Consider the following 143,006-nt stretch of genomic DNA (forward strand, 5'->3'; position numbering starts at 1 on the left):
CTTCCTGTTCATCTCTCTAAAACAAATAACAAAATAACAGCCCCGGATCATACCACCGCTGCAGCCTCATATCTTCAGCCCTTTTTCACTCAGCTTTGCAGCCTGCCAGTGGGTTTCTCAATTGCCCAGTTTTGTGAACAGGAATCTGGTGTGTGTGTTTTTGTTGTTCCCTGTACCTGAAGCGTGGGTGGCAGTGCAGGGGCACCCATGCAACTGCACAATAATGGGAATCCAAGATGGCAGGGAGGGGTCCCATAAAAATCAGCAGAAAGAACAGAGGAAGGCAGCGTGCAGGAAAGCCATTGTCAAATGAGAGCTGACAGAAGCCAAAGGGATTGTTGATTCAGTTTTTCCTTTTGTAAATAGATTGTTGATTTGCTTTGTGTTTGTCTGTCTGTATTGGATCCTGTGTGGAAGTGTAGTGTTTGGGAGGATTAATGTCATGGACAATCCCTCAAACTCATTTTCTTTCTCACTGTGGGGCTCTGTGGGACTTACAGATTCCGGATCAGGGAGACAGACTTTGTGCTGATGATGGTCCCATTTGTGAAGAAGTGAAATCTGGCTTCCATGTGTCCCTTTCTTTCTGAAGTTTGTCTGTTTTGAATACTTCAGGAAGATAATGCTGTCCTCTCTGCTCCAAACAATCACTCGGTTCCGGCTATATATCGCTGGAAGCGGGTACAACGTAACCTTGTGGATTATGCCCTATTTAAATCACCCTCTCCGCTCTCCACACATTTTTATTGTTGTTTAACATGTTGGAAGTCAGCGAGAGTTTTCGGCCAGGCGAGCCGTAATAGAGGGAAGAAGCTTGACGAGAGTCAGTTTATCATGAGCACAGAGAGCACAACAGATAGATTCCCCCGTCTCCTCCCCTTCAGCACAGATAGACTAGGAGCATGGGCACTCAGCCAACACTATCAATCTATCCGCTCCTACCCCCAGCCTCTAACTCTTATTGGAGGATAGCTTCCAAAGGGGCAAGGAAGCATGAATCATAGCCTGGCTATGAGAAGCTGTTATTCCTCTAAAATACACGTGTTGTGGCTCAAAATCCCTCCGTGGCTCCACCATTAATGGCAGACTCACTGGTGATTGTCACAACCCTGTCACAAAGTTGTGGCGGTTACTGGGGAGCCGGGGCTGTTCAGGGAGAGGGATTGTTGGTCTTGGCCTAGTTTTCTTGTCTGATCAGAAACCTGTGCACCTCTGCCCTTCCCCCACCCAAACCTAAGCCTCTACTATTACAGGCTGCGAGGCGCTCAGTGTGGAGCGAGGTGAGCAGCTTGCCTCACCAGTGAGCTCTGTGTGCATTATGTGTGCTGCCTATGCAATGTTTACGGGCTTATCATCCTGTGTAAGTGTGTGTGTGTGTGTGTGTGTGATATAACCTGGTGATGTGGTTTGGCTTGCATGACTGGCTTCATATGAGCAGGGTGGCAATGAGGGATAAATGTGTGTAACATGTGAGCGTTGAGGCTACTAACAAACACTAAAACACAGACTGTGGAGGCTAAACAGCTAAAAAGCTTGCGTCAAAGGTAACACATGTAATGTATCTATACTATGATGTGGGATCGGCCCTCTTTATTGTTTTTCTTTAAAGCATTGTGGATTAAACAGAAAAGAATCCAAAGACAAACATGTAATTAGCACACATTATTACACGCGGTTATTCCTCACTATATTTATGTAATTTCTAAATATGTGTACATAGATAAATATTTCATTATTATGCAGAGATATATGACCGATTAGCAGCTATGTGCCAAACATATGCAAATTTCCCATGTGCATCTGTCGTTAATTACACGTATGGAGGCGGGAATGGCTGGAAGGAATCATCGAGGGCATGTGTGACAGCGTCCCTCCCCGGCCGGCCTTTCAAACGTCCATTGTGCTGGGAACGTATTTTGAGATTATAGATGACATGTTATTCTGTATAAGACGGCGCTATCTTTGAGGTTACCATGTGTTGGATCAGCATTATTGAAATGGGATAATGAAATATAATTTCAGCATAAGAAATTGGGCTTTTAGTGGCCGCTGTCTCTTAAATTAGAGTGTGTGAGTGTGTATTCATTTTAAAGAATAGTGGACAACGGCATTTATAGAAGTATAGCTTTAAATATCACTTATTTCATGCATTTTAATTGGATTATTTAACAAGCAGATTTTGGCCTAGGCTCCAAAGAGAAAGTGGCACCACCTAAATTTGCTTGTAAAAGAGAATTATAGGTGTGATGTTATTAAAGTCCAAGAGGATGATGCTTTAAAACACATCCTCTGCCTTCAGCTGTAACTCATTCCTCTTTAACTCTGTGCCCTCTGTGTTCATTAAGACCAGCGTTATATATGTTTTTTTGTTTTTTTTTATGATTCTTTTTCTGCCGCCCCCTCCCTCTCTTCATCCTGGCTGCCCTTGTACATGCTCTCCATGTCAGACCCAGCTGTTACTACAAACTACTTGGAGGGCTTACAAGCCTCATTGCTAATACTGACAAAAGCACTCTTCTTACTCAAGGCCCAACGTCTACTGGAAAAAGCATGAATATGAGAGATTTTCTCTGCCTCACTAGAAATTCATTTTGCCAAGCAGATGCTTCCATCTGTTCAAATCTAATCTTTTGATGAATACATTCCTTAATGACAGGATTCCAAATAGGTATTAGATGAATTACTCAAGATGCCCTTTCTTCGATGGTTGTGATTATTTTTCTTTTTTGATGCTGTGGCTGTCTTTTCATTTTATCTGCTTATGTGAGTACCTGTATGTTTGCATATGTGCAACCAAAGGTTGACGTGCACATGGTTTGTTTGTGAAGGTATTTATGGCCCATATGTGAATTTGTTCCAAGCAGTAACCCCATTACATTCCTAAGACGGTCCATGACACTAATTAATGTTCTGTGCCGGGGCTTTTCCTTTACCCTGGGGACACCCAATGGATTATTTACCTATATGTCCTATTGACAGCAAAACCCCTTCCATTTGGTAACCTCTATGCTAATATACAGTTTGGGGCATTGGGGTGGTATAATAACACCAGGCCGCTATGCAGGATTTGCATTTGTCATGTCTTTATTTTGTTGTACAGCTCACACCCAAGACATGGGCATCCGGCCCACTATAGTGACTCCAAGGATACTTGAGTCGTCATAGCCTTTGTAGTGGCTGACAGTGATAACTCTATGCTAAGATGCTGAGGAAAGATTTCTGTTGTTTTTGTTTTGTATTCTTCCTCTCTACAATGATATGCATATGTGTAGAAGGTAAGCATATATAACATGGTAAGTTTGAAGGTTGCAGATTGGAAACAAAGAGGGGGTCATCTTAACTTCCCTCCTCTGTGACGAGGTTTGTCCTCAGGTTACAGACAACAGATGTTTAACACCTACATATACTTTTCAGCGGAGTGGTTATTGTGTGGCTTCACATACGAGGAGCGTGCATTGAATAAAAGGCGGAAAACACAGGAGGTACAGACATCAGGGTCGGCTTAACGTATTCCATTATAACCCGGTCGTCATCATTATCAGTGTCATCAGCTTCATCTTCATCATGGTGACTGAATGGCAGTTGATTTTAAATATTAATCTATTAATTATTTTTTATTATAAAGCAGTGGTTTTGTTTAACCCTTAGAGATAAAAAGCGGTTGATGATGATATGCCCACCCTGTCTGAACTGTTTTCTCTGAACTATCCCCTCCACCCCCACTCACTCTGTGATCCTATACTCTCCTGCTCTCCACTCTGCTCAGGCAGTTACAAGCAGTTTCTAGGGGTGCGTTGGTCTTATGTTTATCACCTCATTCGTAAAAAAGACTGGCCATGTGGAAGTAGAGCAGAAAATAAAAAGATTGGATAATTATCAGACTAATCGACAGATAGGAAATATATTGTGACTATTTGGTTAGTCTGATATTTTTCAAATACATTTTTCAAGCAAATGTGCCAATTTTCGGCTGATTCCGGCTGAAACTGAAAAGGCTCTTCAGGTTATGATTATGATATTTAGTATGCAGAATAAAAGAGAAAATGAATTTCTTCACTTGGAAACACAGAAATGAATAACGTCTTGTCATATTAAAGTTAACAAGTTACATTGACACAATACATAACTCTAGCTCGATTTTTTTTTCATCTTTAATATTTAATATTTTTCTCTTTTCATTATAGATAGATTGATAGACATTTAGATACTTTATTGATCCTGAAGGAAATTTAGGTGTCTTTGGTAATTATAATAGTATTTTTCAAAAACAGTCCCCCAACATTACATAGAAGAGCCAAATAATTTATGAATTGAGATATAACGTGACAAAGTATGATCATTTTTTGTATAGTCAGCTGTACAAAATATAAATTTTGAACCAGACCATCTTATGTGTATGTAACCTGAATGCTGAGTTTAAACATATAAATAAAAGACCTAACAACAAGTAAAATAGTCGAGTCCATTCTAATAACACACATATCAGGAGTAATATATAATAATTTAAAAGCACTCAGCTAACAGTTGTAGAAGTAATGGCTAGTGTATGTATAAGCAGGTAATAGCTTGTAATGAATCTTACTTAAACATGTTTCAGTAGCATTAACATTAATGCTAATAAAATTAACTCGAACTTTCATTATTTAATGTAGTTTTAATTGTAAAGAAATCTGAATGACTCTCATGCCGTATGTTGAGTACATTGTTTTGAGGAGAAAGCAGAGCGGAGGGCCCAGCAACCACAGTGATAAAATGATGTCAGCGGGCATGCTGGAGCCCCTCAGCCAGCCTCCCTCAGCACACAGGGAAAGTGAGCGTCAGATAGGAAGGCGGGAATTCCTCTGACTTCCGGCCGCTCGCTGGCTGCCGCTGCTGTCACTCAACCCTACTGGCGCTCCCATTGGCCGGGCTCCTTCGCATTTATCGTGCCATCTCGTCAAGCTGCTGCTGTGTAATCGCAGGTAACTTTCTTACGATAGCCTTCCGCCGCGCGACCTAGTCCTCTCAGCGCTCCCGCATTTCGCCAACTCCGGAGCCGGAACCCCGAACCGGGCCTCGGTGCTAGACGCTCCCGTCGTGTGGGTCGTCGGTGGACGCGGACGCCGCGAGCCGTCCTCTGTAAAAACAGCCCTTCTCTCGTAGGCGTTTGAAATCGGACACCGCTGGCGTAGAGGCCCTCGCGTTTGTGCGGAGGGATACGCCGTTGCGTCTGACAATGTGGACGGAGGTGGTGAAGATGTCTGCGAGAAGAATGAAATCATCTCAGTTGTAACAACAAAAAAGGAAGACGCGACATTAGTTACTACAATAGATTTGTTTGCACACTGACTTGTTACATTGAAGCAAACACGTGTGCGCGCGGTGCAGAGCAGGCTCCCCGGGACAAAAGGAAGACTGTCCACTGTGCTCCAATGCGTTTCATGCGCTGAGGTCGAGATTCTCTTGAAGTTTTATGTTTTTCCTCCTGCGAGTCTCTTTTCTTTTTACTGTTGGATACCAGACACTCGGAGAGGAGAGGTAAAAACACACTCTTTCACTTCACGTTTCGCGGGCAACTTGCATGAATTCGACCGGGCTTCATTGGCACCTCATTTTTTTCTTCTCTCGACGCCTCTCGATTTTTCGAAAAGTTTTTCGGGAATGTGTGGTTAAAGCGGGGGATGTTAAGTTTTTTTTCCCACCCCCGTCTGGTTTGAGGTGGCGAGCTGAGTGTGTGATGGTGTCCGCCTCGACCACGGAGAGGAGGAAACTACTCCTTTGTCCTGCATTTAAACAGAAAAGACCCCTCTAAATGTTTCTCCTCTGCTAACGAGCCTCATTTTGTTTTTTTTTCCACCGTGTGTCTCCGCAGCTAGCTTTAGCCTGCGTGTGTGGAAATATGAAGTCTTTGAACGCCGCCGAGCATTTGAGCTAAACTTTGTGTTGGTGGGGCCCTGCGCGTATTTTCGCGAAACAAACTTTTCCATAAAAAAAAAAGCCATTTGCTCGCCCTGTAAACATGCCTCTGTGCAAGTGTCTGGCTACCAGCTAGACTTTATTTTATTATACATTTGGCAGGAAATTCCTCCTGCTCCCACCCCCACCGCCTCCACCACTCACCTCCCTCACTGCTCGACTTGAACCTCAATATGTGGAGGAAAGGAGGACTCTGTGTTTTCGGTGCCTGAAGTTTGCAGCAATATTTCGCTTTTTTTTATATTCTCCAACCTTCCATTGCCCCTTGTTGCGCTTGTTTCTACGCGCATTTCTTTTTATTTTTTCGGGGTTCTCACCGGGAAGACAGGGGTTTTGTTTTTAAATAGATGTGAGGCTGATGTCAACATAGTTTGGGGGGGAGACACGTTAATGGTGAATGGGTTAGTTGCCAGCAGTCAGCCTGGCCCTGGATGTGGCCTAGTGGAGATGATCAAATAATGTGCAGCCCTACATCCTGTGGTGCCCTACGTGTTTATTGTCATTGTTCTAAACCGCTTGACCCCCCCCCCCCAAAAAAGTGTTTATTATTATTGCCATTTTTTTTATTTTATAATAATAATAACGTTTTCTGGCACTGGATGTTAACAGCCGCTGCGTTTAGGATCAACAGTTGAATGTGGCTTTTCTGTTTTGGTACGTTGTTCCTCCAGTAGTAATAGCGTTGACATAAACGGCATGTTATAGTTGTTTACTTTGCTCTTATGTTAACATTTGTTTTGGCAGGTGGCAGCAAAGAGCAAATCACATTGGCACTGAATTGTAAAAAAAAAAAATACACAATTACATGGTGTAGAAAAAACTTGAATTGGCTCACTGCTGTGTTTTCAAAACCACTGCCAAAACTGACTCATGGTCCAAAACAAAAAACAAATTTAAGTGGTAAACAAAATTCGAGCTGTGTTTGCCCTAATAGATTTATTGTAAATATTGAAGTTTTTTATTATATACTTTCGGCTTTTGTTTAAGCGGGTGGTTTGTTTCACTAGGCTCTTTAGTGAAGAGTGACCTGCCTCTTCTGCCTTGTGTGAGGTGACAAAGACCCCTAATCTGCTTGCTTCAAATATTGATCCAGCAGTAGCTGAAGATGCCATTTTGTTACATTAAGCCCCTCCATGTGCTCTGCTCCGTTTGCCCCAGTTCCATAAAGATATTTAGGAATATAAAGTTTTGTCTTCAAGTCTTTTGAAGCCCGGCCTATCCAGAAGTTTGGAAAAACATTGACAGCCATGTTCCTAGCCTATTTATATTTTGGCCGATGTGTTGTGTGTTCACTTCCTTCCCTTGTCTCAAGGTTAAATTAGTTCTTCTCGCCTGGGTTCACTGGAGTTGGGCTGCACTCCTTGTCTGTCACTATAAAGAGCAAGAAGTGAACAGTGTTGATTTCATACACACAGAAAAAGATATGTTGAATTAAATTTATTTTGTCTGTTTTGTGTTCAAGTGGTACAAGATTGATATTGTTATTTCTTTATATAAAGTCAAATCTTCTGCGTTTTCTTTGTTAACATTGTTAAACTTGCATTTCGTCTGCGATATCCATCTTTTTATTTATTTTTTCCCCCTCATTGCATCTATTTATGCTAGTTCTGTGTCACAAAAGAGGCTGTAAAAGCACACCACCTGTTGGTGTCAAGTGCCTCTGTTTCTCCACTCGCTCCCCTTACCGCTAGTTCCCGGTGAGGCTTGCAGAACCACCGCTCAGCATCAGAGAGCGGCCTCGGGCTTGCGTTGGAATGCAAAACACAGAGTAAATCCAGTATTCATGCTCACTGTGTCATTTGACAAGGTTCTTTCTGAGTTGACATATGGTAATTTGGTAATGATGTGTTTGCATATAGTCATTAGCTCTGCCTTTCACCCATATTTCCTTGGGCTAACAATAGTCCTAATTATGTCTGTAATTGTAAATGTATTACATTCTCTTTTATGTAGCAATGATCGACATATGGTCGTTATTTGCCAGGGTTGCGTCAAATGAAAGACAATTTTCTTTTACTTGAAGTCATTACTTGGTAGTGATTTGACTAAAGGCAGAGTATTCATCATTTCATGGCAGAGTGTTTTGTGCTTCCTGCATGTGAAGGCAGTGTCTTGGAAAAATTAGCATTATTTCAGTAGACCTGCCTAAAATGTAGGTTGTGTTTTCCCTCGTAGGTCCGTGGTTCAGCGTGTTTTGTAATTTGAGCTTTGGGTTGCGGCCTACGGAGGCTCAATAGGCGGTCACTGGTTCTCATATTTTTTACTTTACAGGTATACAAGATTTGCTTTCGCTAGGATATAGTTTTATCTTTAAATTAATAATAGAATACATTAGACTTAATGGCAGAGAGTGAGAGAGAGTTGCTTTTTGTTAAAGAAAACTGCTACAAAGTGCACCCCAGCACGAGTATCTTTAGGGAGATTAACTTGCCAATATGCATTATCACATGGGTTAATACAAGATTTGTGATGGCAAAGCTAGAGTAGTTCAAATCATTCATTACCATCATCCCCCTGTTTTTTATTTAAAAAACTACATGTAACTTCTCTTTGTGCTTGCTAGTGCCATTAAAACCCTGTATCTGCAAATTTCTCTCATAGGGTTTATTAGAGACTGAAGGGTATGAACGAACAGCAGCAAAGAATGGCTGCAGTGGGAACTGACAAGGAACTCAACGACCTCCTGGATTTCAGTGCGGTAAGAGAGTGGGAGAGCAGTCTTGGGTGGTTCAGGGTGGTAGGTGGGTGGCACTGGGAGAAAGAGCTTTAAAGAATGCGATACAGGTCTGGGTGAGAGCAGAAGAAAGTTGGAGGTCTGGAGAATTGGGGAAAGGGGCGTGGAAAGAATTTTGGTGGGAAGCTTAATTTCTCTAAATCAGCAATATCTAACTCCAAACCTTTTTTTTTTTAACAACAGGTTATGTCAGCTGAGGATATTTCCATCCCTCATTCTTGGCACACAGAGCTAGTGCCAATTTCTTTTGAAGAATATTGCTATACCTCAGGGTGAATGGTGAAAATGATTCACATTTTAAATGTAGGTTACTCAATTATGTAGGTGATGCAGATATACAGCAACAAGGAAGTTGAACCTTTCTGAAACCAACTGGTACCCACGGTAAACACAACAAGAGAAATCAGGAATGACTGCATGAGATGTTGGGAATAATTTCACCTCTTTGTCTTATTAACAGAATCTGAGGGTGAGGTGGGGAGGTAACATGCTGTATGAACTGTGCTGAGCAGACAGCTTCTACGTTTCGTTGTCGTATTTTTAGTCTTGAGGAAACTATTTTCAGGGTTGCTGTCAGAGGTTTCCTCCAGACATTATCTATAAAGTGGATAGAGGTTTTTGGTTTAACTTTTATTTACCTATTTTTCATTTTGCTATGAAGCCCTTTTTTGAGCTTTTGGCTAACACAAACATCTTATAAACCAAAATGAACAAACTAGGCATTTCTTCTCCTATATGGAAATGTAGAGACGGAAAAGCTAAATTGCTTGCTGTGGAAAATTTATATTATAAATGAATTTATTATATATGGGATAAAATAGGTAATTCCGAACTGTAGCGCCGGCATTCTGGCGAATACTGAAGTTTTCATATCATTGCTAGAGTCACAGGGAGTTTAAACTACAAATTATCAAGGTTAGCTTTGTTTTAGTGATTTTTGGAAATGCACTGATGGGCATTTTTTTGTAAAGCTGTCTTCTGTGACACTATTTTGACTTGTACGGATAGTTGTAGTCATATTCTACGCCACAGCACTGCTATTTAAAATAAATGTCCCCGGATAAAGGATAAAACACTCCTTGTTGTGAAGGGGGTTTACGGGAGGTTCTCATTAGTCAGTTGGGTCTGTTTTTAGAAAAGCTCAGATTGACCAGCTGCCAGTTTATATCAGCAGATGTTTTTGTCAAAATATGACATTTGCAATGTGGGTGAGGAACCGTCAAACATTGTACAAACAAATTGACTCCTTTGTTTATTAGCTGGCTGGTCACCAAAATGCACGTTAGACACGGACCTTGAATAAAGCCAAACATGTCGGAGTGATCTGTGATCAAATGTAGTGGAAACAAAGTTGGTTTCCAATTCGCTTATTTTGGAGTGCTTTAGACCATACCCTGTTTTTGTTTTTGTAAATGTTTTTTAAGATCATACGTGGTACTGTCAGATTGTTTTATGGTATCCCAATTACAAAACGGTTTGCTTTGAACCGTAGAGCATGTCACTGAAAGATCCCCATCAGCAGATACTTAGACCACAACATAACCTCATGGTAAAGCCCACAGTGGCTCGCTGACTGAGCTCATGGGCTCATCGTCAGTGTTTTAGAAGCTAAATTACTTTATACTTCTGGTTTCATATCTCAAAGCTTTAGCTTCAAAATGCTGTATTTTTCACGGGCAAAAACTTTCATCTGTATATAAATAAAATAAAACCAAAGTGTTTTTAAATGCATTCATTTGCAAATAATGATTTGAGGATTAATATAGCTTGATAGTCTTCTTCCAGTTGAATCAAAGTCATCCACGGTTAAATCAACCATTTAACCAATCAAGGAATAGTTAATATATCCCTTTCAACTGAAGTGCCTTGAGGCAAAAAACCTTTAAAGCTATACAAGTGTGTGATGTTCATGATGGAAATACAATGTGTGAAGTGTGTCCTCCTTTTGATTTCCTCGTTACAGTATCTTTCCTCTTGTCTTGTAGATGTTCGCGCCTCCAGTAGCCAATGGGAAGAACAGGACAATGACACTTGCCAGCAGTCAGTTTGGCGGATCAGGTAAGTTTCTCCCCTCAAAGTACAGACCTAGACTCAATTTCAGATTTGTATTTCCCCCCCCCCCCCCCCCCCCCCTTTTTTAACTTTACTTATCACTATGTGTGCTTATATATAAGTGATATTGCTCTGGCTACATGTAAGTTTTTGCTTAGCAACCATATACTAATTAAATATGAAGAAATCTATGATTTTTTTTTTAGGCAACCAATAAACATGTTTTCAGATTACAGCTGATAGAGTAAAGCAAGTTCTTTTTAAAGGTCAACTCAAAAAAGTTTCCCTCATAACCCCTGTGGTATTTCGCATGTTTCGGTTTCACTTGTTTCGAGATCTTACACCACCTTGTTATAGATGTAAATTTTATATGTCATGCTCAAAGAAGATGGAACAGTTGTGCTTGTACTTATATCCTGAACTGATTGTATACAGAGATTGAGTGATGCAAGTAGTGTTTGAATATATGACCATTTAGCAACGTGCTGAGGTGTAGTTCGGGCCTTTTATGTTCTGATTCCTTGATTGTAATCTATGTAGAAAACTGAATCCTTTTTAATAACTGATTTTTGCTCCTTAACTTTCCTGGACATAGCATTGACACGTCTTTGGGACATGGATAAAATGGACTGTGGCTTTAAATCTCTCGAGGCCCAGAATAGTATTTTTATAAAAATCTAAACTCTGCTTTATTAATACATCTAAATGGATTTGAGTTTAACAATCCCTTCCTTGAGATTAGCTTTATTTAACTGTTTTGAAGTTCTGATTTGCTGCCGTTTAACCCCCCCCCCCCCTCCCCAAATCACCTGAAGCCTCTGGGTTAGCTTTCTTCTTTTCCTGAATGTTATTAGTAAGTTGGATTACTTTGGTTCCTGTCACCCTGCCAACCCGGCGTGTGAAATCGAGTCACACTCCCCTGTGTTCCCCAGAGTGAGAACTTGGCCACTAAGGAACAAAGACAAAAAAGGGGGCTTATGGACTTGAAACAACTCCCCCACCCTGAAGTGTAAAACACTCCTCCCCTTAACACGGCACAGGGCTCTTACCCCCACTGATCTGCAGGAAATGGCTTGAGTCCGAGACAATGTCCCTCACCCCCAGCTCACAGCCTCTTAAACTGGCCCAGCATGCAGTGAGTGGCCAGAGTGGAAGAGAGGGCTTGTTGAATAGGGATCAGCCTGTGGAAGGGAGGATTCTGTTTGTTTCTATTACAGCAGGCAATTACTAAGCAGTGAGGAGTTAATTCCTCCCCCCGGCTTGTGTCCTAAAGTGTGGCCCTTGGTCATTGACACCCATTTTAATGCGATACTTCAAGCTAGCACGTTAAACTTTGGGCGATCTGCTGGTACCCTCGAATAGCCCTTGGTAGATGATCTGCTAATTCCAGCCCAGGAGTTTCTTGTGGACTAGTATGGTATCATAAATGTAGTACATAGTATATTCTGTATATATTGGGAAGAAAACTAATTTACATCATACATCTGTGGCGGAAAACTGGACAAATAAAGTGAATGTGATTTCTTATATTTTCAATTGATTTATTATTATACAATGGCTGGGTTTGTTAACAGGATTATATTTTGGGACCCAGAAGCCATTGCACACTACTCATTGAAACACTATATGGCTATAGGCCAGGAAATCCGTTTATTATAAAATGATGACCATTAAAGAACAATGTCCATCTATGACGTCACCTCGGCAGCTTGTATATTCAGGGAGTGAGCAGCGCGGGAACAGCAGTGGGCAGCCCAGTGGACCACCAGACCACCTCTATTCATCAACACAAAAGTACTCAGAGGGGTGCTAATTGCATTAAGCGTCCTTCTCCCCTCCTCAGTGGCCAGTGTGCGCGAGTGTGTGTTTGGGGAGGGGAGAGAGCAAAAGAGGAGAGGATTGGCAAGAAGTGTGGGAGGTTTGAGAAGCACGGGCGGCTGAGTGTGATGGTGTGTGGTGGGAGCTGGCCAAGCCCACAAGCCTTCAGGCAGGCGTCCCCTCTGTCACCTTTGCAGCTGCTGGCAACGTCTTCAACCCCCCCCCCCCTCACATACAAACACACATGCACGGGACACAACGTGCTCACTTCCCAGAGATCACAACAAACACAGTGAAATTACACGTGGTCGCACCCAGTGGCTCGCTGACTAGTTAGGTTTGACTTTTGCCCTCTGAATTGTGACCCTTCACACGGTCATATATTTCTCTGTGTGTTGGTGGGTTGCAGTTAGAAAATCGAAGACCTCAAGAAAGAGGAAATCTCAAAGATCTCTTTTACGAAATTAGAGGTTTTCATAGCCTGCAGCTGTGAGAAAGCTTTCAGGCTCAGAAAATAAATATTTTTTTTGGGGACTTGTGTCAGTATTGGTCTTACCTCGTGACTTTCAATGGAAGTACATTCTCAGTAGCCATGTCAAAATCTGGATGAATGTGTGCTGTATCATCAGAGAACCTGTTTTCTTTCCAACACCACATCTTTTACAGCTTCTTATTTGTCTATTTAAGTAGTCGCTAATTCAACACTTCCTGGAGAATAATTCCTCTTCATCATGGACACAGCAAGTATTAACAATTGAGCAGCACAATTGTAATTGTCTATTGTTGGACAAAAGCATGAATTCTCTTATTACATTTGTTAGTAAACACATGCATGATGCTGTGTTTATGAAGACCCCTGGATGTCCTCTAATTATAAATACTGACGGGTCACAGTAACCACTTAGTGTTTATAAAAATGTATAAATAAAAAACTTCATACAGCAATCTTTTTTCCTCACAATTGGACCCAAACGATTGGAGAATGTATAAGTAAACACTAGGAAACTATTTAACTCATTCACTAATATTTGTATTCCAAGGTACTGGAAAAGTATGTTTTAGTGTGTTCTGTTACACTAAATTAATGATGCTCTATTATTATTCACAGCTCTTATAAGACATATTTAAAGTAAGGCATTTCATTATCCAATAGTGGTGTAGCATGGTAGCTTTAAGTTATATTTTTCTTTTATGAAATATTATAAAGACAAACTTTTACTTAGTTTTCAGGTTGTTTGAAAAGCGTAAGAGTTAGTGATTAATAAGGACAATAGTAGAAGTTTGTCTTTGAGAATGACCCACTTGAAATGGAACTTATCTTGTTTTTGATTCAGCTGTAAATTTGCCTTTTTAAATTTTTTCTTTTACAACAGGCAGTGAAATGTGGGTGATTTATACGACCATACTGCATTATTTTATCATTTTGTTTGCCAGTGGTGACTCCATTTGTCTGGTAATACTCAAGACGAGAGAGGAACAATGGAAATATCCTTCTTCTGTTGTCGGGCTCTTCTAGTCTGGCGGAACATCATTTCACCTCAGCAGTTTTCCACCTTGCTTTAATTGCCTCCGAGTTAATTACTCCAGTAAGTGTGAAACAATGTTGTCAGACTTCTCCTGCACAGCCGCGTTTTCGCTCTATCCTCTGCACCCCCGCTGGCCAAATGGAGGCTTCATAGGCGGATGAGTGTTGTATTGAAAATAGCTGTGAAGATTATGAACTTGTACTCCTGACTACTTGTTAGCTTAGAAAGCCTACTCGGTGCAGTTTATTGTTGACAGTTGTACTGTATGACTTAGTGTGTTTTCTACAGCCTTTTTTGTGTTTAGCTCGTGAAAATACCTGTAGTTTATCAGATGTTTTTGTTACAGCTGCAGCAAATTTACTTGGTTTGCGTTAAAATAATTCATAGATCAGTTGTGTGCAAACCATCTTGTTGCTGATGACTCCTCTCTGAAGTGGATGTTTATCTTGCTAATTTGGAATTACCTCACCTGGCACCAAGCTTTGGCTTAAGTGTCTTTGTATAAAGTCTGTCATCCTAATTTAGCAGAGAACCCATCACCATTGTCCTGTACATGGACATGGTTGATGGTGGTGAAGCGGTGTATTATGGCCGTGGACTTTCAGTGGGGCTGATGTGACAGCGAGCGAGGCCGATCTTTTTGAGGTCCCCTCTCCTCCCTGCTCGCCTGATTCTCCATGCCACCGGCATCAGCTCCATAGATCAAGGCTGTCGCAGCGTGTGTAGGTGCTTGCACCGCTCTGTTAGTCTCATCACTCATTCTCACTCGTCAGCCAGGCTGATCTCACCCAGACCCCTCTCACTCTTGTTCCTTCCTCCCTCTTTCTACTGCTCTCTTTCCCTCCCCCCTCTCGTCCCCTTGCATTCTCCTTTCACCCGCTCATTGCTTTCTCACACACATTTTTTTAATTAGGCAAAAATCAAAGACGAAATATGAATATTCATAAGGAAACCTCATTAATATGCACAATTATGCAAATCAGCATGCAATTAAGCCCTGTGTCTCCAGAGAGGCTGGATAGCATTAGTGCATAAGACAGGGAGAAGGGGATGATGGGGGTATTTTGGAGTTTTCTGCTCCACCAGTCTTTTGGCTGTATTTTTCCTTTGTGACACACATTGCCCCTTTCTTTCCCTTAAATACAGTGATTCATGTTTTGTTTTTGCATTTTTTATAATACGTTATGTAACGTTTGTATAGTCAAATTGAGAGAAAGGAATCGAAGTGTGGTTAAGATGACATTTTATCTTCTTGGATGACATAAGGGATGTGAATGATTAATTTTCTGCCATTCAGTGTCTGCATAAATCGCTAATCGCTAAGATGAGCAGTGTTTGCTATGTGGTATTTTTCTTCTCTAGAACTCGTCGAATGTTGCATTGCATCTCGAATGCGACAGCGTCTTTGATCAGAAGTGAGGCTATCTCCTGGATTGTGCAGGCCCATTGTGGCCACTTAAGAACGTCAAATGTTGAGAGTAGGATGTGGTGACAGGTTTCCTTGATATGGCTCCAACTTCAGGGTATTACTACATATCTGCAGTGACACATAGGATGATAACTATATGTTCTTATTTGGTGATTGCCCACATTCCCCAAACTGCTTTATCATTTTATCCAATCAGACCAGCTTCCTGTGTCCCTACGTGTCGATTTTAACAATGTCTTTCTCTCTTCAGCAATAGACGAGCGTAGCAGCTCTGGGTCTTGGGGCCCGGCAGAACAGAACAGTTCCTCTTTCAGCCAAGGACGGGTAAGATTTAAATACACACATGCATGAATTTAAGTTTGGACATCTAAGCATTAACACCAGATGCCATGATATTGTCACACACTTGCATGATGAACACATTCTCTCTCCCCCAACCAGCACAACATTGTTGTGCTTTTTTCCTGCAGTGTGCCATGTTTGATTTGAAGTGGTAGTTTTACTTTATACTTAATAACCTTGGCTCAGGCTTCCGCGTTGGCAAGCGCTATGTTAGCCCAGAACCTCTGTGGAAGCCCACCAGTAATTGCAGCTTCACATCCGCCGTAAATGTCTTGGCACAACTCTTGTGTAAATACAAGGAACAGGGGGTGAAATAGATGCAGCAGGCTTTGATTACCACAAGTTGATAATTAAGAAAGTCAGTTTGAATCCCAAGAGCTGATGCAGATATGTTTGGCATGGATCCTGTTAGTTAAACAGAAAAGCAGAGGGAGGGAAACTGCTAAGCCATGTAGGTATGCTAACAAGTTGGGTATGACCTTAAACAGGGGTTGTCATTTACATTTGTTATTTACCGAGTTTAATGCATGTATGCTCTTTATAAGGCTTCTCACGTTGTGGTGTATTTGGTTTCTGCAGGGATATGGCGAAGGATCCCACTATAGTGAGCATGAAGGCTTGTCCTCTCCGTTCATCAGTTCAGGAATCGCAGGTAAGCTCATTTTTTAAAAAGTGACTTGTGTGGTTAAAAACACCACGCAAATTTGTTTTGCACTTTAGGAAGATGAGTATATAAATTGGGTGAATTTGCTTCTTAGTGCCAACAGAAATGTTGCTTTGTCTCACTCCAGTTTTAAAATAAACATGTTGATTATGGCCAATTGGACTGTTCTGCGTAATTTGTTATGACTACAGAATTGTTTTCCGTGTGGCAAAAATATGTATGTCTGTCTACGTAAGTGCGTGTGTGTTTGTGTGTGTGCGCCTGCGTTCAGTCGTTGAGTGTTGGGGATGTTAGGGCACTGAAGCAGAAACCTTCCCTGGGGTTTTGTCTGGCAGGCAGCTTTATGCAGCTGAGCGTACAGAAAGGGGGAGATCATCTCTGGACTTTTTGTACTTTAGAAAACCTACTTTTCGTTTGTTAGAGCACACATCATTGCCTCTTAATATGTGTACACAGCTCTGGGTTTCACTAGCATAAATAATCGTCACTTTTATCCTCCAGGTAAAAATGAGAGGCCACCGTACCCTCCCTTTGGAAGTCAGGTATGTTACTTATTCACTACAACGCTATGCCTATGTTAAATATACATTCATATTTTTTTTCAGTGTAAAGGAAGCCCTCCTTTTTCACTTCTCTTTTCATGTTAACCACTTTGAATTTACCATCTTCGTTTCCTTGAACAGAGGTTGTTTGTTTCTGCTGCGTTTTCCCATGCCCCTGTATGTTAACCTTTACTCTCTCTGTCTTGTCTAGCCTGGTTTTCCTCCCAGTGACATAGCGATGCCTAGCCCAGATGCCATGTCTCCCTCTGGCCTTAAGCCTGGCTCCCAGTTTTACCAATCATACCCCAACAACCCCAGGAGAAGGCCGCCTGAGGGAGGCATAGGTAAGATAGGCTTGAGAATTATCAAGAATTGTTCTTTGTCTGTTTAAAATTTTTCCATAATTTGCCTTACTTGATTATTTGCTGTATATTTTCTTTGTTTTGATTAATGTTTAGGTTCAAAATGTTTATAACAATTTCGCAGAGATTTTTTTTAAATTGTCCAATTTACAAAGATGCTTGTTTTATGGCATATTAGTATAGCGGAAAATATTCCATTTTAAAAGGTTAGAAAGGACAAATAATTGGTATTTTTTTAATAATTCTAATAATAAATAGATTATCACAAGAGTTGTTCGTTAATTGTACAATGACTATTAATAATGATAATGGATTAAGCCCTAATGAGACAATTTGTGATTTTTGAACATGGGCTTTACAAATCACATTTGATCGATTGATTAACTGTTTTAGAAGCAATGTTGACTCTTACCACCGCTGCTGAAATTTAAAGGAGCAAATTTCAATTTTAATGTCAGTTTATTTTCATTTTTTTTTCTTTCAGTTTTTCAAAATATGACTTACAGATTCAGGCTGGCATACACTTGCCGCAGCTTGTTTTTCAATTTTTCAGTGTAAATTAGGGTGAGCGCATGAAGAAACTGCACCTGAACTGACATAACACGAGCAAACACATTGTCTTTGCTACATCCTTCTTTGTGTTTTGGTTTATCTCTTTCACCTTTTTACTGGTTCTCTGTCTGCCCGTATGTAGACACCCAGCCAAAGAAGATTCGGAAACCCCCCGGCTTGCCATCCTCGGTGAGTGCTTATTTATGCTCACATTCACAGCTCACAGCCAGTCCTCACTGTCTCTGTGTTTCTACCTATCTCTCTCAATACACGCACATGCTGCACACAGACACACACTCACTGCTTTCCTCACTCTGCTTGAGCAACTCTGTGATAGACAGGGCTAAAGATCTCCTCCTCAGTCAAACTCTCCGCAAGCTGACAGTCAGGCAACTCAGGTCCCAATAAACACCATCACTGTGGTTGTCCCTACACTACACTCGAGTGGTGTCAAGTGCTGTTTGGGGTCTGGTTGTCATGTAGACAAGCACTTTTATAGAATTTTGAGCTACTTTGTCAAGTCTGGTAACTTGTCTTCTTCAATACTTATAATTTAAGACGTAGGCTTTACCAATCTCTTATTGAATCTTTTATCTGTTTCACATCATTACAGGGGAAAGTAAAGAGTTTTTGGCTAAATAGCAAATTAATCTTTGAATGTTCATTTTGTGGTTTTGGTTAATGAAAATTGTTATTCTGATGTTTGGTCCTAAAATTCATATGGATTTCAACTGAATTATCCTGAAGTGTTATTGAACCTAAATCTAAGGTCTAAGAAGTTTGCAGAATCTACTTTACTCTACCAAGTGTCACATTTTGTCAGTGGGCCCAGAATTTCCAGCAGCTGATGCAGCTTGTGTGTTGTTGGCAGTTCCACACATAGCTGGATACACTAGTCACTGATGGATGTTTGAGATTATACTGAATGAGTTCTACTGTTACTGTAAAGTGACGTGACAAAGAAATGAATACAGTTTCAGTTGTCCCCATCGTGCCCATTTATATATTATATTCATTAGATAAGACTGATGTGTGCTGATTAGCAGCTTTTCCTTCCGTACACTTTCAGCAACTGTGGATCTTCAGTGACACAGAGGCAGATTCTTTTATATGAATAGTGTTTCTCACAGAATTAGATGTTGTAGTAGAAGTCGTGAACCCAGACTGGAACATGCAAACTCTCATGTTCACTCTGAAAGACCAAGACCATAAACACAGGGTCAGTGTGTGGTTGATTTCTGCCTGCCTGCTGAAGAAGACAAAAACTTCCTGGATGTTTTGATAGTGTATTAGCCACCAGCGGGAAGAGATTTCTCCTGGTCCTCCTGATGATCAGTTCGACTATGACTGATGGGTCCTTGGTCATTGTGTTCAATTGAGCACTAGGCCTTAAAACAACATCAATAATTATAAAAAATTATTGATGTCACCAATAGCAATATAACAAAAATCCTATATTATTATATAATGCTTATAGACTGTGCACAGTGAGGACATACAACACATAATTGATCTTCTTTGAGTTTGCAAAATGTTTGACTGTTTGTCATTCTTTTATTTAATTTTATTATTACAAATTAAATGATGTGAAATTTATCGTGATAATTAACAATATCAACAAGTTGTGAAATTTATCGTGATAATTAACAATATCAACAAGTTGTTTTAATTGAAGTATAATTTTGCCAATTTTGATTATTCCAATTAACAATGAAAAACACTTGATAAGACATTGCTTTTTTTTATATTGATTTGTTAATACATTTTTTGTGCATTGTGAAACATTGATGGGCCACCACCATCTATGTAATTTATTGGTGATGCAGACAAAAGCATAACAAAAACTCCTTAATATTTGTTATGTAAAGTCAGGTTCCTTCCTGGCCCCAAACCAGCTGATGTGTTGCTTTGTGAGACAGCAAAAATTATATTTCGTGTCAGAAGGACCCTGCCCTGCAGTTGCCAGTAGAGCTTTATCTTGCTTCCTGAGCTGTCACTGAATCATGGAAATACTTCCATTGCACAAACATTTTCTGTAACCCCATCCTCATGCTACTTGTAGTTCTCAGATGACAAAAGTGACCCAAAAAATGAAGTAGTAATGGATACTTAGTATCTCCGCTCATGTGGCATCTGGGTTTCAGTACGGTGCTTGGCTTCAGCAAGATGAGCATGTGTTTGTCGAGAACATGTAAACATGTAAACGAATTTTAAGGTTTGCTGGGTCAAAAACCTGCACATTTGTCTAGCAGAAGCATGGAAATAGATTAATGCCCATGCTGATGTATTTTTAACGCATGGATGAAGTAAATTCACTGGATTTATGTGGCTGACTAGGTTCAAATCACAGAGCCATGGATGTGTTATCTAGTAGGAAAGGATGTCAAGTGTTAGTAGGGCTGCATTCTGCCTCTATCGTGGTTTAAGAAGAACAGATGCATCTACAGTAGCTGGCTGCATTGATTAGGAGGGTTCAAGTCAGATCGACTAATAGTCAGAGACGGATCACGCTTGGACTCTGTGAACTCTCTGCTTAATCTATGTCTTGAATTCTTTTACATTAATGAAGTGAAGTATCTTCTGTGACCAAGGTGTTGTCGTGTGAAAGTGGCTGCTGAAAACTCTGCGTGTAGACGCTCTTCGCCATGGTGATTTTTCTCACAGAGATTGAGTAGGAATGCTCGGTCTGGTCGTTTTCTCACTGTCTGAACCTCAGATTTCTTCCCCGCAGTGTGAACGATGGCCGCATGGTTTTAGTGCAAATGGTGTGAGTGAGAACCCCCCCCCCCATTTTACCCAGCCCTCCGCCTACGCCTCACCACATGATGGCCTGGGTGGGCCTCCCCCCTGTAAGTGACCCAGTTGTGAGGCGCGGTGCTTGTGAGGCCTCTTAGCCTCGTGTCTGAGCCCAGATTAATGACTGCCGATGATGATCTTGTGGTCTTTCCTCCCACCCACACTCCTTCTCTTCCTTCTTCTCTTCAACACTTTCTTCGTTTTCTCTTTATCTAAATCTGTCACTTAAATCAAGATGCTGTATATCAGCTAATGTTCAAATAACAGCGGCATTGAACACGCCATTTTCACCATTTTCCCCCCGAAGCTGTCTGACTTCTCTAACCCACCAATGTCCGTACACAAGATCATCGCCTTAACCCTGTGAACCTTCATCCCATCTCCTCTGCAACAATCCAACAAATGGAGGAACTTCTCTTCCTCTGCCCCCTAGTTGTCTACTACACTAACCACAAAACCTTTGTGGTCGAATAAAGCGCTTGAGGTTAGTTTGATGTTAATCTTTATCTACTCCCCACCCCGTTGCCACAACCAGTGTTTTCTAGCGTAGAGACCTTTTACATGGTCATAACCTGAATTACATTAAACCCCTATTAGTTGAGGATTTTACCCTAGAAATCCCCTTTCTTTCTGAGAATACATTATCCAGCAGCACCAGTCATTGTGTTGTTCTCTGTTCCCATCTAGAGCAGCAGGATTCAATCCACATTGTTCCCCATGAAAGAACAACTCAAAGCCTATTGTTAAATGAAGCCATCTCCGTCATGTTTTCCCCTGAATTAACCGTGATCATTTTAAATCCCTTGTTTCCTTCACACTCCCCTGGCCATATCAAGCTTTGTTTAAGTCATTTAGATTACCTTCTCCTGTCTCCCGTCAACACCCCTTATCTCTCTACCGATTTCATAAATCATCAGGGCCTTAATTTCTCCCCCCCTCAGTCCTCCCCCTTGCCCCTTTACCAGCCCCTACCCACAGCACTCGCCATCTCTCTCTCTCTTTCTTGCTCTCTCTTGCTGACTGGATCCCAGCCCCCATCTCTCTCCCTCTCGTCGCTCCCTCTCCTCAGCCCAGCTGCCTGTGGAGTTGGATGTGGTCCAGGAACAGGCAGATGGCTCTGTAATTAGAAGTGCATCTCTCCATTCCCTTTCCACTTCTCCCTGTTAAATCAAATTACAGAAAAAAAATCCCTTCTCTGGATTAGCATTCTTTGCAGCGTAGCCTCAATTCTCTTTTCTCTCTTCCTCTATCTGCCATGTGCTGTAGTAGAGTAGAGAAAAATGAAGGAATAAGTGGCAGCCGATGGTGACAAGAAACCGAAGGCTTCTCATGTCTGTTTTCAATCTGTGTCTAGAAGAGTCTTAGCATCCATTTTTATCTGCATTATGTACAACAGATGTGTGATTGGACTTTTAAGGTGCTTCAATAAAATGTCCAGTTTGATCCGAGTTGACCATTTCCATATTTTCTAGCCATATAGAATGTGATTTTGCAAGTGGCGTGTTCATGGGTGTGTGTGTTTGTGTGTGTGTTGGCTCACTGAAAGGTATGTGTGTGAGCTGATACTGAGCGTGGTATAAGGAGGGGCTGCAGGCCAGCAGTGCAATGTCACCGGGGTCCTGGGAGCTAGAGGAAGTTCTCACTGTGCACTGGGATTCAAGCCGTAGCTATGCCCAGCATGCCATGGCCGCTGCGTTGTTCTCCATAGGCGACGAGTCAGCCTACCTACACCACCGGCAGACTCCCTCTTGCCATCTTGTGGCGACTTAAAGCTGGTGCCTTTCTATAGCATGGATAGGGTGGATCGATAAATTACTCCTCTTCTCTCATAAAGCTTGTGGTTGCACAGGAAATCGATATTTATCCAGAAACGTAAAATATCTATCTTCAAGTGTATTATTTTGGACTAATTGTATTCTGTCTCCATGTTTGTTAAGGTGTATGCCTCCACATCTGGTGATGAGTACACCAGAGACAATGGAGGATATCCTGGTGCTAAGCCTGGAGCTGTCTACCCTGGCTCCTTCTACATGCAAGGTAAGCTTTACAAAAATGTTCACTGAAATCATTTTCATCCTGTAATTCCATTTTGTGAAGCTGTTTTCATTTATTTAAATGTGTCTTCTCTTTTCTTAGAAGACCCCTGGTCATCTTCTGGCTACTCTGCCATGCTGGGCAACTCTCCTCACATTGGACAGCCTGGCTCCTTTTCCGCAATTAACCCCCAGGACAGGATGGTGGGTAGAAACGGCCTAAGTCTCATTCTAGTTTTGTCTGTCATCTTATTTTTTTCCACTTCATCTCCAGGTTTTGCTTTCTTTGTAGTTATGTATATCTTCTATTATTGCTCATACTGACATTAAGAAAAGATTTTAATATCAATAAACCATGTCATCTGAGATATATTACTTTATCAACCTGTTAACACTTAACACATATGGAGTAATTAAACTTCTTCGTGAGATTAATACAATTTCTCTTTGAGAGGTGTATGTTCTTATGAAGCTGCTTGTATCCTTTCTCCAGAAGCGTCACCCCCTGCCTCTGTCCCCACAGAACTATCCTCTGCACGGCAGCGAAGTCAATGGCTTCCATTCGGCCCCCACCACTTACAACCACGCACCCGCCATCAACGGAGAAGGCATCATGTGTAAGGGATTTTTGAAATAAACTGATAATAACACGAAAGGCTTGGGATGCATCTGTCACTTGATTCAACTCCCATAGTAATTTTATATATAGAAATATATATATATATATATATATATATATATATATATATATATATATATATATATATATATATATATATATATATATATACGCACAATGTGTCTGTGTTTTTTTCCTCCTTCCAAAAAGAAATTAACGGGTCATCTGACTCCCGTTATTTATTTTGTCTCTGCAGCCAACCGAGGCACCACAGCTGGCAGTTCAGGAGATGAGATTGGGAAGGCTCTTGCCTCAGTGAGTCCTTTTTTCTGTTTGCTGTTGGTTTTGTAAATTAGTGCTGGGCAATAAAACAATTACAACGGTTTTCACAGGGATTTTATTTTCCTCTGACTAAGTGACAGTGCAATGTTTTCAGGAGATTTCTGTGAAGAACAGAACAAATAAAAACATCATTTCAGTAGATTATTTAGTATTTTCATGGTTTGACTCAAAACTAATGAAAGTCCATTATAAAACATTTTGAAGAAAAATCCCAACAGTGACAAAAACAGTTTAAAAGTCTTATAATGGATTTATACTGAACTAAAATACCAATAAACATTAAGTCTGTTAAAATGATTGTGTTAAAATGATTGTGTATAACATAATATTAATCATGTATTGTATAAGTAGAAAATATTGTTACATTGTCCTCCATATTGCCCTGCAGTAGTTTCCATTTCTTTCAACTTAATTGCATTGAAATGCATTTCTTTTTTGTTGTCGTTTTTGAAACAGTATTGAATAGTAAATAATGTTCATTATGTTGAGTTTGTTTATTAATTTCTTTCAGATTTATCCATCGGACCACAACAGTAATAACTTCCCCTCAGCTCCGTCTACGCCTGGATCCCCTCAGGCGATTGCAGGTACAGTTCAGTTCGCATGCACACAGATAATGAGGCAAATTATTACTCCTAATATATAAAAAGTAAAACTATTATAGGGGGGGATTAAGGGATTCACACTGTTATGCATAATATTTAACCGTAATATGAAGGGAAAAAAATCCTTGCATTATTTATTTTAGTTTTACTTGCATCAGTTCTGTTGTACCTTGGCCTGATCTCAGATTCATGTCGACCTGAGAGCAGTATTAAGTCAGCTGGTAAACTGAGTTCAGCTGATTTATATCCTCTTATTCCTTTTAACTCTGCAGTACAACCATGAATTATGGAAAAAATCTCAATTCCAGCCACAGAATACCTGCACCAGATCAATTAATTTAGCTTGTTCAGTTTGATTGCGTCCTTTTTTGCTTGGCACACAGAAATGAATCAGATTAACTTGTTGGAGCTAAAGTAATCCTGTGCATGTTATATGTTCTTAAGCACAGAAACGTGTCTGCTGCTTCATCTGGTGTGAAGTAACATTAACACTTAACACTAACCAAATATTTTTCTCTGCAGGAGCTCAGTCACAGTGGCAAAGACCAACCACACCCAACTATGATGGGCCACCACATGCACTGGTATGTTCAGATATTGTTCTGCTACGTCAGTTTTTTGGAAACATGAAGTGGCTGCATTATATTCGTCCCACACTAAAGTAGAAATGCCTGGTTTTAAATCATAATTAAACTGTGTCTCTGTATTAGCTTTCCCTAGCTTGTATTTATGTTAATATCTAAGTCCATGTCTCATGTATTTTTAAGCAGAACAAAATGGAGGATCGTCTTGAGGAGGCCATTCATGTACTCCGTAGCCATGCTGTGGGCCCTGGCTTAGAGGGCGCCCACTCGGACATGCACAACCTGCTGTCTTCAGTACACAACGGGGGCCTCGGAGGCCTCTCCCTAGCTTTTCCCAATGCGAGTCTTGCTCTCAGCAACAGACATCCTGCTATGGTGAGTCACCCGTTCTTCTCAAGTAGTTTCATATGTGTTTGAAAGCAACTTCCGAGGCGGGAGGGGGGGGGGAGTGTAAATTAGTGCTTATGTTTAATTTTATCGTAAACATACTGAGGATTGAAATTTCTCTAAAGGGAATTTGTGGTTATACTGTTTGAGTAGAGATTCAGATTTGTTATGGGAAGTACTGCAATTAACTCAGTCTTTGATTGTTGAAGATGCTGTGCCGGTATAAAAATAAGAAAAAACCTGGCTTAAAAGAACCAAAACATACATCATGAATTTTTTAGGAGACTGAAATGTAGGCTGATGGGGCATCTTGATTTTATATTGCAGTTTAATGTTGTACAACCATTATTTTTTTTTTTACAATAGTTTAACCTTGTATTTGAATCGATGAGGGGGAAAACAATTTTTTAATTGCTTTGCTAGTTTTTCCTTTTCATGAGGGAAAAACCTGTCGAACACACTCATTTGTGCCATCTGCTGGTCAAAAATAGAATTTGCGGCAGAGCACCGATGCAATAGTTTTCAATGTGGAGGTTGGTTGCAGGGGTTTCACTGCAACATCCACCATCAGGTTGCTCAAAGATCTGTGGTTCCACAGACAAGCCCTGCATACAAGGGATATTCTGCACCTTGTCCCATGTTCTAAAGGGGATAGTGTTTAGTTTAAAAAAGGTATAGAGCTGATTATGTACCTCGTGGCTTTCATATTCTGCCATACAAGCCAGTAGCCAGTAAGATTTACCTTCTGAGCCTCAGCGTTTACTATAGTTCGGCCTGTATCATTAATAACAGGGCCAAAAGACTTGAAGACGCTAAGGTGCACAACTGAAGTTATGCCCTAACATCTGCTAGTGGTCGCTAACACCTGCTTACATCTACTGGTAGTTGGTAACTTAAATTGTGCAGAAGACCTTCAAATGTACAAGATACATTCACCATCCTTTCCTAAATTCAAAAATGTGTTATGTTCCCTGAATTAACAGCCATAGATCTGCACAAATGTTAAACAATATGAATAACCTTGTTAATTAGCCATGTCATAATTGGACTTTTGTAGTGGCTCTGTTTGATTACTCCACGTAGGAGCAATTTCTCTGGTTGATAGAACCTCTGCAGCCTGTTGGTGGGGTCTGTCTGAGCCTGTGAGATTCAAATCATTGTTCTTTGCTTTCATCAGCAGGGGGGGAAGCATGAGGAGCCCACAGGTCTTCCTCCCAGCAGCACTCTCCTGCACGGTCACCATGCCTCTGGACCCACACCTTCAGCCGGTCAACCAGAAGGCTTCACCAGTGAGTTTGGCTAACATCTAGTTACTTAGCAGAACCTCTGTTGTATTTTGCATTTGAAGTACTGAAATTAAAGATTGGTTTAGCGCCTCTGCTAGTATCCCAGCCAGAAAAGGGGAAGTTATGAAGTAAATGTCTTGAAATGGAAATACTTTTGTTATAGAATTGCATCCTCATGTTTTTTTGTTTGTCCTAAGGTCTCCCTGGTGGAATGGCCCGCTCTACACACTCCTCCAGCAGCTCAGACATCAAGAGAGAGGAGCGAGAAGACAGAGATGATGATGAAAACTCTCTTTCAGACAAGTCTGACGATGAAAGGAAGGACTCTAAGCTAGCACGTATTCGGTCACGGTAAGGTTATTATTTACTTCATAGTATTTCTCACCCTTTCTGCTTTTAACCAAAAACCACTGAATCAGGCTGTTAAATTCCAGTGCAGATGTTAATCTCCCAAAGGTGGAAAATTTCTTGTGGCAAATTGTCAGACATAAGAATATTAAGTAAAACCTTTGACGAAATCTGCCAAATGTTCAGCTGTTTTTTTAAGTGTAATTCTTCTCAGTTATCTACTATTTCCTGTGTGTCGTGCTGATAGCCCAGTCTCTGTTAGATGTTTAACAATGTCAAAATCCCCCTCCCTTCACGTTTTCAGAAAGGAGGAGTTAGCCCTCCAGCTGCTCTCTAGCCTTGCAGAACAGAAAGATGAGTAAGTTTCAACGATAGAGAATCAATGTTTTGTGCTTTGCAGCCTCTTGGCAAACAATTACTCAAAGCACATGTTTATGTCACGTTTGTTTAAAATGTGAACTTCAATCGGCAGAATTATTGTAGGAAAATATTACCTCACTGTCTAAAAGTCACTTTAAAGTATTGTCATATGATGCAGGGTAGTGTTCAGATTTAAAATAAAAATGTGTTGTCGTGAACACATTTCAAAAACTACCCCCTGAACAAACTGCACTGTACAAAACAACCCAACAAATCACAGAGATGCTTGAAATAAACATTCTCATTCAAGCTGAATTACAATGAAACGTGCAGGTACAACAGTTTTTTTTACCATTGAAAGTCAACTTATCCAATGTTTGTGGAGTCAACATTGAAGTGGGAGATGCTGCTCCTTGGATAATTTTTTTCTCACGTTCGTATAGTATTAACTCCCCACACATCTCATTTTAGCACATCCATTCAGTAAAACGTTTAGTCCTGGTCTGGGTGCTAAAGGTTTATCGTGTGTAGCATGAATACTTCTTGGTTTGATGTTTTTATTTCTAATTTTTCTACTGTTTTCATTTGATTAGTTCGTCTCTGTTTGACACCAGTCAGGACAATGAAGAAGATGATGAGGACCTTCCCCCAGAGTTGAAGATGGAGCGCGAGAAGGAACGGCGAGTGGCTAACAATGCCCGCGAGCGTCTCAGAGTACGGGACATCAATGAGGCTTTCAAGGAGCTTGGGAGGATGTGCCAGTTACACCTAAGCCATGACAAACCTCAGACCAAACTTCTCATACTGCACCAAGCCGTCAATGTCATCCTCAACCTAGAACAACAAGTCAGAGGTCAGTTTGCAAGAGGAGCCACACTTATGTTTACCTCTGTTAACCCATTTAGACCAGATCTATCGTATGCCTCTATAAGCCTTAAAGTGCGGGTGCGGAAATGTCATCCTTCTCCCCTGAGAGCCAGAAGATATGGCATCTCCTGTAAGACATGTGACTGATTAAGATACATTGGGCCTCATTCACAAATTTGTGCTTAAACCATGCATTTCAAATAGAGTATAAGAATTGTCATATTGAAACGTAACAGTTATTGCTTTAATTAAATAGTTTATTGGCCTATAATTGATCACCCCACCGATGTGGTGTTTGTTGTTAGTTTAAAGTGAGCTAAGGTCAGAGAAGTGGGGAGGAAACAGACTCTGACAGAGACTCTGACACAGATCCTAAAGCAGCAGTGTCATAATTATAAAGCGGTATCATCTAAGAATTAAGAAATGTCCAAAGCGCTAGTGCTCAGCACTCCACTGCATTCAGCGCTTCAGTTATAGCAGCATTCTTTATATATATATATTATTTTTTTTTTCATGTCTATATGCTTCAGAGGCTGAGAAATATATTTTGTAAACATTGTCGATTCTGTCAGCCCTTGCGTTTTACCTTATTTAAAAAAAAAAATGCTTGGGTTATAGAGTGTGCTTTGACTCTGCTATAGTATATTGGTAGACTTAATACATTATTTCATTATACCGATGTGGCCTGATTGGTTTTCCCTTCTTCATCAGAGCGTAACCTTAACCCCAAGGCAGCATGTTTAAAACGCCGCGAGGAGGAGAAGGTGTCTGGGGTGGTGGGTGAAGCAACGATGCAGCTCTCAAGCGGCCATCCTAGTATGGGAGGAGATGGACACAATCCAGTTGGCCACATGTAACACCAGGTAGGTCCTCAGGAATGACCAATAAATTGAATGTTCATAATTAAATGTAGCTATTTTGTCCCACATTATTAGAATTTAGACGTCAGCATCAACATCACGGTGTTTCTGCAGTTGTTATTTAGTAGCAATGCTACTGCATAATGTCTGTCTTTCTTTCACAGATCTGGTGCTGTTTCCTTGGCTGTCAGAGGATGTGGCCTTAACAATTTTCTTCCACCCATTATTCTCAGTGTGTGTTTATGTGGACATGTCTGTGTATTGTCCGTTCAAGTTTCAAGATGCACATTCAAACACTCGTACACACATGCATACTGCCAAAACTGACACAGCCTGTTTGTCGCACTCCCAACCATGACTACAAGCTCAAATGTGAAGAACTTTTTTTTAGTTTTTGCTTTGTTTTATACATTTTCAGTTTTGTTCAAGTTTTGGATTCCACACGATGATGGAACGCCGGAGTACTTTACGTCCTGCCACAAATTTGGGACTTCACACACTGCCGAGAGGTGCTCTGGTGAAAGAAAGGAGACCTAATCAAACACAAATTAAATCAAGGATTTGTGCCTAATTGTTACATGTTTTCTATTTGACATTTAAGCAAATTGCTTTACATGAGGAACATTTATTGTAAGGGATTGCTTATGTGTATGAGCAATTATTTTTAATGTATGTCATTCCCAGCGTGATGGTACAGTCTTACATATGTTATGTAACCAAGCCTATAGTTGAAGTTGAATTGTCTAAATTCTATGACTTTTCCTTGATGAAATGTTTGAGTTGGGTTGTGAATAGGTCGCGAGGAAAGGTCAAAGATTTTACATTTCAAACGCAGCTTTCATGAAAGACGGGAACTTTGACCTAGAGACTGTCTCCGACTGGAGCCCAGTCTCGTCCCAAGAGGAGTCTGGAGACTTGGAAATCGAGGAATCCTTCCTTGTAGTTTAAGGATTTTCCAAGCGATGGAATCTGTCAACTGCAAAACTGTTCTTCCTCTGTGTTGACCACAAATTCTAGTATTAACTCCAGTGGTTCCTTGTCATAGGTTCAGGGTTTTGTATTGCTTTATGTACTAAAGCAGTCATGGACGAGACAAAGCACAGTTGTATAGGTTAAGTCTGGAAGTTGAGTCGTGCATTTCGGTCCCTGAAAAGTCTTGTATAAAAAGCCATTTGAGACGAAGTGATGAGCAGCGCTCCGTGCTGTTACTTTCTTGAAATGGGTTACTGAGGATGCCAGCAGACTTAACAGTTCCAATTTTTACCCCTGAATTGATCTTCTGTAAAAAAAAAAAAAAAGACAAAAAAATCTGGGTTCCTTTTGATAGAGGGATCTCATCAGTGCGCAGTTGTTGAAGCAGACAAGTCTTTGTGTAACGAAGGCTTTCTTTTCCTAAACGAGCATTCCCACTGAATTACAGCCCTTCACCTTCCTCCTGAGTAAGTCTGTCCTCAAGGTTCTTACTGAGAGAAGTGTGACGTGTAAATTCACCTCATACATTACTCTGATATGTTTCATTTTTCAAAATTAAATATATATAAAAATATATATTTTTTGTTAGTCTATACATTGTAGATTTTTTTACATAAATGGCAATATTAGTTTGAAGTTTAGAGTGTATTGTAGATGAGCTGAAAAAGGGGATATTTGACATTTAAATAAATATGTTCAAAAATTGAATTCACAATTGAACTGCAGAGGAAAAAGGGTCAACAGATGATGAAAGACAAATGTTGAAAGCGTTTGGTATATACTTTATTCCAGTTTTAGTTGTAAGGCATATCATCAGCTACCCAGATTAATTCTTTCTTTCCATGGGGGAGGGGCGGGCCGGGGATTTATGTGGACAGAGTTTTTGCTGCGACCTTGTTAAAGTGCGCTGACTTTAGCAGCGAGGTGCCGGGGAAAAATGTGGGAAGGGGAAATTTGTCTCAAACAGTAATTATGCAACTGGTTTTTGAATGTAGCTACCATACAAATGTGGATCGCCTTCATTTTCAAAGTTGTGTTCCTTGGTTTTCTCAGTACAGTGTAAGAGTTTTTCGTTTCACTTTTTTTTTTTTTTTTTCATTCTAATGTCTGACCTAAACCAAGTGGCTCCGTGTGCAGCTCACAGTCTCTTTTTTTTAGTATCCTGCACATTTGTTTTGGAGGCAGATGTCCGTATTGGGTGTAAGGTAATGAATAATATGGAGAACAAAACAGTGTTATTGTGATATTGATCCCATGTCATGTCATGTTGTGACTGGTTTCTACCAACATGTAATCACAAATGGGAGGTAGAGCATTTTGTGTGTTTTTATTTCTACAAAAGATGAAGAAAAAGACCTATACAAGTCAATAGTGTGGCCTTTTCATTCTCAAGACTTAAGATGTCATGATGGGAGAGTGATACCTTATCAGTGCCTGAACTTGTATTTTCATTTAAGACAGTTTTTATTTTGTGAACCATATCATTTCATTTATCATGGAGATTAAAGAGGTACTTGTTCATTCCCCCACCCTCCCTTCTCCTAATGCTTTTTTCAATTTTCAGGAAGAAGTTTAAATGGTATAAAGAGATTTTTCTTTCAGTGTATCTAGTTAAATAAATAAATGTTACATAGATCTTGTTTAGTTTTTATTCCTCATTTCTAAATGTTCAACTGGATGATATTGTCCACACTGCTGTTTTAGTGAAGGTCATGGATCCAGATCCTGAGTTTCCTTTCTACCCGCCCTATATTTTTTAACAGTTGACATAACGGGGTTCAAGAGATGCTGCTTGTGGCTCTGGCTGTCTGCTTTTGATGAACGTTGACATGTTTCTGTGAATGTGTTTCTTCAATTTCAGTGTAGGGCGTTAGTTTTACTTTCCATAGCAGCTGGAGTTGATGATTGGGAGCATTTCTTATTTTATTTCTGTAAAACATCAAGTATATTTCGTCTTCAATGACAATTTTCACCTCTGATATTTGACTCTTCCAGCTCTTGGTGGATATTGACAATTACCTTTTTGTGAGAAGCTCTTATCATTTCTTTCAAAACGTTATATTTAAAGTTTTCTTTAGCCATAATCATTAATATTACAAGATCAATAAAGTGTTCTGAAGTTTGTGGATTTATTCCAAGGGAAGATCTGACTTGACGTCATTCAGTATTCTGTAAAACTTCCTATTAGGCAGCAAGTTAAATGCTAAAGATGTATCTTTCGGGGAATCTTATCATTACTCTCCAGTCATGACAAGACACAGATAGCAGAAAAGCACCCCCGACCACTGCAGGAGCACTTAGTTAACACAAACCTATAGTACGATGGGAGGTGTTGCGTCCATGTGCTGCGATTTGGTTTAATATAAAAGCGCAGGGATAAAACACTTGCTTCCTCCAACTTTTTGTCATATCTTTGTTGAACTGAATTGATGTGACTATTGAGTGTTAAATGCATTCACTGGTACACAGCCCTACATCATGGGGAGTGAGGACACTGACACCTGCAGGGTCCTCACAGTGCTCACTCAATTTCTTTCTTTTTTTAATATATATAAATATATATAGTTGAGAACTGTCTTGTATATAACAGTAATGTAGCAATAAATGTGCCATTTTTAATAACAGATTATACCTTTTCCAATGTCTGGCTTTTGAATATTGTATACATAAAAAGGAAAATAAAGGAAAACATTGTAATAAAGGGATTACTGTAGTGCGGAAGATGAATTTGTTCATATTTTGTGCATAAATAACGCACGTGTCAGCTTTATGAATATGAAACCAAGGCATCACATTCAATCCAAGCAGAAATACCAGCTAAAACGTTGGATTCATGAAGTCAACATGGCGCAGGACTGGAGTATTAATTGTAGGCGGGTGGCTGCCAAAGGTCGGTGTCGTAAACACAGATCCTTTTTTTTCAGAGTGTGTCCTGAAACGACCCTGAGCTGCCGCACGCACGCACTGCGCAGCTCATTTGAGTCAGGCGTCAGAAGAGCCAGCCCGGGGTCCTTCAGAGCTGTCAACACTGCCTGGAGGGAAGCAGCGCGGCGGAAAGAGAAGGTCAGGATGGTCCAGAAAATACTCAATAAGTTCGTCGGTGCCAAGTACATCACTATACTGAGGACGTGGTGAGTTACGGCCACAACACGGGAGCAAACCAGCACTGGAAATTGATTTTTTATTTATTTTCATCGTGCTGTAAACAAACAGTGCCCCGTGTCCTTCTGGATGAGGTTTATTAGTCGACATTAGCTTCTCCTGCCTGTTTATGTCCTATTGACTTTACTAGTTGCACTAGTTAGCATCGCTAGTTAGCGCCCCCACGTTAACGAGTGAACAACCAGTGAAGGAGACGCGTTATATTTATATGGTCGTGCAGGTTTCTAGTCAGGCACAGCTGTCTCTAACCTGTCGAACATTTCAACCCTAGTTTCGCACAAACAACTGTTTGTCAATAAACTTGACCCCTGAATCATCATTCGATTGATGTTTTATAACCTGCAGGGAGGTATACGTTACAGCTAGGCCTCTTCAATAAAAAAATGTAGATTTGATTATAAAGTATTAAAATAGTCAAATAGATGCATTCTCTCTTAAACAGCTGTTTGTTTCTGTATATTCATACTGGCAGCACAGTGATCTCACTTACCTTGCAAAAAAGTAGGTCACCCATGGCTGAATAGACATTGATAAAGATTATGTAATAATTAAAGGAAAATTATTCGTACTGATCAGAATCTGTTTTGATTAATGTCATATTAGTTAATACTTTTGTCAGCAATTTATTAGATGTTTTTCTTTTTTTTAAATACACGGCTGGATTGTTAAATGTTTTTTTTTATTCTGATCATCAGTAATCACCAGCAACATAAAGTATGAGATTTGCAACCACTGAATTGCATTTCCTGAATATAATTTTCTTCAGGAAATTAGTTAAGATTTTAGTAATTTGGGGTTTGTGTCTAGAATTTGAACCTAACGAATGTCATTAGAAATACTGTGTATTTTGTAAAATAATCATGCTTACAAGAAATCATGCTTACAAGAAGCAGTTATGTGGTTTATAAACTTTTTGTGTGATTTCTTGTTTTATTTATATGTCACGTGTTATCTTTCTTCTAGGATACCTAACATGGTTACCTGGGGAACAGTGGGCGGTGTGGCACTGATCAACTTCACAGACTGGCGGTTGTTTCTAGATTATGTGCCGTACGTTAAAGGGAAGTTCAACGAGGATGAATAAAGTCTCGCACAACTTTAAAATGTGAGTCCACTGCCAATGTGACCACGTGTTTCATTTTTGTGGCCCACTTTGTTTAGTTGGATTGCTCGTTAGCTTTAGCCACACCCATGCACTCCAGATAAGAAAGCGACAGGTGTAGACACAGCGGTGGGGGCCATGACAGGTGCTTAACTGCATCTGCGCAGACAGTGAGGTCAGAGATGCCTCAGACATCTGCAGTGTTTAACACAGGCTGGGAACACAGGCCACAGAGAGCAGGACACCTGTTCATCCAACAGGCTTTATGCGTCTGTCTAATCTAGAGCTTTACTAAATCAGTGAATGACAAAGGGGGGAAAAAAAAGAGATAAAACGATATGCCTTTAGCAGAATTCAAGTGTAGTGAACTATACTGATGTTGCAATTAAATCTTGATTGAAATACTGAAAGGATGAGTAAATAAGTTTGACTGTACATTATCATTATTGAGACAATACTGTGGATATCACTTTAGTGTTTTCTTATATTTATCAGATAAAGTATCAGTATAATACAATATTATGACCTAAAAGCCTTACAGTATCCATTAAATCATTGATATAATTACAGATATTATATTCCTGTTGGTAGTTACATATCTCTCTGCCCCCAACCCCTGAAACCTTTGGGTGTGGTTCCACCAGAACCTGTTCACTTATATCAGATGATGAAGTTTGTGAAGAAGGAAACAGGTTCCCAGCCTTAGGGACAGGAAGGATGTGCTTCTTATACATTCAAACTGATTCGTATTTTGATGTTGATTTTGTTTTATTTTTGAACTAATGACTGGGCTGTGTCTCCGCCTGCAGGACCAGAGCTTGGGAATGGGCATACTGTATATGGGTGGATTGCTTGCACATCGAAAAACTTAACTAGGACGACCCTGGCTCAGCCATCAGTCGCCGGGGACTTGTTAGGAAGGAGTTTGGACGTCGGGATGCAGTCTGGAAATTAATTTACCATTATTATTAAATGTGAATAAAGCTTTAATGTTCTACATTGTGTCCATTGTGTCTCTTTCAAATTTCCAACTGGCCATGCAATTTCTAAAACTGTGTTTAAATAAATCAGTTTTTTGCATGGGGGGATTTTGAAGGAGTGGTTCTGTAGATGTGATCTATGCACACTATTCATGATTGTTTGTACTGTCTAAATATTGTGACATGTTTTATTGAAGACAATGCATTTGTGAAGTATCTGAATATATACTACACCAATAGTGCATGATTGCAAATATGGAATACAAAGTAATAACAAGCCTACATCTGCACACTGTGGCCATTTTCAATCTGACATTAGGCTCATTTTTTGTGGCAGGCTGCTAAATTTGCGTGGATAATGTCTTTCATTTCTCCCATCGAAGGGGGAGGGGACTGAAAGAGGAGAGGGGAGAAGGGATTTAACATAGCGAGAGGGAGAAAACGAGATAGTGTCTTCAAGATGGATAAAAACGAGTAAGTACACCATCATTAGGGCGAGAAACCCGCGGACAGAGATGTTTGTAGCCGTTGATAAGTGGAGGGTCGTCTGCATAACAAAGTATGTTTATCATCGATCAGACTAAGAATGCTCTCGGTGGTCTCGCAGTTTTTGGCAGACAGCAGCGCTGTGCAGCCGGGATCTTTGTGTGTGTGTTTTCTGTTGCCTCTCTGTTGTCTTTAATCTGCCTCATATCCACAGCTAATGTTGGACCGAGCATGGAGTCGGTGCACTGCGTCGACAGGTTTGTATTCCGTCGTGAGGTTTTTAAGCCTCGGTCGCAGATCGGATGTTTCCTGCACCGCAGCTTAACAGAGTAGATGTGTGACATGCTGCCTTAAAATGGTGTCTGTGTTTAATCGATGAGCTCCACTCGGTTCATTCATAAAAGCCGGCTCCAGACTGCCGGCTGACTTCGGTGGGGATTGTCGAGGTTAAGCGGCTCCGATCACCAACATGAACTTTTTATACATTTTTTTCCACAGTTCGAAGCCGCTGCAGGTGAATGTTTATATTTTTTACTACATCCGGCTATTCGAATGATTCCGCTACACGTGTGATCGTTGTCGCCGCATCTGTGTGTCGTCGCTATTTACGATCTATTTGCAGCTGCAGCCTGATTTATGTTTCCCCATAGGTTAACGTCGCTGTGCAGGTAGCACTCTGCGTCAAGCTATACAGGAGGTAAAATAGCACTTCCTTTAGGCCATTTCAGAATAAAAGACCAAGACCCAAAATGGGCGTTGAGGGCATTAGATTCTGCCTGACCCTGTTGTGTTATTCAGAGATTAATCCAGAGAGTTCAGACGGAGAAATAAAACCCTAAACAAATGTTTCAAAGTATTGTTAAAATATTTCAAATTCAACACAGTAAATGTGACATGTAATTGACAACTGAAGATACTAACTTGAATATCTTCCTATGTCCACCATTACATTTCAAGCTCAAATTGATTCAAAGTGTCACAATAAACAATGACTAGATATATCATTATCAACTGTTTTAATTCACCTAACCAAATTTGCTTTAAATCCAAGTTAATTATGGAATTATACCATTACTTCTTTAGACTTTTACATTCAGATATTAAATTGGTGACTTTATGAAGTTGTCTTCTGGGTCAAAATTAATGATGTGGTTGTAGTTTTGTTTTAAGACATTTTTAAAACATTGATGACATTTTTTTTCTTGTATTATTATACTTTTCTGCACATTTTACATAACAATTTTATTGATGAGGTAAATTCCTGTAAGATTATATCGAATTTGCAAGGTACATCAACGACATTAGACGACAGGAACTTTATCTTTAATCTTCGTGTAATGCCATAACTCCACACAATGTGGTTCACGATGACAATACCTGCTTGTTAATCTGCTTCATATCTCATCATATGTGTCCTATGCGCTAAACAACAAAGCAAATACTTGGCACTTAAAACACCAATCAAGCTCTGATTCGTGACGACTAATGTTTTATTCTGAAATCCAACACCCAGTGACTTCCAGTCGCTCATGCTGTCTTCACGCAGCGACGACATCCCGTGTTTATCTCGCGGATGTGGCCCTCGCGGCCGGTTGAGCGAGGCGGGGTAGTGATGCGGCCGAGGTTCGGCGGCGGAGCGATCCGCGAAACGACAAAGGGAAGAGGAGACGTCGCTGGCGGCTGACAGAACTCGTTTCGGGGACGCATGTTGTAATATGGTCGAAACAAAAGCGTGAGGAGCGATAGGCCTGTCCTTCTCCTCTAAAATAGACCGACAGCTACACTTAAAAAAGCGGCGTCGCGTCCCGCTGTAACTTGTTAGTGGATTGATAGGCTGCTCGCGTGGGAAATGGAGAAGAAAAGGTGGGATTGCACTGCTCTCCCCAAGGGCTGGAAAATGGAAGAAGTGACCAGAAAGTCGGGTTTGTCCGCTGGAAAAAGCGATGTCTATTATTTTAGGTACTAAAACGAACCGGGGGGCTCGTAAAGAGAAACTTTCTGTGGGGAGGGGAGGTTGGGGGGGGGGGGGGGGGGGGGAGGTGTGTGATGAGGCGGGCTGGCGGCGGGTGGCGGGTCGGTATAAAGTTTGGGGATGTGAGGGAGGAGGCGGAGGGAGAAGGAGCCGGGCTGCGAGGCCAGACAGGCCGGGCTCCTCTCGCTGCCGCCGCCGGGAGGAGGAGCGTGGTGACCCGGGCACACTGGCAGCAGCTGACGCGGCCTCTGATGACTCATACAGAAACCAACTCCGTGTCATTACCCGTCTTGTTTTTTTTGTTTTTTTTTAATGATCTGCCATTGACGTGAATGAACAACGCCAGATTTGTTTTCATTTAGCAGAGGAGAAGAGCAAGATGAGGAGCAGAGGCAAGAGAGGGGGGAGGCGGGTCGGTTGTATAGTCTGTGGTAGGCGAACTGTGTTCAATCCTACTGCTGTGTACTGTGCCGTGTGGTGATGTAACACACATCTGCATGACGTCCTGGCACGTGTCCACCCGCAGCTGTGTTGCCCGTTGCTCGGGTTCCAAAACAAACCGAGAAAGATGCTGTCGCTCCCACACGCGGAGCCACAATGTCTCCATCCCGACATGTGTGTTGATATTGTCATGTTTACTCACAGACGCCCAGAGGTTATACATCGTGTTTGATATTTCTATATACTCATGTCTGCTCCTCATGCTACCAACGAGCTTTTAAATGGAGATCAGGGCCTCAGTTTTTTAAGATTGCTTCCATTTCGCAGCGCGGTGTGACGTGGTTTCAGTTTCATCTCTCATTTGGATGTGCTCTGGTTGTGCTCTGACTTGTTGCATGTTGTTGTTTCTTTTCTGTCTGTGGTGCCTTCATCCTTGTTCAGTTGTCTGTGTGGTTTTGTGTGTGTGTGTGTGTCTTCTGTTCTGTTCTGACCTGTCTTGTGCTTGTGGCTACGTGTTGACGATTGTGGTGAGGGTAATGGTTTTTCTCATGTCCTGTCCACTGCCTCTCCTCCACCAGTCCATCTGGGAAGAAGTTTCGGAGCAAGCCTCAGCTGGCCCGTTACCTTGGCAACCAGATGGACCTCAGCTCCTTCGACTTCCGCACGGGGAAGATGCTCATGAGCAAGCTGAACAAGAACCGCCAGAGGCTGCGATACGACAACAACAACCAGAACAAGGTGAGAACAAACTGACCGTGAGACACATCAGATGCCAGTGACACCTGCTCAGACCTGGTGTTAACATCCAGCCTGAGGGATCCGATCACTAGTGGACAGATCTAGGTTCAGGTCCCAATAACCACATTTAGATGTGTTGTGGAAGAAATGTGGCAACATTCTTCTTGCTGCGTGAGAGCATCCTGAGCCACATACGAGGGACGCCTCACTCGGCTGATGTCTCTGTTTTCATGCGGCTCGGTATCCATTCACTTTTTTGCTTGTAGCCACGTCCACAACAACAACACTGATCCCCACATAATGGCTGATACTTCTAAAATTGGTGAAATCTTTCTTCACAGCTGTTACACAAGTTTCATCCAGCTCCTCCTGACTCTACTTTTCCTCTCTGTTGCTCGGACTGACAGTCGCACACATCGTCACACACACTGTGGTATTGGACGCATCTATAAACTCAGACTGGGTTAAAACAACATAATTTAGTTTTCCCGATCATGAATGTTGTGATTATTTGCATATAGAGTGGGCAAGTTAGATCAGAACAAAAGCACTTACATTAGCGGATTCATTTCAATGTCCGGTGTGAACATGTACTTAGTGCTGACCACTTGTGTTCAGATGACGGATGTTAATACCAGGTCTGATCAGGACCTATGTTCATATTACACTCTGTTTACTATAAAGTGACCATGAAACTTCCCTCTGTGGATCAGAAAGTGATCAATGGCGTGGACCAATACTTTAATAGATGCAAAAATAACAGTCATGAAGCAGCACTACACCTACACATTTTAATTTACCGCTAGTTACAGAGTAAAATATTAAGTGAGTGAAGCCACTGCAGACATTGCCTCTGGAAAATGTGCAGACAATCAGTTCTGGACATTTTCCGGAGTTGCTTTTCACACATGAAGAACGCAGGAGGAGATTGTCTGAGTCAGTCTCCTTAACAACAGCAGGTGTGTGAAAATGTGTGAAACATTCAGGCGAGGGGTGACACCTGTAGAGCAGGAGGCAGAACATAAAGTCTCAATTCTGCTGCCTAAAAGAGTTGTTTTTCTTAACATCACATCGACTGCAGCGTTGATTCTTATGGACTCTTCTTGTCTTTCATTTTTTATATATTTTTGGTGTCTCCTACGTGTATGAAACCTCCTTTTCATCCTGAGATGTTCGTGTTCTTTTTGTTAAGCTTTTTTCAGTCGTGCGTGCGCCCCGCCCCATGTTAGAAATGTCATCAGCACCCCCACTCTTTCTGGGAATTTTCAGGACATTTTCCTGCTGTGTTCTCTCAAGGGCTTCTCGAGTGTTTACGAGGGGAGGCAGGAATGTTTTCGGAGAGATGGTCGGGATCAGCTAACTCACTGTATATCTGCGTCCTCGCATATAGCCTCTATGGAAAATTTCAGGAGAATGTCTGGAATTCAGCGCATATCTGAAAGCAGCATAAGTGGAAGAAGGAGCTATTTTGTACACTGCCTTTACTTTCAGCAGGTGGAGTTGTGTTTAACTCTAGTGAGAAATAGAGGGTGTCATGATCCCAAAAATTTAGTAACACAATTCTCGATGCCAATTTCGATACCAAGGTTAAAAAAAAGGATTTTCTAAGATTCCATGTACTTGAACTTGAAACATGAACTTCTTTATTATTTATTCTTTGGATGTTGTTAATATGACTCAGAACTCACCTAGAATTCTTTAAACAAATCAGGATGACAGTCTTTCAGGTGCTTTGCTAAATTGGAAGACCTCCCTTGGTCTGGAGACCATGGTAGCATCGTTTGCATAATGGCTTCTAGGGATTAATGATAACGCCACGGTCATCTGCCTCAAACGCAAAGTACTTCCCTACACGACCCCTGTGCCTTTCAAGTCAAGGTGGGGCAATCGCTGCAGTTGCCATCTTGGTTTTCTGAATGTAAACGTTGACAGGAACACTCTGAAGCGTATACTGCCCCCATCAGATCCGGAAGAATCGCAGCACCGATTCTATTGCTAATGCTAACAGCAAGCATCGGCGCTCATGGTGCTTACAGTGCTTCAAAGAAATGGGCATCGTCAGTGTTTTGTTATTTTAGCATCGGAAGGTATCGTAAGTATCGGTTCTCATGACATCCCTAGTTGGAAAACATGGTTTTAGTTTCAGCTCTGCAGGTAAAATGTTCAACGTCAATAAGCAACAATCATTTAGTGTCAATACAGGTGAAAAATCTTCTCGGGCTGATTGTAGCTGGTGCCGTATTTTAAACAGCTTCAAAGATTGCTACAAACCAGAACCAGAAAGGCTCCAGTGTAGAAGGAGGTTAATCTATAATGAAAGTAGAACTTGAGAATAGTACCGTTACTTAATTCAATTCCAACCAAAAGTGGCTCTTATATGTTTTTTGCAAACACGCAGTGAGCCTATGTTTTACAGTGAAACAGTCAAACCAGTTTTTTTTTATTTACTGGTTCACCTCAGTCAACTCTTAAATCCACACACACAGCAACAGCTTTGTTCTCCTCTGAATGGCTACATGTGGTCTTAAAATAACCTGGTGCACATGTATTTTCTCTCCTGTCCATCCTGCCCTTGGGTCTTTTTAAGGGAAAACCTGACTTGAACACATCACTGCCAGTCAGACAGACAGCCTCCATCTTTAAGCAGCCTGTTACCAAGGTTACCAACCATCCCAACAACAAAGTGAAGACGGACCCTCAGAAAGCCGTCGACCAGCCCAGACAGGTACACAGCATCGGTCCGTTACAGTTAACATCTTCCCACATAAACCTGAGACATGTGTTTTCTGACTGTCACTGGTTTATTGTTCACAGCTCTTCTGGGAGAAGAAACTCGGCGGTCTTAATGCTTATGACATCGCAGAGGAGCTGGTGAAAACAATGGAACTGCCTAAAGGCCTGCAAGGTAGATACACATCATTTATTTTCCTTAAGTATCATTTAATTGTGTTGTATATATAATTGTTTAATTAAATGTATTCATAAGGGACCATGTACAATATGAAACAGAAATGTTGCACCAGAGTAAGCATGAAGCCATGAGCCTTTTCGACAATTAAAAACACAAGGATGTTTGAATACCAAGACAAATGAGTATTACAGAGTTAAGAAATGCTTTTAGAATAAGGAGTCGGAGGCGGCCTATAGCTCACCTGGTCAGCTGGTGCCCCACAGACGGAGGCTTGAGTCCTGGTGCTGCATGTCTCCCCATCTCATACTTGTCATATCTAGGCTAAATACTCTGAAGCTGTATTTTAAACAGAATTCATGAGAATATAGTCAGGCGTTACAGATTCAAGGAGCTTTTATCAGATTTATCAGAAACAGTTATTTATATGATATCACTAAATCCGAGTGCAGTTTTAAGAAACGTACATGTTTAAAAAAAAAAAATAAAGTCTGATAATTATTCTGTTGTTTTTCTAGGTGTTGGTCCCGGCTGCTCAGATAAGACTCTATTATCGGCCATTGCGAGCGCGCTTCACACCAGCGCCGCTCCCATCACCGGCCAGCTGTCTGCAGCTGTAGAGAAGAACCCGGGAGTGTGGCTCAACACGGCACAGCCGCTATGCAAGGCTTTTATTGTCACCGATGAGGACATCAGGTGGGCGGTCACCAAACACAACTCTACACTGTTTGAACATCTGTTGGAATGTTGGCCAAGGAAACAGTTGTGAAACAAATTGTGATCTTGTTCACTGTGAATCGAAGAAATTCACTCGTGTAGATTGACTGTCATATCTGTTTTTGTTGTCAAAGCGAAACAACCACTATAACTATAATGGCAATCACACTTCAACGAAGGCCCAACAGCCCACTTAAACTCTACACTACACAAAATCCGTCATGTTTGTTGGGACAAAGTTGTGAACATTTTTGAGGATGTATATTAACAGTTCATTTCCTGCTGAATCCACATTTTATCAGCTACACATTAAGGGTGGTAACAGGTTTTTAGCCCAATTTGTTTCTCTACTGACTGTGAAAAGCCTTCACCCCTTATGAAACCACAATCAAATCCGTGAGATCCAGATTTTTACCTAGAACTGGAGCAAATTAACCTCTACAAACAGATTATACATGTGAATTATAGAATCTGTCAGCGAGGGAAAAGAGTTTGGGGCCAAAACTCTTGTGGTTTCTGTTCCCAGCAGGATTTGGTTGCCCGCAGGTAGACAGTCTGTGTGAAACGCAAAAGAGGTGAAACCCATTGACCAAAGTCAACTATAACCTTTCATTTGATTTGCATTTATATGCCGATAGTTGTCGATAGAGTTCAGCCAAAATGTTGTCTGGACCTAAAACAAAAAATATTGCTGTTTGTGTTTTGGGAGGAGAAACGTTCAATGGTTTTTGGCCCAGAAATCCGCTGTCTTCACTGGTGCAATTGGTGAATATGTCAAAACGAAAACAAAATCGTATGAATGATTTCTTGGCCCATGTTGTTCCATCATTCGGAGTTTCATGGAAATACATTACAGAGGTGAAAATATACCCTCCTAAATTGAGGTAAAATGGCAAAGAAGTAATTTTAATATCTGCCAAATTTGAAAAATAGTGTTTGCCCAAAAGATGACAGGGTTGTGTCTGTTTGAAAATTTCGCAAAATTTTTGCAAAAACACACACAAACCATCTGCTGTGTGCTGATTCGGTGGTTGTTATGAGCAGCTGTAACTGCCAACTGTAACAGCTTCCTGTTGTGTTTGTGTGTAGGAAACAGGAGGAGCTGGTGTACAGCGTGAGGAAAAGGCTGGAGGAGGCGCTGATGGCTGATATGATGGCCCACGTCGAGGAGTCTGCCAACGAGGGGGAGTCTCTGAAGGATGAGGGCAACAGCAGCGAAGACATGGAGAGCGTATAGCACAGGTCGGTGAGGGGACGATTACATGGCACCAAATAAAATAACGGAAAATGTATGAGCTTGTAATTTTATTCCACTTGCGACACAAAGGACAATACATAAAAGCTAAATTTACTTTTCTGTTACTGCTTCTGTTTCTAGCCATTTGCTGAGTTTAAATGATTTTATGTGAGATGTATCCTAATTGTTGATATCTTTTCCTTTTAGGGTTATGTAAAGCCTGGTTCGGTTCATTCAACGGCTCCACATACACGCGCGCACACACACACACACACACACACACACACACACACACACACACACACACACGCGCGACTATGAAGAGTAGGAGCCCTTCACCAGTCCAGCCATGAAGACCCCTGCCCTTGTACCAACTTAAACCTGATTCCCTCCAGAACAGCCTAAAGAACTGAGTCTCTAATGCGCCCATTCATCATGAACTCCTCTGGATGGGATTCGCTGACTGCAAAGGCCATGAAAATATCCTCAATGCTTCTTTTTTAAATTGACTTCAACTGAACTGGCAAATATTCTTAATATCTACAGTGTCAAATTCCATTTTTGATGATCATGTGCATACTTCTTAGTAGAAGGCTTTGAGTGGGTTTGTAGTTTTTGCGACAATCAGGTCATATCCAAACATTTAACAGCAACGGGTTCATTTGGGTGTTAATGCTTCTTTTCTGGGCAGATTTGAAATGAATGTTTTGTATTCTGGGCTCGTCTCCCTCTTCATTTCCATGATGCACTTCATGCATAGTTCGATAAGACACACAGAGAGAGCCCTCTTTTCGAGGGTTTGAGTTCACTTGAATCAGCTTCAGGGCCAAACTGCAGATGTACTTTGAAGCTTGTGTTCATCCGGCAGAGGGGACAGAGTCAACTTTTATATTGTTACCTCAAAGAAAGGTCACCGTGTCACCCTGTGAGTCACGTTCAGTACTGACCAAATAGGAAGCTCATCATTTTTGAGAAGCGTTGAGGTCTTTGACTTTTGTCTGTATTTGAAATCATGATGAGCACAATAGAGAAGAAATGACTTGAAACCTCTTTCTGTAGTACAGCTGTTACTGTTTTTAACTCTTATCATCATCATATATAAATATATATATATATACGTAGGTGCTGAGTGATGTTGGTAAACACTGCTGTAAGGTGCCAAGGCTTTGTTTCTGTGTGTCAACATTACCACACACACGTGCTGCCTCCTCAAAAAACACATGCGCAAATTTGGTGACAGCAAATGACAGAATATAGTTTTAATGTCTTTTCATTTATTATCAGAGTAATAATAGTTTATTTTAGTCTGTCTCCCTGTATGTCAAAGCTTGATGGTGAATAATTTGATTCACGTTATTAAAAATTCCCTTTTCGATATCAGCAGGCTGATTGCTGAAATGAATTTGATTGTATTACTTATTAAAATGAGTCAGTATGTCCGTAAATCTGCTGTTTTGTGTTTTTATTTCCTCTACCAAGGTTTATGTGTTTGTGTTGTTTTGAATGTCTTCAGCAAGATTAGTCAAAAACAGAGGACTGATATTTGAGTGTGGGGAGTTTTGTGCAGATCTGAATAAAAATCTAGATCATGTGGATTAAAATGTGGTTTAGTAAGAGGCTTTTCGAGCCTCGGTGGGCGTATGCGCCCTGTATTTAGATGTATCTGACCCCCCCTAACTAAGAAGGGCTGTCTTAAAGCCCCTCGGCCTTGCAGGAATAAGTCAGAAGGGACAAACTCCTCCATCCAGATTAACAGTTAACGTGACAGTGCCCATGCTTTTATGTGCAAAGTGAACAAAGTGCAAAAATGCTGTCACCTGCACTGACGGTGGCTCCGCAGATGAGTAGAGGATAAACCGGCGTCTTGGTGTCAACCCTCCTGCCTTTCTGATCTTCAAAGTTATGTCGCTGCTCACGCTTTAAAGTAGTCGATATGGCAACACTGGAGCTTTACAGTAAGGTAAGACTGAACGTAATGGAGTGTGTCTCTTTCTTTTCTTAGCAGTTTTAAATGAATTCACCCTTCATCTTTTTATACATTAAAAACACAACCGATAATACGTAAGATGTGTATTTGTCAGTTCTTTTCCAGTTATGTATATTTCCATAGACTTTTAACCTAATGTCCAAACCATTACTTATCTTCATTTGTGTTCTTCAGCCAATAGTTGATAGATTTCCTGTGAAAAAATCTGCAAAAACGTTGCTATTTTTATTCTCATTTCTATGAACAATGGTCAATCTATAAATCTGTATTGATCAGAATGTCGGTTGAGGCTGACGTATTAGTTGGTGAATTAGACATGTTGGACGTAGATAATAACTAATCCATGCAGGCAATTTAGAGGAGGATGACTAGTGTTAATTTTTAACACTGTTTAGGAGGCTTTTATGCTGATGGTCACAAATCTGTGTGGGTGAGGCCAGGAAGTGTGACATGTACCTGAACAGTGTTGTAGAATGAAATAATAAAACAAATTCTCTCCAAGACTTAACGTTTTATAACATATGGCAAGTGTGTTTTCCATCTTTATTATTCAATGTGGTATTTTAATAGGTTATCATCACAATTGTCTGTTTCTTCCTCAGGGGGCTGGTGTGTGGATTCCTGATCCGGATGAAGTCTGGGTTTCAGCCCAACTCCTCCAGGACTATGTTCCTGGGGAGAATCATCTGCTGCTGCAGCTCTCTAATGGAAAGGTGACACACATGAACGCTGCAACATCCCTCCAATATTTTCACAAAATACTTACTGGGCTCCCTCCCCCAAAATAGACCTCTGACTTCCTTTCCCATTGACAGGAGATGCATTACCCTGTGGGCTCTTCTGCTGATCTCCCACTGTTGGGGAATCCCGACATACTGGAGGGGGAAAATGATCTCACGGCTCTCAGCTTCCTCCATGAGCCGGCTGTCCTGCACAACCTGCGGGTTCGATTCCTGGACTACAACAGCATCTACACGTACTGTGGTGAGCCTGGAACAGATGGAGGCAGAGGACAGCGGGAGATTGATGGAAATCTTAGGGATGATTTTCACAGTGGAAATGGGGACAATGTACCTGCAAGTGTTCCTGCACTGGCAAAATGCTAGAAACAGAAACAGGAAGCCAATATGTGCTTCTGTTTGAATAATCATAAACCTATAGATATGCACTACCCTATTATAATTACCATATTAACTGTAAAGATCATGATTGAACATGTAAGAAATATGTTCCACAGCTCACACTCCATTTTGAACTACTGCATTTGTCTAGTTGTGTCAAGAAAATTTACTTTTTAATAAGTATTTTATTGCCTCTGACGATGCAGTTTTTGACTACCCCACTTTTCGGCACTGACGGTCAAGTGTAAATATACATTGTACTTCTCTGTCCATTGTGTAGTATGTATAAGTCTTCTCAGTACAGATAGATATATTCTTTATTTGTCCCTGTAGGGAAATTGTTTTGCTGCAAAACAATTTGCTGCAAAAAATTTTTTGCTGCAATAATCACAGAGCATTTCCACACCAATATAAAAACATGAAGATATACCCAACACTTACCTTTGAATGGCACCTTTAAGCAGCTCTGCATTGACAGAGATTTGGTCCAGATTTCTTTCGTAGCCTGTGGAATAAAGGACATTTTGGATCTTTTTGCCATAGATTTAAATGAGGAGGCGAGAGGATTCCTCTCATCACCCACAATGATCCTTGCCCCATTTGCGACTATCTCTGTTTATATATTCCTCTGTTTATATATTAACACACTCATGCTGATGCTCATGTTTCAGGTATCGTTTTAGTGGCCATCAATCCCTATGACCAGCTACACATCTACGGAGAGGAGGTGATCGATGCTTACAGTGGCCAGGACATGGCCGACATCGAACCTCACATCTTTTCAGTGGCAGAGGAGGCCTACCGCACCATGACCAGGTCAGACCTCAAAGATCAGAGTCCATGGGACTTTAAAGAGATAGTTCCCCCAAGAGGTAAAATGCACTCTTTATCTACTCGCCGCCATGTTGATGGACGGGTGGGTGAAGTGTTTGAGTCCACAAAACACTTAGGAAACGTCAGGGCTTACAGCACAGTGTTTTATCTCTTGTTTTTATTACAATTGAAGATTCAGTCACCATCCCTTTAATTGAGTGTTTGTTGGTCTTTTGCAGGTGGGATGTTAAACTGTCATAAACTCTATCACTAATAGTGATAAACCTGCAGATATGAGCATGTATGAGATGTATAAATATGTTGGTAGGGAGGAGAAAAACCAGTCGATCATCATCAGTGGGGAGTCGGGATCAGGAAAAACTGTCTCAGCCAAATTCACCATGAGATACTTTGCTGTGGTCGGAGGAGCAGCCCAGCAGACCAGTGTGGAGGAGAGAGTCTTGGCTTCTAACCCCATCATGGAGGTGAGGAGGGACTTTTGTCCCTTACTCTTAGTCACAGTATGGGATGTCATATAAAGATATAAAATAAGCAAATAAAAAAAAACAAATCATTTGTGTAATTACCCACAGTCCATTGGGAATGCTAAAACCACTCGAAATGACAACAGCAGTCGTTTTGGGAAATACATCGAGATCGGCTTTGGTAGAAAGGGCGACATCATTGGTGCTAAAATGAGGACGTATCTACTGGAGAAGTCACGGGTCGTCTTCCAGGTAACTCTGACTCACCTGGCTGGGACAGACAGACCATTTATGTTTATTTTTTTAACATATATATTGTTAAAAGCTGCTATTTGTGCTTTTTGTGACAAATAATCTGATATTTGTTTGTATGGAAGGCTTCTTCAGAGAGGAACTACCACATCTTCTACCAGCTGTGTGCCTCCAGAGAGCTGCCTGAAATGAGATCCCTCAAACTGGGTGAGACTGAATCACAGGCAACTCTTTAAACCACATAGTGGCGTGATGTCACCTGCAGCCCGAGAGCGATGAGGGTAAATTTCCTTCCTTTCCCAGATGCACCCGAGAATTTCCGCTACACCAATCAGGGAGGAGAGATGCAAATTCCTGGTGCTGATGATGTGTCAGACCTGGAGCGCACTCGCCATGCTTTCACCATCCTGGGTACGGAGTATTACAATTCACACTTTGCACATTTTCACTCAATCACCCAATCAATCAATCGATCAGACTTTATTTATAAATCTCACACAAACAAAATGTTACACATGAACTCCTCCCTCAAGTACGCACACACACACACACACACACACACACACACACACACACACACACACACACACACATACCGTCCTAAGTTATGAAGATCTAACAAAACAGCTCGGTGTATTTAAAAAAATTGCAGGTGTTCAGCCTGACCAGCAGATGGAGCTCTTCAGGATCCTCTCAGCTATTCTACACCTTGGAAATGCCAAGATCCAAGCCAGTGGGAGAAGTTCTGATAAGAGTTATATTGATGTAAATAATATACTACTTTTGTACTCACGCCCACAAGGCTTCAGTTATTCTTTAACACATATGTGCTTCATATATCTGTCACTAAGTGCATCACTGTAGCAGTTGAACCTCTCTCTGTATCTCTTCCAGGCAGGTGACCGGTCACTGGCCATCTTCTCCCAGCTACTTGGAGTTGAGGGACCTCAGATGGCTCACTGGCTGTGTCATCGCAGGCTGGCTGTAGGGGGAGAGATGCTGGTCAAGCCGAGGTCAGGGCAGCAGGCCGCAGAGGCCAGAGATGCTCTGGCTAAACACATCTACGGCCAGTTGTTCACATGGACCGTCCAGAGACTGAACTCTGCCCTGCGCTCCCAGAGGGGACAGACCAGATCATTCATAGGGGTACTGGATATCTATGGGTGAGTGATCTGGCTTGGTGGCATTAAGTACAAAATCACATTTAGTACGTAGTTGAATTGACGAGTCTTTGTCTCGGAGCAGGTTTGAGACCTTTGATCGGAACAGTTTTGAGCAGTTCTGTATAAACTATGCAAACGAGAAGCTCCAGCAGCAGTTTAACAGGGTAAGTCACTGACTGAGGTTTTTTGTTCAGCCTGTCACTTTCTTACTCCTACACTGTTTAATTCGTCAGACACAGATATGCAGAAACTTGTCTCAGTGTAAATCCTGTCTTCAGTTCTTCAGGTTAATGCACTCGCAATACATGCTTCTTATTCGTTCTTTATTAATCTTTTGCAAAGACAATTCAAAAGTTGCTGCATTTCTTTCTCAATCACTGTCAGTGTTTGATATTTTTCTGTTTTCTAAGAGCTGATGTGTTTCCCTGCAGCACGTGTTCCACTTGGAGCAGGAGGAGTATGTCCGGGAGGAGCTGGCCTGGAGCAAGATTGAATTCAGTGACAATCAGCAGTGCATCAACCTCGTCGAGGGACAACTGGGCCTGTTCGATCTGTTGGATGAGGAGTGCAGGGTCAGACACGCCCACTCTCTCTCCTTCTCTCTCTCTCTCTTGCCCTCTGTCTTAGTTACCTCCGTCAAGGGGGGCTATGTTTTCGGCTGTGTTAGATAGCAGGGTTATGCAAAAACTACTGGTCTGATTATTATGAAAGATAGTGGTCAGGAGAGAACCCGTGCAGTTTTGATGATATCAGGATCAGGGGGTCATCCAGGTCATCCAATTTTTATTTCCACTTTCTTTAACATTGTGAGGGTGTTTTGTTTGACATTTTCACAAATTCCCTGTAATCTCTGTGAAAATAGTCTGTGTTTGTGATCAGATGCCTAAAGGCTCAGACGAGAGCTGGGTGCGGAAGCTGTACGACCAACACCTGACCAGCAAGCCCCACCCTCACTTCCAGAAACCTCGCATGTCAAACAGCGCCTTCATCGTTCTGCACTTTGCCGACCTGGTGAGTGACGAAGGTCGAAACTCCTCACGCAATTCAGTTCCTGTTAGTTCAAGCTCATGAGAAAATTAATAGGTAAATGAGAAACACAACGGTATTATAGGAAACACAAAAGCAAATATTAAGTTACAGCACAAAATAAGAAGTTACAACAGCAAATAAGAAAACAAAAAGGCAAATAAAAAAACTCCAAGTAAAGGGAAAAAATATATAAATATGAGAAACATAACAGAAAAAAACTAAAAACACAACAACAAATCATAACACAAGTAGAACGTGTGCAGATCTAATCATAGTGGATATAGCAGTTAGAAGTTCATGTTGTGTTGATTTGTTCTTCAGGGCCACCATAATAACTGGATGAGAACTGTAGTGAATCAACATTCATCGCTGTCCCTTATTGAGGATGAAGCTGTCGTCATGACTGTGAAAGTGATTTGTGTTTCTCTGCTGTGTTTGTATCATTTCCTTTCAGGTGCAGTATGAATGTGAAGGATTTTTAAACAAGAATCGAGACACAGTCTATGAGGAGCTGGTCAATATCATGAAAGCGAGTCAGGTAGATATATGCTAATGTGACAAATTTCATTACTATATATTTTTTGCATGTGACTAGTGAATCCATAACCCGTGTGTGTGTGTGTGTGTGTGTGTTGATGTGTGTGTCAGTCTGAGCTTGTGGCCGAGTTGTTTCAGCAGCAGGAGAACGTGTCCTCTGTGGCCAATGGGAGTGTTCGCTCAGGAAAAAGATCACCCAGAGAGCACAGGCTGACTGTGGGCTTCCAGGTGAGCTGCTTTTCAGTCACTGATGCTTCCCTCCATTTCCTACTGCAGACGGTTAACAGTGAGTCTGTTGTTTGTGCCTGTCAGTTCCGTCAGTCCCTACAGATGCTGATGGACACCCTCAACAGCACCACCCCTCACTACGTCCGCTGCATCAAACCCAACGACCTCAAAGAGCCGTTCATGTAAGTCTCACACTTGTGACTGTTTGCAGTATTTTGTGTTAAAGATGTGGAAACACACTAAATGACACACAACATCTTCTCTGTGTTAGGTTTGACCCCAAGAGGACAGTGCAACAGCTGAGAGCCTGTGGGGTGCTGGAGACCATTCGTATCAGTGCTGCAGGTTTTCCATCCAGGTAGTGAGGACTTCATCACACATTCAAAGCTCTCATCCAGAACTGAGCCTTTAAATCACATTACGAATGAAATAAAATAGACACCAGAGGAACAGAGGTTTTGTAAGTTTTGTTTATAAAATAAACTATTAGATGTCGTTTTTATCTTACAAGCACCAGGTTTCGCTTTGTGAGAGTTCGGTATCGACCTGACGTGATCTTGTTATTCACAGGTCTGTGCTTACCAAACATGACAAGGCTTTTTCTGTTGGAAACACATCACCTATTGAGATCAGACAGGCAGCCTCCTTAGATGAAATGCTGCTCATTGAATTTATATATTTTATATAGTTTACGTTTTTTCCCCTTTTCTGTTTGTTGGTTGTTTTGTTTGTTTGTTAGCAAGATTACACAAAAACAACTGAAAGACCTTCCATGAAAGTTGATTGAAAGTTGTGGTCAAGGAAGAACCTGTTACATTTTAAGGCAGATTCAGATTAGAGGGCAGTTGCACTTTCGTTAACATGTGAGATCGGGCATTTTTCATGATAAAAAATATGATCTCAAGTTTAGATAATCCATTTTTCCTCAATTAAATCGCTCCCATGTGAAATCAACACAGTCCCTGGGAAACACACTAGGGTCACTGATATGTAGGAGAAGAAAGTTGTTTAACTGCTTTATTAGTGGACTGTATATTATCAACTTTGAATGCAGGCACATTATGAAAGAAAAGCACATACTTCTGAACTAAACCCTGGTTTCCAGATGGACGTACGAGGAATTCTTCAGCAGGTACCGCGTTCTTCTTCGAGGGCCTCAGAGTCTGGAGCAGGCGCAGGCCTCGTGTCGACGGACTCTGCCTCAGATCATCTCAGACCCGGACCAGTACTGCTTCGGAAAGACCAAGGTCTTTTTCAGGGCCGGTCAGGTGGCTCTCCTGGAGAGGCTGAGGGCCGAGAGGCTGCGTGAGGCTGCTGTGGTCATCCAGAGCCGGGTCAGAGGATGGCTGTCACGGATCAGATTCACCAGGGTCCTCTGGGCCACTGTCACCATACAGAGATACAGCAGAGGAGCTCTGGCCAGACGGTGAGGAGAGGAGAAACTATATCTATATCCAAGATGTTGTTTTTCTCTGGATCACACACATGTTCTTCCTCAAAACTTATCTAAGTAGTATTTGCCTCTTTGTCACATTGGTGACAGACTGGCCCTGACCCTGCGCTACACCAAGGCTGCCTTAGTGATCCAGAAGATGTACCGCATGGTGGTGGTCCGACAGCTGTTCCTCATGATCCGCCAAGCCACTGTCACCATCCAGGCCTTCACCAGGGGCACACTGGCACGCCGCACATACAGACGGGTCAGAACAAACCTCCTCTTGTCCATCTGCGCTGTGTTTTTATACTCTCTTATTTAGATCTTTGGAAAGGAGCAAGCTTCAGGGATATAACCTGAACTGATGAAACACTTGGACTCTATTCTCTCTCCTCAGTTGGTTGCAGAACGTGCCACTGTGATGCTTCAGGCGAGAGTGCGTGGGTGGTTGGCGAGGCGGGCGTACAGGCGAGTGCGTGCGGCGGTGGTGTTCATGCAGTGCTGCGTGCGCCGCAGGGCTGCCAGGAGAAGGCTGCTGAAACTGAAGACCGAGGCCCGCTCTGTGGAGAAGTACCGAGAGCTCAACACGGGCATGGAGGTCAAATTGATGCAGCTGCAGCTACGAGCCGACCAGGAGGTGGGCTAAGGGTTTCAGGGCGGGCGTGAGCCACTGATGGGATCCATTTGAGCTCTAAAACGTCTGCATGGAGAAGTGATTTCATATTCATATGATATTGTTTGTATGTGTCCAGGCCAGAGAGAGGGCTGCTCTGAAAGAGACCCTGCATGCAGAGCGAGAGGCTGCCACTGCTGAGCTGGAGGCTCTGAGGCTGATCATACAGAGACTGGAGAGCCAGATACACGAGAGGCCTCCACCCTGCTCAGACATCAGTGAGAAGAAGGAAGAGAAGAGGAGGAGAGCCGTGGACAAAGCTGCTCAGGAGATCCTGCAGCTCACACAAGTAGGCCAGAGAGTGACAGTAAACATCTCGAACAACAGTGGTGATACTACGCCAGTAAAAGTACCAATAGACAAAATGTTCTCAAGTTGTTCTACTTCAGGATAAGAGTAAGTTAGTACTTGCTTTTAAATGGACCTATAGTATTGAAAGTAAAAGTCTTTAGTGAGTGTCTCCTATTCCCTAATGCAGCAGTCTACTATATCATTATGACTCGAGCTTTTCTTAATGGGGTTTTACGAGCAGTGATGCTGCCGCTGCAGGAGGCGTGGCCTAATGTTCTGTTCCCGCTCTGATAAGATCGATGATCGCTTTACCTTAATGATTAATTTCAATATATAACAACATTGTGAACATGTAATACAGTGCATTATGAAATGTATTGGAAGGTTCAGATATTTGCTGATATAAGAAGTGGAGTGAAAGTGAAAAGTACCTGAAAATAAATCTCTCTCATTAAAGATGCATGAAAAAGTAAGTAGAAAATTAAATGTACTTCTCTGCATCCCACCACTGTCTGACAATTAATATTTTACCTTTCTTATTTTCTATTGAACAATTCAGGTTTTAATCACTGATTGTCTTTCTTTCAAATTTTTTAAGGAGTTGCAAACGCTGCAGAGAGAAAAAGATGATTTTAGCAAAGAGAGAGAAGAACTCTCTGCTCGCTTACTTGAACAAGAAAAAGCTAAAGAAGGTGAGTTACTTCACTGCTTCATACCCTCTCTCTCCGTCTTTTCTCCTCACACTGTTTCCCGTATTCTTCCTCCTCTTGTGTGTTTGTGTGTGTGTGTGTGTCTGTGTGTGCGCGTGCGCAGAGTGTGTCCATCAGGCTGTGTCCCAGGCGAGTGCGGCTCTGAGGGTGGAGCTGGATGAAGAGAGGAGAAAGTACCAGGGCCTCCTGAGAGAGTTCACCCGACTGGAGCAGAGATACGATAACCTCCGAGAGATGAGTCTGCTCACTGAGGTTCATAAACACAATGAGACACACACTGAAAGAACTCCACACTAACACAGGTTGGGTGTTAAACTCCATCTTGGTTGCTGAGCGTGTGTTTATTTTTCCTCCTCATGACAGCGCACCAGTGGCCTCAGGAGGACCGACTCCACCCAGAGTCAGACGTTTGAGCCTCCCTCACCCACCCAACTGTCACCCCAGTCCCTCACCCCTCTCCCCCTGTCACCCTGCCCAATTGCCTTCCCCTCTCCTGAGGAGGTGCGCAGGGTCAGCGTGACGTCTCCCTGCTGGGAGAGGACACTCTCTGTGTGTAGCTCAGAAACAACAATGGTGAGAGGATGTAGAAGTCAAAGAGGGACGTCCCAAAATGATATTTGTTGAGTTATTTTGTCTTATATCAAATTTTCCCGTTGTCTTTGCTTGAGCTCGACCAATGTATCAGTCCTGCACACTGTCTTACCTACTTTCTCTGATTTCTTTGTAACATTTGGTGATAGAAATTCATAGGCAAAGAGTGTTCTTCATAGATGTGCAAAGATTTATCTGCCAAAATGAGCCTTTGGCAGACATTTATGTATCTGCATACAGAATAAACAATGCAGTAAGTTTACATTTCACATTAAAAAAAAATCTTCGGGTTCGGGTTCTATATATTTGGTTGTATTTCTAATCTGAAGTTCATGGTTGAACTGTAAAACTTATCAAGCCATAAACACATTTCTCTGTCCTCAGGGTTTGATGACAAAATCGTATTCCTCATTGCAAATTATTTTAAATATGTAGATCAGTAATTATCCCTAACATTGGTATAACATTGGCCTAAAAAATCAGTTGGATATTATCTCTTTTCTCACTGTGTTCTTGTTTGCTCTGACAGGACTCGTTGATGGAGAAGATGGATGTGGCCAAAGACCCGGCGGTGAAGATGAGAGGAGAGGACCTGGCACACGCCTACGACGCCGTACGAGTGGCCAACAAGTCCGTCAGTCGTCTGTCACCACTGACTCATCCCTGTGGTTTTTAGGCTGTGATTTATATGTGGTGGATAAACTCGGTCCTCTTGTTTCATCTCGCCCTCTGTGGGTGTCAGGTTCCTGGAGAGTCAGCTGCGTAACCAGCGCAGTCAGTGGGAGGAGGAGCTGGAGGCTCTGAGGCACCGAGCATCCTCTGCTTCTTCCTCTGCATCACAGCCACAGGTATGGAGGTGGCCATCTGTGGTGCATGAAGAACTCTGTTGAAAGATTATGTATAAACTGAGTCCTGATTGGTTTTCGCTCTCATGCTCCCACCCTTACCTCCTTCTTTTATCTCCCATTTCTTTCTTACATAACCAGTCAACAATGTAAGAGTCAGTGTATTGTGGAGTGCAGCTGCCCTCACAATCCGCTGCTGGCGATGCTGTTTTAGCTTTTTGTCTGTTGGACTCGTGTCGAGTCTCTTGGGTCGAGGGCGCTGGATAAAACCCCATATCCCACATGTGAGTGTGTGTTTGTGGTTGAAGGAGCTGCAGGAGCTGCTGGAGGCCAAAGAGCAAGAGTGTGTCAGATTGAGGAGCGAGCTGAAGGAGCTGAGAAGCACCGTGTCACTCAGACGACTCCTCACTCAAGGTGATGCCTCATTTCTACCATGAAAAAGTCTCCGATTTATTTATTGTTTAGTGATTCTTGTTTTAAAATCTTCAGAATAACTTATTCTTATATTAATTAGGAGTAAGAAGCGATATTCGGAGCATTACCTTATATTGCTCTTGAAAATAAGAATGCATGATGTGCTTTTCAGAAAGTAAATATATGAACTTAGAAATGATAAATTATCCACTTTTTAGTTTTTGTGTTTATCTTGGTATTTATTTTGACGGTGCTGGTTTTTCAGTTGTTTGCGTTTTTGTTTCCAGTTTTCCCGTCAGCTTTGACCACGGAGAGCTCGTCCTGTCCGCTCCAACCGAAGCCGGCAGCAGTCTCTGGTCTGCTGGAGTGTAGGAAGAGAGATGAAGCCAAGCTCATGAAGAACCTCATCACAGGTGAGACTGAGCCCCCGCCCACCTTCACCTTCAGCTACACATCTTTTTAAACTCCTTAACCAGAATATCAAAGGTGCATCAATGCTCTAAATGCTCACTTTATGTAAGAAAATGTTTTTTTCTCTGAAATGTTGAATGCTCTGTTACCCGTGACATCTGCAGCACTTCTCTCCGTTCTGAGATCCCCTCACTTGTGATCATCTGAGGTTTTTGCATTTTCCCCTTTTTATTCTATTTATCGTGTTAGTACTTGTTCACTCTAGTCAGGGGTTCTTAGCAGAGGATGTCGCACCTTGTGCAGACTGTTAAGCGCTATGAGCTAAATTTGGATGTTTTATAAAAATAAAACGAGATGTAAGGTGTCAATTCATTTTCATCTCAGTTTGATCTCAGTAACCTTAGGAGTGTCATTCACACTCATTTGGCTTTTCACTTTATGTCAGAGATTGCCTCCAGCCCTCTGTGATTCTTATAATAATAAGTGGTATTGGTTGGAGGTAGAGTGGATCATCCACTTACCAGAATGTCTGCCGGTTCGATCCCAGTCTCCCCCATCCCAACTGCCTAAGTGTCCTTGGGCATGATACTGAGTGTGTGTGATAGAGAGCTGCGAGTGGTCATCAGGACTAGAAAAGTATAAATCGACTATTTACCATTTATAGATAATGAATGAGACATTTTACAAAGTAATGTTTGGCTGCACTCCTACCTTTTAGACCCTTGATTCAGATGAACTTGTTCCATCAGCCTCAGTGACTTGATTTGCCCTCAGATGAGTGTCAATACGTTTTTGTCTACACGTGTGATTCAAATATAAACACATGAACTTGTGCAGACACTCTACATTAGACTGAATTCCGGTCCTGTATGTGATGGTCCGACCACATCAAGGTCCCACAGCTATGAAGTGTTGCTGTACTTGATTCACAAGAACAAGCTCACGTCTGACAGGTATGACCTGACCGTGTTCACTGTGCTGTTCTCTCTCGTCTGTGACGTCCAGACATCCGTGCGGACACCGCCCTGTCCCTGCCTCCCGGTCTCCCTGCCATCGTGCTCTCCCTGTGTGTCCGCCAGGCCGACTGCAGCGGGGACCAGACTCACGCTCGCTCGCTCTCTAGCGCTGCTGTCACTGCTGTGAAGGCAGCTCTGAAGGTAACCTGAGCTCTGAACCTGCTCACTGCACCAGATGGTTGAGGAGTAATGTGTGAGGACAGTTCATGTCACGTCAGGTAGATTGTCACTCACGGAGAGGAAGGCACAGATAACTTTGAAACTCTTTCCTGCGATCGCCGACGATAGTTTTGTCTTGTGAGTCGAACTGCAACAATCTGGTTACTATGGAGAAACTAAACCACAGCAAAACCCAGTATACAGTTTATTTCCATGTGACAACGTAACTTCTTCTCTCCTCTGTCCCTGCAGAAACATAACAACAATATAGACATGACAGCTCTGTGGCTGAAGAACGTTTGTGTGTTGCACGACCTGCTGACCCAGCACTCCCCAAAACAGGCATGAGGAGCATCCATTTTTTTATTTTATTTATTTGTTGTTTATTTATAACTTATACTTCAATGTGTGATTATGATGTGTATTTAAAATGTATACTTTTTTTTATCTGCCTTCTGTATTTGTAATCCTGTAAAGGTGTCATTTACACTTGAATATGTCACTTTCTAATATAAGTGTTAAAAAACCGTTATTTAATCACTGATTATTTTTCTTGATTGGATAAGTAACGGTCTCACAGAGAAATTCCCAATATATTTTACAATGTGAATGTATTTGTTACTTTTCAGACCCTTGATTCAGCTGAGCTGGCTCCGCTGACGAGTGACCTGAGCGACCTGATTCACGCCCTGAGCGACCTCTGCATCCAGGCCTATCAGCAGCTCCTCTCCATCACTGAGACACGCCTGCAGAGCATCATAGGTACCACTACACGCTGAGGATGATCCCCATGCTAGTGCCTCAGCTTCTCCCGTTCACTCACGTGCTGCTAATCTCGTCTCCCTCAGTCCCCGCCATGCTGGAGTCTGAGACCATCCCTGGTCTCTCTGGCTCAGCTGTGAAGTTGGGAGCGTCCAGGAAGCGTGCCGGCTCGGACCCCAGGACTGCAGCAGGTGTTGCTCCCACCATAGCGTCGGTGCTGAGGGAGCTGGGAGCCCTTCACGCTGCCATGACCCATCAGGCTCTGCCCGCACCGCTGATGGAACAGGCCTTTCACCAGCTCACCTACCTCATCTCTGCCTCCGCTCTGAACAGCCTGCTGCTGCGCAAGGACGTATGCTGCTGGAATCGGGGCATGCAAATACGGTATCAATTCACACACATATACTGTACATACATATAGAACATTTCCCCATATGACAACTGCAACTTTATTTGGAAGTTGTATTTTTGAAGGTGTTAAATACACTGAGCTTTCCCATTATTTATTGTGATTCATAAATAATTTTTCAATCACCACAAAACTTACTATATCTTGACATCTATTATACACTGTATATACATACTGCAACGACTGAATAATCATGGATAGATACTGCCCTTAATTCATATACTGTCTCAGGCTATTACTCTAAAACAACATCAATTACTTTTTAGATTTGATGATATCTTCCAATGCTAAAGGATTTAAACTCATGTTTTCAGAGTCTAGTTTATGTCCATTAACCACCTAAATTTCCACATTCAAAACCGTCACGTGTGAAAAGCTGGTACCAATGAGTGTCAACATGTGTGATTGAAAATGACTGAAACGCTGAAATAATGGATTATTGTCTTCCTCTCGACATGCAGCTACAATGTGAGCCTGTTGGAGGAGTGGCTGCGTAGCCGTAATCTGCAGGCAGGGGGCGCTGTGGCCACGCTGGAGCCTCTGATCCAGGCAGTTCAGCTTCTGCAGACTGGGAAGAAAACTGAGGCGGAGGCACAGGCCCTAGTTCAGACCTGCAGTGCACTGTCCAGCCAGCAGGTGGGGCTCTCTGTCATCTGCTATCAAGAGAAAAATAAATGTTTTGGTTTGTGTCTTATACAAATCATTTTTGTCTTACTGTTTGCCGGTGTCTTATCTTTGTTGTGCAGATAGTGAAGATTCTGACCCTCTACACTCCTCACAGTGACCTTGAAGAAAGAGTCTCACTGAATTTCATCCGTACTGTCCAGGTGCAGTTCACATTTACAGCTGTCACATCTTTGATTATCATTTTAGAGTTATGCGTCTAATGCCAGTCTTCTTTATCTTCTCTCGCCTACAGGGGCTTCTGAAAGGCCGCTCTGAGTCGCAGCCTCCTCAGCTCTTACTGGACGTGAGGCGAGTGTTTCCTGTCACTTTCCTCCACTCGCCCCCCACCGGGCTCCATGCTGAGCAGTTAGTCATCCCAGACACCCTCAAGATTTCCTTTCTACGCAGAGTCTAGGAAACAGGGGTCTGGCCTCTTGGGTTCAGTGTCACTGCCTACGTATTGGATTTAGTGAAATTAAATCACTTTTAACACGGTGTGAGTTGAATTTAATTCTTTTTCCATTTATCTATCCAGGGACCTAAATTTGTTCGATGAACCAGTGAATCATCAGTGGATTAGTGTGTGTATGCTACACAGGGTCAGTCGTCACTTCAGCTAATTTACTGGTGTTTAATATGGCATGAATGCTAATGAAGAAGGAATATAAAGTTTATTTTAATGGATAAATTCCAAATTAGGCATTTATATATTCAGAAATGTAAAAGTAGAACTAAAGCTTAACAAACAAGCACTGACCTGAAGCTTTTTTCTCCATCTTTTATTGGAAGCAGGAACACAGTGGGACATCAGCCCCAATCAACCCCCAATAAGAACAACCAGAATATAAAAAAAAAAATTAGAAACATCCCGTGTATAAAAAAAATTCCCATGCGAGTACTTTGTACCACTAAACATCATCAGTAATACATATTTATATATTCACAACCATTTGAAAAATATAAAACAAGAAGGAAATATTACAAAATAAAGGAGACAACGATTGGCAATTAACATCAAATAATTAATGCGTGCTGGCACAATAATATTTTTTTTCCTTTTTGTTTTATTGTTCCTATCATGCACCATTTCTGGAAGTACAGGAACCAGCATGGCGGCGCAGGTGCCCTTCGGTGTGGCCGCGGCCCGCTGCACAGAACAGAACAGATCATGCATGTCTGTCGACTTTGTGTCTGTGCTTTTTGTTGTGCTTTTACATTTATACTCCATTAACATCTCTGTGTCTCATGCCAGCCTGGTTACACCCAAACCTCCTCCTCTAAAATATCATTGTCAACAGCAATAAATAAAGATTTATTTTCGTGGCAATTACTGCGTTGTGACGGTTGTTTACCTGTTATGTAAAGTTCTTAAAAGAATGTGCAGATGTTCCCTTCGAGGAAAAGACTTTGTACACACCAACATTCTTTAGATTCAGTTCCTCACTTCTTCCTTCTTGCAGCAGCTTAACAAGCTCATTGTTAGATTCGTACATATTGTTTCATCATCATATCCTGTGTGTACGCACTCTTAATATAACTCTTAATAACAGCTACATTTCCTGAATGGGCACCTTCTCTCACGCACGCACGCAATCCAGCAAGCACTCACACTCACACACACACACACACACACACACACACACACACACACACACACACACACATCATTTCCCAACTGCCCATTCACCCAGAGTAAAATTCTACAAAAGAGCATCAAACTTCACTTCACATAGTCTGACGTGTGTCCGGGCCATCTGAGCTATTTACACTGTGCAACACCAACACCAACATCAATCTCTGTCTGTTCCAGAATATTCTAATCTGCACTGAGATGCTGTACAAACAAGTCTCAGCTCTGATCAGCTCGAATACACCCGCGTGATCCGGCCTGTTACAATATAGACGGCGTTAACAACGTATCAGACAAACGCTTGTGCTGATAAAATCTGAATAATAATCCACAATGTAAACATTATAAGAGCTTTTCATAAATGACTCATCTACATAGATTTTAACTATAGATTCAAATGCATAGAGTTCAGTTCTTACACCTTGTTCAAAAAAGAAGGGGGTCTTTAAAATGATTCATTTATCGTCAAGTGGGAGAGGCCCTCGTCAGGGGCGCTGTAACAAAGAGGCAGGAAGAGAACAACTAAACATACAACCTGTGGTTTTAACTCGTTGACCCTGATCATCATTTCCTCATTCGGATGCTGTTTTTAAAATCACAACAAGCATGTAAACCCCAAACAGGCAACTAAATCAGTTCATGGGGCATTCACTGAAAATAGAAGTGACATGCTGGACAGTCAATGGCCATTTCACTACATTTATTTCCACATGACACTGATGTAAATTTATAAACAATCACTGAAGGACAAGCTCAGTATAAACATGTTGAAATAGGTGCGGCGACGACCTTGTGCTTCTAAAATCTCCATGCTTCTCTCTCCACTGATTAGAGCCACAGACCGAACTGTAGGCCCTCTTTAAGTGCAGGTACCAGACCCAGGTGTGGTGTGGATCTACAGCCCTTTAGCAGAGGTCGGACTTCTCCTTATCAGGGAATAGGGTTACAGCACCTGGGGTGGAATCATTAGGGAATGATGGGTAGTGAGATCATTAACGGTTTGTGCTCTCCCTGGGGCGCCGGTGCTGCTGTTTTCTAAAAAAAAGGTCTCAGGGAGCTTGTTTTTATCATCTGCTTACGTGCTGATTTTGATTTGGTAGAGTTCTCCATCCCTCACACACCCAGTTTGGGCCGTCTGGTTGTGGAATGCTTATAGTTACACAAAGAAGATGGAACAACCATCAGAAGACACAAGTTGTATAACCCCTAAAGTCAAATAATCTGGTCAAAATCCAGCCAGAACGTGAAGAAACCCCTCCTCTGTGTGACACGCTTTGTTTGTGATGGCTTTGTGATGATAACATCTGCAGGTAACAGGCAACACATGAGGTCGACATTAGAACATATTACCAACGCAGATCACACGTTCACACAGACGCACACACACACACACACACACGCACACTCTGATGAATCACAGTGCCGGCAGATGTGTTTTCATCAGATTCGTCTCTCTATACAGTCGCTGTATTGATGACGCACAAACCATATGTACGAGGGTCAACGGGACAGAAGGCATTGAGGGTGTCAGGCAGTGTGCTCTGTTAGAGGGTCGATGGACAGAAAGACAGACGAGGACTATTTCTCAAGTGGCACACGTCCATTGAATATCCCCTTATAACTACTATACATTAGGTCCTTCATATAATATTCTATATTTATAGTGATATTCAAATATGAATATAACTAGGAAGAAAGCTGTAAACAAAAATAAATAGTGCTTTGTTCCCCTCCATGATATCTGGAATGTTTGAGGCAGTGCAGCCATTGTCGTTGTTGTTAATGGGTCAGTTGGTCCCATTGTGCTTAGGGCTGGTCTCGGGATGTTTCAGCGTTTATCTCTTGGCACTTCTCCCTTCTCTGAGCGGGCGCAGGCCGGGGAGGGAGGAGAGGAACAGGAAGTGGGCATGTGTGGGCGGGTGGCCATGCCATTGGTTATGGAACAGCATGACTCACCTATATAGATAGAAAGTATATATATGCTCTAGGATTAAAGTGTATGTGCTGTTTGCTATCTGTGACAATGAAGACACTGGGGCTTTTTTTTTTTGTGTGTGCAGAAAATAAAAGTGATGCTTTGCTCAGCACTACGTGTTTCCCACTGAAATGAATGTATTTAGCACTGGGTGTGTGGTGACTGCCTTATCTGTGTTTTTACAACACTGGATCTTCAGGGCAGTGGCTAGCAGTGGCTCGCGAGAGAGCTCCAGGGCAGTAGGTAGCGACATCTGATTCAGGTTCCAAACAGTCTTTTTTTTTAAATTTCTTTTTCTGTGTCTTAGCTGCGGCCCTCCTCTGGAGAGCGCTGGTCGGACTTGAGCTTGACGAACTCCTTGGCCACGTCGTCGTTGTTGCGCTGGGAGAGGATGCGCAGCACGGTGAGGCCCGTCTCGTCCATGTGGATGCGTTTACCCAGCGGCAGCCAGCAGGCCACGCTGCCCTTGGAGGCCATGTCTTTCAGTTGCAAGACGGCCATTCCCACGGTGCGGTCTTCTCGGGCGAAGCAGTAGTCCTTCACACACACCTGCAGCTCGTAGCACTCGGGACCCACCTCGCTGCTCAGGGTGCTGCAGCGGAGGAGAGAGACAAGTCAAATACTGCATCTCCAAATCGTTGTCGTAAAACAGGAGCCTACCAGTCCCCTTATGAAACCACATTTTAAAATGATTTCTAGTTTCTAGTTACTAGTTGCACCCAATTGCAAAAGTACTTATTAATACCCTTAATGTGCCTGATTTCTTTCATCAAGACCAATGAATTATTCTCTTAATCTCAAAGAAGATGTTAAAAAAACCTCGCAATGATAAAGGAAAGAGAAATAAATCAAATATAAACCTGGTAAAGACCCCTGATCCGGACCCTTACCAAAATGAAGGGATTCTCCCTTGGGTCATGCACCACCACCCTTCCACACAATTTCTGTGTAATCGGTTGAGTAGGTTTTGAATAATCCCACCAACAACAAACAATCGTGGACGAAAAAAACAAACGTCCTCTGCAGAGGCAATTATTATCATCGTAACTGTCATCATCTACTCACAATGGGAAGGTTTCGTTGTATTTTGGAGCCCAGCTGTTGTTCTTTGACTTTGTGGCGTACTTCCTCTTCTTGTCGCTGAGGTGGGGGCCGATGATGTAGACCTCCACGAAGGGTCGGAAAATTCCCTGCGTCTGCCACCTCAGGTCATTGGCAGCCACGACTGAGGCAGGGGCCGAGGGAAAGGATGGGACAGTGTGGGAGAGCGAGTGAGACATTTGTGAGGAGAAAATGTGTGAAAATGTGATGAGAGAGGGAAGATTCAGAAGAACAAAATACTGGCTCTCCCTCAGGCCTCACATTCACTTTCCTGACAGGACAATAAATGTGGAATTTGATACTTGCAAAGGTCTTTATTTCTTTGAATGCTGGCTTCTATGCCTTTGTATTATCATGGTAATAATACACACGTTTAAATAACTTCCCAATTCCTCTTAGACCATGTTTCCATTTGACCCCTTCCTGTTCACCTGCTCCACTAAAGACTTAGATGTAAAATATGCAATCGGGTGAATATGTAATATCCTAAATTTAGACAAGCGTCTGTCAGAGGCAGGTGGAAATGACTGATAACCGGATTATTTTTTATCTTAAATGTGCAAAGTTTAAAACTAAACTAAAAAAGATCTAGTTTGATGATGTCATGAAGCAGCGTGGGATCATGGGTGTTGTCGGCCGCACCACCGTCGCTGATGAAAATGACGAATCAAATCATGTTCACGAATAAGGTTGTGTATTCAAGTTCTATTCACGTTAATCAGCAAACGGCGATAAATAAACATGGTCCATTACCAGCGGAACAGTGGTAGGAAAAACAGCCGACTAGCTAACTGGCTAACATCTCTAATTGTCACGTATCGTTTGCCCCAGAAGTTATAGTAAGTAAATCTCCAGCTGAGCAAACACTGCCCAATGATGCATTTGAGAAGTTCTGGAAAAATCGACTCAGGACTGTCTTCGTCAAATGTTAATCAAAGTGTCCAGAATAAACGTTCAAGCTGATCCGTTTCTATTCCGAGTAAACATCCTCCTTTACCTTTCACTGTGACCTTGTGCTCTCCAGTGTTGGGATGAGTGAAGATCTCCACGTGGATGGACACCTCTCCCACAGCATCGTCCACCCCAGAGCCTAATAGTGCCGACAGTACACAGTTCATTAACACACTCACATTTGCACCCATGACCTATTTGAGCTCCTGTCACAGACCACACAGCAACACAAGCCACTGTGCCCTGACAGAAAACAAGGTAACAGACCAATTCCATTTCAATTTCCTCACATTGGAATGGAATCAGTTATAACCATGTGGATAGCAAAATATTTAAAAAATAAATATAAAAATAAACTGTTTATTTTTTTATTTTTTTATCACTGTGGAACAAGATCATTAAAAACAAGGCACAGTGATCTGTTGGTGTGAGTGTTGTGGTCTGGAAGTGGTCAATCAGACAAAGCTGCTATGAGTGGGCACAAGTGTTTTAAATTTAGTGTGCAGTTTGCATTGTGAGGCACCCTGAGACAGATTTAGTGGTTGAGAGACAATGTGGATCCAGTGAGGAGAGTAATGTGAGCCCACTCATAGATGCATAGTGTCTGTGTGGATGTAGAGAAGAAGAAGAGGTAGAAGAAAAGAGAGAGGGAGAGGGAAAAGAGAAAAGAGAAAAGAGAAAAGAGAAAAGAGAAAAGAGAAAAGGAATATGAGGAATAAAAGGAGGACGAAGAGGAGAAACAAGAAGATGAGTAAGAAGAAGGAGAGGAGGAAGATGAAGACAGTGAGAAGTGGTTAGTTCCCCTGACGTAGATCAGGTCGGGACATGCTCAGATGGACACACCCATTCCTTGGTACAGACGTTAATATGGTCGGGGGGGGGGGGGGGGGGGGGCAGTAAATGGGGAAGGAGCTAACAGGAGAGAGGAGTCGTTCAGCCTCTCAGAGCTGACAGTGAGTGATGGTACCAATAACATCCAGCTCACCTAATACAGCTGCACTGTGCGACAGGGCACGAGTCGTGAGGACTCAAATTGGATTCATTACATTACAGATTATTTGGCTAGGAATGCAGATGGATCTAGTCTGAGGTCCATCTTGAATAGTAACCCTGAAGGAAAACGATATATATTTGAGTTATTCCACGTCTGCACCCTCCATCCAAAATAGCTCAGCCCTGGACTCAGGGTCCTTGGACATCGACTTCTAGCTGCTGTCACTGTTTCAAGGAGAAGAGGACCAGGAGCTCCAACTCCTTTGTCTGGTGGTCAGATCTCAGTGTCTTGGTGTGGTATTGTCGTGGTTAACTTCCACACACAACTCCAGAAGGATACACTGACAGATGGACATTAACTCTAAATGTTTTAATTAGCGACATTCTGTCACCGGTATCTTTGTGGAGACGACCAACAGCCCATGTGTGTGTGTGCGTGTGTGTGTGTTTTCAACCAGCCGCCTTCTAAACAAGGTGTCTCTGCGAGTGAGACAGCAGAATGTTCCTGGCACGCAGCCCTCTCCAGCTCCCTGGAGAGCATTATGGGATTGTTGGTTTCGCTGCCAGCGGGACTAAAGAGAGCAGCACTCATCCATCTGGCCTTGTCTACACTGTGGAGGACGTCCATCCAAGAGGAAAAAGAAAACTTTGCTGGCCGGGGAGACAGGGAGATGCTGCCAGGGAGGCGAAGGCTTTGCTTCTTAAACAAACACACCAATCACAGGCGCTTGCTGTAAACCACACTGCAAATCTTAATCAGAATAAATGTGATGGGCATGTGGCTTTTTACGGATTAGATGGCAATCTGATTGATTGGTTGGATGTAACGCCTAATACACAAGAGTCGATAGAAATGGAAGCAAAGAAACTCTAATGTTAATGTTTCTTCCCAAAACCGGAGACATCTCTTTCAGAGTAAAGGATTAAAATTGCACTGTTTGTTCTAGACTGATAAATAAACAGCTGCTCATGCTTACATAAGGCTAGCTTTAAATCTTAAATTTAAGCTTTGCATGTCAAAATTATAATATATGAGGATAAAGTAATTATTTTACAGGTCATTGTTTTTTAATTAGCTGAATGGATACAGTTCTGCATTGTCCTGCGTGTGTGTGCGAAATAGTCAATTGTTTTGATACAAATAGGAAGTGACAGAACTCAAACCACATGACCTGAGGGACTGCTTCTGATTGGCTCAGCCGATGGAGGGAAGGGGTGGGGTTGAGTCGAACACCCTTTTCTCATCACTGCTGGAGGGTGGGCAGCGCAGCACGTGGGAGCTCTGTGTGTGTGTGTGTTTGTGTTTCTCTGTGTGTGTTTGTGTGTGATGATACAGCAGGCAGGGACAGGGAGCCCTCCCAGACAAACTGAGCCAACAGTCATCATCAGCCCCATAATCTCCTCTTCATCAATGCCTTTCACTTCAAACACAGTGGGAGGGGCAGTAACGTGGGGAGGGGGCGGGAGTCTCATCCCTGTCCTCCACACTGGAGACAGATAATACACTGAACCTCTGCTTCAGCAACCTTGAGGATAGTCCCGCTCTGTCACATGGCTTTTCCCGGTGACACGCTCTCAACATACACACACACACGCACGCTTGGCCCTCGGGCCACTGACGGTGACATCATGCTGTATCAGGATTCCTCCACTTTAATGCATTTCTGTTCTTTTCCTCTGATGTCCGCTCATCATGCTTCAGTGTCTGCTCATACATACAGTCTGTGGCGTATGTATTCAGTGCAGCTCCATACATACAGACATCAGTGTGTATATAACATGCATGAATGCATAAAGTCTCCATTCTTATTGTTGTGCTGGGCATGTGTGTGTTTACAGAGATAGAGCGAGGAAGAGAGGAATTAGTATGTTGCATCTGTGCAATGCATTTGTCTGCTGTGATGAGTTTGAGCAGGCAGGGGGGCGTTTCAGGATGCACATGGGGAGGGAGGTGGAGGGTGGAGGGAGTTGGGATTTGGGATTTGGTCTGGAGACTTTTCTGGTTGTCCTGCGTGTCTCAGGCCCTGAGCCTGAGTGTCACATACCCTTTTCTGGGTAAACATCCTCACTAGTGGTGAACCTCACCCCCTTCCCGCCGAACACTGTCCCACAGATGGGGCAGAGGGAGGAGTGAACAGAGAAAGCAGAGACACGTAGAAGATGAGGTTTACAGAGGAGAAAACAGACCAACATGAATAAGTCTTTTGTCGAATGCGTTATGTCATTTAGTTGAAATTACTAAATCAAAATAGGATGATCAAATTTGACTAATGTGAATTTACTCATTAAGGTAAGTCAAATTGATGTAGTTATATATTAAATTATCTCAATAAAATAATATTTTACTGAATTCGATTGATAAGTTGAATCCACTCAATTGGATAAATTAAGTCTTTTGAATAATGAGTTACTTCTATTGAACTGACTCTTTTTCTTCTGATCTGCAGTGAGAGAGTCCTTCAACATCTGACTTCACTCATATCTATTGAAGTGAAATGTACTTTAGGATTTTGCCTGATTTAGATTTTTTAAATAATCATCGACACAAAGGCCATTTCTACAGCAGTGCCCAGGGACACCGTGTCATTGTCAGTGCTTCCACAAAGATGAAGGCTGTTATGTAGCCATCTGACGCTGCAACGGAATGAAAGAGTGAGAGAAAAGAAGGTGGGTGGGTGTTTATTTCTTCATTGTAAATAGCTGTCAGATCATGTAAAGAATAATCTGTGTGTATCAAGAGGCTGGCTACCGGGAGACTCAGCTTCTTAGAGCAGGGAGAAAATATAGCCTGGGAAACCCTAACATCCACAGAGAAGCAGGAGATACAGAGAAGGGTGTCTCCTTTGAGAGAGAGCCTAGCAAAAGAAGATATTTAATAACGATCTGAATTACAGAGCATGACATTAAACATTCAAAATGAAGTTTACATAGAGCAAATAAAGATACCGGAAAATAAAGAGAGACAAATGTATTTAAAAGACACAGAAAAGAAGTGTCATGAAGATTAAAGAGCGTTAGATTACCTTGTGCGTTCTGTGAAGAGACAAAGGTCCTAATAAGTTTGTCTGTGGCCTGAGTGTAGAGGGACAGGGCGTAGTGCAGAGACAGGAGGTCAGGACTCTTCTCCAGGAAGGTCTTCTTCAGACCCACACCACCAGCATGGAAGTATTGCTAATGTTCACCGAGACAAAATAGAAAACAATTAAAACAGTTAAAACACTTTGTTCCTGAACAAGCAGAGGCACTTTGAATTTCAAGAACAGAGAGCGATATCTAGAATATTGTGAGTTTCAGCAATGGCTTTCAATAATTCACTCACTCACATTTCGAGGAGTTATGATTAGTCGATTAATTGATTAATGGAACAACAGAAAATAAATGAGAGAGTATTTGATAGCTATTGAAATATTGCGATTTTAGTTAAATAAACAAATTATCTCTGATGTGTTCCACATTTAACTTGAGACACCCATATTGTCAGTCTATTAATTTTTGTCTTTTTGCAAAGATTTTTCTAACTTAAAAGGCTTTCCCCACTACATGGGTTTCTATTTATAGAAATAATAAAGATGGAAGGGAACAAAAAGAAAATCTGAAAGGTTGGACCGAACAAAAGCTATTTCTACACAAAATATACTTTACCCTTGTAGACAACACTATGGAGCAAACCAGGACATATACTGTGATTTCAGTCAGACAACTCAATTCACTCAATCCTGGTGGAGAGGATTGGAGGATAGAGGTTGTGAAGAGTGAGGCATGTCACATCATTTGAGCTGAACAGCTTAAGTTGGCTGCCTGAACTAGCTTGCAAGAGCCATTCCATTTATTGTTCTTCCTTTTCATAAATGTGACAAAACCTGTGCACGTGTAAAAGTGACTTTGTACCTTAATGGTGTCGAGGGCCAGCTCTATCACCGCACACTGCTTGGGTGAGAGCGCCTTGGCCTCCTCACGAACCATGTGCTCCTGAAGGCAAAGAGAAGCACAGACCAAAGTGAGGAGCCTGTCCATTCATACTCTGCTCCATACTTTCTCTGTGATTGGCGTCCAGAGCCCGGTGGTGTAAAAACATATCGTACCTTCAGCTTGGACAGCTGTCCCAGCTCCTTGGCAGCGTTAAAGATGAGCTGAGTGCCCTGAGAGAGACGGAGAGAGAGAAAGGTAGACAGGCAGAGAGAGAAGAGTGTTGTTGTGATTATTATTATGACAAAAAGGCGCAGCAGTAAACGGCTTAGTGTCACACAGAGGACGACAGCACATTCATAGACAGTCACTCAGAGCCGCTTTACAGATGTCAAAGTACTATTTTCCTTCAATTGCTGGTACCACACTTATGTATTCTTTCCAAAACATTACACTCTGCGACACACACACACACACACACACACACACACACACACACACATACAGTACAAAGAGGAAGGAATGTGGTTCAGCTCATGTCAGGGGCAAGGAAGTAAACATACTGCAATCATAAACAAAACGTGCACACACACACACACACACACACACACACACATACAGGTGTTTACTGGGAGTGCAACACAGTTTTTTTCAAATCCTATCATTAGTCACAGCTTTGCGTATAAAGTTAAGTTTTACCATATACTGTGTGCGGCTACCGTCTAATGAAGTTTAAAGAATTATACAAACAGAAAATGAAGCAAAATGCATAAATCTGTGCATAGGAGTTTCACTTATTTGTCAAACCTACAGAAAACCAAGAATGTTCCTTTGAAACTGTGTTGTTTCATTTAAACTGTTAAAACATATAGACACTATTGCGTTTTTTCCCACTGCCTTGTTTGACTGAGAAGCTGAGGGAGAAAGACAGGGACACAGAGGAGAGAGACGAGACACAACGATCTGAGGGGGTTTAGTCCTTACATCACTGTGAGAAGCATTCTTCAGCCTCCCCTGGAAAGAGAGCAAGTGGTTAATACATCAAGCAGTGGCCAGACCCTGCAGTCTGACTTCACTCTCACTGACCAGTATGTAATGAAAAACTGCACAGGTTGCATTGAATTCAGAAACTAATTTGAGGACATCATCCTCCCATGATCATCCTCATCATCCTCATCATCCTCATCATCCTCATCATCCTCATCATACTCATCATCATCATCATCATCATCATCATCATCATCATCATCATCATCATCATCATCACTGCAAGGGATGTCCCCTTCTGAGCAAATTTTGTGCTTTAAATAAATTAAAAACAAAACAACAAATAACATAATTTGATAAATAAATAACATGTTTGGCATAAAACAATAGTGAGATGGTGACATGTGTAAATGGATTTAACAAAAGTATATGATATAAAATATACAGGAGAAATTTGCTTTTATTCTGCACAGGGTTGAATTTTGATGATTGATACCACTGTCATGTGTCGTTTTAGAATAAAGACAGGAGACAGGAGAAGCAGTCAGCCTTGCTCCCTCTAACTAAGACCAAATTCTCACTACTATGTTTTTTCGCTTGAAAATGCATGAACTCTACAAGAGATACGTCTGGCGTCCACAGTACTCCAAGTTTTTAGCGCTGCTAAAAGTTTTGAAACGCAGATCATCTTGTGTTAGTTTTAAAACTCAACATAACGTAACATAGATAATCAATTACAAGTGCTGCTGATCCGGTTATCTTTGCTAACAGCTGTTGTGCAGTTAAATTTAGTGTTTTACCATGATACAACTACTTATATTTGTGAGAGATGAGCTATTGCTCAACCATCTGTGACACTTCCTGTGTCCAATGGGACCTGAGTGAGACGCGTAGCCATTCAAATATGCAGACATAAAAGTGGAATCAATCTTCTTATCTAACTCTCACCAAAGGATCAAATAAGTGTATTAACCAAAATGTATATTCAAAACTATTCCTCTGAAAGCGGAAAAGATAATAAAAAAATACAAAAAAATCATGGAACTCTTTACATTAGAGCGCTATGCGATGACTTAGGCATATTTGGTGGACATACGGTCAGATTTGAACTTCTTTTCACAAATTAACCAACTCTGAATGGTGTTAATTAAGCTAACTACCTTACTACATTACTAAGAATGAACATATACAATTTTTTTTTTTTAAACAAACTATGTTCACGCTAAAAGTCATCTCATAGAGCTTTAGATAGTTAAAGGGGAATTATGTTATTTTTTCTATGTGTGGTCTGTATTATAAATTGTGGTGTGCCATGACATAGCACCATTATTGGCTATTGTGTTTAATGTTATATGGTAACTTAAACAGTCCACGAAAGCGTTTATTTCACTGATAAAAAGGTTTATACTATGTCTTTACTATGTGAACTATCCCTTTAGGACCGAGACTAACAATTTATCCTTTTATTGGTGAAAAAATTACTTTTAGGGTAATTTAATGTTGCAGTTGCCCCATAAGTGGCCATACCATAATCTATTGGACTGTTCATTTACACACCCGCATTTATAAACATAGGGCCATAAGCAAATACTGGAATTCCCCTTTAACAGCACTTTTCAATGGATCCTTCTCTTAAGCTGCTTCCAGACGCTCTGCAGTCTCTGCAGACTTTCTCCTCTTGGCCTCCTAGCATAAAGTCCGCAGAAATCCAGGAGAAGTCGATGTGTGATCCCCCACTGGATTCAACACGAGCGTGACAAACGTGACAGACGCAAAAATGAGAAAAATAACTTCCGTTGAAAAAGCCGTAAAACAGACCTAGAAGAAACCTACAAAGTAGTCAAGAAAGTTGGTGGTGATAAGAGCTGAGGATGGTGTCGGGGTGCAGTGGAGTTAACCGATCACTTCCTGCCTCAGCGGGCTGCTCCAACTCTCGCCCGAATAACGTGGAGGATTTAATGCAGTTGTTAGCGCGTCTGAGCAAATGTGTTGTGCATGTATGAAAGACAAAGTCTGGGTAAAGTCCGTAGCCAATTCTCCTGATTTAACCCGGAGGTCCTGTGTGAAAACGGTTACATTTTGGCCAAACATTAAAGCAAATCAATGACCACCTGTAAGAAACAGTAGTCCATGTATCTGGACTGTCAACATACAGTTTAGCACGATTTCATGAATCATAGTGACAACAGAACATGAAACCAAACCAGGACAGGTCTGCAGGGACATACAGTACAATACAGTGTTGTACAGTATACTGAGAGAGGACTGCAGTGTTGAAATAGATCAGACGCAAGCAGCAAACCCACAGTTGGAGGGTGGGGGAGTCGGGACACAGTTCAAACAGGAGGAGTAGGGTGGGGACAGTGGGGTCGGGGGGAGGTTGAGAAGGAGGGAGAGGTGGGGTAGGGTCTGGAGGTGGGGGCAGGACACCGGATACCGAGCTACCGAGAGATCAGTCACCTCAACTGAGTCCCGGTCAGTGAGACACAATGCATGAGAAGAAACAAGGCAACACCAGGCGCAAGAGAGGAGTACCACTTCCTGTTTGAGGAGAGTGTTCAGGAAGGAGAGACGGCAGAAGAGGAGGGAGGGAGGCATTGATTGGTGGAGACTGTCAAGGGGTAGGGGCCTATCAGAACCAGTCAGGAATGCACCATGCTCCTGTCTTCTCCAAAGAGAGACAGAGGTTGGAGAAAAGAGGAGATAAGAGAAGGAGGAAGAGAAAGTAAAAGAGGAGGAGAAATAAGAAGAGGAAGAAGACACGGATGGGACAGGTCAGAGAGGTGAGGCCCTGAGAAGGGACAGGGTGTGATGTGGGGATAAAAAACAGGGGAAGATCGCAGCCACATATAGCAGAGGACCAACCACCGTGGACGGACAGACAGACACACACGCAGGAGTGCTGTACTTACAATCATCTGTGGAGGGAGAGCGGTGGGAGCAGGATGTAATAGTAATCACACGACAACAACCAGAGAGAAGGGTCAGTCAAGCTGCAAAGAGCCCCACATCAATCAATAACACATGTTTGGGCCTCAGGGCTGGACGCTCCAGGAACCAATCGACTCCTGTCTGAAGCCTGGACTAAGGGCAGCTACACAACTGAGAGCGTCCTGCAAGTAACTAACCTTTTTACTGAGCTTATAGAAAAATACATGTTTTAGCTTTTAACAGCAAATTCTCAAGGTGATAATGTGGCTTTTATCTACACTCACTATCTTTATGTGTTTTTACTTTCCTGTCTCTGCTGAATTGGATAAAGGCTACCTGCAGACGCATGGCTACTGAGGCGGAGCCAGGCGTTAAAATACATGACTGGCTTGTGCTGCTCATGTTACCCAGGGATGATAATCACGTGATATGAGGCTCTTTTGTTAATAACCAAACACAAATAAGAACACATATATCTAAAACAAAGAAAACGAGTGGCTGCTTTCCAAAATGCATGATTCTCTTTTGGGAAGAGGGTCAGATCATTCGGGCAAACATTTTTCTGCCAGTCTGAAGGGAGTTACTTGAGAATCAGGAATCTCTCCAAACAATCGTTGGCTGACATACTGGAGAGCAGCCATGAGCTGGTGTTATAATGATATGGTGCACTCCTTTTTTCTTTTTCTGTAAAGGCCTTCTTCTTGATGGCTGGGATGAATGAAGGTACCCGGGGCGATGCTGAAGATAATGTGTGCAAGGCGGTCGAGGAGTGGGTAGGATGCCATGTAGATGTGAGGAAGAAGCAGTTTGATCTTCCTCTGGCTTTTTGTTTTTAGAGGAGGGCCGCGTTGAGTCGCCACACACACAAAATGTCTGCCTCTGTATGATTCCCTTTGTTCATTCTCCACCTTCTCCTCTGTTTTTTTTTCTGTTTTTTATGCTGCCTTGGGGGCATGTTTTCTGCTGCTGTCATCATTAGAACATAAAAAAAATCTTGCTATCCCATGTAGTTTTTCCACAAGCACATGAATAAACATAGCCTTCGTGGTTAAGGCACTATGTGTATGTATGTATTTGTGTGCATGTATACTATATGTGTCAGCAGTGGCAGTATAAAGCATGTAGCTTGTCATTTATATTGTATGTATTTTTTATGGTTGTATGTGTGCGCTTGTAGGCCTGTGTGCTCTCACCGTTTGGTCTGTGAGCGGCGGCAGGACGATGGTCTTCTCCATGGTGTTCATCACCAGCTTCCACAGCTCCTTCAACACACGCTTCAGCACAGTCTTCTCACAGATCTTAGCAAACAAAGTCAGGCTGGTACGGGGGGAGAGAGAGAGAACAAAAATGAGTGTTTGCTAGAAATCGCCTCATGACCAAAAAGGACTGAAGGGAACTTACTACTTTTACTTCTCATCCAGAGGCAAATAATTCATAGATTTCTAAGTCCTATGTCTCTGTGAACAGATTGAGTGTTAAATAATAATATTAACTTGATATGATCCATAGATGAATTTGGAGGTGAGTAATTCTTAAAAAAGAGGAAATTACATGCAAATCTTAAACCTCTGTTCATGGATCATGAATCATTAAATGCCTCCAAAATGGAACAATCCTTATAAACTGGCACTAAAATAGCAGATTGCCTCACTTGCTGTCCAGGAACTCCATGATGGGCTGCAGGACGTTGTCAGCATCCTGCGCCACGCTGCTGGCGTTCCCTACGTTTGAAGTTCCCTTCACCTGGGCCAAGATGTCTCCCATCTGCTTTACATTCTCCTCAATATGAGGCTGGAAACTGCAGAAGGGAAGTAGAATAACATTTTGTAAGTTGGAGATAAATCACATCAGAGACTCTCAGAGGCGAGTCTTTACAGTCCATGGATGTGAGTGTGTGTGAGTGAGTTTCTTTACCTGACAGAGAAGATCCTGCTGAGATCGTCCATAACATTGTTGAGCTTAACCTGCAGGTCCTTCAGGATATCGCTGGCCTCCACACACAACTGACACACGCACAGAGAAATACACACACACACACACACACACACACACACACACACACACACACACACACCATACACAGATGTGGTTGAAGTGTTTGGGAGGTAAAATGTCACTAACGGAAGGATTTGGATTAAAGCTAGGGTTGGTAATCCTGGAAAAGTTAGCAAGCGTAGGCTACACTTTGAAAGAAAGCAACCGATTCCCCCCTCCCTTCCAATCTGCTCTCTTGTCAAAGCTTAGCCCCACAAACACATGAACGCTGCCTGACAACTGCTGGAATAAGACTTTTCAGGGAGTTGCTCGCTAACTTTAGCAGTGTATGTCCCCCCCACCTGACGACCGCAGTACATCTGGCCTTGGGGAAACCTGAGGATATCATGTGCAGTGAGAGTATAGGCAGGGAGTGCGAGCAGGCAGGTTGGTGAGTGCTGGCCAATGATTGTTGATTACAGTCCTGTAAGGGCCACAGATACCGACTTTTCATTTCAGACGACTTTTATATCGAGACATTAAGAAGACTTTGAAATAAGATAAAATATGTTTCATAAACAAATGACCGACCCCATACCTTCAAGACATCTGAACTAAGAAACTAGGACCAACACACTCACCACCATGGCCATCCTTATTAGGACATTGCATTGATTTCCAATCTTTGTGAACAGCCTAATGGAAAACTTTATCCCTGAACGTAACCATGACCAATTCAAACCTAACTCTAACCTTAACCTTACCACAGTTCACATCTTACCACTGACATTCACCAGAACCTCAGAAATGACGATTTACCTCAGTAGGACCAGGCTTTGGTCCCCATGAGGTTTACAGGCCCTGACAATTAAAAAAAAATGTAAATGGGGATTCTCACGTCTTTTCCACCCATCGCTTCAAACATTTTCTCCAGTTGAACTCTCAGCTGTTGGATGTTGTTGATCAGGATGCAGGGCTGAGGACAAAATGACACGTGTTTGTCTTTAACACTTCTGTTGGGATTCAATGCATAATAATGAATACATAATAACACATAAATATACTGTAATAATAACATCATTTTTTACATTCTACATGTTATTAATTGACTTTCAAGCAAGTCAAAAAAAATCTGAAATCAAAGGTTTGTTTAGAAGTGGCTGAGATGACTCCGGGTGGGCTAATGAAGTCTTTGGCCACTCACCACTTTCTCCATGGTGACATAGTTGGCAAAACACTTGGAGATTATGTCAGCATAGGACAGTAGGACATTGCTGATTGTCTGGAGAGGGAAAATAAGAAAGAGCAATTAGTTATAAAGGGATAGTTGTTAAAAAAAATGCTGTTACCTTTATAATAAAAAAAAAAAATGGTGTATTGATTCAATAAGGGAAGTTCTAAATCACCTTGGCGAATCTCTTCATGTAGTGTCCAACAATCTGTGGATCTGGACACTCCAGCTTCCTGATTATCTCAAAGCTCTGGTTGAGCTGAGAAAACACATCCACCACAGAGCAGGAGAACAGAGCGTGTTCTGATGTGACCTGGAACTGTAGGGCAGAGAAGATGTGTAAGAAGATTAAAAACCGGGAAAAAGATAGAGGCGAGGCACATTAGACCCTGGCCACCTACGATCATAGAAATGGACCATTAAACTGAATATCTTTCACAGTGTGCACAGATCCTCAGCCCCCCTGCCGTCATTCAGCCATACTGCCTGTTAGACAGCCATCCGGGGACAGGTGGGAGCTCCTGACTGCTCCTTCTAATTGGCTGTTGGTATGTGCCTGTTCGCTAATTGGCTGGAGGTGAGTGTGAAGGTGCTCCTCCAGGGAGTCTGGGTAATGAGTAGAGGACAGCTTTCCTGCAGTCAAAACTCTGGAATCAGGCCATTCATTCACAATACCCTGCTGTCACAAGCACGTCTCCATCGCACGTCTTTGAACTTCCAAAGAATCTCTTTACACGATGAAGTGCTTCTGCTGAAACATCCACTCATCGCAAACACACAAATGTGTTCTATTTCGAGACCACACCTGCGCTGTGGTGTGCGTGCCTTTCCTGCTGCTGGCAGCCTTTGAAGCATAGCAGGGCGAGCGGGAGGAGGCACCTTTAGCTGATAAGTTTGAGCGTGACAAAGGAAGTACAAAGGATGGATTACAGTAATTATGCCTGAGCAAAAACAGCGACTCTGCATTTCAAGAGGGTTGAAGCGCCGATATGGAGAGCAGCAAAACATTTACCCCATCTTTTTTGTCTCGTTCCAGAGCACCGTGCAGAAAGTCTCGAGACACTTCCTCATTTTCATCCAGCCACTGGATGACAAATGGCTCAAACCACCTATGGAGTGCATAAAACAAAGCAGGAAGCAAAATGACACAGGGAAAAATCACTTGATGGTAACAAGCTGAGCACATGGTGTCAAGCAGAGCAAGTCTGATCCATCCATTCATCCACCTATCCATTCATCTACCCATCCATTTATCCATCTATCATCCATCTATCATCCATCCATCCATCCATCCATCCATCCATCCATCCATCCATCCATCCATCCATCCATCCATCCATCCATCTATTCATCCCCTACTACCTGGCAACTGATCATTACATTGCATGTTAGACCCAAAACACCAATGATTAATGCAGAGGAAAGACACTTGCACTCCGCACTGCTTTACATCACGGATGAAAGATCGGCGACTTAATCCGCTCTTATTATATTCAGCTTTCAGAATATATTCAGTGTGTGCATGAAGTTGTGAGACATCGATGGTGGAGCTGCTACTCACGCAGGATACTCGGGCACTCTGCTCTTGAAGAAGGGCAGGTCTTTGCAGTACTCGTTGTACAGCCACTTGACCTTGAAGTGCAGGTTCATGTAATCTGCGCTCTTGCACAGTCGATTTTTTTCATGCTCTGAGAGAAAGAGCAAAGCAGACAAATCCACGTTGAGTCAAAAGATCTGACCAGATCGTCTGGTCCGGGTGTTTGAGCTGACTACCCCCACCTGCTTTTACCACACAAGGCTTAAAGGAGCATCAGCCAAGAATCAAACACCCATCCTCACAAAGTAGGTGAATATAATGAATTGTGATCATATTTTGTAAAGCTGTCACAGAGGATCATTATGGGAAGAGAACCAATTTATAAATCAATAATCAATTAAAGGTACAATTGAATACAACCCTTCAGGCCTTGCGTTATTTGAAATCAGGTTTTTATTAAAAATGATATCAATGAAAGAAGGAAATGTGGCTGCAAATAAATGCTTTATCATTACTTTAGACTTTAGTGAATTACTTAACTGATGAAAAAGAGATTTTCATTATCAATTCAATATCCTGCTCATAATAAGAAAACACAATGAATTCATGTTTATTGTCTGCATGTAGTTATAATTGAGAATTTGCAGACAATCAAATTGGGAGAACCACTGCGGCCAATGAACTGTATCCTACTGACAAACTATCATAAAATATGTTCGATACCTCTATAGAGCATGTATAAAAAAACACGGTTTGTGCTTATCGCATATAGGATATAATTACCCGGGATTGTTTGATTACGATTAAAACTTCCGGACTGATCGTGAACACAGAACAAATCATTCATCATCTGTCAGATTTACAACCAAACCACTGGAAACAGTCAAGTACCAGTATCCATTCAACCCTTTAAGTATCATTATGAAGTGCAGGTCAAATGCATTATATTGTCCTCTCTGTCTGTTTGATCGTGAGTGCAACTAGTGCTTGGACCACACACTGTTAGCGGTAACAATTCATCAGTGCTTTGTGTCATTTGAGAAGCTCAGAATAACAATGATGTGCACTCACCCTCCATTGCATATTTCATATCCTGAGCAAACAGGTTCCACATCACTTCTGCACTGATTTTCCCCACGTTGAGCTCCTGGGGAAATCTTAATGGAGGAGGAACAGGAGATGGACTTAATGTATATGCACTTTGAATGAGAAGGCGTATTAAACTCAGCAGAAAGATACAAGCCTGAAAGTGGGGTTGTGAGGGTAATAGGAGAAGAGACAGAGTAAAGAGGGTCAAATAAAAAAAAAGGCCGCTAGGAAGGAAATGTGATTAAGTAGAGACATACTGGTTCAGGCAGGGGGTGTAGGAGTTCTTGTCCTCCTCGATAATGGAAACAATAAGTGTGATGAGCTTGGACCAGAAATCCAGGTTCTTGATGCTCGGTCCCTGCTCCTCTGGAGGCACGGCGCCCTGCTTCGCCTGGAAAGGTCACAAAAAGAACACACAACGTTTCAATAGGACATTTGCCTGCTGCTCACTTTACCTAAAATATGACAAGAAAATAGCAACTATAAACTTGCATAATCTGCAGATAATTGTATTCTTCTCAAGCAATTTCATTTTATTTTATTGTCATGATTACACAAAATCCTGCATTGTCATGTGAAATGTCCTAAAGCCCCGTACGTCCACTTTTGTGGGACCCAGCAAATGTTGCCCAAACAGAATAAAACAGACTGAATGTCAACCATCTGAGCGATCTCTTTGAAAGAGCTGAAAAATGCACAGGAACTCAAAAAATTAAAAAAAACTAAGCTGAGCACTGCAGGAAATGAAGAGTGAAGAATGATCTTGCAGAGATTTCGACAAAGTATAGCAACGTCCCGCAGGATGAAATGTTTTATTCAGGGGACAGTGAAATTCATGAGGGAGTATGAATGGGACTGGTGCTTTAATGAAGACTCGGAGCAAACTCTAAAAATCCCAGGTGAAATCTGGTTCAGGGTGATGGATGGAGGACCCTGGCCTACTCAGACAGAGAGGACGGTCGGACTTCTCCACAAAACAAAGTACATGCACGCACACACACCACAGAGAGATTGGATATTGCAGAAATCAAGCACTGAGGATGGGATTGAAACATTAAAAAAAATATTTTATCAAGCAATTTGATTAATTATAATAGTAATAATAACTTTATTTGTATAGAACTTATCTAAACTAGGTTACAAAGTGCTTCACACAAAAGTCCATGGCATTCTGATTAGTCAAGGGCCAGTCAAGAGCCACTCAGCTTAATAGAATAATAACAATCTGTCTTATAAATGTAGACAGAGAGAGACAGAGAGAGACAGAGAGAGACAGAGAGAGATAGAGAGAGACAGAGAGAGAGAGAGACAGAGAGAGAGCGAGAGAGAGCGAGAGAGAGCGAGAGAGAGGTTCCTACCGGGTCTGTCTGATACTCGCGGCTGTAGAGCTCATGACAGTTGTTAAAGATGTACTCATAGGTGGAGTTGAGACAAGCTTTGACACAGTCCTTGACTACTTGACTGGCTCTGGGCGGAGACTGGAGTTCTTGGACCTGAACACACACAGACAGAGAGAGAGAAAGTTACAGTAAAGTAAAGAAGAGCGGTTTTCTCACCTGAAAGTCCAGACCATAGTTTTCAATTCAGCTTTGTATTAACTAACTTTTTTAAATAAGATTCAGAGAAAAAAACATGTCTTTGAATGAAGAAAATGGATGAACTGGTTAACATCATCATTATAATTTAGTTGGCACTGTAGGATCACCATGGTATTATAACGATTGCAGGGTGAAGACTAAGCAGCCCTGCCATCTGCTTGTGCTGATTTTGTAAAAACATTTCAGAGAAATACAGCAAAAACCAAATAAATACATCTCTGCTTAGTTACAGGGTTAAACTTCCTGAATCAATTTGGTAGAAGAAGTTCACACATTGAGCAATATTCCATTTGAATGGGTAGGCTGTGTTTATGAAACACAGTGGAAAAGAAAAAGTCCCTGTACCTTCATTCTGAAGAAGGTGATACTGGTGAGGAGGTCCACTGTGGACTTGAGATCCTGCAGCCTCTCAGGACTGCTGGCTGGGAAGTTATTCTGCAGAGTCAGACAAAAAAAAAAAACAGTAAGCCACAACAGTCAAAATATCACATCCTTCTTTGCCCAGTGTCTTTTTTGTGGGTTCATGGACAAGATCCAGCACTGCCACCGAATCCTTCCACTTGTTACTGTGTGGGTGTGTGCAGTGTGTCCTGAATGTGTCCACGCATTTTTGAGAGGAGCTGTCACTCGAAAGAACACATCACTCTGCTCTGTGTGACTGATTCTCACATAGAGGCAGATGTTAGGAGAAAAGGAAGCATCACAGACATGATAGAATCTAAGAGATGAGGGAAAACAGTGAGATGGGGTTTCTTACTCTGTACATGGACAGGTCGATCCTCAGAGAGTTGTGCAGCTGATCTAGAAGCTTGACAAATCGCTCTTTCTGTGGGTATTACAACACACATGAAAACACAATTTAACATTGACATCCACTTCACTGCTGAATATAGAAAGATACAGCAATTTAACCCTATGACAAATGAGAATGGCACTCAGTAAAATGCATACCTCCGCCAAGGCCCAGCCGTCATTCACTAGTAGATCATGATTTCTAAATGGATCGACTCCAAATTCCATTCATAAAATATCAGTCCCCTTAATATGCCTTTTTTATTTTTTTAATTAATTATCCACTGAAAAATCGACACAAATGTGGAGAAATGCTCTATCAATGTTTAATGCTCAATCAATGTTTCAGAAAGGGTAAAGGGGGGGGGGGGGGGGATATGTACCAGAATTAAATGGTTTCAACCATGACCTATACCACATCCTCCCAGCAAGTTTCATTGTAATCTGTTCAGTAGATCTTGAGTTTAGCTAAATAACGAACAGACGAAGACATGACCTGGCAGAGGTGTGTATTCAGTGCACACAGAATTTATTGTGACGTGCCTTTAGGATAAATTCAACAGCAAGTTTTTGATGTGGAACATTCTGACACCAGGTGAATTTATAGATTCTGTTTGAAATGACTCACCCCGAAGTTAGAAGCAGCAAAGCGGTCAGAGGCAGAGACGTTGTTAGTTGCCTGGGTGGTATGGGCATAGTAGGCATTGATGTTAGCCAGCAGTGTGCTCATTACTGCAGGCACACCTGGGCACATGTACTTGGACGACAGACAGGCAAAGTGGCTGCAAATGAGGGACAGACACACGTAAACAGTGGGTGCTAACAGCTTACTGAGAGCCTGATGCACGACCACAACCAATGCTGCATGACATCCACCCCCAAAAAAGAACATACGTCATGGCCTGGTAGATGGACTCCACTCCGTAGCGCATGGCGAACTCATCTACGATCTCCTGGGGCGTCTCCTCGAAGTAAACTTTCCATGCATCATCCCCTTTGGCATCAGGGATCTTCACCACGCCGTTGTTCTGCAGGTCTGTCATATAGTGGAAGAGGTTCTGCAGGGAGGAGGTAGCAGAGTGAGGGGAAGAATTGAAGGAGGTGTGCGGAAGATTAGAGGGAGAGGAGCTGAGCCTCTGCTTAAATCTTGCTTGCATATGTCATTGTGAAAAACGAATTAGGTTTCAAACTCTCGACCTATTAATCCTCAAACGACTGTGTTACGTTAAATCGCTTTATGAGGCCAACACGAGGCTGCTGTCGAGGGTACTCAGCCGTAAAGCATTGTGCAGCAGTAAAACGTTAAGGGTTGGCTTTGCGGTTTATGGCCACTTATGTGCAGCAATAACAGTGGTCATTTGTCTGTTAAGGTTCAGCTAATGTGCTCTGTTGAGTAATGGGCCCAGTAATGATTCTGTACAAGACTGTGATTGGTTCACAGCCAATCAGGGAAGTTTTCTGTACAGTGTGGAGCAGTTTAATACCATGTCAGATGTCTTTGTTTTTAGAAAAGGTCTTTACCTTACTAGAGCAAAGCAATGTTCAAGGAGTTATAACTTAAATTTGATTTAGAATGAATCCATTATGGAAGGGGACATCCGTCAAACTGTCAGAGAGCTCATGAGAGGAGTTGGCAGGGAGGTACATGGACACACACACCATTAATATTTATATAAGTTATATTCTTTCCATTTGAAAACCCAGTCAACTCGGTGTCAAGTGCAAAAGCTTCACATATAATGCAGAAATAAAGAAAGAATGCATATCGTTACAGCAACAATGAAGTGGCTGTTGTCTGTTCATTGAGGCTTTTAAATTTTGAGTAAAAGTACTTAAAAAGTCTGAGCAGTAAAATGGATGAAACTATTATAGGTAAAAGATTTCCCCCCCAATCAGAGGGAGACATCTTTAAAATATCAACCGATTATAGTGTTCTAAAGTTTTGGGTAAACACTACTTGTTTGTTAACTTTTACGAGCTCTTTCTCTTTATACTGCGAAAGATAGTCTTGATATACAATGTATAAATGTATCGGGGGAAGAACAACAAAGCCTCAGTAAATGCTTACCAGTGCCACAAAACAGTATTAAAGTACAACTGTAGATTTTTGCTTGTTTTGACATACAAACACACACTGAACTTACTTCATGCAAACAGGTGTACTGAACGTGATACGGGGCGACCGTCTCCTCTCCTTTGATTTCTACATTAATGTGCATGCGGATGGCTCCAGATACAGCGGATTTGTCTGTACGCTTGTCTGTGAACACACAACACGGTCTCCAAACTCAATCAATCAAAGATATTGAATTACTTTTATAACTGTAAAGTCAAGAGATTATTGCAGGAAGTATAAATGAGGCCGACTATAAACATAACTGACCGAGATTGTACCAGACATCCATCTCTCCGCTCAGGGTTCGGACCTCGATGATGGTTTGACCGAGGAAGTCATCAGACTCTCGCTTGAACTTCTGCTTCACACGGGACTTGATGTCGTCGTCCTCATCCCACACGCGCACCTTGATCCGATCTGAGGAGTTGTGACACTCGCTGCACAGACGGAACCAGACAATCAGCAACAGTTTACACCTTAAACATCAAATCTAGCCTTAAAATGATCTGAATCTATTTTCTTTCATCAACACAAAGGAGATAAAAACATTTAAGTCTGACACTAACTAAAACTAACTCAGTAACATGAAGAGAAAGGTCAACACAATTATAGTCAACAACAAAGAAAACTGAATAACTATTAGGGTTGTGAGTAAAAAAGCTATATAGGTAACTTTAAGTGCAATATCTCTTTAAATGTTTTCCTTTCTTGGCAAAAGTTAAGAAATAATGAGACAACTCCCTGAGCTCTGAGAAATTGTGATGAGCATTTCCCTCTAAAATAGAACAGTTTCTGGCTTAACGAGAAATTTAGTCTCGACTCACAAATTGAATGTCTCCTCCCAGACGGGGTTGAGGTTTCCGTAGATGGTCTTGGTCCTCTTTTTGGTCTTTCCCACCTGGACAGTGACATAAGGATCACTGGAGCCAGTTTTATCCTTGGCTTGAAGACCCTGAGCACACAACACTAGGAAGAAGGGAAAACAAAAAACTGGTCAGCCACACTGTTACACAGTCAACCAGCAACATCCTCAGTGTGTCCTGCTCTTTCTATCTGTGTGAGTACCAGTGTCACTAACAGAATTAGGACATTTTAGATGGCCTGCACTTTCAGACAGCTTCAAAGTGCTGACTGTTCAGACTTTTGTCGATGGTTTTGCTTAATGGTTAGAATTAGGCTTGGGTAAGCATAGAGGAACAGAGCCTGTTTCTATTGAAATGATACACAAGGTGCACCATCCTTCCCTTAGCATACCATCACAAGAGGGCTGTTGAGCCTTGGCAGAGTTATGCGCTCTACCTTTCTGTTTTATTAAGAGAAGTAAAAATGACCCCCCGTCGGAGCCTACCAGTGGATGCTGGGAGCAGCAAAACTGGTGCAGCAACAGCGAGGGCAAAGGAAAGGGACTGATGGGAATTATTTTCTGTTCAAATCGACCGCCGGAGAGTTGGGTATGTCAAGTGCCGGCAGCAGCACAGCTCCAGTTGGCTGCCTGAAGTAGCTCCCAAGCATCTCTCCATTTGTGAAGGGTAAGGTTAGGGTTAGGGGCAGTAGGGTGTCCTCACAAGTATAGTAGCACAAGTATGCGTGAGAGTGTGTGTTCTGAGGGAAACAGATGTCTCTTAACTCATCTGACCTTCTGCTCTATTGCCCCATAAACGCCTCCTGTGCTCTCTTCATGCAGACGACAGCTCGTCTCATTTCATATACAGAAAAACGTGACATGCTCCGACATGCTGACAACATCTGCCAGCTCCTTTCAAACCTACTGTACTGATAAACCCCCCCCACCCCCCACCCCCCTCACCTGTGATGCAGATCTTGGCCGACCATTTGGAGGTGCCATCGAGCACGCTCTGTTTGATCTGCTTCATCTGGGTGACGTGGGTGGCCTTGAGAATGGTGAACACTTCCTGAATGAGTTCAAAGATCTCTGGTTTGTTCCTCTCACGGATCTTCATGCGGTCCTTCAGGACCATGATGATGTTCTGGGTTCGGTCCTCTGCACCGTGTTTGGAGCTCTTCTCCGCCGCCCCTGATAAGTGGGACAATAAAGAAAAGGATCTGAAGTTAAAGCCATGTAGAAATGACTCTCCATGAGAGGTTTATGGCTTTTAGTTTCCATACAGTGATTAATTATGACAGAAAGAAGAGAAGAGTTTTCCCTTGAGGACAACATTTTACAACTTATTAAAAAAACTGCCAAGGAAATTTAATTCAGAGCAGAGAAGAACTGCAGATGATATTATATTTCATGAATGAGGGCCGGACACATTTGCAGGGCTATGAACTGCTGTAAATGAATAATGGAAACGAGAGGTGGATGTCCACAAAAGATAAATGACTTTTAATATCCTCCCAAGAAAACAAGGACAATAAAGAAAGAGGCTGTGAGGGGTGAAGGAAGAGGAGGTTGAAACTGACAAAGAGCGATAAGGGGGAAAAGTGCTCACGGATACTTTGGTATTATTAATAAAAAGCAGCACTGACGCAGGATGAAGTCAGTAAATGGTTGTCAATTAACACGCCATGATTCTAATGACTTTTGAGCTATATATCACAGAACATTACAGGGTATTCTTGAACCGGTTTTAGGCCAATTCCAAATATCTTTCATCTACGGTAGTTATTATCACACTGATAGTTAGGTTTATTCGAGAGAATAATGTTTTCTTGTTGAAATTCAACGTATAAGACTTCATACATGTAACAGACATGTACACGTCTTCTCCTGTTACAGACTCATGAATGTAAAATGTATACGACATCATCATATTTCAGTCTCTCTTTCCAATGTTTTAGATGCATGAACTGTAATAATAATGTTTTCCATCGTGTCTCTTACTTTGCAGACAGTCGGCGTTGAGTAGATCTTGGCACTTTTCGTGACACTTGACTCCACACTCGGTACAGCGCATGCCCTGGCGAGCGATACCCCACAGCAGCCCCTCGCACTCGTAGCAGTAAGTCGGAGTGGTGGCGGTCCACACCTCAAAATTATGTGGGGTGGTGCAGGAGATGGGATATATGAGGGCCTGAAGAGTCTTCTTATAGACATGACTCTTCTACAAGGTTAAAGAGGAAGAGGAGAAGAGGAGTTAAAAGCCTTTCAGCCTGATGTGATATGTTTCGATCTAAAGAGAGCACTGACCAGTTCTTCATTATGGAGGGTGCTGGACGTCAGGGCCGAGGTGATACCTGCTTTCCTGGAGTTCTGAACCAAAGACTGGGCGACGAGAGAAAGAAGATGTCACGTCTCTCAGCTCCCAATTATTACCGTGTGTCTAGCAATGTTTTCTTGAACAGTTACAACTAAGTAGAGGTGACATCTAAAGACTTTAAAGTACCTCCTTTTGCAATAGCAACCTTGATACATAGAACACTAGTATACTGTCAAAATCTATAAAAAAAAAGATTAAAAACAAATTTTTTGTTACTCACCATGGCCTGTGGCAGAACGTGATGGTGAAAGGAACAAGGGAGAGATTTGACATTAAAAAAAGGAAAGACTGTGGAAGAAATTTCAGCAGGTTGTTAAAAATGCAAAAGTGATGATGAGAAACCGACACATTTATTGTGCGTCTGCTGTCCTCACAGGAATCCACAATAAAAGCTTGGAGTCAAAACCAGGATGTGGAAACCTGAAGGGCGAGGAGGCCACACCCACAACCAGTCCGATATATATGTTATGTAAATAAAATGTGATCACTGCTCATACAACCAGTACTCCACCCTGTCATTAAGTTTTTTTTTTCTTGCCAAGATTGAGATGACAAGATTGAAGCCAGTGCAGCTAGCATGAGTCAGTTTGTTTGGAGAAGCCAGGTGACAGGAAATGGGAGAATTTAGGTACCAGTGCCTCTAAGTTATGCTTTATGACTGTTTTTCTGTCTGTTAGCAGGATTACACAAACACTTATGAACTGATTTGGTGGAAAGGGGGGGGGGGGGGGGGTATAAGCCAATGAAGAACTTTGGAGCAGGTTTGATTAAATTGAACAGGGGTTAGGATCGGTGAATAGGGGTCTTATCATAGATTTTTTTTTTTTTTTATCTTTATTAACAAGACAATGGCCTTTTTGACATTGTGGCACTGATATCTATGAGTATCATTTGGTGCAGCTTTAATGACTCTAAGGGGACTGTTGAGCCTTGGCAGAGTTGGGCAGACCACTGACTACCATTCTACTTAGTACACTGTATTCTATTTGTTTAATCAATATATAAAGCTGAGCTCTGAAGTTGTTTTATGATTCTTGTGAGGCTCTGGATAGACATTTATGATAATGGTTGTGATCTTCGCTTCAAACTCAGAATTAAAAAGAAAATAAGAGACGTTCCCAAAGTGCCATGTTTTCTTTTATGGTTTCTTGTACGAGATGAGTTACACGTTCGTCCAGCGGATTTTTGTTTTTCAGAGTCGAACCATGCATTAGTCAGTGTCACAGGATTATGAAAAGGTTATATGAGAGTATCGAGCAGACATCAGTGTATGTCAGTGGAAACCTCTGGCCTAACCCCTGGCCCCTCAGCCCTGCAGCTTGCCCTGTCACGCTGTAACAGCACCATGCATCATCTGTAAGCACAGAGGATGACGTGACATAGACTGAGAGTCTCAAATGGAGGAGGAAAGTGCAGAAGAATAGAGCAACCGAGAGATAAGATGACATAAAGAAAGCAGAGAATCAGATGAAAAGCTCAGGAGGAGCTAGAGTAGACGAGAGCACTGACTGCTGAGCTGAGTGATAGATGGACTGCGGAGATGTGAGACACTTAGTCAGGGGAATATAAAGAGATTAGCACAGAAACTCACCAGATCTCTGACCAGAGGCATAGCTTTCCTCTTCCTGAGGTCTGGCATGCTGTCGATGCTGTACAGAGCGCCGCCCATCCTGGAGACAAACCACGCACAGAGCAACGTTCAGCATCCCGGGTTTTGAGTTGCAACAGTGGTTAAACAGAACATGGACATGACGGTTCAATTAGACAGTAAATGCATTCAGACATTATGGCCACAGGCTTGGCTTTTGCCCGATAAGTTATAGATTTCCATTTGCAGTAGTAACAGCGTCATGGTGGCTTACCCTGCTGATAGCAGCAGGCGGGCGATGCCAACATTTTCTCCTCGGGCCTGTGAAGAAAGAGGGCGATGTGATGAGAGCGAAAAGCAAGCAGGATGCCATGCGGAAGAAGAAGAGTATCATCTTATAGTACTGTACAGACATTGTTCTTTATCCTGACAAATCAAAATCTAGCGATATTACATGGGATTAATTAGCAAAAAGCAATATTTCATGTTGAGTTCAGGCTTTGAAAATGACACATAGCGCGCTAACAGCCATTTGGCTCTCTGCAAATAACTACGAGCTGCAAAGGGCCGGACAATATAAATCAACACACTTTGGGCCGCACCCACCTGCGAGGCGCCTCCAGCCATGGGTAATCAGAATGGACAACATGCAAATCGCTACGAGGATGGCAAACAACTGAAAAGAAAATAAGGAAAATGGCAAAAAAACAAACAATACAAGGGGTAAACAGAAACAATCAAATACACACAAGACGATACATCATAATCCACATCAATCACAAAAAGCTGGGGGGAAAAACACAACAGTTAGACAGGAAGGGGCTGATCCTACAATACAGTAGGCTAAAATAATAGACATAGGAATTAAAGCAGACCAACAACAGAGAAAAAAACACAAAAAAACAAGATTCACCCACCTTTACCTGTTATCGACACCTACACAGTGAGGAACACACACACACACACACACACGCAGGGGCTGTACCTCTTGCAGCTGTAATCGCACTCTGCTGAAAAGTCGAAGCCAGTTGGCTTTGGCTCTGGCAGTACCAGGCTCCATGATTTCTCTTCTGGGGAAACTAAAAGAACGATTGAATAAAGACCAAAGTCACTTATTGAAATGTATTCACTGAAACTATAGCAATGATGAAGATAACAATGACAGAATAACATTAGTATATAGAGTTTTCACATGAGTTGACTAATGTTGACAGTAGGTGGATTTATGTATTCTCTTCCTCTCTGAAGTTGTTAAGGTATGAGCTGTGTTCACCTTGGAACAGGAGGCTCCTCTGTTTTCTCCACAGGAGCTGGAGAGATGGCTTCTGCTGCTGGAAGCAGCTCGAAAGGTTTCGGTTCCCCCAGTGCTGACTCAGGTTTGTGTTCGGGTTCCAGGGGTATGGAGTCTGGGACTGGAACCTGTATAGTGGTTGCAGGAGTGGGTGTGGATGTGGTGGTGGACATATCTGGCGCTGGGAATGCAAAGGGAGTTTTAGTCGAGTCTGAAGTGAAAGGTGGCAGCATGTCGTCCTCTGAGGCCGGAGGTAGACCAGGAGCTGTGATCGGAGGCTGGATCTGATCGTGGGCCGGCTGCTGCTGCTGTCGTAATGACGCCTGCTTCTCCAGCGGCGGCCGGGTGGAGGACTGACCATCAGAGGGCGGCATCAGGGCGGGGTCAGTGCTTGTGGGTGTGGGGGTGTAGGGCGGTTCCTGGGATTCACTGAGTGTGCCGTCAAGCTGATACATATCTTCATCCTCCTCATAAGGCATGTCCTCCTCATCTTCGTAGGTGTACTCTCCTTCCTCCCCGTACATGTCTCCCTCATCTTCATCATACAGTGCCCCCTCCTCCCCTCCGTCTTTGAGGTAGGCTCCATCGTCGCTGTAGATGGCCTGGGGATCTTCACCCTCCCAGCCCGGGGAATCCTCTTTGCCGCCGCTGACTGAGGAGTGGCAGGAATGGTAGGAGTCGTTTTCATCGTAGAACTCCGAACCTCGCAAGCTCCCGCCGTCCTCGGGAACAAACCCCTCGCTGAGCTGCGAGCTGCCTCGACTCAACTCGCCTGATGAGGCGTAACGACTGTCCGTGGGACTAAAAGAAGGGGGGAGATGCAGAATGTTACACACCCACACAGGTTTAAAACTAAACTAATGGAGTTCCCAGAGTTGCACTTTAAAGATTTTTGCTGACACAGTGACACTTTAGGGTCTTGTGATAGGGGCCGGGGAGGGAGACCATTAACCAATAGGAAAAGAGGAGTTACTCTCAACCAACCAATGAGGAGACTTACAGTAAGGGATCAGATTAAAAGTGCTTCTATGTTACTGTAAGGGGAACCATATCTTTAGTCATGGGAAAGGTTACAATGGATAATAGTTCACAAATTAATACAGAAACACACAGCATACAGAAGCAGATGATTAGAAAGGAGATATTTGAGAAATGTATGATATAAACAGGCCTTATCAAATGAAAGAACAGGAACCTGGAGTAATATATTAGCCTGGAAGAGCAATAACAGTCTTTCTGCATATAAATAACTGAATATTATTATTCTCTATGATGAATGAGGCTATTAAACACTGAGACAGACCATGAGTCAGTAAGAGATTTTAAGACACATAACACAATTTCTAACAAACACACTCACACAGTATTGTTTTGTCTCTATTGATTACAGCCAGGTCGGTTCAACAATGCATAGTGCAGGAGCCATAAAGGAGAAAACTGTAAAATGGCTTTGGCCTGTGAGCCACAGGGAATACAAACATACGGCTGAATAGACACATAGACATTCAATTACGACACCCCTGTTCCCCACTATTCATCACCTATCTCCCTCTCATCCAACACAAAAAAACCAACACTGACAGTGAAACGCTTGCACAACACTATAAAAAAAAACATGAAGAAATGAAGATTAAAGAGTCTGTCTTGGCCTCTCTTCTTTAGGACCTCATCATTAGGTCAATGTCCTCCTACTTTCTCACAAGTGGAAATTAAATGTGTATAATTACCATGTATGGGACGTCCAGAATAAGACAGGGCCCTTCTTAAAGTCTCACATAGAGTAACAGCAGGCTGCCACAACAACAGATTCACACGCAACCACGTCCCCATGACATCAGAGGACATACAATGTTCTTACATTACAGAGACTTATTCTAACCATAACCATAATGGCTACTTGCCTCCCCTTAACCTTAACCTTAACCTAAACCTAAACCTAAGCCTTAGTCCTAACTTAACCTTACAAATGTTATTCACCTTAAAAATGTGTTGACTATTTTATGGGGACTTGTTTTTTGTCCCCATATAAGAAGACAAGTCCCCAAAATGTGACTGTGTAAACTAAAAAATAATATCTGGACCAAACACACACACACGCACACACACACACACACACATATATACACTTTGGTTTAATCACTCACCCACACAGATAAACCGAAAACTGCACAAAACTTATTAGGGTTCAAAGATGGAGAAAGACAAGCATGATACATTACTGGTGAGACTGATTTGTAATTCTTCGCCAGGCACACACTAAAGATAGATGCAGGACCAGTAGATTTCTTTTTTCAAGAAAATATATATAATTTATACATATACAGAGATAGGGCAAGAGCGCATGCATGCAAGCACAGCGAGCGAGGAGGACGGGACAAGTCCACCACTGACGTCACAGCGAGACGGAGTCACAGGCCGGAGCAAGAGGAAGTAGAGGGGAGGGGGGGGGGGGAGGATTCAGGGAGGAGGTACAGAGACCCACCTATCGGACAGCGAGTGCCTACTGTCTAGTGAATACTGACGACTGGTGCGCCGGCTCGACCCCGAGCCTGAGTCGATATCGCTGCCCCCGTTGGTGGCAGAGTCTAAACTATCATTGCGTCTGGTAGGAGGAGCAGGGAGGGAGGTGGGGGGGAGGGAAGAGGTGGGAGAGGAGCATCAGTAGAGCTCAATGCAAGTCGTTCAAAGAAAACCAAACTGAGCCTCAGCAATATAACGTAAAACCGGTGAAATATTCACACATTTTTCAAGTATCAAAACAAGAGTCAGGTGCATGTATGGAGGAAAGACCCCGACTGGGCCTCATGATGTTAGGGTCACCTACCCAGGTCTGATCAGCCTATGGTGAACCTCAATGAGCAGAGGGTGCCTTGTGATTAAAAGGATGAAAGCCCAGATGATGCTAAGGTACACAACTTATGACATGTCTCTAACCGCTGCTGATGGTCACTAAAATGCACTGTGTTGGCAACTTATTATCCAAATAGTGCAGAAGACCTTTAAACTTACTAGGGTTATTCCCCCGCTTTTCCTTTGTTTTAAATTGACTGAAGCTAATATGAGGCTTCTGCAGCCTGATCTATTAAATTCAGGTGAGTAAATTCCAGAGCTACGGTCTTTTCAGTGTAATGTTTCAGTCCTCCCACCGCAGCATCCCAAGAAAACACTGTGGGAATACAAAGAGGTAAATTTGTGCTAAAAAGACTTTGGAATATCCCCACTTGGTGGTGTGCCATGTCACCTACATTGCAAGTGCATTAGGATGAGTTTTCATATGAGACACTCTACATAAAGATGGATGATGCATCTCCACTTCCTCCAACTGTCCTGAAGTGACGGAGACATGGACATCAACGTCCTACCAAAACATAGACTCGACCAAATAATGAGTCATTGTCAGCCGTCAATCATTTATAGCCTCAAATAACAAATTAAAATTAGTTATGAGAAACAGGAACACTTAAACAAACAGTGCGATAAGAAAGTCTTAAAATGACAGAAGATATCTTTGACATTATCTTATTGACGGTAACTTTGACTTTTTAGTTCGGCCTATGTCCCATCCACTAACATGGAGGAGACTGAATTTCAGACCTGTACTGGAACTCTCCACCAGGAGCCGATTAGGACACATTGGCTCAGGCTATGGTTCATTTGAACACCAGACTGTTGTCTTAAGACAGACTTGAAAAATTGTGCCCTTATCCTTAAAGTTTCTTTCATCAAGGTTAGGCACTTGAAGATTGAATATATCCATTTGAAATCCAAACTTTATGTTTCAGCTCTCCTGAGGAGTGCATTAATTTGCCACCATTAAAAACATGTCCAGAAATCATCACATATACTGTCATGTCCTGAAATTAACTAATTTCCTGCAGAGCAAGTTAGCGCAGAAGAGGTCACATGTTCTGATCACGTGTTCTGATGCTCAAAGACTCGACATGCACACACGCAGTAAAGGATAGCCACAAAGGCCGACTTTCATACATGACCTGTATACAAGAAGTCTGTGCCCCAGCATGCTTGTATACACTGAGGCCAGGGCTATTCTCTAGAGGAGGAAGCATAGTGGATCAACATGTTACCATGAACAAAACAGTGAAGCAGAGAAAGGCCGCAGGGTCTCAACTGTCTCGGGGCTAAATGCTAGACTGCAAATGGATTCTTTCAAAAAATAAGTTTTTGTTCAAGCTGGTGAGTGTGATATTACATTTTCAGCATTAAACAGTTTTGTACTTCTGGTGTTTTTCCTTCCGGTCTACCCAAAATAAATCCTTTCTCCCTCTTAAATTTGCTGATTCATTATGGTAATCTCGTGGGTGCACATAAACAATTAGACTTAAAAAAAAGAGGAAAAGGAACCACTCTGCTTTAGTTGTGGCTGTGCAGTGGCTGAGCTGTGCGTGTTACCTCATGGCTCGGTGGTCATAGTCCAACTCGTGGATATCGTCATTGTAGGAGTGTCTTAACTGCGGGTTCCTCATGGGATACTGGTGCATGGACGCGTTGGGCTGAGAGGTCGTGTAGAACGGAGGTGGGATGCTGTTACTGGTCTCGCTGCGGTAGTCGCTGTCCCTGTCGTCCACGGCGCTGTCGGGGTCCTCGTCTGTTCACACAAACACCAGTGAGTGAACGGACAAAACGAGGGGGCGAGATGAGAGTGATGGACAGAACAGTGGTTTCATGTTTTTCTTCTTTGACAAAGGTGGGATTCCTAGAGCAATCTGTATAATGTCAGACAGGGTGTCATTGGTGGAACTTATGCTAAATTGACTTTTTCCTTAGAATTTCTATTTGCATTTCTTTTTGAAATTTTGTTTATTCTAATTCATGCACACATGGCATCACATATATTCACATATTTGAAGTGCATAATCAAATTTAAAAAATGTAAAAACAACTGAAAGACAACAATAAAACAAACAAACTAATAAATAAAACAAAACACTGACAGTTGTTAATGGCTGTACTTCAATTCATAAAGGCTCAGGGCAAGAAATCGTCCCAGTTCTTTTGTAGATCATATTTGAACGAGTTCTCCAAGAAAGAATATAATGGAAGCCATAATTCTTCCAGGACAAAAAAGTCCTGGAAGAATTTCAGAGACAGTAAATATCTTTGAAGGGAAGAGTTTTTCATATTTTGCCCAGGGAGATTTATTTTTCCAAAATATAAGTTTGTATTTCTTTTCTAAATATGTTTTGATAATTAATAGTCTGAATTGATTTTTAAATTGGGCATATCATTTGGTTAATAAACGCAAAGGTTAAGGCTGTCAACTACTTTTTGTAATCCTAGCATCCCTGTTGTTACTGTGCTCAACATACATCCTCAACATTCACCAGAGATTTTATTTTATTGTGTCTTTATTCAATGTAACTCTTGCAGCCTGGGTTTATATATCCAATGGGAGAATATGGATCAAAGCAGAAAGGAAATTCAACACACTACACAAGATCATTTCATTAAGTGAGACGCGGAAAATAAATACAGATCTACTGCAAGTAATTAGCAGAGAAGCATGAAAGAAACTTCAACCTACTTTGCTGCTCTCCCCACAGACTCCAATTACCTGCAAGGAGATGAATGGTTGGAAAAAATTAGGTTTGGGTTACAAACTAAACACATCATCATTTTCAAGTCCATGTAAACAAAGATATAGAGAAGTAAAGCAGGGGGAGATAATTACCATAAAATGTAAATATGAGTGCAGAGAGTTCATAAGTGACGTAAATCCAGTGTGTGAGTGAAGAAAAGTACAAGGCCTTTTTTTTTCAATGCTGTCGGCCTTGATGCTGCTAACTAAGAACAGAATATAATTACCAACCTGAGGTTGTATGACTCTGCCAACCAGTGCAGACCCAGTCTACACGCAGACTCATATGAGGTCACTGTGACCTTTGACCACTTCATCTAATCTGATCATCTTTGAGTCGAAGTGACAGCAGGTCAAATTTTAGAAATTTTCTAAAGGCAGACTTAAGATTTAATTGTCGTTTTCAAAAGGCCTAAACTTGTTTTATGAGACCGCTGTGACCTTAAACTTTGACAACTATATCATATAAGGCAATCCGTGAATCTACGTGAACATTTGTCCAGATTTGAAAGCATTCTCTCGTGGCATTCTTAAAATAACATGTTCACAAGGCAAACAAGGGCTTGTGAGGTCAGGGTGATCCTGATCTTTGACCATCAAATTCTGATCAGGTCATCCTTGAGTCCCAGTGAATGTTTTTACCTAATGAAATTTCCTATGGGTGTTCCTGATATATCACGTTCCCAAGAGCCTGAGGTCACTGTGATCTTGGCCTTTGGCAACCAACATTTAATCAGTTAATCCTTGAGTCCAAGTGAATGTTTGTACCAAATTTTTTAGAAATTCCCTAAAGGTGTTTCTGAGATGTTGATCAAATTAGTACAAGTGAATGTTTTTTTTCCGATCAAAGAAATTCCTTCAAAGAATTCTTGATATATCATGTCTACAAGAATGCGACAGATGAATAGATGTTTGTACAGACGGACATACAACACAAAAACATAACGCTTCTGCTCCTTCAACAGCCAGTGGCCAAAGGCATTATAAAGATTCTCGTGTTGTGTCATCTCTGCACACATATACACAAGAGTCTTTCCACCAACCAACCCGTACCCGCCGCAGATTTGTATGAATGTTTTAATCTGCTCCCAGTGTCACCACCAAACAGACGGCTGGACGGACAGACAGACAGGGTGTTGTGTGTCTGACAACCCAGCATATGTCAGCTCACATGCATTACACATCTAGCACCACTAAGTCATTGGAGTGCTCCGGCAGGCCTGCCTGGGTGATTCGTCACATCAGCTTTCCTCCCTCGCTCCACTCATTCTCTGCCTCATCTATCAGCCTCATTTGTACCTCGCGTCTAGTCATGTTCTCAATAAGTCAGGGCGATGGAACAGAGGGAGTAAAAACAGGAGGCATAGAAACGACACAGCAGGGAGAGTAGAGAGGAAGCTGCAGACACTCACAGCACTGTGTGGTCGGTGCGTGCAGCGGCCGCTCCTGCTCCTCCTGATAGGCATACTGAGGAGAAAACAACAAGAGACCGGTCAGAAAAATGCACTGAGGTAAATCACTTGTACGAATATTGACTGTAGCAATTGTGCTGTTATGGGCAGCTATTGAGAGTATGAAAATTCCAAAACAAAAGGGTTATGAAAGAAAGCATGATAAGGCAGAAGGAATAAATAGATGGAGAAACGCACAATGACGGCACAAAGAGAGGGATTAGAATGTCGCAAAGTTCTTACATCTTGATCTCTCATGGCGTTTAGTTGTTCAAGTTTCTTAGCCCAGTATCTGGCCTCCTCCTCCGGAATGTCTGCAGCACACAACAAAAACACTTAACATCACATAGGCTCCGCAAATCAAGCACTGGACATATGAACATCTCTCTCTCTATAGAGTAATGATTACTATATTGGAAGAGGTCATGATCAGGTCCAAGCATAATGATCACTTTAAAGTGGGAATCAACACCAGGCTAGACAAGAGTCCTTTACTGCCCTGTCTGTATTACTGGGTGTGTTTAAGTTTAAGATTAAATACAATTATCTCCTCTATTAGCCCCACAACAGGGACATTTATCCTGTTGCAGCAGCAAAGAGACAGCAGCAAAGAAGACAGTCAAAAGACATCATTAAAAGTAATATATTCATAAACATGCAATATAAGCACAAGGGTGTATAAAGAAATATAAATATATAAAGCATTAATGTGCTTTGTAACCACGCCCTGCAGTGATGTTGTAGGCTTGAGCACAGTCTTATACTCAAAAACAAACCTTACTCATTATATTGAATAAGAATGGTCTTGCGAGTAGTGGTTATTCTGCAAGAAATACTAATAGTGGTAGGAACAGTATCAAAGGTAGTGTTAGTACTGTAGATGAAAAGAATTGGTAGAGGAAGTTAGTCATAGTAGTGCTACTTATGGTCCTGATTAGGATGGTGGTAGAGAGAGAAGTAGTTGTACTACAGTAGTAGTAGTAGTACTAGTGGTGACAGTAACTGTTATTTGACATTGTTCTTATTCATTTGAAATTCTGAATAAAAATTTTATTTTAAAAATAAAACACACAAAACAAAGCAGAAGGTAAAGTCAATCAAACATCAACGTAAAGGTCAGACCGAGTGGCAGTTCAAAGCGGATGTCGAGCAGCAGCCTGTGAAAGGTCGGGTCTTTGGTTCCACAGATCTCATTCTCAGCCATGATCACGTTGGAGTCCAGCGTCAGCCACTGACCTGGACCCTCCTGGAAATAACAGTGGGAAAGGAACGTGACCGGGACAATAAATAAACAGGTCTTTTAGTCTATGAGACTAGTTTGTCAATCCTGGTCTGGTTCTACTACAGAAAACAAAATGGGAATTCAGTCTGATCATCAGGCCGTGGAAAAGTGCAGACTTCCACAAAGTGATGACAAGAATCCAGGAAGTTATTGTGATTTGCTGCTGTCCACCAAGAAATATAAATGACTAATACATGCATAAAACAAAAGCATTTCAAAATAGAGTATGTGGCTGAAAGTCATGAAATCACACCAATCATTCTCAAATCACTCTCAGGTCTCACATATTATTACTTAATCAAAGCAACATGAAAAGTGATGTGTCTTTAGTTTTACAATTATTCATCCTTCATTGCTTTACATGTACAGTGTGGCCAGTGAAACCATATTTCGGAGCCGAATAGACAGTGGGAGTGGCGGTGTACCTCATTGGACTGCCGTATGCTGTGCAGGGGGATCCATACGGTGCCCACCATGGTGTCCCAGATCAGCCCTTTATTCCACACCTCAACTGTGAGGCCCAGATCCAGGCGGTTTATTTCACTGTGAGGCAGGGAGAGGGGGAGAGGGGGATGAGAACAAAAGAGAATGTGTAAAGAAAGAAGAGAGAGAAAAGTATACAGAATGATATAAAGAGCTGAGGAGAGACAGGGTTTAGAACAGAAATAGAGTGTGTGCCATCAGGAGCTTCACTTCAACTCGGGGACGAATACACACTGTGAGAGAAATGAGTCTCTCAGCACAAGGATGGAGCGAGAGAGTGATCGTCAACCAGGTCGCTCAGAAGATATAACAGGGAGCGAAGACGGAACAACAACACATACTATTTCTGCTTCCATCATGGAGCAGTCCTGGACACCACATATAGATTCATCAGAAACAGTGAGAATCTCTCATGATGCTTTTTCTCCTGTTTGAGCCAAACCGAGCAACAGCCTCTGATACTGTACTGATTACTTTTATCTGTATAACTACCAAATGTCCAGATTATTTAAAAAATTTTGAATTTTCCCTGTAAATTTCATTTTTTTTAAACCTATACAACCACTGATATAATCAGTATGAAAAAAGTACATGTGTGTGTCGGCTTCTTATATGTGCACTGTGCATGTGCCCGTGTGTTTACTTAAGAGTATTTCTGTACTTTTAATTATTCTTTTTTTTTTATCTATTTATTTAATTTCCAAAACAAACGATCATGATAATAACTGGAATCATATCTCCACATGGACCAATTTCTGTTATCCTCTGTCAAGAATGCGGTGTTACGTTTGTTTAAAATTGTGACGCTTATCTGTTGTGTGTATGTTCTGAAGTTCTGAAGTGTTCTGAAGCCTGAACTGGGGGAGACCCTCTCGACTGGGTGTGTGAACTCTGCTGGAGTAGCTCAAGTAGAGCTGTTATGTCATCTCCCTCTTCCAAGGGAGAGAGAAAGACGGGAAGCAAGTAGAGGGCCAAAATAGGAGGAGGCAGAAATGTCACAGCTGACCCTGTGATGCACAACATCTGTGTACTAAAAAAGTGAAGCCTGAGGTGACATCTCTATATGTGTGAATTAATATATTCAATGTATTGTTTTATAATTTAATGTTTTTCATATTTATTTTTATTCAACAGGTAGCAGTGCTCCGTTGACCTGAGAAAACCAGTCAAAACGCTCTCTATATCGAAACAATACAACCCCATTCATTGTTTGTGGGTCCAAGTGAGGATTCATTTAATTGGAAAAATGAGAGGTCTGAAGAAGAGGGATCTGGAAACAAATTGTGAATTAAAATTGAGTAGCACTGGCCCCCATTTAATCACCTAATAAAAAGTTAGAAAGAGGACATGCACTAAAGAGGGGAACAACGTGCTGAGTTAAAAGAGGGGTGGAAGACGGAGAGATGGCTAGAATCACTCACAACATGAAGTCCTGCTCCCAGCACGGCTGACTGCCGCGCACAGCGATGGTGGTGCTCTTAACATTCTGCACCTTCAGGGTCACGTATGTGTTAAATTTCTCTGTGAAAAAGAAAAAGTAAAAATTGTTGGTTTGACTATAACCAATGAATGTGTTTAACAGCAGTCAGCAAAAATAAGTAAGATATGACTGATCTCCCGAGGTCGAAGGCCAATACTCACCTTGGGGTCCATCAAGCTTCGCTTTCTTCACTGTAAACAAAACAATGGACAAATTAGTCTATGGAAAGAGGAACATATGTGGCACTCAGAGAGCCCAACAGTCCCCTCATGAAAACACGTTTAAATTCACTAAATCCAGATTCTTTTTTTTGCCACTGCAACACATTGGACACAGTCATAAATATCAGTCTCCCAAACATGCCATATTTTTCATCAAGACCAAACTAGCTCATCCCTGGGATCTGCATCTGCACCAAAACGTAATGCATCCTTCCCTGACCCAGTTTTGTGGTATATCGACAGTTAGTTTTTGCAGAATCCTACTAAATAATAGACAATCGTAGACAAAAACATAACCTTCTTTTTGAAGGTTATTATATAAAGGTTGTAGGCTATAGAATATCTTTTAAGATTTCACCTTTTTATGCTCTGAAGCTCTAAGTGACTCCATGAAGGCTCATCTTATGCTTAGTGTCGTGCGACTCTACCCTACAGTCCAGACGGACCACTGCCTGTAGCTTGTGTGCAAGTTCGTCTGGTTGGTGATTGACAGGCACCTGGCATTTGAGAGAGAGAGGGAGGAGGAGGAGAAGGGAGAGGAGGGGGGTGGTGCTCTTCTCAACCTTTGGACTCTGCCATCCTCTTTGGGCAGAATTCCAAGATCTAAATATGAAAGACCGCATCTGCTCATCAGATTTCAGGGTCTATGAGTCACAGGGGGCCAGGAGGGCAGTTTGTGCAGGTGACAGTGAAAAGGTGATGCCAGCGGGAGAGTGGCAATAAGCCTCTATGATGTGTGTTGGCGTGTGTGTGCATGTGTGTGTGTGTGTGTGTGTGTGTGTGTGTGTGTGAGAGTTCCTGCGTGGTCCTCGACAGGGGGTGGTGGATAAAAGGACTCCTCAACACAGGGACCTCTGGAGGAACCAGACTGACTTTTATAGCCAGAGTGACGTCAGGAGCCGTTCCATTATTCATTCAACCCTGCACCCTGTTGGTGTCCAGCGTCCCCATGTTCTGCAGTGAGACATTTAATATTCACAGCTCTGCTTTTTAATCCCTGCTGATTGCCTCTCTTCACTGATGCTACATTTAGGCAAAGAAATACAGCAACTTAGCATCATTTAAAATCGACCTAATCCGGCCACAACAACAAGCTCTTAATAAATCCTCTGAGTGTGTATGTGGCTGTAAGAAGAATGCTTTCGAAATGTATGACCTACAGTCAGACTGTTTAAAATAGAATATATAAATATAGACGCCCACTTATTCAATCAAGAAAAATTCCAGTTGCAAAAGTGATGCTGATAAAGAAACACATTCAGAGTCGGTGCCAGCCGAGCAGGTATGATAATCACTGTGGACAAATTTGATTCTAAAAATAGCCTAACCCCAGCAAACGCCCCTTGGGATCCTGCCTATCACTTAAGTATCTCTCTGATTCATGAGGCAGGTGGCAGAGTACAAGGTGCGGTGGAGCATATGTGCTACTTATCCAACTTCAAAGTGAAATTCCCCTGCTGGTATTAGAGCTGATATCAGGGGCAGTCACGCCTAAAGATACAGAGGGTTCATTTCGGTGGAAGTACCGAATATATACATTTGTAAAAGAGACGTTCAAATGGATTATTTCTTTGCTTCATACAGACAGCAAGTGACAGATGCATCCTCGGCTGTACCCTTGCCAACGCTGTCAAACGCTGCCCCCTCCTCACCATCAGCCAGTCGTCAGCCGCTTCTCTCTCTCTCTCTCTCTCTCTCTCTCTCTCTCTCTCTCTCTCTCTCTCTCTCTATCACTTGCTCCTACAAGCTTCCCCTGCCATGTGGCAAGTGTGCACGTGTGCTCCCTTTCTATCTCTTTCGCTTGTGCTCCATTAATCTCTGTGTGCAGCCGGATGCGGGCAGAGCGCGCTGCATCCCCAACACTAAAAATAACCACTTCAGTGTGACAAGGGTGGGGGGGGGGGGGGGGGTGGGGGGGGGGGGGTTGCCGGAAAGGGGGGTGGGGTGCTCACAGCTCACAGGCATGAGACTAAACCAACATCGCTGTGGTTACAGAACAGAGGAGGGAGGAGAAGGCAGTAGGTGTAACATATTTACTCCAAATTTAGGAGTCCCCAACACAGTAATTACGGGACCTCATTGTCTCTTCTTTTGCTGGAGGAAAATATGACAAATACTTTTACTGATGCCCGGGGCAGATAAGCATGTTTTTAGGTTTCAAACAGGCCACACCTCAGAAGACACCAGGAAAAACACAACAGATAGACAAGAGATGGACGGAAAGAAACTAGAAACGATGGAAGTAAAACTGAGAGGTCATTACAGTGCACTCCTGTCTGCTCTGCTGGATAACATTCAGTCACACTCCTGAACAATACCTGAGGGAATACTGTGTGTAAGTGATGATGATTAGAGTGTAACTGTTAAAAAAGTATTACAGTCCCTGGTGACTGCACTCCCCTGGTAAGCACTAATTCATGTCTGCTAATGAAGAAGCTTAGCAATCAAACTTAAGACTTTAGAGAGGATATAAACAGAACGTAATGCTGTTGCCTTTGCATCATTAACCACAGAATATGAATGCTGTGTTTTATCTACTATTGATACTTACAATAAACCCAGAATCACAATAACTATATTAACTTTGCCAAGGAGGTTGTGTTTTCATCCCACCCTTTGCTTGTAAACAGGATTACACAAAGTCACTGAAATGATTGGTGCCCAACATGGTGGAGGGACGGGACATGGGCCAGGAAATCAACTTCTTGGGGGAAATTAATTGTTTGATGAGAACAAATCAGACATACTTATGGTGTTGAGATTTAAGAGTTTGTACACATTTTTACAGACTGTCTGACTACTTCCTTTTCATATTATTTTTCTATTATAAAAGCTAGACGGACATGTGTGAGATTGTCTGATCTTGGCAGAGGTATGTGCTTCTCTGAGGGCCATAGTAGTGACATCTATGTTTTAAATGTAATAAGAGAACAAACAACAGAGGCTCAGGATGGTTTGACTTGGTTAACTTTTATTCATTCATAGTGTCTGACAAAGGTGACTACTTTTACCAAGGTTCTTAATGATCTGATCACGTATGTTTGATAGGCACTCAGTAGAGCATGTACCTCCGACAAGGCCCAACAGGCTCTGTAAATCAAAACAAACTTACAGCTGAGACCACTGTACATTTCTCAGCAACACATTGGTGGTAGTTACATGTTTCTAGCCCTAATAAAGTGTCTGAACAAAGCCTACACACTTAAACCTAAAAGTTTAAATCCACTAGATACAGATTTCTATTTGGATCCACATGAAATTGCACACACTCAGCGATACCTACTCCCTAATTATGTCTGCATTTTCTTTGCCTATGATTCTTTGACAATTCAACAGAAATGTTAAAAAAACGTTGTCTTGTTCCAGATCTGCACCACAATTTAAAAAAAAAGTAACCTCCTTGTTTCAGGTAATTATATTAATGCAAAAAGGCATAAGTAATACAGACGTCTGTCATGGTTTGCTCTGTTAGAAAGTTGTAACGTGTGAATTGACATCTCTAGGGATGACAGCCAATGGAGAGCCGTCAGACCTGAATATGCTTATTCAGCTTGTGTGACACAGGCCATCACTTTAAAGACTAAATCTAATATCACAAGACGTGGGAGCAGAACATGCACAGGCGATGTCACATCACTGCTACTGCAATGTTTATATCAGCCTGTAACCATTTCACAGAGGTGAACACCTATACTCATCTTCCTCTTCATAACGTCATTCTGCGCACAGCCACCATGAACAAATACAATATCAATATAAACCTATAGCTACAGGCCTGCCACAGTGAGTGAAGGTACTAATGAGGAAATGCCTGCAGAGACCTAAAATACCATTGGGGTTGCCATGCCAACAGAGCTTCAGGACATGAAGGGGCCACCAATGAGCCTGAATCTCAATCCTGACATCACCGGTCAAACCGGACAGAAGCAGCATCTTCATCAACACTTTAACTCTGCTCCTATAGAGGAAGTGTCAATAAAACCTTATAAGGGGGGAGAATTGCTAACCATAAGAAAACCACACATTCAGATTCAGATAGCTTCCTAAAATCTTGAATCTAAGGCTTAAGTCTAAAGTGGTATAAACTTTCGGGTTCCCAAATCTGCAGCTGACCAGGTCTTATTGAGCTGCTCGGTGGAGATCCGCTGCAGGATAATAGTAGGCCTCTTTAATTCCCTTCACATTTGCAAAAATCTGTCCACCCAGTTTTCCCTCTGATATTTATACATAACAATTTAAGTTATACCTGACAGCAAAAGACTCCTGATTAAAATAAAGTGAATATTGCTAGATGGAGGTCTTCACTCACGTTTGAAACTTCTGATACAAAAATCAATCAAAAACAACACAACTACAAATATTAAACTAAATGTAGTGTTAATAGCCTATAAATGACATTTAAAGGTTTGTAATCAGAGGACCAAATGGTATTGGGGTCCAGGCTCTATTTCTCTTCCACATAGACTTGACTGAAAAAATGGAAATACATCATCAGTGACTGGAGAAAGATATTTGAAAAGAAGTCATTGCAAAACTGTGTTCTAAATCCGGCTTCTATAGGAGGAGACCGAAACAACCATTTGAAGAGTCTTGAATTGGTTAAAAGCACAACAGACTGTGGTTGTTGTTGTAGAGCTCGATCAATAGGAGACGGATGATTTAAAAATCGAATCTGTTGTGAAAAGCCTAATGTAAAGAAAATATGCTTATTTTTTTCGCACATTTACGGTTGAAAACCGAGGAGACGTCTGCACAAGTAATGACTTGTAGTCCTGAAACACAAACTGCGAGTGGAGCAACCTACATCTGGTTTTACCTTGTTTGACAGCGGCTGCCAGAAAGCATAAACCGACACCATAAATCGATCCTTAAATGTTGTAGTGTTCCCACGTTTGGGGAAATGAGCCCAGGCAGGCAGGTCGTGCTCATGGCTGACAGTGGGAGTGAAGACAATCAAACGCTAAAGGTGATGATGGGAAGTATTCGCCTTATTAGTGAGATTTGCACGAAATAAACTGCAAATAAGATGTATGAGTGTGTAGTAGCTAATTCCCCTCAGGGATGGATGCATCCTCACAGGTCAACCCCTCAACAATAAGCCGACAAGACGCGACTTAGATTTATCTAATGTGGAGGATATCGAAAGCAAGTCGTGCCAGATTATTGCACATTCGTCGCTCTTACCTCCAACACACAGCAATGACATTTCTTATGAGCGCCTTTGGCCCCGGGTCCAGCTTCTTCACCAGCTTCCTTCACTGAGCTAATCTGTGCGGCAGCGCAGCCGGGGAGAGGGTCGCGGTGCTGCGGGTGGGGAGAAGCCTGCCGTCGGCAGCAGAGCCGGGGCCTGGCGGGGCTCGTTCCGCTGTTCGGTAAATCAACTCTTCGCTGTGTCAGGCCGAGCTCCGGAGTGGTGAACCCGTCTGTCCTCCTTTGAGTGGCGCGTCTGTCCAAATCTGAGACTTTTCCGCCGACCACCTTCTCTCTCTCAGCTCTCCGCTCCCCAGCACTCAGCCATCTTGTTCAGCTTCAGCACCACCGCCGAGTGGACAGCTCCTGGCAGTGACGTCAGGGCGGTGGTCTGTGGTGAGACTCCCCCACCAGTGTACGTGTTTGTATGTTTGAACAATTCAGGATTTCTTCTTAAGCTCCTGAGGCCTTACACCTTTTATCTCACCACTATCTCTTTGGGAATATTGCATTTCTTCTTCAGTCACTGCTATAATATGTAGGACTACCTTTTGGAGAATAAAAAGAAAGAACTAGTCAAACTTTCAACCATCTTGCAAACGATGACACGACAAACACTTGCTGTTAATCAAGTGTTTGTCATTTGCTTTTCATGAAGTAGAGTTTAAAGCCACAACCTTCTCTCAGGAGCAAAATAATGTCTTTAAACTTAATATAAATAATGTGACATTTGTTGTGATAATTGTCAAAATGGACTGATAAGGAAATGTTTATCTTAATGTAATTATTGGCCATTTATTCCAGCCCTTCCTTAAAAGAAACAATAGAACTCCAAAACAAAGCAGACATGGAAAGAAAGCAAAATTTAAAAAAAAAAAACAGGTACACAAATAAACACACACACAGACAGACACATTATGAACCAACTGATTAAGCAGGGGGTTAAATAGATAGATTAAACAATGATGGAAATTATTATAGCCCCAATAGAAGGTAATGTATGTGGGTGATAATTAAGCAGATGGACTGTTGGTGCTTGACAAAAGACAAAATATCATAATTAAATGGTAAATAGCTGTATATAGCGTTTTCTAGTCTTGATGACCACAAAAAGCACTTCACAGTAGTGTTTGCCATTCACCCATTCATACAGGGCATCTATGTGCAGAAATGTCTCTCAAACACACATTACTTAGAAACCAAGTACACTTCACTGCCCGCATTATGGGAGACTGGGATCACCCTGCCGACCTGCTAGTTGTTAGTGGACCACCCTCTCTACCGCCTGAGCCACAGCCACCTGTAATTGGCGCAGGATATCAATCTTTGAGCCTTGGTCTGACTGAGTGGACACAATCTAAATCAGTCTCAATCTTTAAATTCAGTGTTAACTGTGTTGCATATTTAAAACAGATAATCTCAATTAAAAAACAGATACACCCTTTAACTCTGGTCTAGCTTTGGCTGTGTGGGCTAACAGCTCCCCCTGCTGGTACACAACACTCTATACAACTTCACAGTCCTCAGGGTCAGAGCACCAAAATTATACAAAAGAACATTTTGCCTTTACGCAAGTTCTTTTGGGATTGGATCTAAACTTAAGATGTGGCATTTTAAAACACAATTCACTAATGACAATTAAAACATTTCAAGCTGCACACACTCACCCTTTTGTTGGAAACATTTTCAATATGGTTTAATGAACATTTAAGAAAAATACAAATATACTTCACAATTATATAATATTCTGACATGTTTATCTGCTCATCGATCCATCTACTTGCCATCATCAATGTAAATTCAAACATGCGCAGTTAACCAGAACATTACATTTTCAATCACTTCCAGTTCGTTTTTTCATGCAGTCTAAATAACACTATGTACAACCACCAACCACATACCGAATGACATTTAATATAAACTGATTATTAGTCTGGCCTTATTGGACAGCTCATAGGGCCGGTGAGAAACTGTTAATGCAAAGCTATACAATAGAGTTAGGGTCAATCTAAATTTACTTATGGCATCCGTGAAGGTAAAATTACTGTACATTACATTTAATGAAATTCATGAACTTTAAAAACCCTTACCACCCCACCGATTTTTATTCACAAGAAAAATAATGTGTGTGAATACACACATTCATAAAGAAAAGTTATGTGGAGTTTTGAAATGTTTGTACCCTTGTCTTGCCTATCCTTGAGATAGCCACTTGTGTTGTTGAATGCTACTAGTTTGAGCTAATACAACATGTCCATCACCTGTCGCTCTGCTGCAGGAATCAAAGGCTCTTTAGATGGAGTCTCCTCATAGCTTCTCACTGGCAAGAAAAAAGTCCATTCACACGGAGAAAGAAGACGACTTATTCAGGGATACAATTCAAATATAGTCTTCAAAACTTGGAAGCTCAGAATTTTGAAAAAGGATAATCATGATAGACAAAAGGCCCAATGATCAAGTTCATGATTTTTGAAGTGTTATATGTAAAAGATGCATGTGTATGTGTGCACAAATCAACTCAGCAAAGCATGTCTGTGATCAGTAGAAGTATGAGTGGTCAGATACAGATTAAATGCAGAAGTCTGGTGTGACAGACCCACGGTATGTTTGTAAAAGAGGTTTCAGTTACCTGTCAAGATGAGAGAGGACCTCACAAAGCTGGGTAAGCAGGGCACGGTGCTTGTGTGGGTTGCCTTCCAGCGCACCGCTGAGACAACTCAGGTACGAGTCCAGGTTCCCAAGAGAGGCTGTCTCACCTGTACCTGTCCAGGAAAAAAATATCTTTACACATTATTGAATATTAGATTTTTTTAATGGAAAATATGTAATTTATGCACTAATACAGCAGTTCCAGGGACAGTAAGGTTTTTTAATATAACCAGATATTTAAATTGAGGAGCAGACCAGTCACCTAACATTACAGGTGTTTTCATAATGACACATTCAATTCAATGAACCTGGCATGAGAACATAAGCTCTATATTACTCTCTGGTTGTATTCCCTAAATACAGCCTCCTGACTCCTTACCTGGCAGTGGGACTGATGAGAGACTGTTAACCAGCGTGTGTTTAATGGCCAGTAAGTGTTGCTGAAGAGCCTGGGTGCGCTTCTCATCCAGCCCCAGTTCAGCCTCCAGGCGCTCTTTGGCGTTGTACATGTCCTTGATGTGCCGCTGCAACACTGCATTCTGCTCCTCAAACTCAATGTTGGCCTTACGAAGCCGCCGCAACTCAGCCTCTCGAGCTGAAACGGAAAAGAGTGAAACAAAAAAATGATTTGATGAGATTGTTTGTTGGTCGACTTAAAACTGAAAAAGCATTACATCGATGTGATCACCTCTCTTAGCATGATGTCCAGGCGCCACCTCTGTTAATGTCCTATTAGTATATTAGGTAATGGCATACTTCTGTCCTAGCATAAGTACCTAGCCATGTTGAAAACAAGCCTTGTGCTTTATTTCCATTTTCCGTTTTTTCCTTACCTTTGTTCTGATCAAGGAACTCCTCTGTGAAGATAGGGATGTCAAATCTGCTCGGGAGATCAGAAGCCTTGAGGACAAAATGCACAACTTAGCTTTGTGCAATTTACTCTATAGAAATACTGAAGAATATGTAGTGACAAATTGGTGTACCTTTGGTAAAGATGACCCTGCACTAGTACTGATGATGACAGATGGAGAGTCTTCTGAAAGAGAAAAAGTTATGTCCATAATACAGCTCAGATTGAACAGAGAGGTTGAATAATAATTGTGTCAGTTTCCCTGATGACGATGGTTATTTTTTAAGGTAGTAAGTAATAAAAACACACATGCACTATAGCAATCAACATGACAAACATTAGTTGAGTAGAAGTCAGTGTTCACCTTTCTTGATCCTTTTGTCTTGTATCTTAGCAGCGGTGATCTGATAGGCCTCAGTCTGCTGATATTCCTTCAATTCCTGTGCATATTGCATCTTCTCCCGCTCCGCCTCGTCCAGATAGCGCTGCCGGTACACAAATAATGTTCAGGCAAAAAAACCTAACTTGCTTAATGACACATTCTGGAATTTGTTTAGAATATTTTTTTAAACCTTGAGTACTGAAAATCTTTGAAATGCTAAAATACAGATGTTTAAGAACAACAACTTCTATTATATTCCTGACTTGATGTCCATGAGTCATCATGGATTTCAACCAGGCCAGTAAGAAAGTACCTGGTGCCCTGAAAAATATACTGCGTCATTACATTGAAATGTACCTGTTTGTCATTTGGCACTAAACGTGTCCACTCTGCTCCGAGTCTTTTGGTGATTTCGGGAAAAGGCAAGTCAGGGTATCGGGCCCTCATTAGTTCCCGCCGCTCGTTCAGGAAGCGCACATATCCCGTTACAGGCGCCTTAGGCCCATTTGGTAGCACCTTTTTTCTTTTCTTACCCTTTGGCCAGCCTCTCTTCTTGGGCTACAGAGAGAGAAAGAATGAAACTCTGGTGAGTGGAGAGGCTTTTCATTTGTTTGATTTGTGAATGCGATGTTTAAACATGTTAAAAAAACGATTCAAATTTCACGTTTCGTACAACTAACATCCCATAATGAAAACATATTCAATGCTCTATAGAACGAAAACATTTCTTAACTTAAATAATTACAATTAATAACTTAGATGTTCCAGCTGTACCGCTGACACTGATCAGTGTAGTTCGGGGTTCCTGCAGGTTACAGGACTTTTTTAGAAAGTAATGAAGGAAATGTAAGATATATGTCAAGTATGACAGAAACCACATTCCAGGCCATTTAAGAGGTTATAGGTTTAGTACCGCTGTTCAATTGTGTACCATTATACTGATAATACATTTTTACTGTTAGCTCCCCATAATATATTATAAAAAGACCCACAAACATGTATACTATTTATATATTTTCCAGTGAAGTCCACGAGATGGGGGCAGTAAGTGGCTTAAAGGAAAACCAGGCAGAAAGGCAAGGGGGGAGCTGATATGCAGAATAATTGATATTGTATATACACATTTATAAAAGAGTATTCCAGAACTGCTGCAACAAAAGAGTGACTATGTGTGCATAAAGTTAACAACACATGCCCTCAGTTCTTGACTTTGAAAACCTTACAGCCTCATTCCCGCATACAGGAGGCAAAGTCTAAATGATTTAACGTTGATCGTTGTCACCTCATCCTGGGTCTGTTCGGCTGAATGCGAGGCTCTGAGCTGCTGTGAGGCATCACCCTGCTCCTGTTTGATCCCTCCCATGGGCTTCTTCCCGAGAAACCGAATGCGTTCAGGCTGAAACTGGCCTTTATCCGCTGGGCTCGTGTCTTGGTAAAGTGTCTGTGCAAAACAACATAGGAGAAAAGGATTTAAAAACAAGAGGCGAGAGATTAATTGTGGTATTACTGTCCCCGCAGCTATGCCGCTTGGATTGCTAACCTGACTGTTAGCTGTTCACTGAGGCTAAGTGCTCACACACACACACACACAAAGGTAGCACAACACACTCACTCTGCCGAAGGAACAAATATTACGAAGCAAAATACGCAATTTTACTTTAAAGTACAAACTATACACTTGGGACAGTTAGAATTTTTTAACAAGTAGTTGTACTTCTTATCTAAACCTTATATTACTCACCGACAGTGAAGTCCTCGTCCAAACAGGAAGAGAAGCCTGCCTGTTTTCTGATTGGTCGAAACGGACACTCCTGATTGGCTGGATGGCCGTGAACCCCTCCCCCACTCGTCTTACTAGTTCGCTACTTTAGCTTCCTCTGCAAAAATAAGAGCCGTGACTTATGCTCCATTGATATATTTAAATTTACTTGTATAATTTAGGGCACGAGCACTAACAGGCACTGACAGACAGTGAGGCCCTATTGAAATTGTAAGGATTATAATTGCATTTTTTCAGGCAAATAGGATTAGTTGCTCATTCCCATGAGAAACTAAGTACAGGAAGAAGATGGAAACATTATTTCATGTGTGTGTGTGTCTGTGTCATTCTATGCTGCATTTGATACACATTTCAGAGAAACCCATTTTATTTTCTACTTTACTACAGATATTGGACAGGCTTACTTAAAAGTCACTTTTATGTTTTGGGGATTTTAGAGACTGGATGATTTAACAAGCTTTAAAAACCTATTGTTAGAGAATAACCCAGTAGTTTCCAACATTGGCTTCTGACACCTTACAAGAATCACAGTGTGGGACACATTTAATTTAATATAATTCTGAAAACTCATGCAAAACCTTCTAGTTAACTTTTATTTTCGAAAGGCTTCCATTTTTATAGATTTTTTGGTAAATAATAATAAAGTGCCAAATGTTTTAGGTTCTGTGACATTTGAAGTGAACTCAAAGGCAGGGTGGAGTTCAAGAAACAATTACCTGTGGTATGTTTTAATTTGAAAGTCTATGCTTGAATGTTGTCATTGAAAGTCAAAATGATAGTTGCATATTATAAAGAAAGTTTTTTGTAAAGTGTTTTGGACTGAGCACACTCATTTGGAGTATCTTTCTTTAAATCATGGACTATATCCAGTATTTTTGGATTCTTATTCTTTGTTTATTTACCAAATTATTTATCTAAGTATGTTTTGCGATGCTATGTTTTATGGATGTTGTGCAATGGTATGTTTAGCGCACAGACTAATAATTATTAGTTTACTTTTTTTTAAGTTTACCAATACATCTGAGATGTACTTTCAAAACAGAGTGACCAAACTGAGATAGAATCTGAAACCAAGAAGTAAAAGTCATAAAAGTTCAGTTATTTCAATTAACATTGGCTCCTCTCATATGACTTGACAGTTGGATTACTATGTATTAGCATACCCTGATGATTGATGTAAAGCTACAAAATACAAAGTGATAATGTTGTGGAGTATTTATTTTATTATTCCTACCAAGAAATTATTTTCATTTGAGTCAATGATTTGAAAGCCTGGGAATGAAATAGTTTGAAACAAAATTGTTCTCACAGAACAATTCAGGGTTAAGATTGTAAAGAAATTTGACCTGGTGAGACATCTGAAATAAAAGGGCTAGAGAATCATGGTCTTTTAAGTATACTTTATTCATCGCAAGAAAGGTCAGACAGTCATAGAGTGTGTGATGAGTATTCTGCAGAGGAAATTACAAAGAAACAGCTGTAGGCATATGCTTTTTATGCAGATGCGATGTTTGTGTGTTAGAACTCTGTGTGAGAACAAATGTGAACTGAGTAATAACATCCCAGGAGATAAGACAGTCACATGCTGAAGGCCTCCTGGACACAAGTTGACTGCTTCTTCGAAGTCTTGGTGGTGGGAGACAAACCTTGTCAGATTTGTGGCTCTAATGTCATTGTTAGTTTCACAAGCAGAATTAGTATGTCTAAGAGATAAAATATTGTATGGTATGATGTTAAAATGTCCCATTACAAGGTGTGTTGAACCTAAGGCCACATGTTACCTAGCCCGTTTAGGTGCTTCTGAGGGATGATTTACAGTCGCACACTACGGTATACATTACCAACCCCCTTAAAGTGTAACCTTGCCCTCCAATACAAATGGAAGAAAATATTTATTCCAATGTCAAACATCACCCGGTCACTTTGATTTTACTCTAAAAGGGTTCGATCAGTATCTTTGCTACCTCTACATCAAGGTTAAGTTGTTAAAATAGTAAAACTATTATATTATATACTACTATATTGCCAATTTGCCATACAACCTTATAGCAGTAACCCAAAAATAGCTGAAATGTTCCATCCCGGTCAAAAACTAAGCACAATCCCACTAGCTTATTATATATGTCTGCATTTTGCATGATTAGACATTATGCTTTTGTTTTGAGTTTATAGTTTTGGGCTTTAAAGGCTCTGAAGTTCAGAAATGCTTTAGATTCAGCCAAACATTTTAAATCACATATCTACTCACCACTGTTTAACTATCCCTTTAACTCTCATAACAACACTCCCAGCTTAATAGCCGTAGTTGGGGGAATGTTTAACTAGCTGCTGGTCTGAGGTACACCCCACTGAAATCAGCTAGTTACTGCATTAAAACTGAAATCTCTCAACTTATGTTTCCATGTGTCTATGAAAAACATGAAACATCGCTCTCTTTAAAAAGCAAACTGAGAAAACAAAGAGCTCCAACACATTTTTATTTGCTTTTATTGATGGTTTACAATTTTTGTAGATATTTATTCAATATTGTCAATCCTTGTGGCCAACGGTGAACACTGTTCTGTACAGTCCGGTCCCATGATGTAGACTTAAATTTGATGGGAAAGCAGGAATTAGGCATGAGCCAGGTGAGCTTTTACATTTTGTCCAGGTAGTTGTCCAATGCTGGGACACCTTCCTTGAGACCCTTGCGTTTGCGTGTGTCAGTGACAACAATGCCAGGCTTGGTTGTTGCATCCATTGGGTTTCCAGGGAGGATCTGCCAGTGGTCGAACACACACTGTGGGAAGGCCTGGCCACCAGTGGAAGATCGCAGGTCAGCTGTGAAACCTAGGAAAGGGCAGAGCAAAATGTTTCATTGTCAGCTACTGTTAAAATCAGACTGCTACACCTCAAGTGAAACTACAACAAAACACACAGGTCATGTTGAAATTACTATAGATTATATTGCAACAAACAAAGTACAAACATTAAAGACAGAATCAGTTCCCAATACTGGTTTTAAACTAAATGTTTTCGCTGCACTTCTAGTTTAAAAAACAACCCCAACATACCAAATGACTCCATGACAGGCAGGTAGGCCTTGCTGACATGCATGGGTGTCCCAGCGACGGAGTACTCTTCAAACACATGACCGCGCCTCCTGGTTAACACACCGTAGATTCCACCAATTGCACTGTCAGGACACTACAGAGTGGAGAATCAATATTAGGTTCAACAGAAAATAGTAATACGAAAAGTGCACAATAAATAAAAGCCAAACTCCTGACAAAAATAAAAATAGATATGCGATTAATAAAAACCTCTGAAACTTAACCATTGGGCCTTGCTAAATCTAAAAAGGTCAGAAACTTTGTGAGCAAATAGCAAGTAAAAAATAAAATGTCCAACTCTGAGATACATCAGGTAACGAGAGGAAACCAGACTATACATCCAGGAGAACTTACCTGGATCTCTACCAGATAGATTGGCTCCATGATTCTAGGCTCAGCTGTGAGTGCAGAAGCATACATGGCTCTGCGGGCTGTGGGAATAATTTGACCACCACCGCGGTGGATGGCGTCTGTGTGCAGGGTCACATCATGGACGTCAAAGCGAACAGCACGCATGTTCTCTTCACACAGGACACCCTAAAGAGAAAATAAACAGATGAAATATATGCACTGACCTCGGTGAGAATAATTGCCCACATCTATTCCTAAACTAATAAATACAATATATGAACCGATTGAGTGAATTCTAATTACCTCCTTGACAGCCCACTGGAAGCCAGCAACAACACTATCCTTGATCTCATTAAGGTACTGCACTCCCTTGGTAACATCCACCAGCATGTTGGGGCCAGTTCCATCAGGTCCAAAGCACCAAATCTTTCTAGCCTCTCCGACATCCCAGTCGAATTTTTCAACAAGTTGACGGGCACGGGCCTTGGCCTCCTGACGTTGAGTAAAGTCGCCCTTATCGATATCCTCTGCTAGGCCTTCTTCAAGGGGACGGGCCATCATGAACAGACGGTTGTGCTTGTTGGGCGACTTTGCCAGACACATAACAGTTGATCCGACGCTGACTGTCTCCCTATAGGACACCACTGGGTCAGATTTCTAAAAAAGAAAGCAGAAAATTGCAATATAGGAAAGTCAACACCATTGAAAATGGCATATTCAATATGAATGAATTTAAAATCATTCAAGAAAAAGAAAAAACTGACTTAAGTTAACTTAAATTATGGACTAAGTCACCTTGATTGGGATGCAAGCATGATCCTCTTCCAGATCCTTCAAACAGATCTCCAGATGCAGCTCTCCAGCTCCAGCAATGATATGCTCTCCGGACTCTTCAATGATGCACTGCACCATAGGGTCGGACTTGGACAGACGCTTCAAACCCTCCACCAGCTTAGGCAGGTCAGCAGGGTTTTTGGCCTCCACGGCAACTCTCACCACAGGGCTGACACTGAACTTCATCACTTTCAAGTTGTGAGCATGCTCAAAGGTGGTGATTGTTCCCGTCTTGACAAGATACTGGTCGACTCCAACCAGACCCACAATGTTACCGCATGGTACATCTTCAATGGCCTCAGTGTAACGCCCCATCATCAAAATTGTCCTGACAAAGAGAAAGTTGGATTATACTAATGTGCGCAATACTTGATTAATTCAACCGCACAGCTAGGCTCCAAACCCATTTCAATAATAACCAATTAACAGACAAAAAGTTGATACCAACCTCTGAATTGGCTTCACGTAAAGGTCGTCCTTCTTTCCAGGGATGTAGTTTGGTCCCATGATGCGCACTTTCAGGCCAGTGGAGACACACCCAGAGAACACACGACCAAAGGCGTAGAAGCGACCCTTATCGGTGGTGGGGACCATCTTTGAGATGTACATCATCAAAGGACCATTGGGGTCACAGGTCTTGATAGCTGGGTAAACAAATAAGTCGGACATTTAGACCAGGATCTAAAGAAAACTGTTAAAATGAAAAATAAATGAACTTCATACCGGTGGCAGCCTCGTCATCACCAGGTCCTTCATAGAGCAAATCGCAACGGTACTTCTGGGCAACGACCGGGGAAGGCAGATGGATGGTGATCATTTGAAGAAGTGCTTCTCCAGCCGGAAGCCAGCGACGCATGACAGCCTTGAGGAGAGGTTTGCCCTCCTTTTCTTTGTCATCATTATCAAGCTTGATATCCAGCTTCAGGATCAGTTTGGCAGTTTCCTCTTTGTTAAATTCCATGATGGCATTGAACACCTAAATAAGGAAGTTGATTGCAATTATGAATGAAAACCAACATAGCATAACCAAAGATGATAAAGAAAACCATAGAATGGTCCCCGCTCAGAGTGAAGGTCATCATCAATGTTTAGTCAGGTCAAAGTGAAGAATATTCAAATCATCACTTGCAGGCAAAATTAACAATTGATTATGGTAAATAGCATCTCTAGTTACCTTGAAGATGGGGTCCAACACAAGAGCAACAAAGGTGCGGGGAAGGGGTTTGCCATCAGCGGAAGTCCGAGACTTCAAGAACTTTCCAGTGCTAGCATCAAAGAACCTAAAACATAAGATGTTTAAGATTACCAATAAAAAAAAAACAGGCCAGAATCAGCTACATCCATAAGAAGCAAAATCTGAAAGTTAAGATTGTCTGCGATTCAAACAAAAAGATGAACATTTGAGTGAAGCCACTTTTGCGCACTACAGCCCCTCTACTAAGCGTTAGTGTAACTGTTGGCTACGGTCTCTACTCAAATGCAATTTGTAAAGCAGTCAAAAGCCTTTTAGACTCACCTGTCACCCCACAGTTTCTTCATCATGTCCTCCACCTTCTTGCAATGCTCCTCTGCTGTCATGTCGGTGTTGCCCTTTGCAGCAAATTTGGCTACATACATCTCAGCAAACTGCTTGAGGGTAAAAGCCCAGCCATGGAGTCCAGAGCCAAAGCCAACAGTACCTATTGGTGGATCAATCTTGGAGAAGCGACAGACCATTAGTCACTATATGCTAAAAGGGGGATATGACGATTTGGTATATAAAAATTACTATTTCGAAGATAGTGCTCAAGGTAAATTACGTGTGTGCAACTACAAGTATACCACTGAGTATTGTACTTAAGATAAAAGGTTTAGACTTCCACTCACCTGGATGGGGCCCATAGGACCATCTTCTTCTCCATAGGTGGCGATGATGACGTTCACATTCTCACAAATGCGCTGGAAAGTCTGGTAGAGATCTTCTGGTTCAATCTGCAACTCCAACAAAGCACGGTCCATCTTGTTCATCATCAGGACTGGCTTGATGCGCTCACAAATGGCCTGACGGAGCACAGTCTCCGTTTGCACACAAACACCTGGCAGGGATTCAGAGACAAATTAACCCAGGAGAAGGCAGCGTCAAGTTGTGTAATTTAAAACAAGTAGACAATGGTGCAATTAAAAAATAACCATCATTGTCACAGCATATTTGCATGAAAAACTAAATTATTGAAAGAAAAAAACTCACAATTCAGAAGACAGTCTTATTAGCAAGCTGCCAGTTGGCCAGAACCTGTTTTTTGTAGCCACTTTTTATAGATTAGGTAAATCTTACCGTTTCTACAAACAACTTTAAGAAGCTGTGACTGGAATGATTCCTTTTTAAAATTGCCAGTCTGTGTTTGTGATTTTCCACCTTTGGCATTTAATTGCAAGTTTAGAAGCATGACCTTACACAATCCACTGAAGATTTGGAGTTTTTCTTACCAGAGACGCAATCCACAACAACCAAGGCTCCATCAGTCACTCGGAGAGCTGCAGTCACTTCAGAGGAGAAGTCAACGTGTCCTGGTGAGTCAATCAAGTTGATCAAGAAGCCAGCGCCATCCTTACTATTCTTAATGAAGGCCAAGTCCTTTTCACCCAACTCGTAGTACATGGAGATGGCGCTGCAATGTGGGCAAAACCAGATGTCAATATTTACTACAACTAAATCAAATTAACAAAAACCCTAACCCATGCTCTTTTTCTTTAATCCTACTCTACAGAGCCAGACGAATTCTCAACACAAGATAAGAAGTCCTTTATTTGTTCCAAACGAGGGAAATTTGCCATGTTACAGCAGCAATGAGGGATCTAATGATTAGGTACTCAATGAAGTGTAATATGGCAAAATAGCAATTTGGCTGACCATGTGGAAGAGTTATCGGAGTTAACCGTTTAAAAATGGAAGCAAGAAAAAAAATCTGAGAAGTTAATTTGTCGTCCAGCTACGACAATTAGGTACCTAGAGAAACAAGGCTCTTTAACAGATATTCTTATATTGTCATTAGGAGCTTTTATGATCTGTCACTTTTTCACTTAAACCAAACTACTATAAAAAGCTGCAATGAGAGTTTTCAAATTGTGCCAGTATTATGGAGTCAAACGTGATGCGGCAATACAGCAGTAGAGTCTGTCCTGCACTTTTTTCCCTATCCAACAGTTTTCCATTCAGGCTCCAACAACCTCTATTGCCAGATCTATGCAAAAAAAAAAAACATGCAGACTTTAATAAATTAAATACTTACGTAGATTTGATGGTAATGCAACGTTCCTGCTCATCCTTGCGCGTGTCTGTGAAACGGGCCTCTCCAGCACGGTTTGATGCAATGATGCCTGCCTTTGATACCAGCGAGTCAGTCAGGGTTGACTTTCCGTGGTCGACGTGCGCAATCACAGACATGTTACGGATGTTGGCCTTTTTGTCCATGATGGCACGGATCTGCTCGATAGTAAAGTTCACCTGGAGGGACAAAGTCAAGTTGAAATGTCACACAAAAAGAAAACAGACTTTGCACAGCCGGTCATTGTAATCTATGACTAATGCTTCGGTCGACAATCTAGATAGTATCTGATGGAGAATTTACTGGAGGTGCCACGCTAAATAGGGTGACAGCGTCTTAGGCGAATTGCGTCAGAAATAATTTCCTACAGAGGCTGCACCCTTACATATCAAAAATGGCTGCCGGTTCATCATTCATGGTTCTGCACCGTTACTGAGCGTCCGCCACGGCCACAGCTGGAATGCTATTGTTGTCTGCGTTTCACAACGAATTTTGACCTCGCCTTCCGTCAGTATGAATGCGGACATAAAGTGGACAGGAATGACGTCATCCATTTCAACAACCAAGTACGACATTGAGTTGGCCAAAAAAGTGATCGGACCACCACCTCCCGGCATGAATAGGCCACGTGTACAGAATAGACAACATGCTACACGCTAACATTAGCTTGACAGCTAAACTAGCCTTACGCGCCAGGCCACGAAAAGCCGGCAGAAGATGACTCGGCAACCGCTACAGGTATAAAATCCAAATTGCAGGTCGAGGTGCTCGCTCCCCCGCTTCAAGATACGCACCAACAATTTGTTTTTATTAAACGCCAGGTCAGCATTTCAGCAGCTAACGGAGCAAAAAGCCGCTACTGTCGATGTTCAGCAAAAACGCCATGTCATCTGACGTTAGCCATTTAAACCCCACTTGACTCAACTCTCTGATCAACAGCCTCAACTTGACATTGAAGGGAGCGAGTGGAGCTTGTTTCTGGAGGCGTTGCGGCCTTTGGCGGTGCCAGTAGGACAGACGACAAAATGGTTGCCATTTTCATCCAAGCCACATTCACAGTATATTCATGTTAGTAGCGCACCATCCGCAAATACCGGCGTTTCTAAACCACTGACACAACTTAGCGTTCAAACACTACTCCGAGAAACGTTAGAAACTTACCATTTTGACGGATGGTTTCGGATACGCTCGCTCAGTAAATTTTACGCTGCCCACCACACGATGGCTTAGGCAGGGAAGAGGCAGCTGATGTAAGGAAACAGACGTTTATAGGGACTGCGTCACCAGCCTGCGTCACCAGCCTGCGTAAGCACGTACTGACGAAACCCCAGAGGCTCACGGGTGATTCCCGCCACTGATGCGCAGAGACCAGGAAGGGTCCAGTCATCATCTTCATCTTCATCATCTTCTTCTTCTTCTTGGAATATACAGTGTAGGGTCCACAGCCGCAGCACAAATGTGAAGGAAGTTCAACTTTCAAAGTTTGGTTCGTGACTGCGCACTAAACGTGATGACGACGCAGTAGATATCGAAGCACGGTTTGTTTGTATGGATTCCTGCACACATTGGGCTGGAAGGCTGAGATCTAAAGTTTAATCAATCATCAGGACTGAGAAGGGGATGGCAGGGAGAATGTGACAGAGGAAATACGGGCATATCCTTCATAGTATTCAAAAGAGTAAAGTTTCAGGGGTAAACAGTTTGCATGCATACAATTGATGTTATTGGTGATCAATCCCCCCCCCCCCCCCCGCAAAACAAAAGTGCTGTATTGTTTGACCTTTTGATATCAAATCTACTGTACATACCTCATAGACTTTTCATATTTTCATCTCTTAATTTCTCCATTTATCAGGTTTACTAGATTTTTGAAATGTTATCAGTACCTATTGATTCCATTATCTTAACAATGTCACTCCAAAATGTCATCAAACTGAGATGAGTCTTAAAACACGATGTTAATGACTTCCTTTCGAGTCGAATTTGAATGTCGGGGCTTCTGGACACTTGGATGACACCAACTGTCTGAAGAAAGTTCATTAATCAGTTACACTGTTTACCCCTGAAGCTCCAAAAGTGTTTTATGGACTCAAACACTTCAACTCCCCCATCGGCACATTTTTCTTTCTTCCAGCAGATGGCGCCCCAACTTCATAACCAGCCACTCCAACTTTCAGCACACTGCATGTCCCATAATGCACAAGTGATGCTCAACTGGGGGTTTATTTTTTCTTCAAGAAAATATGCTGTTTAATTGACTCTCATTACAGGATACAGAGAATAACCTCAGCAGATGGAAAAGGTAGTTGTATCTAATTGAATATCTGATAGTTAACGCGTGTTTTTTTTTTAGAAGAAGGTTGTGAAATTCACAAAAGAATGCATTTCCCTTGGTCTGTGTGAGTAATTGTTTCAATCTGTGATTGGAGGCTGCAAATTATGAAACCTGGACTACATAATCTCTTATGGTTGACAACAGTCAGGGTTACATATGAATACTGAATAATAACTGCGTAATTGTCAAAGATTTGTCCTTGACCAAAATACTGCCCAAGATCCAATGATGAGGTCAGACAAATGACTTTTAATCTGATTGCACGTATAAAGGTGTTTTATGGATTGTTGGATTATCTCTTTAATCTGCCATTTTGCTAGACCATCTACTCAAACAGTGTAAATGATGCGTTTCGAGTCGAATTTGCAGTTCAGGGCTTACAGACACTCGGATGTCACCACACAGTATGGAGCCATGTTTTTTTCCTGTTGTTTTATTATGTCGGAAGAAGGCCACTTACATTGTATTGGATTTGGCTGCAACAATGTCAAACCCCTGAGACTTCAAAAGGGTTTTGTGGACTGACACGCAAACTCGCAAACCTTTAAATGTGGGGATGGGAGCAGAGGTAGTCCGTGAGATAGGAAGAAAAGACAGTGACCAGAGATGAAGTGAAATCCATCTCTATCTGCACTCCATGCCGAAACAGTCTTTCTTCAAAGGCAGCAGTCAGTTGGATTGCTTGTCGGGAGATGATGAATACTCTGATAGATTCACTGTAATGGGACGAATCTTATGGGTTGCTCTAGTGCCACAAAAAGCATAACATTATCCCATGATTAATATTCTTAGAGGAAACCGGGAACAGAGAGGGGCATGAAGAGGACACAATAAGAAAACAATTAGGCCTATAACACGTACACAGACAAACACACACTCAAAAACACTCTACCTAGTACGCAGAGTTAATTTGACATTGTTAATTACCCGTTCCAAAAGGAAGTTAACTCTGTAAAATGTTCTCATTTAACGCCATCGCATCTGATGTGCTTGTCAAGCTGTAGCTCCCAGCATGCAGTCGTATCTGAAAACAGTCACGCACAGATGATTGACGGGCCCAGACGGCAGACAGTTCAGCCTCAGTAATTGACTATAGATTAAAATTGACAAAGACGTTTTAATGGGGGTATGATTTCTTTGCCACAAGAGCAGCCTCAGTGCATGCGTCATGTAAATATTCAAAGCTCTTTTGCTTTCTGTAAGTAGTCCATGTTGCCCTGGTACTTTGTTTTGACAGAGAGAAAGTAGTCTGACACACAATGTCCACAGTCTAATTCATCCACAGTCTGCCCCGCTCCACAGTCTCTAACTTCCCTGCCCTCATTTATTTCCCATCTGAGAGTCTGACCCTCACATACAGACATCAGTTGTCTTTGACAACACCTATTATTGAGATGAAGTGCTTAGTAGAAATCATCTCATATTCAATTAGCTTATAGTCTGAAATTGAACTCCCATTTTCACCAGTCAAAAGGCTTATTGCTGAGAAAAGGCCCAAACAATATCATATTCCAGTGTCACGTCACAATATTGTTGGTTTAAATTGCTTTAGAGCCCCAAATACATTCAAATGCATTTGCACTATCTGGACTATGAATGTAGCTCAGATACCGAACACAAGCTGAGTCAATTCCCTGAAGCCTTTCCAAGGCATCATTATGGCAAACAGTGAATACATGTTATAAATAAGAAATGACGCAAATAAACAGAATCTGTCATCGAATGACAGGTAACCCACGGTTATACGTCTGTTATCACATATGGGGAATTTCATTCCAGTTTTCACTAGCTTTGAACACCAAAAGCACCAAGAACAGATATACAGGGGACATTCATGTGGACAGACGGACAGACACACACACACATTTGCGCATCTATCATTTTAGGATACTGCATTGACTTCCATTCATTGTGGACAGTGAACTGAAACCAGATTATTGATCCATTTCATCATTAACTTTAAAACGAAAAAACATTATTCTTCATCACCAACCTTCAATTGAAAAAGATAAAAATCTGTGCTTGAATCATCAAGTACAAGAGTGTGTAATATTGCTGCAGTCACTCTATGTGCACAGAGTGCATAGAGTGGACTGGAGATCACTTACAAATCTAATAAATTCCATTAAAGTAATCCCAGTGTCCTCCGGGTCCTGCTCCAAGTCTGTCAACCAAGTCGTCCTATTCATAGTTCATCACTCGCCTAATGTCAGATGGGATAAGCTGCAAAGGATAGGTGGAGATGGAAGATTTCTACTCCTTATCAACTGATAATTTAAGTTAATGCCCATTGTATTCAGAGCAGTACTTTGCAGTACACACAATGCATGTTGTCTTTCAGGTTGACACAGGATCAATATATAAAAAGTATAGGAATCTGCTGAATTAAATGTACCTATTCTTGTTCTAAGAATATATTCATTGCATAGCATACGTCATTGTTGTTAAAACTTCTTTCATCTTAACTTATCCCGGTAAATTTTTCAAGATAAGTAGCCTTAATTCTGCTGGGCTCACATGTCCGCTCTATTCAATCATTAGGAGGTTAAGGGTCTTGCTAAACGCCTCCTCAGCTGTAGGGTTTATCTTGCCAACCCAGGTAACAAATTGACAGGTTTAGAGATTGCAGGACCCAATTAGCAGACCAACGACAAGGCTGGTAGAGAAGATGGTAAAACTAATTAAAAAGATTGGCTTATAGTTTTAACGGGTAAGAAGCAGTAAGGCAGAAAAACATAACAAATTAATCACAAATAAATTCCAAAACAGCAAAACTGAAAAGCTACGAAACGCAAGGATGTGAAGTGACGAATGATGTGTGGGAATGTTTTGATAAGAATAAGGAGTAGAATCTCCTCAGAGAGAAGGCTGCTCTCATCTCTCCGCCATTTTTCTTTCTGTCAATGCCACAAGCTCACTTTATAGTGGACTATAGTGATTGTAATTAACATTCATTTGGAGTCAGAGTTGTTGTAAAATGAAGTTCCTGTCCGGGATAATTCACATAAACATCAACCCAACTCGGATCAACAAATCGGAAAGTTGGCGAAATGTTGTTACACAAATCGCAGAGTTGCTTAGTTGATCATCATTTTATTGTAGATATTGGAAAGAGGTGTCAATGTGTTTAAACGCTCTGAACACATGGATACAACAGCACTTTTTTCCGCATTCCAACTTCAAATCACATGAACACAACAAAGTCATGAAATGGGACAGAAAATAGTTACCTCAAAGTTCAAACAACTGAGATAAGAATCCATATCCAAAAACCAAATGGTAAGTAAAAGGCCAAAGTCTGTAGATCCAAACAGCCAAATATAGAACCAAAGTCCTACCCTAATATCAAAAGGTTCTTAAAATTCTAAAAATGAGTACAACAAAAGAGATTTAGAGCGATACTTCAAATGTCCCTAATGAGACACCATCAGATGTCTTAAGACGAATGAAAAGTCCTTCCAAGTTTCATAATAGGGGCAGAATCAAACACTCCTGAGCACAAGCTGTCCCAACAAGGTACATGTAAGTAAACACATGTAGTTGTATGTTGATTTAGACTCAAAATCTGGGCTGAAAACACTCTGCGGCGTATCTTATGACTCATGTCAAGTGTCGCCCCCAGCATCAATATAGCGCAGCGCAACTTTGATAATAGTATTTATAGGTCCAAAGTAAGCCTATTTCTGCAGCCTCGCACAATTGCATATTTACTGCAGCTTCATGATGTTGCGGAACTTGCCCTGAGTGGGGGGGAACCATATTCACAAAGAGTGTGACAAGTTCCTTTTGGCTACCTTGAGCTGTCCTCATGCAGCTGTGTATAAAGCCGGCACTGTGGGGCCACATCAGACGGAAACCCTTCACCGGCACAGCCTCGCATGCAGATACTCTCAATTTTGGGCTCAAACTGATTGAAGACTTCACCAATGGTGACCTTTTAATCCAGAGAGAGGTTATTCACACAGCCACAATAGGATGCTTGAAAGGAAAATTGAGAATTGGAAATTTGAACAACATTGCTTGCATAGGAGTATTCCTGACTATGACAACACCCTTGGTATTTCAAGATAGCTAATTTTGTGTGATTATGTGCGATTGTCTTGCGGCTGACATTTAAGAAAACAGCTCAATCATTTCCTGTCACTGTCGTCAAACTGTTTGTCTCTGATACCAACTGAAATTATGTTCAGAGTGGAGCACAGCCGAGATACAAAACTATCCAAAGCTGCAGCCAAAAGGACACATCTATGTGAGCTTTGACTGCAGGAACTGATGAAGCTACTCTGGTGAGTAAAGGAACTGCACCAAAGTGGTTATGTTTTCACCTCGGTCTGTTTGTTTGTCAGCAGGATAATGTGAAATCTCCATAATTGATCTCCATGAAACGTGGTGGAAGGATGCTGCATGGGTTAGGGAAGAACCCATTACATATTGGTGTAGATTAGGATCCAATGGCAGGTCCGGGTTTTTTTCATCACATTTTCACAGATTTGCTAGGGAATAACAAACATGGATCTTGATAACAAAGGTCAGCAACATTAAGGGAAGTGGTACCTTTGAGTAAGTGAAAATTAGTGTAGCTGGATTAAATTTAAGGAGACTGTTGAGCCTTGGTGGAGGAATGCTCTACCGAGTGTCATTCTGTTGTGTTTGATTATCAGCGAAATTACACAACAAAATTTGGTGAAAGGACGGCACATGGACCAAGTGGCTCTAAACAAGAGTCGGGATTGAGTCAATATAAATACAGCTTTTGAGGGGGGTAGGTTTTTTTCAGCTGCTGTACAGTAACACTACTTCTAACCTGTAACTACTACACATGTGCAGCTGAGACAGGTAATTAGGGGGGAGCTGTTGGGCCTTGTTGGTGGTATGCACTCCATTGAGTGATATTCTAGTTAAGAAAACTATCATAACAAATTTTCTGGATCCGTCCCCTGATCTGTGTCTGCACCAAAATCCATTCTTTGTTGATACCACATCCTCCCAGCAAGTTTCAAGGAAAGGATTTTTTCCCCGTTTCGAGTTTTAAAATAAAAAAAACATGCGTTTGAATCCTCTTCTACAAATCTCTTAAAAGTAAGACTATGACAGAGTGGCTTACTTGAGCAGGATTTGGGGCACAATTCCTTTATAGCCTTAGGTGAATTTCAGTCGATATAATCTGTCATGCTCCAGTGTCATCGCTGTTAAATCTCAAAGGGAGAGGGCAGGACTATTTCTGCCTCATCTCTCCTTTCACACTCCCTGAATAAAGCCCCTGTCAGGTAGCACTGTGACGTATCTTAATGTTCACTCGTGTGGATTTGTGATATTTGCTGTGTTGAGGAGAGAACACACAGAGAATGTCTGCTACCCAGAAATGTTTACATTCACAATGTCTCAGTAAATGTTCAGGAAACTGTCACTGGAGTTCAATGATACTGAGGAAAATGTTCAATGGGAAGTTCTGGAGTTAAAAGAGGGAATTTTTCTGTGCAGATTTTTAGATGTGAACATCAGGGACGACCACTTTCTTTGGGAGTGTGAGTTAAACAGAATCAAAAAATATGTGTGTCATGTCTGTGCTCAGCTTTGACAGCGTTATGAGGCGATAAACCCATAATCTTGGTAATCTCTCCTGGATGTCAACACAGACCAATAACAACACCCCAAGACTGAGAGAAAGGACATATTATCATACAAATGAAAGTTCATTATTGATGCAGAACCACATCGGATAGAATGATGAAACTGTATGAGGGGGTGTTTATCTCCATGAAGGGGCTCCTCCTGCTGAGACTACAGTGATTTCAACACATGCACAGAATGCACAAAGAGATTCCCCAGGTCAGAATAACAGGATAATGTCACATTTCAGGTGAGGGGTGATACCTGGATAGAGCGTGCAGGAGGCACCACATATATATATATATATATATATATATATATATATATATATATATATCAATTCCACTCTGTGTTTTTGTGTAGGGACTCTGGCATCTGCTCTTATCACCGAAAGCTTTTGAATCTTTATGTCTTTCCAAGATGATATTTTCGTCTGCATCTTCTACGAGAATAACACCGCTTGTTGTTTCCTGACATACTTGTATTCCTCTTGGGAGAATAATGTGTTAGAAACGTCATCAACATGCTTGTTCGCTTGCACTGCATTTTCTGGAAATCTTGACGGATTCTCACATGGACTCACCCTGACATTTTCTGGACATTTTACTCTAAGGCTGGCAGGAGAAGTTACAGAAACTGGCAAAAGGAAATGACTTAAACATTTCATTCTCACATACAGCCCCTCCGGGAAAAATTTCAAGCAAATGCCCAGGGTTCGGTAGATGTCTGGAAGAAGCCTGCCAGTGTTTCTGCTCAGTTCAAACCCATAATAACTTAGGTAAGACTATGTACCTTTATGTCTGCTTTGTTCCATCAGTTTGACAAAGAGAGAGAGAGACGCACAGGATTAGACAAAAGAGAGAGGAACCCAATGAGAGCTAAAGGAGAAAAGGGGAGTGCAGGCAGGGAGAATGTGTGGGAGAATATTACTGAAGTTGGTACAAAACTAAAGCTGTGCAGATAGTCACAGTTAGTGTGGTGAGAGGGGGGAAACACACTGTATATTGGAAAGGAACTAGCAGCAGGTAGGAGTTGTTCACACCTCTTGTGTTAAATCAGGCCCAAAATATCAAACTGACCCAGTTCTGGCAGCACTCTCTAAACTCTAAACTAAGTATTGATAGCTACAACAATCACATCCACTCTGTCTTTTGGAAATCATAATAAGCTGCCATCAGCTGACGTCTAATCTAGCATGTTTAATAATGATCAGCCAACCAACCACCTCACCGTCTTCCATTCAGAGATGTCCCTGTCCCTCCATGTCCTCAGATACTGCTGCAATAGAGCTGACTGTCTCACATATAAACCCTGGCTGTGACAGCTGCCTGTGCCAGTGGTTCAAACTGCTCAGGGCGACCCTGGTCTGGCCATCATTACATTACATTACATTTCATTTAGCTGACGCTTTTATCCAAAGCGACTTACATTTTTAGAACACTCATCATTTTATGAGGGGCCATCTAGGGGTTCAGTATCTTGCCAAGGACACTTAGACATGCAGATGGGATAGAGTGGGATTCGAACCGGCAACCTTCTTGTTGCAGAGCACCCGCTCTATCCCCTAAGCCACGCTCTCCCCATCAGGGCCATCAGGGCATACAATATTTGTCGCTAAAGTGCTGCACAGTCATGACAAGCTGGATAACTTAACTTCAGAAAGCTAATTGGTAAGTTGCATTTGTGTGTGCTTGCGATGTCTGTGTGCATTATTTTTTATTATCCTCGGAGAGACACTTCACCCACAACTATGAGGTGAAGTTGCACATCAATAAGCAGGAGCTGAGCAGCTCTGGGTATTGCATTGAATGGCAGTGGCACTTCTTTTATGTTGCAGGCTCCATAAGCCAGTTTGGGCTCATCTATGTCGCCAGGATGTGGCTTATTAGAGTGACGGGTTCCCAGACAGAACTGAGAGCAGCTGACATGCTGACTTTAAGCCAGCATTTGTCAAGACTGAAATGGGCTTCGATGTCATGCTTTGCTGTGTCAGGTGACACTGAACCTGCTTCACCAATCACATTTCACTGACCTGGATTTCTAAAGGTCTTCATGCGTGTATTCACTCTTTACACTGACACTGGTGCTGTTGCAGCCCATATTTTCTATATCTTACCATGTACCCTGGAAGACATCTCCAAGTTGATTGCCATTGGGATATTATTTATTTATTTATAACATCTGCGTTTCGTCCATGCGGTTGTGCCTTAGAAGATCTACAGGGAGCATACCCAAGTGTGCAACTGGTCTGCCAAGTCAAACTGGCTTTTCATTTTAATATACAGTATCTTGTCAAACCAATGAGATTTCTGACTGGGAGGTTTACAGGGACCTTTCTGAAAAGGACAAACAAATCTTCTAGTTCTGGTATCACACTGGCTCTCTGTAACACACGGCACACATGGAATAAATAAAGCCGAACCATCACATCTCTTACAAACATTCTGATAAAATGATTGTGCTGCTTTGACAAAACAGGATGTTTTTCCATTCTGCATGGAAGGATATCTTCTTGGTATCTTCTTTCATAAAGCACACACACACATACAGTTTGTATATCTACAAACAAAATAGCAACAAACAAGTTGATTGATTGTCTGTATTTAAGTCAATTTATTCAAAGATTTTGAAAGAATATAGTATATCTGTGACATCTTCCATTTGAAGATAAAAATGCAAGCAGGTCTGTTTTTGCTTGGACTGTGCTCTGTGGGCCGAGACTCTCCCTGGACACTTTGACTGCTAAACTTCTTCTGTCAGTGAGATGCTGCATTTTGCTTCAATAGAAAATAAATGTATTGCAGTGGTGCAGAGAAATAAAAGAGGTTGTATACAAACTGACTGTACATGAAGTTGGACGACATGACAGCTCCCTGACGTGGAGACAAATCATCTCATTCGCCAAAATGGCTGACTGCAGTACATGCAATAAACATGGACCAAACTAAAAAGTCGAAGTACATGTTAGTTAGTTAATCGAAGACATCATTTAAAAACATTGACTAATTGCGAGGAGATATGGAAAAAAGCAGTTTGAATCATCTCAAAGCCGATACTTGTGTTATCAGTCTCTCCAGCTGTGAGATGAATTGATTTTCCATCCAGGCATCTATCTGAACAACATCACTTCAATGGAAACTGAGGATAGAAGAAAATGACTGATTATTATCAGACTGCCAATATAATATACAATCCATTCTCCTGATGTTAATGTCATCAACACAATTTATCGACAATATACATACACACACGCATAGACTATATTTTGGGGGATTCTATAGTTTCATTTTAACATTTGGTGAAGCATACTGTTGTTTTCTATTTCATTAGATTATTGAGTAGTACCTCAGACAAAATCACACACTTTAAGTAGTGGTTGATTATCTCCAACATCTTTTCACCTAATTTCATCTAATTTTATAGACCGCAATGTACCAGTCACCTGTCAACCTTTTCTGAAACAGTTTAATTAAACAAGGGTTAATGTTTAGAAGAGGAGCAATGATTGATGGACATGAATACAAATGTAATTACTTCTGCTATAATATTTAGCATAGGACTTAATTTAAAGCACCATTATTCATTATTTCAAGCACCATTTATCTTTCCCTTGGGAGGAGACAGTTTGAAAGTTTGTCAAAGGACATTTTTGCTCTCCAGATTAAAAACGAGTAGAGAAAAAGTTACTATGGATGGTTATTAAATTAGAGAGTAAATCCCTAGAAAGTGTAAGTATGCCAATAAAAAAGCTTTAGACTTTGGAATTGTTTAATCTGTTCTCCTAATTTGTTTGAATGTTTCTAACACAAATCAGAAGACTGTTTTCCAAATTGAATGGTGTTTTTGTGTAGTGTGTATCTTCTGAACTCTGCAGACTTTCTGAATTGCGACAATTTGGCTGCAAGTTTCACTCATAAATTTCACTCATCTCCATTCCAACACAGGGCATAATGTGTCAACAATAGTTATGAATTGCCGAAGAGATTTCTGAAAGAGGAGAACTGCTCCAGTGTGGTGGCCGCAGTGATCCCCATATCTTAACTGACAATAGTCTCAGCAGACCATGGCGGGCTGAGGAGAAAGTTTGTCACAAAATAAAATGAGTTCACAGCAATACTTCAATGCCATGAACTAAAAGGTGTACTGCATGTTACAAGTTTCCCATTCATTAACTTGCAGGAAAATTAGAAGTACAATAAATATTTTTTCGATGCTTGCTCTCACATGCAATGCGGAATCCTCAAAGAAAATTAAAACAATTCTTAGGTCCGCTCATTTGGGATCCCCTCCAAATTTTAAGTGGTCCTGGCTTCATGATTTAACGTGCATTTTTGTCACTTTTAATTTGTTGTGTTTTTGGGAGATGTCATATCATCCATCTTTATATACAGTCTATCCTCTAACCCTACTATCTACCACTATTGTGTAATAAACTGAAGTGGATGGGCTCCATGTTTGGATGAATTTCATTCTTTTCAAGCAGATTTGTCACGGCGAGCGGTTCGCAAAAATAGAGTCATCTCCTCCAAATCTGTGTGACTTGGCGCAGATTTAGATGAATCAGATTTGCATTATTTCCCCTCAGTGATTTTAGTGGCCCGTTTGAAGGGATTGCTTGTGTAAACTGGCATCTGTGTTGAAGGACCCTTGGTTCTGTGTTGGACTGAATTTTCAAACCATGCAGTGTGCAAACAGCTCGAGCCATCGGAAACATCATTGGTGTGCAGACAGGGAAAGTGGATCACTTCCTGGGGGGTGGACTGGCCTCGTTGTAGCTTTTAATCAAATGCAGACATGTAGTTACATACATTCGCTGCATGCCATCTGCTACATAATCCTTCATGTTCACCAAGAGAAAAAAAAGTCTAAAAGATACTGTATATCCATGATATGAGCTATAACAGAAGAGTACATACGTTTTCTCACACGAAGAGTAATTTATTCTTGCTCCTGCAAGTCAAAGATATTAAATCTATCCTATAATACTGTCACATCTAAAATAGGTCGGCAGTTTCTCTGCCAGGATGTGGGGTTAAATCATTTCATGTAGAAATATCAACATTGTAGCAAGGAATTTCTTAAGCCATCCAGATGCTCAGAGGGAAGAATGAGTTAGTGATGGCAGCAACCCCAGTTCCTCTCTTAGCTCGGTAAACTGCAGGAGGTCAGGGAAGTCTTCCATACTATGGCCTTTCCCAGTCCACCTCCTTGAAAACACTGTATGTGCATGCCTGAAATAAAACACAAAACACTGTTGAACTGAAGGATAGAATATTATTTTATATGAGACAATATAGGAGACAGAGGTCAGAAGGGATACCTCTCTCTCTCTAAACTGAAAAGGTGAACATTTCAGTTTATAATCCCAGCACAGAGAAACACAGACAAACCTGATTCTCAGTTGCTTAAATTAGACACTCATCCTATGCTACTGTCAGACCCTGGAGAGAGCTTTTGACTGGAGCTCTGACTCTTTCGGTCTACTCACTAAACTGAAACACAACTGAACGCTGGATATCCCTCATGATCCCTGGCTTCCTGAACCAGAAGAGCCAGTGCTGTGACAAATACACCTAACTCTGCAGAATTATTCATCTTTTAGAAGTTTCTGTGCTGAATGTTGGAGATAAATGTCGGTTTTTAACTGATCTGCAGTTCAGCTTTACTCCTGAACTGACTGGACCTGGTTTTGACAATTTAAGATTTGACAGATTTGACTTTCAGTCAGTCAGAAGGGTTTGAGTCCACAAAACACTTCTGGAGTTTCAGGGGTAAAAAGTTTTGCAGCCAAATCCAATCACATTTTTGGGCAAACGTCTGTTGTACTTGTGAGGGAGAGAATATGCGTATGTAGCAGCCAGAGAGCTCCATTTTCATCCAGACAGGCAGGCAGCTGAATTCAGGACCAAAACCATCCATGCAATAGCATTTTTAAGACTCACCAAGATGCACCAGTTTTTTTATGAATGGCAAAATACATCCAGTACAAGGCTGTGTATGCATAGAACATTCAATTTAGTCATGCAGGGCACTCAGGGAAATGAAATCATTAGACAGCTAGATTGACATGCCTCTCCTTCGCCAGTGTTCATATTCAGATAATAGAACACTTGTTACCTACATTTACAGCCAATATTGTTTTTGGTCTTCATCGTCTCTCTTTCATTTACTGCTATAATGACACCATTATCCAGAACAACCCCTTGGCATTGACACAAAATAGTTATTGTTAAAGGGCAAGAAATAAGTGATTGTCAGAAATATTGTCTTGTAAAGTGACTATAGATTGACTCATTGGAGATGTTCAGCACTGCTGCAGATGAATGGTAAAGTCTGTGATGACAGCTGCTGATTAAGTGTCCCCATGAAGAGCATGTTGGTCAAACAGCAGGCTTTAATTTAGGCCCATTCAGTCACGGCAGGAGTTTGAGTGGTAAAAGGTTAAAATGAGGGTCACAGGCTGGATACGGAAACATGTGAGGAGGCTATGAAAGTGGTCATCACAGTTAACTTTATGTCAGGGATGACAGTGGTGAGTTTAGGCTCTTGAGCCATTTCAGAAATTGTTGTACACAGTGTTCCCGAGTTTTTTGTTTACAATAATCACATACAATTTTATTTTTGACCTGACTGTGCATCCTAAACCACAGAGATGCACCGTCAGCTCCACTTCCTCCCACTAGCCAAAAACTTAACTAAAATATCCTGGATATGAACACTGCCTTCTTGCGCATTTTGAGACATAGGGATTGGTGCATGGAGCTAAAATGACATCCTCATCGCTGAGGACTCTGGCCACATCAGTATCCTCATCCTCCTAAACCTCTTTGCTGCCTGTGACACAGTCTCCACTACCATCATCCTCAACCGCCTATCCAAACACCTCTGTAAGGTACCGGTACAGCCGACACCTGGTTCCAATCCTATCTATCCAATAGAAAACATTTTTTCACGAAAAAGGTTCTAGCTCCACTCCAACCCCACTCAACCAGGGTGTGCCGCAAAGTTCAGTGCTGGGCCCCCTTCTTTTCAAAATCGACATGCTCCTGCTTGGTCGTATCATTTGTCAACATTGCCTTAATTTCCACTCCTATGCCTCCTTGGATCTCTTGAACACGGCTATTTAAATTATTGTTATCATTTTAATATTTTGACCTGTACTACAGCCAGCCATGACGAGGAGGTCAAGATGCTTTTGCTTCACTTTTTTCTGTTCTTTTATGGCCAAGGTTGCCACCAGTTACTCAACTCAGGTGCATCACAGCAAAGCACAGCAACAATGGTTCACACAAGACTCTTAACGCAGTGCTCTCTCTCACATGCGTTATGTGGGGACCTCACCACTGTCAACGATATAAACATAAACAATATAACTAATAATTGTGTAACCCACTTGTTAAAACAAACAAATATAACAATTCATGCAAACTAAACAAAGTAAATGCTGCCAAAAAGGAATAAATCCAATATTACCCCCCCCCCCATTTTTTAAAAATAACTACCCGAACCAAAACAAAGCAGCAGGTGAAACTAAGACAAAGAAAACATAATAATTAGTTATTCAGACCATGCAGCATGAAAACACATCCAGTATGGGGGCCACTCACAGCCAGGACAACAGGGCACATGCAGCAGGCTGTAATGGAGGCAGTAAAATTAGTGTGCAAGCCACAGAAAAGGAGCCTGCAGGGTATAGAGTAACGTCAACGACATACCTGTATAACTAGCAACCACCAGCCACAACCACGCCAGACCTATATAGTCTGGCTGATTAGTGGAGGAGTGGGGGGGCTGCGTTCAGCACTGCTGCACACTATGCTTACCCACAGTGAGGATTCTTCCCCACCACAAATGCAACCAGGCAACATCAGATACTTCATGAGACACTGCACTGTTTGGGATCAGATGTAAGAAGAGAAATCCATTGAACTTTCGTATCATTTTATAGATTTCATTATTTAAGTCTACTGGTAGATATCACGAGTCAAGCATCGGTCGACTTTCTTGCCCTGACCGCAGGCCACTGGTATATTGAGAAAAAAGGGACATATAAACATATACGTATACATATAAACAACTTGTAGTAAAGTTTTCATTTTTCTCAAAAACCCAGATCTCCTCTGACAATATCATATCTTGTTTTTCATCTTCAATGATTATTATTGTCGGTGCTTGTTATCAACAGCAGCACTGTGCATTTAAGAAGTTGAAGGCCAACACAATAGATAAGATCACAAACACAGAACCAACAGTCTTTCTCTTTGTTTGATGCTTTGCTGTGTCTAAACACTAATCATTTCCCTGATCAGCCGTGTAGCCCTCCCTGCTCCCCGCCCCGCCTCTTCGTAAATATCTATAGCATGGAGAAGTGGAATGTCCTGTTCTATGGTCTGGATCGGACAGAGGGGGAGAAGGAGGTGTAGCGTTTGTCTCTGTCATGGTTGATGAAATTTTGCTTAGTTTTAGTTAGAACAGACAGACAGCACTCATAGGGAGAATATTGCACCCCCTTAGAACCATGTTGATTTGGTATGAAAGGCTCTTTGTAAATGTTCTTGGTTGGCAGTCCTCAAGCATCTTCCTAATAGGGTAGTTCAAAAAAACTTGGGAAGAACAGGATCAGTGACAATTTGTCAGGGTTTTGGTTTATTTTAAATTGTTTCAGCTCTTCCCAAAGGATATTACTGGACCCCTTTTGGCTGTATTTTATAATTTTATGAAGATGACACTCTCTGACATTCAATCAAAATAAATTATGACAAGACAAGGTCTGTTTACCACTGCTGGTCTTTCAGATCTGTCGAATAATATCTTACTGACTGATGGAAATCTTTATGTAATATTTGATTCCAACCCTTTATTTGTATGTGCAGGGGAAAGCCGGTTGCCCAGTCCTGTTCCTTTCGCCTCAAGACAATCTCAAACTTCAGTCATGTTATCAATTGCTGATTTGCAAAAAGGTGTACATGCTTTTATGTTGCCTTGATTACCGTAATACATTTTACTCAGGTATGAGCTAGAATTCTCCCCATCATCTTAATTTAATGCAAAATGCTGCTGCCCGGCTTATCACTGGGGCTAAAAGGCAAGACTACACCATTCCTGTGCTTCTTTTTAAAATTTTAGTGCTCACTTTTAAGACCTTGAATGTCCTTGCACCCAAATACCTTATAGACGTATAGACCTGATAGGTGCCCTCTCAACTGTTAAGATCTGCAGATGGAGCCCTGCTAGTTTCTCCCAGGTCTCACCTTGAAGGAAACGGTGACTTTTGCTATCAGAGCCCAAAAATTAGGGAATTTGCTTCCCCTTGAACTCACTGACTAATAAATTAGCTTCCTTCTCTAAACATTTTTTTCGTTAAAGCATCTACAAATAATAAGACTGGCTCTAATTTATCCAGACTAACTTTCTTTGTTCTGTTTTTCTCTGCTCATGTTCTGTTATATTATTCTCAATTTGTATTCCTTGTAAAGCTTTTTGTATTGTTAAGAAAAGTGTGCTATAAATAAAGTTTGTTATAATTGTAATCATTACAGTAACCTCACAATATAGTGGAAATATGTAGAATGGTTAACTGTTTCCCTGTCTGCACAAGTATAAATAGCACTGTATCATCAGCATATATATATACACAACTCATAATTAATATTTATATGTTTGCAATTAGCTAATACTTGCCAATATATTGATGTGACTGATTAATCTGCCCTAAAGTGAAGCCAATGTGTCTTGATTGGCCCCTGGTGGCTGATTGTAATATAGACGTGGCTTGCCTCTGCTGAATTCCTCACAGCAATGAGGAACAGCGGAGCTCGCGCTATAAAGTAGCAGTGCCTTGGCCCAGCCATGATCTCAATCTGCCCCCTACTGACCAGGAGGTGCCGCAATGGCTCAATCATATCGGTCGTGACATTAGTTTTTTTGCTTTCAAAAATAACACAGAAGACAGAAGTTCCAAAAAGGCGAGGAGAATACAAACTACGCAGAGTCTGTGAGTCCGTTTTACAACATCGGCACAAGACGATTTATATCCAGGGCATTTCTGTAGTGAAGACACGTTTTCCATCTTTATATAAAGTCTATTATCCTCCCTTGTTCAGAGAAAGTTATATGACCATCATACAGTAACTGGCAGCAATTCCCTCAAAGATCCTCAATTCTTTCCAAAGCTCAGGCCACATTAGATTCGCCTGTTGTTTCATTTTTCTTAAGAGACAGCTTGGAATCTCCCCACTTAACATGGGGCGGTGCATGGCAGTTGAGTTAGATTCTCTCAGCGTCTGAAGATAAAACAGTTTCATCTCCAGACGCCAAGTCCCTCTTATGAGTTGGCAAACCACTGCACAACAATTGCAAACCAAGTTTACAGGTGTCCCCTGAAAAACACTGTAGCTGTATTTGTAATTCCTCTAAAACGATACACTTAGAGTTACTCTGCATATGTTCAATTATCAATTACTGACATTGTTATTCTTCAGTAGGAAACACTAAGAAATGTTTTCTTTATATTGGCATGAATGATAAACAAGTCAGAATCATTAATCCGTACACCTGACAAGGTAGATAGATAGATTTGGTTTTGCTGTGTCTCAGGAGGTTTACAAAAAAAAGACCTGACCCACATTACAGAATTTCAGTCTCTCTGGGAATCTGACTTGTGAATTGTTCTCTATTTGAGAATCATCATGGGATATAATACGATCCTCTTTTGAGAGACTGAAAAAAACTGTTAGGGTGAATGTCATGAAGCTGATGTTATTCACATCAACATGAATTAACTGCAGCAACACTTTTGTCTTTCAGTTCTAAAGATCAGAGCTTGAATATGACATGAATATGTCGCACCTGTAAAGTGGAGGATAAGTGGGGAAAGTTCTTATAATGACATTTTATATTAAAACCAACACATGTTCTGTCATGAATGTTCAAATGAACAAGTCTCGAAACTAAAAGTTTCCACAATAAAACAACTTGTATGCCTGTATCTGAAATCATTAACTTAATCACCATCTGCTCTATCGCAGGAATGATATAGTATCTCAACACCTAAGATAACCCAAAGCCTGACTGTGTTGTAAATACACAGTTATACTGAGAACACATTGTACTTTTCATTTACCTGTAATTCACAATACTTTGATTGATCTGGTAAGTAGGTCAACATATATGAAACATATATTTAACACATGCTTCTCAAAAGGACTGTAAATAACCTATAAATGTTCCTTCTTTCAGTTTTAACTTAACATGTTGTAATGATATAAAAGGAAAGCTGGTGAGTTTGCGTGTGTGTGTGTATGTGTGTGTGTGCACATCCTATATTCATTTCAGACATTGAACCCTTAGCATTTTCAAGCTCAGTTGATTTTGTAGAAGCGCAGGTAGAAATTTGATTAGTTTATAATTCAGAGATGCAATAAAACATCATAACCTTTTGAGGGACACAGTTCAAAATTAAAGTACTTTTAATTTATATTACTTAGACACACCTAGTAAAAACTCAGAACTTCTTATACTGGTGCTGCCCTCTGGGAATTGGTCTGTGTGGTATACATGTTTGACTCTGAAAATGTAACTACTCTTACTACTAAACTAGTGTAGTTTAATAGTTTAATGAAAGATTTCTCAAAGTTTGTGCTTGCGTCCGTAGAGATTTAACCCCAGTGGCATAATGTCTATCTGATCATGGTTTCAGATTTTTGAAATAGATCAGAGCCCTGAGGAAGATGCCAGCCTCACAGTAGTTTTAAAACGTTTTTCTTTCAACTATGCAGCATCAGCACCAACTTTTCACTTTCAAATGTAAAAAAAATCCTTCCTTGCTCTTGAAAGGCTGCCTCATCTACTTCTACCATGCTTAAAACTCAGGGTTTGAAATGTTAAACAACAGAGATTCACATGTTCATAGTTATAATGCTAACATGTTGATGTTTAGCATTGTTCACCTATCCCAAATTAGTCTTTGCATAAGTTTTTTCATCAAGCCACATTATTCTGCCCCTGACCTGACTGGTCGGGACAGATGGCTGCCCACCCAGAGCTAAGCATTAGTCGGGGTTTCTTCCCATTAAAAATGAGTTATTCTTCCCTACTGCTGCCAAATGCCCGCTAATGGGGGAATGTTGAGTCTCTGTGAATAATTTTGTGAAGAGAATGGTGTAGTTTCTCAATGTGAAAAGTACAGAGAGAAGACTCCATTATGATTTATCACATATAAATATAACTGAGTTGGGTTGCCATTGAAGTGTTAAGCATTTGCTAATCAGTTCTAAACACAAAGTACAACTGAGGCATCAAGATTCAAGATTTGAGATTCAATTTATTTATCATTATACCAGGCAAGATTGCCTCTATGCCACTCAAAAGATAATAAAAAGATCAACACTGATAATGGCCTCATACACTTCCTGTGGTGCATTTTTTTTTATCTGCACCCTAAGGATCATAAACAACAATGACTAACATATCACTACATCTCTTGGCAGATAATTCTGATTGACATCTCTGGGTTATGTCATCAGTTCTTCAGGTAAAACCAAAGGACACATTGAATGTTGAGCTGATGGTGGCGATTGAGGAAAAGTCAAGGGGCCCGAAACAGAATCAGAATAATTTTATGTGCCGTGTATATTTGCACATACAGGAAATTGTCTTGGTGTTTTAGGTGCACTGTACATAAAACCACAATATAGAACAACAATATATATACAGCAAGAGAGTTATGGGCACATGCGGTGCTAAGGTGCAGAGATTGGTGATAGTGCCAATAATATATAATTATAAATCATGTGCAGGGGGGGCGGGGGGGGGGGGGCAGGGGGGTTGCAGAGTCAGTGTGATGCAGGGGGCTTGTTTGTGAGCCCCACTGCCATAGGGAAAAAACTGTTCAGGTGGTGCGAGCTTTTTCCGGATGAGAACACGTCATTTGTATTCAGTCTCTCGATCAGCTGTAAAGACATTTAACTCAAACTCAGAAGTGTCAATCTAATTGTAGTGCCATGAGAAACCTCAACAAAGCCACTAAGAGTCAACCTCTGGGAAACTTGCATGTCACTGCATAGTATCATGGTTATCCAACCAGTAGTTATTGTCTAGACCAAAGACGTCTGGATGGATACATTTAATGGATTGTCTTCCCTATAATCACTTTCAACATTAATTAATTAGTATTTATTATTGGAAATAAGATGACAAAATGACAAAGTGTCAAAAATGAAATTTGTGTTTCATACCCGACACACCTCGAGCCGTGTGTTGTTGGTATGCATTCACTCCACCTGCCTCCACAGATTGGCCTGGTGTGCGCGATAATAAACACCCCCAGACATAGATGACAGCATCTGTCCCATTCTGGCTTGATGTATCTAAAGTTCTCTTTGTTTTGACCTGCGAAAGAATAGATAAAGCCTGAATTACCGGCTGGTATTTTAGCTAATCTATTGTTCCTCAAGGCAAGATCATCATCGGCAGGGAAAGGTCAGAAAGACTGCAAAAGCCACTGACTCTGGGTTAATCCACAGAGCTGCTGCAAGTAACCAAATAGCTCACTGGAATAAAAATACCTAATCAGCATCAATTAAACATATTCAGCCTGCTTTATCTTTAGTTGTGGCAATGTTAGTATTTGGGCTGGTCTGATGAATCCACTACTTTGGTCCAGATCAGAAGTATCTCAACAATTATGATATGAATTACTAGGAAATCAAGTCAAGCCATTAAGAAATTTAATTTGTATTCATTCAATTAAATATTTTCCTGTACAATGCCAATCATTGAATTCTCATATAATTAATTGCTGTGGACTAATTGAATCAACCAGTCTCAGTGGGCCCTTTTTAGCTCTGGGCAACAGACAACGGCTTACTTTACGCTCCCTGGTTGCAATGCCTGGATAATCAAAGCAATTTGCCAAGATGTAAGTCCACCTTTCTTTTTAAGGAAAAGGGAGAGGGCACTCTAACTGGTCTAATGAATGGCTCAGCCATAACACACACTAAAGTAACAATTAACACACACTAGAGTAACAATTATTTGTTACCAGGTACCTGGTGAATCAGTCAATCAGTGTTTTTTGCTATTGAACTAGTAGATTTGGACACACCTTGAGGACCATGTCTTAAATTACACATCCCTATTCTACACTTTGTTCTGTTGTATTAAAAAAGACAAGACAATTTCATAAATTTTATGAAATTTTAACTTCCGACCTACACACATAATTTTCTGATCTATGTTCAGGATGCTCACTGAACAACACTACAAGGCAGCCTGCCTATACTATCTGCAGGGATTCCAGATCCACAGAGGAGCTTGACACTGACTTCTTACCCCTCAGGTACAGTAAAAAATAATAAGAATCTCATTTCTCTGTGGTGCCTGCAGTATGTGGGCATTATGCAGGGTACAAAGCCCTTCGTCCTCCACTTGGGTATGTAAGAGTCAGACAAGAGACAATATTATACTTAGAAGCATCAGCAGGATTGATAAATGTTTCAATAAACATATCTTTGTGTTACTACTCTGATATAATTTAATGTTTATTATTTTCCTCTCAGAAACAGAACAACGTTCTCAAGCTTGTTATGTGAGCAGCAGCATTATGTCCAGCATTTATCACTGCGATGTGGTTTAGTCCACAGAAGTTGAGGGATGGTCGTAGAGTTTTATTCTCTTCTCAACCAAGACCCCAAGCTTGCGATGAGGAAGGATGTATGTGGCCTGTGGCGAAGACATTCAGTTTATACTTCTCCATCGCCCTTGCGTGGTGCCCCTCAAAAGGAGGCAGGAGGTCAATGTATGGGAGGAATGATGATGACGAGAGGTGGCTCAGTTCATCTTGAACACCTCCTTAAAATCCAAACATTGGGGGGAACAAAACAGATGTCCGGAAAATCTGAAGTCTGAATAATGTGACTTTAATAATACATCATGTCAGTAAGACCTCCACCCCAGTCTGGCCTCAGAGGTTCAGTCAGCATTGAAGTTATGGGCTTCACGAGGAGTACCCAAGAATGAGCAGTAACTACCTAAATTGCTCATGTACAGGGAAGTCAGCATGCCACGGGTGACGTGATAATGTCAAAGGAAATGTCCAATGAGAATACTCTCTTTGACAATATATGAGGGAGTGGCTCGAGCCCCATTTGAAATGAGTCCCTGCAGTCAAGGGTCACTGGAAAGGTCAGGAAAAAGGAGTGTTTAAAAGAACAGGAGAGTGTGACGGTTTTCTGGGTCCAGCTTACCAGCACCTCCTGGTTACTGATGAGCTCTGGCTGTTACTGGACAGCTCCCAAGGAAGTTAGCCCTTATAGGCCATGATCTTACTCCGAGGTGACCTCCAAACTTGACTCGAGTTACTCCCAGCCACCGGGCTGTGTTGTGGCTGCTCGACATAAAAGGCAAGCACGGCTCGGAAAAATGGTGAGA

The 143,006-nt window shown here is 41.7% G+C and overlaps 7 protein-coding genes across 21 annotated transcripts; 4 read left to right on the top strand and 3 right to left on the bottom strand.

Annotated features, from left to right (window-relative positions):
• Positions 1–5,377: 5,377 nt before the first annotated feature.
• On the top strand, positions 5,378–32,740 carry tcf3b (transcription factor 3b). Of its 10 annotated transcripts, none has more exons than XM_062394861.1 (21): positions 5,378–5,517; positions 8,557–8,653; positions 10,675–10,747; positions 15,765–15,838; positions 16,436–16,508; positions 17,022–17,062; positions 17,274–17,406; positions 18,119–18,165; positions 22,710–22,809; positions 22,909–23,009; positions 23,299–23,422; positions 23,681–23,739; positions 24,278–24,353; positions 24,894–24,955; positions 25,139–25,330; positions 26,520–26,631; positions 26,826–26,979; positions 27,281–27,334; positions 27,930–28,189; positions 28,915–29,066; positions 29,228–32,740. In XM_062394861.1, exons 2-20 carry the CDS (start codon positions 8,579–8,581, stop codon positions 29,058–29,060), a joined length of 1,956 nt encoding a protein of 651 aa, XP_062250845.1. In that variant the 5' UTR covers positions 5,378–5,517; positions 8,557–8,578; the 3' UTR covers positions 29,061–29,066; positions 29,228–32,740. The 10 variants fall into 10 exon arrangements, with proteins under 10 accessions (XP_062250845.1, XP_062250848.1, XP_062250847.1 ...); XM_062394864.1 differs by having other exon boundaries at positions 27,951–28,189; XM_062394863.1 differs by having other exon boundaries at positions 26,523–26,631.
• Positions 32,741–33,005: 265 nt separating this feature from the next.
• Positions 33,006–35,296, top strand: LOC133960444 (cytochrome b-c1 complex subunit 10-like). The gene is made up of 3 exons (XM_062395050.1): positions 33,006–33,166; positions 34,161–34,302; positions 35,109–35,296. The coding sequence occupies exons 1-2, from the start codon at positions 33,105–33,107 to the stop codon at positions 34,279–34,281; spliced, it is 183 nt and encodes a 60-aa protein (XP_062251034.1). The 5' UTR covers positions 33,006–33,104; the 3' UTR covers positions 34,282–34,302; positions 35,109–35,296.
• Positions 35,297–35,669: 373 nt separating this feature from the next.
• Positions 35,670–45,223, top strand: mbd3b (methyl-CpG binding domain protein 3b). 4 transcript variants are annotated; one of them, XM_062395049.1, is made up of 7 exons: positions 35,670–35,753; positions 38,757–38,916; positions 41,504–41,641; positions 41,731–41,821; positions 42,343–42,520; positions 43,631–43,783; positions 43,986–45,223. In XM_062395049.1, exons 1-6 carry the CDS (start codon positions 35,740–35,742, stop codon positions 43,776–43,778), a joined length of 729 nt encoding a protein of 242 aa, XP_062251033.1. In that variant the 5' UTR covers positions 35,670–35,739; the 3' UTR covers positions 43,779–43,783; positions 43,986–45,223. The 4 variants fall into 4 exon arrangements, with proteins under 4 accessions (XP_062251033.1, XP_062251029.1, XP_062251031.1 ...); XM_062395045.1 differs by lacking the exon at positions 35,670–35,753 and adding an exon at positions 35,982–36,022; XM_062395047.1 differs by lacking the exon at positions 35,670–35,753 and adding an exon at positions 37,384–37,724.
• Positions 45,224–45,711: 488 nt separating this feature from the next.
• On the top strand, positions 45,712–60,206 carry si:dkey-110c1.10 (unconventional myosin-Vb). Its single transcript, XM_062395913.1, has 35 exons — positions 45,712–45,738; positions 46,368–46,478; positions 46,581–46,749; positions 47,558–47,702; positions 48,028–48,184; positions 48,293–48,436; positions 48,562–48,643; positions 48,740–48,847; positions 49,089–49,201; positions 49,331–49,599; positions 49,682–49,763; positions 50,031–50,171; positions 50,479–50,610; positions 51,083–51,166; positions 51,277–51,393; positions 51,478–51,575; positions 51,665–51,751; positions 52,499–52,819; positions 52,937–53,093; positions 53,226–53,465; positions 53,581–53,790; positions 54,391–54,484; positions 54,606–54,754; positions 54,866–55,075; positions 55,623–55,723; positions 55,836–55,941; positions 56,247–56,352; positions 56,640–56,765; positions 57,769–57,920; positions 58,191–58,280; positions 58,568–58,700; positions 58,787–59,084; positions 59,571–59,745; positions 59,856–59,936; positions 60,029–60,206. The coding sequence occupies exons 1-35, from the start codon at positions 45,712–45,714 to the stop codon at positions 60,188–60,190; spliced, it is 4,977 nt and encodes a 1,658-aa protein (XP_062251897.1). The 3' UTR covers positions 60,191–60,206.
• A 724-nt stretch (positions 60,207–60,930) lies between these two features.
• Positions 60,931–106,835, bottom strand: unc13a (unc-13 homolog A (C. elegans)). The gene is made up of 41 exons (XM_062395914.1): positions 106,384–106,835; positions 101,140–101,169; positions 100,920–101,019; positions 99,441–99,558; positions 98,856–98,979; positions 97,977–98,047; positions 97,695–97,749; positions 96,229–96,258; positions 95,097–95,292; positions 90,669–91,487; positions 90,381–90,474; positions 89,670–89,716; positions 89,399–89,477; positions 87,738–87,812; positions 87,432–87,651; positions 86,394–86,621; positions 85,411–85,552; positions 84,854–85,023; positions 84,615–84,730; positions 83,365–83,528; positions 83,099–83,252; positions 82,436–82,504; positions 82,024–82,113; positions 81,439–81,573; positions 80,338–80,471; positions 80,063–80,148; positions 79,016–79,142; positions 78,467–78,563; positions 77,630–77,773; positions 77,428–77,505; positions 77,122–77,199; positions 76,164–76,252; positions 75,901–76,047; positions 75,443–75,566; positions 71,316–71,345; positions 70,508–70,564; positions 70,314–70,394; positions 69,449–69,596; positions 65,479–65,571; positions 64,446–64,605; positions 60,931–63,972 (listed from the first exon to the last, which is right to left on the bottom strand). The coding sequence occupies exons 1-41, from the start codon at positions 106,403–106,405 to the stop codon at positions 63,684–63,686; spliced, it is 5,310 nt and encodes a 1,769-aa protein (XP_062251898.1). The 5' UTR covers positions 106,406–106,835; the 3' UTR covers positions 60,931–63,683.
• A 1,235-nt stretch (positions 106,836–108,070) lies between these two features.
• Positions 108,071–112,098, bottom strand: hmg20b (high mobility group 20B). 3 transcript variants are annotated; one of them, XM_062396122.1, is made up of 9 exons: positions 112,012–112,098; positions 111,553–111,711; positions 110,628–110,828; positions 110,253–110,373; positions 110,022–110,074; positions 109,872–109,938; positions 109,418–109,633; positions 109,019–109,151; positions 108,071–108,709 (listed from the first exon to the last, which is right to left on the bottom strand). In XM_062396122.1, the coding sequence occupies exons 2-9, from the start codon at positions 111,631–111,633 to the stop codon at positions 108,697–108,699; spliced, it is 885 nt and encodes a 294-aa protein (XP_062252106.1). In that variant the 5' UTR covers positions 111,634–111,711; positions 112,012–112,098; the 3' UTR covers positions 108,071–108,696. The 3 variants fall into 3 exon arrangements, with proteins under 3 accessions (XP_062252106.1, XP_062252107.1, XP_062252105.1); XM_062396123.1 differs by lacking the exon at positions 112,012–112,098 and adding an exon at positions 111,811–111,951 and having other exon boundaries at positions 110,022–110,071; XM_062396121.1 differs by lacking the exon at positions 112,012–112,098 and adding an exon at positions 111,811–111,949.
• Positions 112,099–114,521: 2,423 nt separating this feature from the next.
• Positions 114,522–120,943, bottom strand: LOC133961255 (elongation factor 2-like). Its single transcript, XM_062396324.1, has 13 exons — positions 120,794–120,943; positions 119,597–119,811; positions 118,794–118,975; positions 118,194–118,402; positions 117,844–118,022; positions 117,502–117,607; positions 117,051–117,303; positions 116,776–116,971; positions 116,289–116,655; positions 115,797–116,150; positions 115,497–115,679; positions 115,104–115,236; positions 114,522–114,879 (listed from the first exon to the last, which is right to left on the bottom strand). Exons 1-13 carry the CDS (start codon positions 120,794–120,796, stop codon positions 114,686–114,688), a joined length of 2,574 nt encoding a protein of 857 aa, XP_062252308.1. The 5' UTR covers positions 120,797–120,943; the 3' UTR covers positions 114,522–114,685.
• Between the last annotated feature and the right edge of the window lie 22,063 nt (positions 120,944–143,006).

The sequence above is a fragment of the Platichthys flesus genome, chromosome 9 (assembly GCF_949316205.1).
Source record: "Platichthys flesus chromosome 9, fPlaFle2.1, whole genome shotgun sequence".
Lineage (NCBI taxonomy): Eukaryota > Metazoa > Chordata > Actinopteri > Pleuronectiformes > Pleuronectidae > Platichthys > Platichthys flesus.

Excerpts from the sequence above, each read along its gene's own strand:
- tcf3b (XM_062394861.1), top strand. The coding sequence starts at position 8,579 with ATGAACGAACAGCAGCAAAGAATGGCTGCAGTGGGAACTGACAAGGAA. Across the intron at positions 15,839-16,435 it reads CCTCTTTCAGCCAAGGACGG|GGATATGGCGAAGGATCCCA; the intron begins GTAAGATTTAAA and ends TGGTTTCTGCAG. Across the intron at positions 26,980-27,280 it reads CTAGCACGTATTCGGTCACG|AAAGGAGGAGTTAGCCCTCC; the intron begins GTAAGGTTATTA and ends TCACGTTTTCAG.
- LOC133961255 (XM_062396324.1), bottom strand. Across the intron at positions 117,608-117,843 it reads AAGAAACTGTGGGGTGACAG|GTTCTTTGATGCTAGCACTG; the intron begins GTGAGTCTAAAA and ends CTTATGTTTTAG. Across the intron at positions 114,880-115,103 it reads GCCTGTCATGGAGTCATTTG|GTTTCACAGCTGACCTGCGA; the intron begins GTATGTTGGGGT and ends GCCCTTTCCTAG.
- si:dkey-110c1.10 (XM_062395913.1), top strand. The coding sequence starts at position 45,712 with ATGGCAACACTGGAGCTTTACAGTAAG. Across the intron at positions 48,848-49,088 it reads CCATGCTTTCACCATCCTGG|GTGTTCAGCCTGACCAGCAG; the intron begins GTACGGAGTATT and ends AAAAAATTGCAG. Across the intron at positions 55,724-55,835 it reads GCCGTACGAGTGGCCAACAA|GTTCCTGGAGAGTCAGCTGC; the intron begins GTCCGTCAGTCG and ends TGTGGGTGTCAG.
- hmg20b (XM_062396122.1), bottom strand. The coding sequence starts at position 111,633 with ATGGGAGGGATCAAACAGGAGCAGGGTGATGCCTCACAGCAGCTCAGA. Across the intron at positions 110,075-110,252 it reads AGACAAAAGGATCAAGAAAG|AAGACTCTCCATCTGTCATC; the intron begins GTGAACACTGAC and ends TTTCTCTTTCAG. Across the intron at positions 109,634-109,871 it reads GTTCCTTGATCAGAACAAAG|CTCGAGAGGCTGAGTTGCGG; the intron begins GTAAGGAAAAAA and ends TTTCCGTTTCAG.
- unc13a (XM_062395914.1), bottom strand. The coding sequence starts at position 106,405 with ATGTCATTGCTGTGTGTTGGAG. Across the intron at positions 99,559-100,919 it reads TGGGAGCAGGACTTCATGTT|TGAAATAAACCGCCTGGATC; the intron begins GTGAGTGATTCT and ends CCTGCCTCACAG. Across the intron at positions 64,606-65,478 it reads GCACAAGGTCACAGTGAAAG|TCGTGGCTGCCAATGACCTG; the intron begins GTAAAGGAGGAT and ends CCCCTGCCTCAG.
- mbd3b (XM_062395047.1), top strand. The coding sequence starts at position 37,615 with ATGGAGAAGAAAAGGTGGGATTGCACTGCTCTCCCCAAGGGCTGGAAA. Across the intron at positions 37,725-38,756 it reads AGCGATGTCTATTATTTTAG|TCCATCTGGGAAGAAGTTTC; the intron begins GTACTAAAACGA and ends CTCCTCCACCAG. Across the intron at positions 38,917-41,503 it reads ACAACAACAACCAGAACAAG|GGAAAACCTGACTTGAACAC; the intron begins GTGAGAACAAAC and ends GGTCTTTTTAAG.
- LOC133960444 (XM_062395050.1), top strand. The coding sequence starts at position 33,105 with ATGGTCCAGAAAATACTCAATAAGTTCGTCGGTGCCAAGTACATCACT. Across the intron at positions 33,167-34,160 it reads ATCACTATACTGAGGACGTG|GATACCTAACATGGTTACCT; the intron begins GTGAGTTACGGC and ends TCTTTCTTCTAG.